The 141079-nt window shown below is 46.6% G+C and overlaps 6 protein-coding genes across 14 annotated transcripts; 1 reads left to right on the plus strand and 5 right to left on the minus strand.

Annotated features, from left to right (window-relative positions):
• Positions 1-863: 863 nt before the first annotated feature.
• Positions 864-12485, minus strand: LOC108934834 (leukemia inhibitory factor receptor-like). Its single transcript, XM_018752986.2, has 18 exons — positions 10994-12485; positions 8699-8855; positions 8142-8302; positions 7705-7855; positions 7202-7465; positions 6796-6916; positions 6540-6685; positions 6241-6386; positions 5402-5555; positions 5021-5085; positions 4598-4820; positions 4047-4226; positions 3651-3749; positions 3343-3489; positions 2900-3040; positions 2624-2708; positions 2464-2530; positions 864-2233 (listed from the first exon to the last, which is right to left on the minus strand). Exons 2-18 carry the CDS (start codon positions 8799-8801, stop codon positions 1649-1651), a joined length of 2838 nt encoding a protein of 945 aa, XP_018608502.2. The 5' UTR covers positions 8802-8855; positions 10994-12485; the 3' UTR covers positions 864-1648.
• A 1958-nt stretch (positions 12486-14443) lies between these two features.
• LOC108934817 (rapamycin-insensitive companion of mTOR-like) lies at positions 14444-35759 on the minus strand. 4 transcript variants are annotated; one of them, XM_018752955.1, is made up of 38 exons: positions 35653-35759; positions 35473-35523; positions 32242-32339; positions 32012-32076; positions 31574-31705; positions 30093-30156; positions 29859-29985; positions 29590-29759; positions 29364-29431; positions 29210-29277; positions 28902-28984; positions 28557-28644; positions 28264-28354; positions 28070-28136; positions 26922-27002; positions 26730-26830; positions 26276-26441; positions 25955-26056; positions 25821-25867; positions 25488-25623; positions 25130-25326; positions 24828-24954; positions 24532-24696; positions 24375-24451; positions 24052-24130; positions 23825-23931; positions 23424-23511; positions 23219-23311; positions 23015-23121; positions 22619-22827; positions 21466-22348; positions 17712-17880; positions 17365-17452; positions 16621-16809; positions 16321-16467; positions 16101-16224; positions 15878-16016; positions 14444-15518 (listed from the first exon to the last, which is right to left on the minus strand). In XM_018752955.1, the coding sequence occupies exons 1-38, from the start codon at positions 35687-35689 to the stop codon at positions 15459-15461; spliced, it is 4890 nt and encodes a 1629-aa protein (XP_018608471.1). In that variant the 5' UTR covers positions 35690-35759; the 3' UTR covers positions 14444-15458. The 4 variants fall into 4 exon arrangements, with proteins under 4 accessions (XP_018608471.1, XP_018608461.1, XP_018608489.1 ...); XM_018752945.1 differs by having other exon boundaries at positions 32012-32339; XM_018752973.1 differs by lacking the exons at positions 14444-15518; positions 15878-16016; positions 16101-16224; ... (1 more) ...; positions 16621-16809; positions 17365-17452 and having other exon boundaries at positions 17803-17880; positions 21416-22348; positions 32012-32339.
• Positions 35760-38859: 3100 nt separating this feature from the next.
• On the minus strand, positions 38860-61726 carry LOC108932686 (FYN-binding protein 1-like). Of its 2 annotated transcripts, XM_018749239.2 has the most exons (19): positions 61370-61726; positions 49321-50302; positions 46446-46572; positions 46035-46108; positions 45794-45816; positions 45344-45390; positions 44833-44956; positions 44493-44652; positions 44275-44407; positions 44067-44086; positions 43730-43802; positions 43473-43568; positions 42443-42483; positions 41900-41984; positions 41070-41166; positions 40760-40922; positions 40460-40493; positions 40105-40139; positions 38860-39897 (listed from the first exon to the last, which is right to left on the minus strand). In XM_018749239.2, the coding sequence occupies exons 1-19, from the start codon at positions 61370-61372 to the stop codon at positions 39875-39877; spliced, it is 2340 nt and encodes a 779-aa protein (XP_018604755.1). In that variant the 5' UTR covers positions 61373-61726; the 3' UTR covers positions 38860-39874. The 2 variants fall into 2 exon arrangements, with proteins under 2 accessions (XP_018604755.1, XP_018604764.1); XM_018749248.2 differs by lacking the exon at positions 43473-43568 and having other exon boundaries at positions 61370-61725.
• A 1676-nt stretch (positions 61727-63402) lies between these two features.
• ccdc80l2 (coiled-coil domain containing 80 like 2) lies at positions 63403-69183 on the minus strand. The gene is made up of 7 exons (XM_018751201.2): positions 67832-69183; positions 67108-67264; positions 66734-66867; positions 66341-66492; positions 65631-65734; positions 64649-64729; positions 63403-64450 (listed from the first exon to the last, which is right to left on the minus strand). The coding sequence occupies exons 1-7, from the start codon at positions 68942-68944 to the stop codon at positions 64161-64163; spliced, it is 2031 nt and encodes a 676-aa protein (XP_018606717.2). The 5' UTR covers positions 68945-69183; the 3' UTR covers positions 63403-64160.
• Positions 69184-72039: 2856 nt separating this feature from the next.
• Positions 72040-81062, minus strand: paip1 (poly(A) binding protein interacting protein 1). Of its 4 annotated transcripts, XR_003797750.1 has the most exons (13): positions 80616-81062; positions 80103-80197; positions 78212-78409; positions 78006-78118; positions 77734-77845; positions 77502-77618; positions 77284-77390; positions 77058-77175; positions 76436-76490; positions 76246-76324; positions 74576-74671; positions 72607-73324; positions 72044-72364 (listed from the first exon to the last, which is right to left on the minus strand). XR_003797750.1 is itself a non-coding variant. In XM_029252765.1 (12 exons), exons 1-11 carry the CDS (start codon positions 80836-80838, stop codon positions 74581-74583), a joined length of 1308 nt encoding a protein of 435 aa, XP_029108598.1. In that variant the 5' UTR covers positions 80839-81062; the 3' UTR covers positions 72040-73324; positions 74576-74580. The 4 variants fall into 4 exon arrangements, 3 of the variants coding, with proteins under 3 accessions (XP_029108598.1, XP_029108597.1, XP_029108600.1); XM_029252765.1 differs by having other exon boundaries at positions 72040-73324; XM_029252767.1 differs by lacking the exons at positions 72044-72364; positions 72607-73324 and adding an exon at positions 73526-74198.
• A 489-nt stretch (positions 81063-81551) lies between these two features.
• On the plus strand, positions 81552-106799 carry nnt (nicotinamide nucleotide transhydrogenase). 2 transcript variants are annotated; one of them, XM_029252763.1, is made up of 22 exons: positions 81552-81635; positions 83657-83849; positions 85994-86223; positions 86564-86781; positions 86895-86982; positions 87101-87189; positions 88561-88748; positions 88855-88988; positions 89154-89345; positions 89436-89589; positions 90450-90611; positions 92059-92169; positions 93716-93861; positions 94653-94848; positions 95167-95400; positions 97171-97331; positions 98216-98395; positions 99400-99559; positions 101536-101617; positions 103568-103686; positions 103787-103902; positions 105319-106799. In XM_029252763.1, the coding sequence occupies exons 2-22, from the start codon at positions 83699-83701 to the stop codon at positions 105463-105465; spliced, it is 3258 nt and encodes a 1085-aa protein (XP_029108596.1). In that variant the 5' UTR covers positions 81552-81635; positions 83657-83698; the 3' UTR covers positions 105466-106799. The 2 variants fall into 2 exon arrangements, with proteins under 2 accessions (XP_029108596.1, XP_029108595.1); XM_029252762.1 differs by having other exon boundaries at positions 81579-81701.
• Positions 106800-141079: the final 34280 nt, after the last annotated feature.

Consider the following 141079-nt stretch of genomic DNA (forward strand, 5'->3'; position numbering starts at 1 on the left):
GCTGTAGAATGAATTGAGACGTTCCATGCTGAGCTGGGGATCCAAGATACCATTTAGCAACAATATCATTATTACTTGTTAAACTGGCTTACAATTGTTACTCATCTAAAATGCCCAGGAGGGGCGGGTAACTGCTGGTCCATGGACCCCCAGAGGTTTTTTTTTTCCTCCCTCAACCTTCAGTTGGGAGTTTTTGTTCCTCTCCCCGGTGGCTAGTAGGCATACTTATACCTCTATAAAAGTACTTTATTATGGTATCCATCAGTCGACTGTCTTCTTTGTTTGTATCTGTTTTTCCTGCCTTATGCCTGTGTTAAAGCGCTGTGTCACTGTGTGAGAAGAGCGCTCTATAAAAATAAACTGAATTGAATAGTATCAAATCCTGCCTCTAGTTGCAGTACGCTTGAGAGAGGTACTCACCTTAAATTGCTCCAGTAAAATTAACCACTTCGATAAACAGTGGTAAGTTGCTTTGGAGAAGAGCATCAGCTAAATGCATTACATGGGCAGATGCATTACACAAAGCTGCTCACAATTATCTACCCATTCAATCTCCAAAGCAATTTAACAGGAAGACACAGTGAGAGTGATTTAGTCATCAGTCCACTTGAAACAAGTCTTATACTGTGGCAGGATATGAACCCACATGAAAATGCAAACTCCAGCACAGACTGAGCTAGATCCAAACCCATAACCCAGCAGCTATGAGGCACCAGTGCTACCTGCTACTGTGGCATCTTTGACAAACTTCCCGATTGTCATCTGATGCAAGCTTAACTAGGGCAACACCATGAGGTGAAGTCCAGCGAACTCCCAAAATGTTTTACTTTGGCTATTGTATAGTACTGTAATGTTGCTAGATGTAAAAAATGTATTTTGTAATTCCACTTCTCTTACCATTGCTGTTGTCATGGCACCAGGACAAATATGCAAACAAGCACAGTAAATTCAGTAAAAAAAAAAAAATTTGTTATACAAAGCCTATACTGAATAAACTGAATGTCTGAGCAATGCATACAAAGCATGAAAGTACAACAGCCTGAAGAGATTCTTCTTTCACATCATATAAAATTCCGTAACTTCCACCCTTCAACTACATTCAAGAATCAGCAGCATTTAGAATGCAGTATACAGGAGTGTGCTCCTTATATATAAAAGGTATATGTATACATAATACTTGGAACCTTAGTTATAGAGTAGTTCTTGAAGTTTTGGCTTTACCCAAATCCAGGGTGTCACAGTGTAACGAGAATTCCAACAAATTCTACAGTTGGGCTTTTTATACAGCAACAACCAATATTACAACCACAAGTCATTCAAAAGTGAAATAGTGGCATACCCAGTAACCAAAGCTTATAGAAGGAGGCCCATTATGGCTTAAATGAGAATGGAAGTCCTTCACCATAACACTCCTGAAGAACAGACACTAAAACCTTTTTTTTTTTTCCTTCTTATTTTTTTAAAGTTCATAAAAATTTAAAGCACGACCCCACCCCTGAGAGCAGTCATGTGGCTAATGCAGAAAAACAGACAGAATAAACCTTTGAAAGCAAACACTGATTTCCAATTTCACTGTTGCGCCAAGCAGGTCCTTTCTTAAAAACAGAAGTTATTTTTCAAGGGGAAATATATTAATAATGCTCCATTTTCAAAGTATGTTACCAGAGGCACCTAGAGGATGGGGAGAGAATGTAGCACAGTAAGTGGGGTTTGAAATGGTGTGACAACAGGCTGGGACCTCCTTGTATGATGACTGTGAGGAATGACTGGGACAGAAGCCTTCCTGATACCCATAGTTGGTAAGCAGGCACTGGGTAGGGATAATGAAGTTGTCCTGCTCCTCTGTCTTGCCGTTGTCCAATTTGTGTGCGCCCTGGGGCATGTAGCTCCCTGATGTGTCTAACAATACAGTGTCAGATCCTGAAGGGTTGGGTAAGGGGTCCACATTTGGAAGGACATCCATCCCAAAAGACAGTTTTACATAGGAGGATACATTCGTGGGTATGTTGGAGCAGGAGAAGGTTGCTGAGGGTAAGGCAGCAGATGAGGTTGATCTGGGGAAGCTACATGGCTCCTGCTGGTAGTAGTTGAGGACTGGCAGGCTGCTGTAGTCTGTATCTGTGGGGAAGTAGCTTTTCATGTTTCCCATGCCCTCCGTGATGTCCTCCATTTTTTCTTGTTTATCCACAATGTGGACCAAACTGTGGGAACACACCTTGACATCCAGTATCACCTGGTAGCGAGACAAGAGAGCTGTATCACCGAAGGTAACATGGAGCACTGCTAGAGAACAGTTTCCTACAGACCGACCGTAGCATTTGAATGACACAAGATTATAAATAAAATAATTATTTTTCAGGATGTCGGCCATGCGCAAGATTGCAAATGTGTAAGGACATCACGGAACACTCAGGTACAAAAAAACTGGAGGACAGGAACAAGACACCTGTACAGTGGACTTACTTGTGGTGTCACCAAGTCATAGGAGAGCTTGGGCTTTGGGATTTCTGGACAGAAAATCCTTTTTATCCTGTTAGTATGACAGAAAGAAAAAGTCATAACAGATATGTGGAAGATATCAGTGAGGCAAGGAAAAAGCTGACAGCAAAATAAACTTCTGTACCATTCTCTTTTCCAGAAGCAGAAGGCCATGAAGAGGATTAACAGGATGACAATACTAATTACGAGGAACAAAAACTCCTCATCCTCTGTGAAGAAGAGAACAGTGTCAGTGACACGTGAGTGACACTAAATGATCAGTCACTTCTCAGAATGCTGTCAGTGTTGACAGGGAACATGCAGGAAAATCTCTTCAGCTGAGGACTGAACTGTATCACACATGCAAAATCTAGACAGGCAGTGCCCAAGGTGACATGAGAGGGGAAAAAGGGGTGCTCACCAACAGGAGACATGTTGATTGAATAATTTCCACCTTTACTTTCCACCCAACTCAAGGTGTAAGCTTTCACTTCAAATGTGTAGAAACCCGGAGCCAAGTTTTCAAATATGTAATTCCTGACACTGGGGTCTGTCAAATTAACTGGGAAGAAACATGTTTCACGTGAATTTGCATAAATACAAATAAAAGCTGCAAGATCATAGCACATTGTCTTTTATATACCACACACAACACAGGCATTTGACATTTTTCTCACATAAATTTGAAATGTACATTATCCAGCATGTTTGAGAATGGGATTTAGTCATATTAACAGATAGATGGGATGTCAGACTGAATGTGGCTGGGGATATAGTGATAAGGTTTTTTTTGACATAAGGGTAGGATGTCGTTAATGAGACGATGGATAGATCAGATTTATTAGTGTGTCTGGGATCACTTACCTGTTTGATGAATACATTTCTGACAAGAAATTTTGTAGCCCAGGATGAATCCTGTATGGTCCTTTTCAGGAATCAGTTCCCAGGTCAACACAGCTTTTGCTCCATTCTGGGAGATGTTCAAATTCTGGACATATACTACATTGTTGGCTGCAACAATGTGTACACACAGAGGAGAGGAAATTGGTGCACATACATTAATAGTATGAATGCTGGTTGGAACACGATCAGGAAAAATTGGCCAATGAGAAAAAGACAAAAATAGACAACACTATTACATGCCACAGACAAGCTGTGACCAAACCTCTTACCCTCCTCCACATAGCCTTCCATCCTCTTTATGAGCTCTGGGGCTAAAGAGTTGCAGGCATAGATGGAGAGACAGTACCTCACACCAGCAGCAAAGTTGGCTGATGGAAGAGAGAGAGAAAAAAAAAAAAAGCATCTCAATCAAACGCAATACTACTTGGTCAGTCGTGTAAATAGTGCATCAGTTTTGTTGGCACATTAAAAAAAACCCTAACGATGGAAGACCCCTTCACAGACATCAATTATTCATTCATTCACTTTGCATAATAGGTTTCTTCTCCAGAGTGCTTGTCTTAAAAGCATTACATTCCACACAGTGGATCATGGGTAGTAAATCTGACAAGATTATATAGCATGAAGCGCTCATTATTTGTTACCTGAGGAAACAGAGCTCTCACCTGATTGGATCCTTGCACTGGTCTGACCAGCAGGTACTTTCACCCACCCAACATCATTGCCACAACCACTATTGACAGGGCACCAATCCACCACGTAGCCACAAGTGGCATTGATACTGGAGGGCCAGGACAGGTCAAAACTATTGTTGCTCCCATACATCCGTGAGGTTGGTATGTTGTCTGCAAACACACACGTCTCATGAGGAAGGCAATTTCTCATGCTCTCCCCTTCTCGTCACTTACACCACTGCTGTTCAAATACACATGTAACATTTAATTTTTCACTAATACACGTGTTTTTTAAATAAAAACAAATCATCACAAACTCACATAAATAGACATTTGATTTTATTGTAATTCTAGTGAGTCTTGAGCTGACAAGCTGAGTGTAATTTGTGTTGAATGATATAGTTAATGTAATCAACAGTTCAGGTAATGTTATGAAAGATTTCATCAAAAAACAAGCATACAAAAAGAAAACAAACTGAAGCTGTACAGAAAAAAAAAGAGTGAGAACAATTATCAATTCCCAGCTTTTTATCATTCCTTACTTTTTTGTATTCTGGGCAGCACAATGGAAGCAGAAGGTGAAGACCCAGCGGAGTTAACGGCTGTGACACTGACAGCGATGTTGTGACTGGTGTTTTGTATCTCCAATGGCAAACTGTACCGCGTGTATAAGGCACTGAGTCTTTGCTCCTGCAGCCCTGTTGGACTCTGCCAGGTCACTACGTACTCTGTGATGTTCCCATGACTCTGGCTAACTGAGAGTGGCTGCAAAAATATCAGACAGGATAAGGACAGGATGCTTTTGAGCTTCCAAACTCAAGATTAATCTTAGCTGCTGTACAAAGAAATTTTCATTTGTGTTTCATACTGTTTGCCAGAAAAAAATTTACATATATGAAGGGCTGCACTCCAGTTACAGTAAGAATAAACATATGCACAAAACAATTTTAGTAATCTTTTCCCACCTTCCATAAGATGTGGCTTGTTGTGTCCTTGTCCATCAGTAACCAAAGATCTAGAGCTTCTGGGTCTGGGGACAAATCAGACACCAACATTTAGACTCTCTGACAGAAACTTTTATTAGGACATCAGTCTATATGAGACCTTATTAGATAGTGAACTTAAGCTCTGTTGTGGGGGTGATGTAAGATTAAATTCACCAATCAGTGACTAGTTAAACTACCTAATATGGTCTTTTACTAGTCACTGATTGGCAAATTTAATCTCACAGACATCATCCCCACAAAAGAGCTCAGTGGGTAGCTTTGTACTTGGTAACGAGTGAGGTTGATTCTGTGGCCAACCCACACTGTCATTCCATGTTCCTCCATGAAACATGTACTCACTGTCCTCTTGGGTCCTGAAGTTTAGAGTAGAACTCCAGGAACTCCACTTCCAGAAGTTCTCTTCAGACCCACAGCGCACCATCACGCTGTACTGGGTGTCAGGCAGCAGGTTATTCAGCATCAGCTGAGACAGACCTAGGCTGGAGTAGTTCCGCTGAGGGTAGGAACAGGTGACAGGCTTGGTGAGGATATGTCCATGCCCATGGAGGATACAGAGACGAGCTGAACTAAGGACTATTAAAAGTATGCATAAATTAAGACTTATTTCCAGTCAGGGATCTAGCTGCTTGTGAACTTCCATGCAGTTAGAGCAAGGAGAAAGAGATGAGAGTTTCCCCAAGAACCATTAGGAGGAGATCAAGAGTGGTGAGTTCATATTTATGTTCATCTTTCAGTTTCCTTGACAAATGAATCAAACAGTTTTGTTTGTCTATTTTCTAATTGAGCATGCCAGGGTTTATATTTTTTTTTTTACTTTTATCTGCCTAATGTGTCTCATCCTAAGGACAGCTGGTAGTGTAGTGGTTTGAGCTGCTCCCTTTGGACCCAAGGGTCACAGGTTCAAATCCCACCTCTAGCAGTAGTACCCTTGAGCAAGGTATTTACCCTAAATTGCTCCACTAAAAGAAAACATAAAAGGTGTGTAAATAATTGTAAGTTGCTTTGGAGAAAGGCGTAAGGTAAATTAATTTCTTAAGTGTTCTGCTGTGATTGCCATGTAATACCTAGTATATCTCATTACTTGACCAACATTCAATTAAAACCATACAGATACTTGGTAAACCTGTTAAGATCTTGTAACACCTCTATCTTTTAGCTTTGAGGCTTATACTGCTCACCTGTTTGATTTGTGTGCCGAAGTTCAGCTGCACTTGGCACCTGATGGGCAGTGTTTTATAGTCCTCAGGTGTCCACTTCCATATGATGCTGGTATTGCGTGCATAAACTGCCACTCTTTCCAACTGCTGGGGGGCCTGAAGGTGTACTGCCAAGAGATCAGGACACCTCTGATTTGTACGGTACTCCTGAGATGTGGGTAACTTGTTGAAGGAACAATTTGCAAAAAAGACACAGAAATATGAACAGGAAATAGATGTGGACACATCTCAGCAAGTAGTAGCTGGGAAACACCACCTACTTCTGTGATGCAGGTCCACCCTGTCTATGAGTTTCACAATGCCCAGCCTGTTGCTTGCCACCAGTGTCCAGTTTCTCTCTCCCCAGGCCTTGGGCTCATGTATTTCACAATATCCCCTTGTTTCACCATATTTTACTGTACAGGGCCTGAAACACACAGTGAGAAAGACCACTTAGCAGTTCTAGGGGTGTAGCTGCATGCTAGTAACATGTCTAATTATATAATGGAAAGCTATGGAGTGAAGTGTACCTGTTACCTGTCATTCAAGGTATATGTCTTCTGGTCTTCATAGAAACCCTTGTGTGACTCTTTGTTCCAGCTGCATAACACATTCACCATGTCCGTTTCACACCTGAGACTGTTGTCATCAGGGGGTCCTGCAGAAAAGGTAGGCAGAATTCATAACAATCACCGGTCACCTTGTCAGTGGGCAACCCTGTTTTAACAGAGCATGCCTGCACAGGACTGAGTCTGTCTATAGTATGTCTACAATCAACAGCAAGACAAATGGCTGCCAGTCCCTGTAAAATTCTACCTGATCCATTTTACAGGGAGTGTAACACTGCAATACTGATTTTATTTAAAATGCAAAATGTAATTCATTGACTGATGCAGGAATTTCTAGGTATTTAGTGGCCACAATGGAGAGCTAGGAAACTTACTTCCTACGAATACAAAGGTGCCCAAATCGTCATCATTCAAATTGTTCTTCAATTCGCACTTTACAAGGGTTCCATAGTGATGAGAGGGATTTAGCTTAATTGTGATGGCATAGATCCATGGATTGATCTGAACAGATTTTGTGGTGACTCCATTGTACAAAAACTCTTGGAACATCTCATTTTCGTTCAGTACGCAGCAGAAGGTAATGTTGCTGCCAACAGCACGCACTTCATCTTCAGGGTAAACCTGATTGCCTTTGCTCCCTGGACAGACAGACACAATTTGAGGGAAAGAGACAAACACCAGATAGTATACCATGAGTTACACTTTCTACAGTTTTTTTACACCAGATATACCATGGACTGCACAGCTGCACTGGCAGAAGCTGGCAGTGACAGGTATTCTGTGTGTGGGAAATTTTGTATGGGCATGCATCACTGTAGACCGTGCTCCTTTTTACATTTTGGTGTTCATGTGTATTGCAGCATATAGTGATCCTAACCTGAAATGACCTCTTCGCTCCACTTGCTGGTCCACTGTTGGAATCGGGAGCGTACTCTGACTACGTGGTTGGAGCACTCCAGTGGGATCGGGGAGGTCCACTTCCAGTGATGAATCCGTGCGACCCCGTCTATTCTCACATTTATGGTCTCCTGCCCAGGGAATATCACACCACACAAAGTATCTTTCAGACATCAGGCAGAGGTGTCACAGAAAAGAGCCTTCACAGTTCTGAAAAATGCCACTGATAATAATAAAAACCTCTCTAGTCACAAAGCTGACAAATTTGGACAGTGAGATTACATTTGGTGAAGAACTCACACACATACATATGCACATCAAACACATATAGCATTAAGGATCTTCTTTTAACTCACAGACGAGCAAGGAGTCATAAGTTTTCCACTTCCCTAACTCACATTAAAAATCCATACTCACATCATGAGCAACTTCTTTCTGTCCATTCGGTCCTATGCGCAGGACCTGGACTTCATAGACTAGTCCTTCAGAAATGTTGGAAAATGTGCACTTTTCTGTCCACGTGACGAACAAGGTGTGGTCTGTCGGGTTGGAATAATTCACCCTCAGGTCCTGTATCTCTGCAGACACATATGGATCTCAGTAATGTCTTGACTAGTAGCGCTTCAGTACCCTCATACAAAAATGATATTACATACACACACACACACACACACACACACACACACACACACATTATCTGAACAGCTTGTCCCAGACGGGGTCGCGGGAGCCGGAGCCTAACCCAACAACACAGGGCGTAAGACTGGAGGGGGAGGGGACACACCCAGGACGGGACGCCAGTCCGTCACAAGGCACCCCAAGCAGGACTTGAACCCCAGACCCAGTGGAGAGCAGGACTGTGGTCCAACCCACTGCGCCCCCCTCAAAAATGATATTTATAGACAACTTTCTGTAGCTTTACTTAGGCTAACTACTTTTGATCTGATGCACGGTTAAGCTTCAGTCAGACATACCTTCATGACAGCGGTACTGTGAAGCTTGCTGCTGGGCCTGCTGCTGGACCTGCTGCTGAGCCTGAAGCACCTCAAAGAGGGCCCACAGCACCCAAAAATACATAATGACAGTTGCTGTAAGGGCCAGTGTGGTTCAAGGACATAGTCAGTTCATGGTCTGCAAACACAATACAGGAAGAAACAAACTGAAATGCATGACATGGATGCGCAGAAATCCAAAAACAGCCATCACTTCTCTCAAGTCCTCTTGGCCAGGCTGATCGCCTTCTTCACATCACATAACAAAGGAGCAAGATGTGTAGAGCTGTGTGGCAAAACAGTGTAAACATCTGATGGATCTTTTTCCACAAATACACTGTGAGTGCACCAGGTACCATTTTGGTTATTTTGTCAGCTGGTAAACTGAAAGTTCCTGGTTCTAACCCTGTATATTACCCTTGAGAAGGAACTCACCCTGATCTGATATCCTAAGAATACCTTACTGCAAAAATGGGTGAATCACTGTATATAGCTTGTTTTTCTACAAACCTACCATTATAAGAAGCCTTGAATGAATGTGTTACAAGGGGTTAATAAAATGCCTTTTTTTCCATGTCTGTGAGGTATGTCAACCACTTCACAGAGGACTAACGTGTATGTGGCTTTTCTTACAAACACAATTTTGATGGCACATGGACTAATTATATCCCCAGTATCCTCAAATTAAAAATATTTAATCAAACAACAGCATGTAGTCAATATTTTTGAAAACAAAAGTGGTATAAAATAAAATATTAATCTGACCTTCCCAGCAAATTTGCCTCTAAGGATTGAATTAAACGTCAATTACAAAATGTACAAAGACATGTAGAAAAGTAGCAGCAGTAATAAGAATACACTGTTGTCTGACTAAACTTAAGCATTACGTAGTATCTGAAGTAAATCCCAACATAAAAACTTGCCCTAAACAGGCCAGATTTTTCCTAGTGTGTCGCACATTGTTATTCCACTGTCCATCTGGTGAAGTTTCCTTCCTACATCCACTGGTGCAGCAAAAGTTTTTTCCTGTTTTGGCAAGAACCTAAAGAAGAATGGACAGTAAACTAGCTATCAGAGCCAAAGGATCATCAAGTTCAGGATATATGAATAAAATGACCCTGACGTTGTGTATTATGCATACCTATTTTCTGTTAGTGATCTTTTGTCAAGTGTCACATTTAAACACATCCCAGTCACCTCCAGCTGTAGTTCTAACTGGAGCACTTTTCCACTGCTTCGCACACATTTGAAAGCTTTTATTGAAAAGTTTCTTTTATGAGTACATTTCAGCTAACTGGAGCACTACAACCACAAACATAACGCAACGCTCCAGGACCTGAAACGCTGCTGTGCAAAGTGTGCAGAGTAGCACTCAACTAATCCGGAGACAAAACCTACATCTTTATGTTGCTTGAAAGACAACGTAAATACATCTAAATGCATTTTGAGACAAAACAGTCATACCCTGAAATACCCACATTCAAGTTACAAAAATTCATTTTTAGGAGGAATTTCTTTGAACATCCTTTGCATTTATGAGTGTCAAATTCGGATTATGTGCACATCGCATAGCTGAGCAGCTGAAAAAAATTTACATTTATTCATTTGGCAGACACTTTTCTTCAGAATAAATTACAATTATTAACTAGTATCTAGCTGACACCTTATGCAAGGTCACTTACAATGTTGGATACATCGCACTAAACTCCCTACAACCACTAACACGCACACACACACAAGCGATGGACCATTCAAAGTTACGAAATTCACATGGTCATGGGTTGATCAGGGAGTGAACCCAGGTCATGTCATATAGCTCAGGTGCTGTGACACCACGTCAACTTGTTCAGCGAACAAGAAATCTCAGTTTTAAATTATTTTTCTAAAATGCTCTGCTTTTGGCATGCCATTAGGTTTAGCAGCCTATGCATGTACCTGTTCTGTGTGACATTTGTGACGTAAGCGTATAACTAGAAGAGCTGAAGCACAAGTGGATAGAAAGACAGAATTACCTGACTGATGCTTTTTCTGATGCTTTTCCCCGAAGCGACTTACACAATGTTAAGCTACTTAGTTATTTCCCGTTACATTCAAGATTCAAGAGTTTGTCATATATGTACAGTAAACAGTGTGTGACACCACAATGAAATTCTACTCTTGTCTGTGAATCCTCCCAGCAGAGCTTATGACATAGGACATAGTTAAAGTTCCAGAGAGATGGTGATGGTGCATGAAACAGCACGACAGCTTTTCAAACGTAAATAGCGCAGGACTTACCTCAAATTTGTATTGTTTCTGTTTTAATAGAAACACCTTCGCGCAGCTGCTGAAACTTATTCGCCGCGTTTACAGTCACACCTCGCGTTCCTCAGCAAAGTGACGAATTTGTACTCCCCCTTAGCCTAGGCGAGCGAGAGACTCGAGCCCCAGCACGTAGGTGAATCGCGTCAGAAGCTTCAGGAACGGGGGCGGCGGTAATAGTTTGAGCGGCGCGCGAGTTCGTTAACAGCGCGGGTAGTGAGTGAGCAGCAGGCGCGCGCGGCGTGGGAACAAGACCGCGTGGACGAAGAGGCGGGGCGGGGCGACTCGCTCGATGCAAATTCCTCCTTTCTGAGAACGGGAGTCGTTTCTTTGGAAGTCGTTGGAAAGCCGCGCGGTTCATGGACACCTCTTCCAACCCCTCGCACAAATATTACGTCATTCTTTGTAAACACAGCTAGCGGTGCTTTTCCTTCCCTTTTACATTCAGTAGCCTGTCTTTGGAATCTCCCCCCCCCCCCACAGCTAAACTTCAGTTATGTCCCTCTGACTGACACTAAATGCGCTTATATAATTATCTACCTGTTCTTAAAGTCTGCCGCAAAAAGCAGAAATCCCACAAAAACATATTTCTCTGCTTACACGTTTTATTCTATTTATTTGTTCAAGGACAAGGTGCACGTTCCCAAAAGAATTCAGCTCACAAGAACAACCACAAACTGTGTGGAATTCTCTTGACAGAATAAACACGGTTTAAATTCTTTCCATAAAAAATGAACAACACATCATTTTTGCCATCTTATCCGGGTTCTCTCGTCTATAATACAAGTTCAGTATAGCACATCCATCATGTTCACCCCTGGACAGCAACTTAAAATGTTTTTTTTTTTCTTTTAAAAAAGGAATAAGATGGAGGTTCAGTTTTATATTAAACTGCTGGTACATTTCTATCTGTGCAGGAACCCTGGTATATAACACGTCAACAGAATCTGCGAACAGAATCTAACACCTCGAGCACAGCGGAGAAATTTTCCAGGTGTGCCGTTCAGTTGTGTAGCCGTGCGTGACATTTTGGACACGAGAAGTGAAAGGCGAGGCAGTAGGCCTTTCGCAACTCCATTACAGTCAGCCAGGACATGTTGAACCTGTTCCGTGCAGTACCCGGAGCAGGTTCAGACAGCTGTGTTCACATGCTTATCACTGGCTCCAGTCCTACATCCCCCCCCGACACACACACACACACACACACACACACACACACACACACACACACACACACTCGGCTAGTACCACTACCCAAGGGATCCACATCTTACCCGCAGCTAAAATCAACCCGTTAACAGCTAGCCATTTCCCAATTTCCAACCCTATTAAACATGACAGCGAGTATAGTAAAGTGGTCAATACCCCTCTGTTCCCCAACACCTGACCTGTTACACCACTGAATGAAGTATTCAGCCATTACACACACACACACACTTTCAGAACCGCTTGTCCCATACGGGGTCACGGGGAACCGGAGCCAACCCGGTAACACAGGGCGTAAGGCCGGAGGGGGAGGGGACACACCCAGGACGGGACGCCAGTCCGTCGCAAGGCACCCCAAGCGGGACTCAAACCGCAGACCCACCGGAGAGCAGGACTGTGGTCCAACCCACTGCGCCACTGCACCCCCTCAGCCATTATAATAAATACAAGAAACCTACATTATTTACAAACCCCATTTCCAGAAAAGCTGGGAGACTCTAAAAATGCAACAAAAACTCAAAACTGTAATTTGTTCAATCACCTGAACTTTTATTTAACTGGTAAAAGTACAGAGAAAACATTTTTAGTGTTTTCACTGACAAAGCTAATTGTATTTTGTAAATGTAAAAAAAAACAGAATGTGACACCTGCAACGCACTCGAAAAAAGTTGGGACAGAGGCAAAACAAGACTGGAAAGGTTACAAGTAACACTGTTCTGGAAGGTTCCACAATTAGCGGTTTAACGGGTAACAGGTAAGGTTATCAAGATTGAGTATAAAAGGAGCATCCAGGCAAGGATGGATTGTGATTCAACACTTTGTGCCTCACTCCAAAGATGGTGTCCCCCCCCCGTGCAAGATTGTAGGTCTTTCACCATCTACAGTATATAATATCGTGAAAAGATTCAGGGAGTCAGGGAAAATCTCAGTGCGTAAAGGCCAAGGGCGGAAACCGCCGCTGAATGCGTATGACCCATCGAGCACTCATGCGGTATTGTTGGAGAAACCGTCATGCTACCGTGATGGACATAGCCACATGAGCTCCGGAGTACTTTGAAAAACTCATTGTCACTCAACACAGTCCGTCACTGCATCAAGAAATGCAACTTGAAATTGTATTATGCAAAGAGGAAGCCATTAATTAATTTTGCGCACAACCGCTGCCGCGTTCTCTGGGCCCGAAGTCATCTGAGATGGACCGAAAGATAGCGGAAACGTGTTCTGTGGTCAGACGAGTCTACGTTTCGGCTTGTTTTTGGGAAAAATGGACATCGGATTCTACGTGCCAAAAATGAAAAAGACCATCCAGACTGTTACCGATGAAAAGTACAAAAACCAGCTTCTGTGATGGTATGGTGTGGATCAGTGCCCACGGCATGAGTGATCCACATCTGTGGAGGCTTATGTTGGAATTTTGGAGAGACGTATACTGCCGTCAAAATGACGTCTTTTCCCAGGAAGTCCATGCCTGTTTCAGCAGGACAATGCCAGGTCTCATTCTGCATGAGTTACAATAGCGTGGCTTTAGAGGCATAGAGTGCATGTGCTCGACTGGCCTGCCTGCAGTCCAGATCTGTCTCCTATTGAAAATATATAGCGCATCATGAAATGGAGAATCAGACAACAGCGACCACGGACTGTTGAGCAGCTCAAATATTGCATACAGCAAAATTTCCACTTGGAAAAACTGCAACAATTGATTTCTTCAGTTCCCAAACGATTACAAAGTGTAATTAAAAGAAAAGGTGATGTAACCCAGTAGTAAATATGCCTCTCTCCCAACTTTTGAGTGTGTTGCAGGCATCAATTTCTAAATTTGTTTATATTTAACAAATAGAATTGTTCATCAGTGAAAACACTGAAAATCTTTTGTCTGTTAAAGGTTCAAGTGAATGAACAGATTAGTTTTTGTTGCATTTTTAGAAAGTGTCCCAACTTTTCTTGAAATGGGGTTTGTACATGCAAAAATAAATTACATTATATTCCATCAGTACAAATTCAAAAAAGGGAAGGGAAAGGACTCATGCTGCCAAGATGAGTTTCAGCAATAATTCTGTAAAGTTCCCTTCCTCCCCCCTCTATCGAAAGAACTGCTGTGGGACAGCTTGTAGCGTAGTGGTTAGAGCAAGTGCCTTTGGACCCAAAGGCTGTAGGTTTGAGCCTTGCCTCTGACTGTAGTACCCTTGAGCAAGGTACTTACCCTGAATTGCTCCAGTAAAAAGTTACCCAGCTGTATAAATGGGTAAATAATTGTAAGTTGCTTTGGAGAAAAGTGTCAGCCAACTGAGTAAATGCACAAATGAATGCATTGCATGGTCACTGCAATTCTGATTTCTGAAAGCCAGATTAAGATGCACCTTGGACAGTGGAATCACCTTCACCATGCTGCAAAATAACTATTCCACTCTTCACTGGACTGAGAGCTTTGCATACTAACAAGATACCTATTGCAACAAATAAACCCTTGATAATTTGCCCTTTACTGTGAAGACTTGCTCCACCAGGGTTTTCCTTAATTCTAAGAATCCAATGTACTTCTGAATATGAGCATGTAGAAGGACAGTGAGGCTCTGAATGACACCCCACCAGCTTTAACCACAAAATGGCAGTAAAAGGGTGTATAAAAAGCATTAGTCATTCCTGATGGTGAGCTCATGGGATTCTATTTTGTGTTACAACACTTCAGAGAGCAGGTATTAACAGTAACACAAAGCAGTATTTCTTCTGCAGTGTGTTATGTTTAGCGATGCATTCATTCCGAATAGAAAAAGCAGCAGAGGGCTCAAGCCAAGTGAAGCTGTTACACTGAAAGCTAGAGTCAGGTCAGGGGAAAAGAAAAAGAAAAAAAAAAAAAAAAGGGAGAAAACAGACTGCCAAATTTCAGTCCAACCTCATAGCTTTTACTGTACAAGAGCTCATGGAGCCCCAGTGGCTGAAGATTTATAGTATAAAACTAGTTAAAAGGGTACAAAAATTAATTTTCACAATGCCTCTGACTGGAACCCTGATGGGGTAAGCAGGAAACGGTCAACATAGACCAGATTACCATCAGAGAATGCTGTATTATACAATAACCTCCCACAGTGTTTGCAGTATATTTGCAGTCCTGTAAGTCAAAGACACCACTGTCCTCTTCTTTCTCCATCCAGTTCAATATATCAGAGTCCTTCCCCCACTGTCCTCCTCCCTGCTGGCAGGACAGAGGCTGGACCACAGGACTGAGTTGAAGACAGTGTCAGAAAGCAGGAAATATCTTGGGTGGTGTGGACAGAACCACTTCTGCCTCTTCATACATCTGAATAAGATTAGGAGGGTGACAGTGGCAGGTAAAAGTAACACCATTCAGAAACGAAACCACAATAGGGCCTACTCACTCCCCCCCCCCCCAAAAAAAGAAAAAAGCAGTTAAGACCTAAGCACATCAGAAATCATATGGTATAAACTGTTTTTCAGTTGTTCCAGGGTTGTCCTTTACCTGGTTTTAGGACTTGCGTGAAAATCTAATTACGTTTAAGGTCATTTATGCAGAAATAGAGAAAATTCTGAAGGTGTCACAAAGTTTCAAGCACCACTGTGCATCAGGAATACAACTGAATTAGAAACCAATCACTGGCAGTTGGATGAAAGGAGGTTGGGGGCAAGATAGAAAGGTACCTGTATGAAGTGGACATCTTGGAAGAGCTCTTGGATAAACCGTCGTGAAGTTAAGCGGAACAGGCAACGGGCCAGGAGGCAGCACACTTCTGAATACAGGCAAATGTCATCAAATGCACTGGGAAACTTTTCTTTGATGCTACAAGACAAAGAAACCAGAGAACTGTAAGCATGGCACCTTACAGAGAAGAAGTTCTCAAAACTAGTATGAGCCAACTCTTACGTCAGCAGACCAGCCTCATGACTCTTGGTTCCCACGCAGGAACTGAGGTTCACCACTAACCGCAGTATTTCCTTTCTCAGCAGGGCCCTGGAAGTAATGGAGTCCTCTAGGATGGGCTTGGCCCCTGGAGCATAATTAAAAAATAAATAAATTTTCTGTGAGACACAGAAACACTCTGCCAAAAAAAAAAAAAAAAAAAAAACCGAGAGGGGATCCTCACCTATGATAACCTCAGTGCCATGACAACTGCTGGCAGAGCTCTGAGATGTGCTGTCACTACAGTCAGATGCCCATGACAATCCTGACTGTGGCATGATCTCCAGGTGCTTGGTTGTGCCACACCAGTCTGCATATGGGGTGCTAATGCCTTAGAGCATGCAGAGATCAGTTGCCTCATATGAGCAAGAGGGGATATATATAAAACATGTAACATGACAAATGCAGCAACATGATGCCATAAAGGCAGATGCAGAGGAGCCATTGAATCTCAGTTAAGCGTGTAGATTTAGGGGATCCTCACCTACGTGGCCACAAACAGTACCGTCACCCTGGCCACCAAGCACCTGCAAGCCTGCACAGTAGAGGCAGTTCTCACTGTGCTCCTGCAGACTCGACTCTGTAAAGCCCCATCGCGAGTCCTTTTTCCCATCTGTCAGCACATCTGTAACACTCCCCTGCTGCTTCAAAGGAGGGGTACCATGGCAAGGATCTGAAAGTTTTACATGTTGAGTAGCAGAAAAGTCACCTCTAAAAAACACTAAACATTACATTTTTTAAACATGAAATGCTTGTTACAAATGTTTCACACAAAGAGAGAAACTGAAAAACACTCATGCCCCCCCCCCCCCAATAAATTCTTATTATGGCAACAGTACACAGCGTACAGTACAACTTTAAAAGCTCAACCTTCCACTGTCATGAGAAGGCAAAAGTAGCTTTTCACAAAGTCTGAGGCAGTACTGAAATATTATCGGTACTTTTAAATGTATTTACATTACTTGCCCAGCTCTCAAAGCCAATTTGTTTCAGAACAAAACTTGGACAACATTTGTATATAAAAAAAAGGGTTACATTTAAATAACTGAATTTCAGTAGCCTTTCCCCCCCATTTTCAAAGTATTTCAGACATTTCCTTGAGATAGGACCCTGGATTAACTATTCTGTGGCCTTCTACCATCTGCTCTTATTAACTGTCACTTTTGTTGTACTTTTCTTTGGGATCCACCTCTGACTGGTTTAAAAGCAAATAGTCCAAGGGCCTTACCTTCCGATTCCTCTCCAATGTAGAACGTAACATTCTGGCCATTAGATAGTGGGCCGATTCTTCTCTGAAAATATGAACTCTCTTTCAGCTGAAAAGTACAGTGTGATGTGAATCAGTCCAAACCACAGACACGACAGAAAATACACAACTATTAGTGAATCAAGTCCATTACAAAGTGGTGATTAACAGTCATTATTCATGACTAATAGTAACTGTAGGCATGCATAAGGCAATACAGTGCTTTAAGATTTACTTGAACCTCAGGTCAGCAGAACTTTAGGGGAAATCCAAAGCCACACCACTGTGAGGAGGTGGTTTCTAGAGGAGCTGTTTTGGGCCAACCAGACCTGGAACATGTCATTGATGTCCAAGGGCAGTGCCAGGCCAATGTAGTCATCATTGCACCGACGGTTGGCAATGGAGACTGTGGAGTGGATGGAAAAGGAGCCCTGCAGTATGGTTTGGTTGATGGGGCTCAACAGCTCTTCTTTGTCCACACAGGTAAAGCTGAGAAACCTGGAGGAAGCACAGGCAGAGAGTATGGTGTTCTTGTTGGAAGCCCAAGGTAAGGGAATAACTAAAGCACCAAAATTCATAAATACTGCAGTTTGTTAATTCATACAACTCATGAATTATGACTAGAATGATTATTTCACAAACTGTTACAGCAGAAACTAGAGGTTGCAGAAGAAAAAAATGACTGCTAAAGAGGAAGGAAAGAATGTCTCTACACACATGCACACACACACACACAAAAAAGCTATGAGGTTACTGCCCCTTATATCTAAGAAGGATGAAACAAAGTTTAATAAAACCAGTGTCACAAAACTGAGTTAGCTCCACCAGGGAAATGACATCCACCCTGAGAATCAAATAAATTAAATGAACCACAGCCCTGGCCTTTTTCCCCTAAGATTCAATACACCCACACAGATAAATATACTCAGCTTTACAGGATCCCTTTAAAATGCAGAAAGGCAAAAACAAGTGCTGATACAAAAGCACGTGCGTACTCAACAGAACTTGTGTTAGTAACTAAATGTTAACTGTGGCAGATATTCAAGGCTTAGGCTACAACATGTGAGGTGGCAGGAAAGGATGAAGGAGTGGGGTATACTCAATTCATCTCATAAATGGCAGAAGAGGAGCTTCGGAAAACCAGCGTAGACACTTCACCAATAAGAATAAGAGATGCCGTGGAGGCCACCATTATGGGAAAATGGGTTTGTACAGCCTGCAGTGGGACCTCAGTGGTCCAAAGCTAGAATGCTTTAAATTCATTAGACAAAGTATGGTACCAAGTTTTCTGGGAACCTATAAGGGGCGTTGGACTGTTGAACTATGGAAAGGAAATCATTTCAGGGGTTAAGAATGTGATTGAGAACTCTGCTTATTTGTAATACTCTATATCTCTGTAAGGCTCACAAGGGCTGTCTCTACCATTTCCTCTCTGAAGGTTGCAGCTTTTCAGAACTGACCCAGGTGGGATATACATGTCTTTGGAAAATGCTGACATCCTCCAGTTGCTTCGTAAGGGGATGAAAGAACATGTATGCCCTCGCAGAAAGGCGCGACTGTCCGACAGTTCTGGCTTTGGGAATACCAATGAATTCTCCCCACATAGCAGTCCTCGAATCCCATTCAGTGGAGCTAGTCTTCATGTCTGCCAACCCTTTCTTAGAAATAAAAATGGCCCAGCCCATGCATCCACATTTCATCTTAAACAATGTCAAATGGTCTCTGGGGCTTCTCCAAGGCCTGGGGCCAATTCTTTGCTTCCCTTAAGTTTTTTCAATGCCCTTAGGATGGAATTTATAAACATCCATTGCCTCCCAGAACATTTCCCACACACAGAGTCAGAAAACAAGCAGTAACATACCTTTTGTGAACTCCAGACTTAGCAAATTTCACAAGCCCTTCATATCATTATGGGCAGGAAGTGAGTCACAGCATTGGAGTTCCACAGAAACACTAAAAGGGCCTTTCCAAAGAAACCAACTTAAGAAAAAAAAACAAATTTGAGGTTGATTAAATGGCCTTTTCTGCAGTCTGTGATAGTTCAGTTTCAAAACACTTTTGGTATCTGCTTCTAAGATGCAAGTCATCTGAAGCATGTTAATTTGGACTAAAATCAATGGCTGCCAGAGGTTCAACAGTAGGTTATTTATACTACAGGAGTTCAGAATAAGGCAAAACCAACAAAGAGTATTGGGATTCAAACATACAACCTTCTTGAGCTTACAAATCATACTCCATACATTTACATTTATTCATTTAGCTGATGCTTTTCTCCAAAGCAACTTACAATGTTAAGGTTACAATTATTTACCCATTTATACAGCTGGGTAATTTTACTGGAGCAATTCAGGGTAAGTACCTTGCTCAAAGGTATTACAGCCAGAGGTGAGGCTCAAACTTGTGACCTTTGGGTCCAAAGGCAGTTGTTCCAACCACTATGCTACCAGCTATCCCCCTGCTATGCTACTGACTGCTGTAATAAGATGACCCCGACAAAAAGTAACTAATAAATGAAAAAGGCCACTCAGCTCAGCTGCTCCAAATGCCATGAAAAGGTACAATCCTGTAGAGTTTATCGCAGTATCGTTCTACTCAGTCACTATAGGAAGTAAATGTTCACCTACGACACCACAATAAGACCGCTGCCAGCATTGGCATGAATACAAAGCATATTGCAAGTTCACTAAACGTCATGTAACTTGGATATTTAAGTGATATTTCACTGCGAATACTGACAGATATCCTGGTGGGAAAGTACACATAGCTGGATACCTAATTAATGAAAGGTCAGCAAGGTAGCTATACAACAACAAAAAAAAAAAATGTACTGTAGCATGTTTTTTTTCCCTTTTTTTTTTTTTTTTTTTAGAGTGGGTGTGGACTTCTGGGACACGCACTGACAATAGCTGACAGATCACAATGATAACATGTGAAGTGTAGGAAAACATACTTTTGTATAAAACTAAATACTACAAACATAGGATTAAAAAAAAAAAAAAACACAGTAAATAAGATTACAGAATTAATGCTCAAATATTTGTTTTAGTATTAGCAGTAAATGTCTCATAATACTATAAAGGCTGCACCAAACACCAAATTAAAAAGCATTTGTTGGCACAACAACATCAATATATACCACTTATTCCAAGCTTGCCATTAAATGCAGTAGTTTAAGGCATTAACCATATAGGGTACATTGGACAGATGTTCTTTATAATTTAGTTCACGCATGTTTAAGAAATAAAGCTTCTGAGAACATTTTCTATGTCACTGCACGAACACTATGCTGTTAGACCACATGTACTATTTCTAAGTATTTTTTTTCTCCTTGATCTTCACCTGATATGTTTTATTTACATTAGTTTAAAGGTATTCATGTTATAAAAGCCATCTATATGATCGTGTGTGTGCGCGCATCGCTGTGTATGACAATGAAGTAGCATGAAGGGAATTATTCAAATGAATTGATGAATGTACTCTATAGTTTGACAGCTGGTTGATGTCATAGGATGTTGTTCCATGTTGCCTTGATAATAGCATAACTAAGATTCTTTAGTCAGACATTGTATTCTGTAGTTTTTTTAAAAGTTGCCACGAGTATTTATTCCATGTTTACTTTGTGGTGGTACTGAATGACAAAACTGGACCAATAACTTAGGGCAGGAACCATGTTGTCAGGAATCACCTATGGGGGTTGAGTGCACGTCTGCCTTTGTATTGTTTGATACATCTTTATCAGGATCATGCTTAGCATATTAATAGAAGCACAATGAACCCAACATGCTCAAAAACACTGTACAGAATTTATAAGGCCATTCTGTGGTTGAAGGGTATACATTTTCACAGGCATTACCACGATTTTTCATTGTATGGAACCCTGTTACATGATAGATGGACTTATTAGCGCAATACCATAAAATAGACTCTGCTACCCTCTATTGTCTACACAGCAGAATATATTTAGCAGAAATGACAGTTGCAATAGCATCATAGCGTGTGAATTGTGAAGACAGAAGACAAATTCCTGACCCACCGATGACAAGACAGGGAGACCCAAGGAGCAGGAGGTGCCCGTGCATCTACCTGCGGGGGGTGAATTTGGAATCCAGGCCGCCTGCCTTCATGGTTATGGTGTCGGTGATCAACACATCCTTAGCAGGTGAGGCCAATACCTCGCTGCGAGACAAAGACGGGTGGATGCGCTGCTGCTGTAGCTGTTTCAGTGCCCAGTAACCCAGGGCATCACGTGGACTGGTGTAGGTGAAGCTACAGTCTGCCAGACTCTGGCTTGCTGCTAATGAGGATGATTTGAACAACTGGGTGCGGTTCGGCAGCATGTCCAGGCTGCTCAGTGGCACCATCGATGTTGACTTTGACTTGGACAGCAGTGGTTGGTTGGATTGTAGTCTGTGGGCGTACCGGCTGCAGACAGTGTGGCTGTTGACCATGGTGTCAAGGCTGATGCAGTCTGTATCACTGGCAGATGAGCTCTTTCCCGTACCTGTTTCATGAGATGGACTAGAACTCATGGAGCTGATGCCACTTGTTGTGGTGCCTGTGTTGAAGCTCTGGCTGTGGGATCTACCTCCACTGTAGGCTGCTGAACTGGTGCTATGGTGGCCATGAGGACGCATCCCTGGCCCACTCCAGACTGCATCTTTTGTTATACCTAGTTCCATGGCCCTAGGATTGACAGTGCTGGGGTATACAATGGCAGGTTCAGTGAGAGCACGGTTCCTTTGCAGACCCCACGGTGTGGTCTCCCAAATGGCCCGACCAGCTCTGTTTCCCTTGGGGTCGCTAATGCTGCGAAGCTTTTTCCCAGACATGCTAAGGGAACCGAGCAAGTGGCCGTGCGCAAGGTAGCTACGAGCTAGAGGTAAAGTGGGGCTTTGGCTCTTAGGGGTTTTAGGCTGCAGGTGGAGAGGCAATCCCTCCACCCATTCAGAGTTGAAGACATACATGCCTGCAAAGACAATCCAGAACATGTTATAGCCAGACAAATACAGCTAGCACAACATTACACACAGAGAAAGGACAACACTGGAGTCATTCAGGTACAGCCAGGACGATGCTGCACTGCAGAGCACCTCACATCACACAACACTTCAGGAAATGCATACTCTATCAGTATGTAACAATTCAACAATAACATCAGCCTCATAAGCTTTGGAGTGTGGGGTAACAAGAACTGGCTTAGCACTAATGAGCCGTTTACTAGATTGAATGGACTCACTCTCGCTGTTTCGATACATGTTTGTGGACTCAGAGGGGAGACTGAGTAGGCTTGATGGCAGCTCATTAGACAGCTGTGGGTCCACCTCTGCCAGTACCACAGGCCAGAGTTCATTCTGAGTATGTCGGACAGCATCCCAGCCCTGCTGCTTTAATGTGTCACATCCCTGCTTGGTCCTGGAGATCAGCCCAAGGACATAAAGGCAGGTCCTGTGGGCACAGGCAGAGGCAGTGTGTAACAACATTAGGGCAGCATGAAACCGTTAAATGAAGTCCAAGGTCTGGATTGCATGACACTTCAACGGTGCAGCCACAAGAAATGAATGAACAAAGGACAAACATACAGATGTTTGCATAGGTTCTGAGCACATTTAAAAAACAGAAGACAAGTTCTTACCCACGAATGGACAGGACCTCACATTCCTGTGCCAGAGCTAAGATATCAGGAATCACATTCTCTTTCTGGAGGAGGTTCAAACCCCAAGCTGAAGAGCCAATGTTCCCCTGAAACAAAAAAGGCCATCTGCACCTATCCATGTTAACAACATCTTGATTCATTGTTGGAACTTGGATACACACACACAAAAGCAAGAACACTTACCAGGGCCCATAGTGCTGCCTTTAATCGTTTTATGGCCTCCCACTTGTCCAATATAGGAGAGCGTACTGTGTAGCTGAGGTCTGGAACCACATTCTGAGGGAAGAAAAAAAAAACCAGGAATACAGGAAAGGCCATGCAACTTGCGCTATAATATGGTCTGTGTCTTCTGGAATAACACTGTGGACCAAAATGATGACACAAATACCTGAGCCTCCAATAGCTCGCAGCCAGTCTTGTCATGAACCAGCTCACCATAAAGGTGCACAGGTAGATAAACGTTTGGCCTCTGGCAGCTGGAAGAAATGTCACAGCTTTGACACGTCACCTCAGTGACAACACATGACAGGGGGTCATAAACCACAGGTGAGAGTGGACACACAGATGAACCATGACTGTATTACAAAGGATTCATACTCAATCATGCCAGACAGCATCATAGGCCTGCATCTCTACTTCTGTATTAACACCGACTGCTGTTATTGCTGGCTGGAACTGACAGCATATTTGTTTTTCCTGTAAACAAGTAAACCATGAAGCCATGGTCCTGTTTTCGTTCCCATGCTTCAAGGCATATAGTTATTAAGGTTAAAGTTTCCCCCAGCTCACCTCTGCTTGCTCTGATGCATACGGTCTTTGTCAGCAGGCCTGCGGTATGTTGCGAGTGCCTCATTCAGTTGCTCCTCAACTAGGTCCACATACTTCAAGTTGTACTCCTGCAAAGCAGACATGTCCAGGCACCATATGGTAGAAAAACCAAAAACATAGCAAACCTCTTCTCTGGACTACTGGTTCTCTCTGTCTGCCTAAGGCCTTGGTGCATGCTGAGAACTCACTTGCTGCCACTTCTCCATCTGCTTGGTCACATATCCCCTCTCATTCAGGTAGGAAAAGCCTTTTGGGATTGACAAGAACCTAGATTGAGAGTGAAGATTGAGAAAATGAGGATACTCATATACTGCGGTTAATGTAGGAGTCCTGCTGTGGATTAAAGGGCTGCCTTGGAATATAGCTTTTTGTAGAGTTTATGCATATTGTCTGACTTGCTAACATACTGCTAAAAACAGGACTACAAAACTATACATTATAATACAAATCAGGAATAAACACTGATCCAAGAGATCACACCCCGATCAGCAATGTGCTGCTGTGGGCCTACCGTAGGATCAGCAGGAGAGCGGGATCACCTAGGTGGGCAAGTGCTGGTTTCATCTGGATCAGGGCATGGAGGTTTGCCTTAGGAGTAATACAGTAAGCAGTTAGTGATCAGTCAATGATCCATCAGCATGATAACTCAAGTCTCTAACCAGCCACACCTTTTCCTCACAGGCCTCATTCAGAATGTCCAGAGCCTCCATTGAGATGGCCTTGGTACAGTCATGAAGTTGTGTGACCAGCAGCTCAATGCCCCAGCTGCTAAAGAACTCCACGTTGGCACGAAGAAGCACCCGGAGGTACTTTGTGGCATACAGCCTACAGCTCTGCAAACATCCATGGGGGTGTGGATTGTTGAACAGTGAATATTAAGAATGAAGCTGCTTAAATTTAACATTTAAAGACATACTGCGTGAAGCACCTTCACAAGTGACCTGAACTTTCAAAAGAGTCTTACGTCAGTGGCAGCTGTGAGAATTTTGGAAAGAACGACCCGAGCCAGTCCATCTCGACTGTAGTCCAATGTAGACACTGTCAGCTTCAGCAAATAGTCCTGGTTCTTCACTGAGCATAGCTTGAGCAGACTAAGGCAGACACCAGGGCAGAATTAACACTTTTCAAAGACAAAAAAAAAAAATGTTCAAACTTCACGGCACTGTGACAGCACCTCATATTTGGCTTCTCATAAGAGTCCAAAAAAAGAACGAAACAAAAAAGCTCCAGAACAAGATAACAAGAAGTCCCGAGTACAAGACCCACCACTGGAAGATAGTACATTTCTCCATTATCTTGACACCAAAGGGATGGGCAGAGAGGGTGCCCAGTAAGAGGAAGTAGTGTTGGCTGAGCATAGTGAGCAGCCCTTTGCTCTGGAAACTGCTGTCAGCTATGACATCCAAGGCAGACAGCCACTGAGCCACATCCCTCACCAGGTCCTCCAGGTATACCTGCCCTTCCTGTAAGGGTAAGGCAAGCACAACTTAGAAAGCCCGAATGAGACACTTCCTTGCTTTCCTGAGAGTCTCCTGTTTTAGCACAAATATATAAAGGGGGACACACAAAAATAATGGCGCAAAACACAGTAGAGCAGGCAAGTGTCAGCAACACTGGATCTCACCTCTTTTGACTTCAGAAGGAACTCAATGAACTGGCAGCCAGCTATAGTGAGCTGCCTAGCCTTCCTATGACTTAGCTCCAAGCAGGAAAACAGCCTGCTGCTGGGCTTGTAGAAGAAGAGAAGCCTACGCACAAACCTAGAGGAGACACCACATCACCTAACATGGAGGCCAGACTTCACAAGGAAATGTCACATGAACTGTAGAGTGAATTATGTGACTACATGCTTATACCTGGCATATCTTCCACCTTTTCTGCAGCCAAATCAATATTAAAGTAAAACAATGAAGTCATTAACTGAATACTTCACTCGGGTTTGAAAAGTCGCCCTTACTTGTGAATCTGTTCGTCCTTGTTGCTCCGAAGGTTAACATTTGGCCACTGTCCAAACACAGGAACACAGAAAAATATTACTGAACTACATAATCTTGCATTTCAGTACTCTACTTCCAACTTTAGCTGGCCTACTTTTAGGACGGTAGTGATGAGGGCCCAGTTCCAATCCAGGTTATCCTTGTGGCTCAGCACTTGGCTGTCTCTAAGGATCATCATGAAGGCCTCTTCTCTGTCCTGTGAACAAAAGAAAACAGAGGCACCCGTGAAGCCTGTGAAAGAAAAAAACCATTTCAGTTTAATGAATGGCAGGGGTTTGAAATCACCAGCTAAATATACTACCTACTTATACAAACTGGAAACAGTGAAGTGAACCAGTGACTTACAACAAAGGCATTCCCAATGTGCTGAGATGTGAGTACACACATTTATGCTTTGAGGAGGGGGGGCTCTCACTTTCAGGATGAAGCCGTCCCTGGTGGCCTGAGAATTCTGGTCTCTGTAGTAGCGGGTTGTCATGGCCTTCCGAATAATGTGATCCAGGTACAGGCTGCTGGGTTTGGGTTGATTATTCTTTTTCTCATGGAAGAGCTTCAGGTTGTTCACAGCTCCACTTGCTCGCCTGAGACCCCAGCGGATGAAAGAGAGACAGGACAAAACATACTGATATAACCTTTAACCATGTGATTAACAAAAGTCAACCCTTTTATACATTTAATATTAATTTCCTGTTTCCATCTAATATATAATCCCTTTAAACAGACTAAGGTGGACACTTATTTCCAATGAGTGGAAATTGCTCCAAGCTCAGGGAGTATGCAATTGTTTTAATATGTAGGGAGCAACTCAATCCCCTCAAATCCCAGGTGATTTCGGAGATGGAGAAGTTGAATTTAACACCGATACTCACAGACTTTTCTCTTGTGAGATGCTAAAGGAGGCTGCCAAGTTCACGAGTGTGGGAAGGCAATGCAGGTGGTGGCTGTGAGACTGGGGAAGGATCCTGCTGGCCTGAGGGTGAAGGTGGGGACAGCACTCAGTGTGATTGAACACTGACATTGTAGTAACAGGCACAGTGTGGCTTAGCTCATGGAGTGGTTACCATGTGCAAAAGCTCCCCCAAAAGGATAGTGGCTCGAACAGAAACGTGGTCACTGCCGCTGGTGATGACTTCAATGAGGCCCTGCAGTGGTCAATGTCACACGGAGCAGAGAATGTGTTAGCAAGGAGGGGAATAGCACAGAGAAACATATGGACATTTCTTTCACATACACCCAAATGGAAATGAGAAGCTTTAGTTTCTGGCTAAGCAGCAGAAATGCATCTGGTAGATACTAGTGAAAACAATTTTACGTTACTTTGAAGAAAAATCAAAAAGATAGATATCTTAAGTCCTTGAGAAAAATGCTTGAAAATAAGAACAAACTGAAGAATGGGGGTAAGATCTTTAAATTCCACCAATTAACTATAACCATTTCTAATATAATTGCTGACTCATTTTACTTTGTATTTTATAAATGGTGCTCATTCATCTCTGATTATTTGATAATACAGGCATCAGTAGTATATACAAAAAACAGGAAGCACATGTTTTTAATATCCGATTTATATTTTTAATCATCACTATTCATTTATTTCTATTTTATGGTTACAATATTTTTTCTTTAAAAAAAACAAAAAAAACATCTCTCTTTGATCTTAAAAGGAGGCTCGGTGGGTTTGACCGGGTCCTGCTCTCCGGTGGGTCTAGGGTTCGAGTCCCGCTTGGGGTGCCCTGCAACGGACTGGTGTCCCATCCTGGGTGTGTCCCCTCCCCCTCCAGCCTTATGCCCTGTGTTGCCAGGTTAGGCTCTGGTTCACCCCGACCCCACTTGGGACAAGCGGTTTCAGACAATGTGTGTGTGTTTGACCTTGAACATCTCTAACGGATGGATAAGTCAAATCTATGCTCCAGTTTCAGGAGCAAAGATACCCAAGCAGTGTGATCTTCCACTGTGCAGCCAACTCAGAGTACTGAATATGTATATATGTACATACCCAAGATGTAGGTGAAGAGAGAGGGGGGAGAGAGGGAGGGGAAAAAAAAAGGTGTGCAACCTCTGTGTGCTATAAAGATCAAGGTTCTCCAGCCATTTCTTATTCAATCCTTTCTTTCTAAGCTTCAGTTATTCACACACACACACACACACACACACACACACACACACACACACACACACACACACACACACACACACACACACACACTACCTCAAGGAGTCCATGGTTGATGAAAGCAGACAGTACAAGGGCTAGGTAGTTGTCCACCAGGTCAGGCCTAAGGGAATAACAAAAGCTCTCAGACTAACACCAATACTGAACATAGCGATAGTGGTTTTTAAGGCATCCTCACTTAAACAGAGAATATTCTGCTGCATCTCTTGCTCTTCAGCATTGAGTCTTACCGAGACTTCACCCTCTGAGGAAGAATCATCATCGCCTCTGAGGCCACAAAACCATCTGACAGCCTCCAACTGTCCTGGTAACGACTGGGGTCTGGGAGAATTAGGCCATTCGTGTATAGAAATGAGTGAGGACAGCGGCTATAAGGTAAAACTGGAATGAATGCTTGAAATATATGCAAGTCCAGGGCATTAAAACAGAGAACTAAAGAATGAATACAAAGCGACTACAAAAATTAAAGGGAAAAAGGTGGAAACAATAACGTGTTAGGTTGACATACTGATGCTTAACTCACCCACACTTTGCAGGGCTTCTGTGAAGTTGTCCGTCATCACAGGAATGGGTAACCAGAAGATGTCGTAAATCAGTTCTACCAATCTTTTCTGTGTGGAGCCACCAAGGAGGACTGTTAACGGTGTTTCAGCGGAAAAATGCAGCCTACATCCCACCCAGCATATTGCTTTTTGTGATTCTTGAGATTCCTACAACGTGCTACTGTGGTAACTGCACAGGGCAAAAGCAATAATGTCAAGTGGGAAATTATGAAATTAGTCACACACTCCAACATAACCAAGTACTGCGATTGCTCCTAAGGACTTTTGTCATACCAAGCCACTCCCCATCATGAAATTCTACGTACCTGCACTTCCATGTGGGGTATAAAGAGCAGACCAATCAAAGATGAAATCCCGGAGCTCCCTGGCTTACACAGGTTAATGATCCCTGTCGTGGAAAGGGCAGCAGAATGGAGCCAGTTAGAGAAGAAATTCAGCTATGTTGTCAAAACAATTACACTTTAAAACACACTGTGCTTGGGTTCCAAACAGCACAAGAGAGACTGGTTCTGAAGGCCGGTCATTCAGAACAGATTCAAGTCCATTACATTAACTACTTGTCATTCCAGATGTACACAGGTGAGTCTGAATGCTGGATGCGAACTCTGCATACCTGACCATGAGCGGAAGGATGCCACAATGGCCATCTTGCAGGCCAGAAACCGCGCTTCTCTGTCCTCACTAGGATGTAAGCAGAGAGCTATGTGTAAACACTCTCTACACCAGCCAGCCAGCAACTGCTGCCCACCCCACAAAGTCAGGCATACTTGTGCAGGCTTTCAGATGTGTCAGGATTGTGTCTGTAGTGGAAGTCTGTATAAGGTGCCAGGATTTGCTAGAAGAGAGGGGGAAAAAAATGAACTGGTCATAATGGAGTAACAAGGACTATGTTTATGCCCTGACCATACCAAAATTACAAGGTTAAAGGTAAAAACATGACACTTGATGGTGACTAATCAAGGTGGAGGAGGGTAGATAAAGGGGGGCAGGTACCTCAAGCTCCACGTTAAGCCGCACGTACTGCCGAGTGTATGGGTGATTGAGCAGATGCAAAACGGTGGTGATTAAGGCCTCATTGATGCAGTTCTGCTGGCAGTCAATCACATTTTTCAGGATGGTGCCAAGCCCTCCCTTCTGTGCTACCACCTCTGGGTTCTTCAATGCTAGAAAGTGAGCAGGAAGAGAGTGCCATTATCAGGATGGTGACATAATGAGCAGTAATTTGTGTGATCACAGAACGAGACCCCACCCCTCACACCTACCCAGCTCACAGATGATTGCCACGCAGGCCTGCACCATGCAGTCATGTTCCTGTCGGCCATCGCTGCCCACAGCAATCAGCGAGCTAACAATGGAACTGGGAAATAACAGCGCGTTCACTGCGATCATCTGTAAGGGCCAGCAGAAAGGTGTAAAAAGCCTGGGATATCAGGGATGAGTCAGGTACAAGTTAGGATGACGAGGATAATCGTTGCCAAGTCAGGGATGAGTCATACCTTCCGCACGAGTCTGAGAGCTTGTGTCCTCTCAACTTCATTGCTCTGCTGGATGTCAATACATCTGGAAAGGGGGAAATGGGTTCAAAACAGTACTACCTGATGTACTTTTATGGAAGTCACCTGAGGTCAGACATCATGGAGCAGTTACACTTTGTGTTTATCAGGAAGCAGTGAAGTTAGAAACCCTAAACCAAAAGGGAAATGCAGCTGTATATTTGAAAAAAGTAATGAAGGAGACCTGTTTCACTAGATAAACTTGACAGAATTCACATGAGAATTTCACATAAGGGGCAATCTCATTTAAACTAAACCTTTAAATATGTAAAGTCTGTTGGAGAACTGAGAATCCTTTATTTTTGCTCACAATGGAGGCAGCCATGATGATTCAGCAAAAATTTTGCTAACACTATCTTAGGTATGTTAATGCCTTTAAAAACAATTAATCATTTTAACTACCTTAAGATTGTCAACAAGGGCCTGTTGCAGTCATGACAACCCATGGTGTTACAGAGAAAACACTGACATTAAGGTATGAAAAACTACAAGTCAGCTCATCTTGTCTTCCATGTTTAATCTTAACTTTTTAATGAGGTTTCACAGAAGAATCAACCATTAAACCTTGTCTGTAACCACAGTTGGCACTTGGGCGATACTAACAGTAATGACAAATGTGTCCAGACAATATTTTCAGTTACAATACTTTTGTTTTTAGTGGACTCACCTGGATTGACATTAACAATATTTATGTATTATTTCATATTTTTAGCAAGATTTGAGTTCTTAAAGTTAGTTAAAAAGCTATATGATTTTTAGATTTAAAAGAGAAATGCATTACAGTAGGGGGGCACGGTGGCGCAGTGGGTTGGACCAGGTCCTGCTCTCCGGTGGGTCTGGGGTTCGAGTCCCGCTTGGGGTGCCTTGCGACAGACTGGCGTCCTGTCCTGGGTGTGTCCCCTCCCCCTCCAGCCTTACGCCCTAGCCTTACGCCCTGTGTTGCCAGGTTAGGCTCTGGCTCCCCGTGACCCCGAATGGGACAAGCGGTTCAGAAAATGTGTGTGTGTGTGTGCATTACAGTAATGAGATATTTAGTAAAAAAATTTAGAATTAGTTTTTATTCAGAGAAATATGAAGGGTCATAATATAAAAAATGTTTTCCAAAATGGTGTTTTGTTTAAGGCAAAGTAATTGAAACCACCAGAGAGCATTAATCATTGTTTCAAAAGACTGGCCCATAAACCCCAAGGTCACAGGTTTGAATCTCACCTCTGGCTGTAGTACCCTTGAGGAAGATATTTACCATTAATTCCTCCAGTAAAATTACCCAGCTGTGTAAATGGGTAATTAACTGTAGATAGATTAACACTAAGTCACTTTGGAGAAAACCATCAACTAAATGAATAAATATAATGTAAACACACGTCTAGAACTCTACCCACAGACCTATGCTCAGAACCCAATGCACCTTCACACGCACTCACCTGGCAATCAGGTAGTCCACCTGGAGGCGTAGCACCTTCTGGAGAACGCTGCTGTCATGGATGAGGTAGCGCAGTGCCCGCAAGCCTGCTGCCCGCACCTCCTTGGCATCACTGAGGAGAGCTAGCCGTAGACTGTGAGGAGGTGGAGGGTCACACATCTACAAGGAATCTTGGTACATTTCATTACGATATGGCGTCGTCACATGAACAGTCATGTGTCAAGTGTTTGCCAAGTGCTGCTGCAATTCAAATCACCCTCCACCCTTTGCTCACACAGATCAGGGCTGGAGTTTAGAATCCAGATTTATTTTTATGAAATAGGTTCTGCACAGTGCTCCTCTTCACTCATGCCTCGGTACTGCAGGAAGAACCATCTCCATAGCAATCTATTGCTCCTGACCCCCACCCTCGTACGGACCCAGACTAAAGTGCACTCACCAGATGATGATTTGTTCATATGTAAACCCAAACTTCTCCTCACAATGTCCAACGCTGCAGAGGAGCTGTGAGCATGACAGGGACAGAAAGATATTGGGCGAGACTATTACAACACACAAACACATCTCCTCAACCCACTGTTTGCTGTAGGAGGTAGGCGGTCCAGTTCTACATTGCTGTGTCAGTGAGGAAGTGATGCTGCTTTCTGATGGCACAAATGTAAGCGTCACCCTTATAAAGTTGTTCAAGTGGCCCAGTTTCCTTATGTTGGTGACACCCTGTGGTTTCGCCACATTCTGAAGGATCTCCCTCAGGCAGTCCACAGGTTCTGCAGAAGGACAATAGGGGAAGGGGTCAAAAGATCAGTCCTATACTTATTGTCCATAGGCAACTTAAGACCACGTGGACTTATGATGGCTGTATCATTGACCTTATATTATTTTTGAGTCCTGACATTTGGTTATAATGTCATAACAACAATAACCGCATCATCTGCTCCAATCACAGCAGCTCGCCACACTGCCACAAGGCACCTACATTTGCTGTTGAGTCTCAAGTGTTTCGGTGTCTTGCAGCAATTGCACTGTGCTTACAAGACTTTGTGATTCCCTCCAAGTTACTTTTTATTTAAAATAGCTAATAAGCCAAAATGTGAGTTCTGATGGAGTGGAAAAAAATAACTGATTCAGAAATTAAAATGAAAATATTGCAACATAAAAAGTGTATTTCATTCAAACTAACAGTAAAATAGAATAACCCAATGTGTAAAATTAGTGGGGGGAAAAATAAACCCCTAATATACAGAGTAACATTTATATGCCTTTGTTGTTTATATATCCTTACGTTTCGCATAATGAGCGTATTTTTGACACACAAAGCCGACTTATAACGGAGTTGTTAGAATGGAACTGTCTGTATTTGATGTGGGGTAAAGAGCTGAAGGCAAAATAATATAACTGCTACAGCAATCACCCAGCCATGCAAACAAACCAAACCATGACTTGCAGTATTCTAGCAGAACAGTGTCACAGGTTCACCAAGACCAGACAGGAACATCAACAATCATTACAGCGCAGGTCAGCAAGCCAAACCAAGCGGTTACGAGACATGGCACAATGCCAAGGCATAACAACGCCTCACCTTAACATATAAATCTATTTCAGCATACCCTGTGAACTCTTCCCTGGGCAAAGATCTACCACATCCTACAGGACAGGGAGTAAAAGGTTTCAGCCACAATTCTGGTTTTATACAGCACTAAATATTGTAGCCTGCCATAACACATCCATGGTGGAGACTCATTTTCTACTAATTTTCTTTACTTTCGGGCTGAGCTAGCGCAACACATTTGAAGTAAGGCTTATAATGTACAAATATACACATGTTGACACTGATGAGGTAATCTCTCCAGGTTGCTCCACCCACTTGGAATCCTTTCAGTGCTGTTATTACAAAACATAAGTCAGATACAGCTACCAAAGCAACATTTAGGACCAGTAAAATGTTGTGTCGCACAGAGATTTACAGCATTAGAATTACTCATCTGGTTTTGTCGTTGAACCCCTGACATAATGTGTATATGAACAACTTCTCCAAAATGCTACCTACATTATATTAAAGAATAGGTTACTACACAGCCATTTGACAGCTGTATTGGCGGTGGGGGGGGGGGTGAAGAGGTCAGTCACAACACCACGTGCAGGATGCTGAGCGGAGCCCTTAAAAAAATAAAAAAAAAAAAACAGTTGTCCTTCACGGCTGCAGGTGTCCTTCATGGTAGTTTCAGGGAGACTTGCTGAGATGACTACTGGAATAAATGTAGGCACCCTCACTGGAAGAGCAACATCATAACACCATGTAGAGGACCGTGCTTGATCAAGTCAGGTGCGCCAGCTTCGACAAGCTCAACGAGCCTCAAACCAAGCTTTGGGTACTGCTTGGAGAAACCACATCCAACTAAGAAGTGACGCAGGCATGTGATCGGTTAATCCACAGTCACACGATCACAACAGCACTATTGTCGGCATTCTCAATACCGCTACCTGCTCTCGGCCGTATCTGAAGTACAGTCGACTTCAGAACCCTATTCAGTCCCACCATAAATTACAATATTGTTACAAGAGTGTCATTGTTGGCACGTGACCTTAGCATTTTAAGGCGTTAATGTGTCACTTAGCCTTCAGGGGCTTAGGCACAAGGGAACCGTAGGTCCTAGAATTACAATAATTTTTCAATTAGATGCATTTAGTGAAGCGCAAAATGAACTGCCATTTGCTTGTTTGTACAACAAAGGATGCAGCTTTAATCATGTGTCTACATGCAGCAATTTCTACATTCATAACACACACACACACAGCAATTGTGCCACTGCAGACAGAACAAGTACAAGACATTTTTTGCAAACCAGCTCCACAGTAATTGGCAAAAGGGAAGTTACCACCATGAAAGCAGCACTTCTCTAAACACACCATCATGTACTTCTCCAAATACATCACCATGTAAAAGGTAATATAAAGAGGGGCAGCGTGTAATGTCATGCAACGCGCAAGGACACAGACTTGGGTGGTCTGTTGAAGGCAGGCCTGGCTGAACGTGGACCTGCTGTAGAAGAAGGAACATCTACGTGTTCAAAGGATAACAATGTAGGGACCTTTGCAGGGCAAACGAGCATTGATTTGCCAACAACAAAATAAAAGTTATTTAAAGCTTGTAACAGTACATTCAAAGCTGGTGACTAGCACACATAGAAGTTATTCCTCACCTACTACTAACTAGGCTTTTATGCCGGTGCCCAAGTCCAAGAGAGTGGTGGCTTTGCACATCATAGATACAGTATGTCAGTAACAATGTTGTAAAAGACTGGCTGAGCATAAATACAAAAATGTACAGAAGTTATAGAAATCTTGTTCAGCCTCAGGGGGTGTTATAATTTTTAGCATAAAATATCGCGTATACGAGTCACTAGCAGCAAAATCTGACGACAACTTTTTGGAATTGGACGGGTTTTATAAGTTTTTCAGAAAAGTTTCTGTAAATATTGTGGGGGTGGGCACACTCATTATTGTAATTCGGATCCTTACTTCAAAGCAATTAAACAATTAAACTTTGGCGGAGGCGGGAAGGAGCGGGTCACGAGGCTCAGTTCGCGCGCAGGGCGTTCGGGAGCGTTCGTCACGTAGGGAACGCGCGCGCACACCACACGTCTGCTCGCGTAAGCGTTTGAAACCCTGAATGTAACCAAGCCGCACGCGACAGCAGTTTAGCTCAGTTTAATTTAAATATTCGCGCATTTTCTGAGGGTTGCCGAGGTGAACAGTTTCAGTTTGTGAGCTGAACTCAACTGCCCACGAAGTAAAAAAAAATAAAAAAAAAGCAGTGAGTGAACAAAGGAGCTGGGAGCGGCTTTCATTCTGAAAAGCAAGGTTAGGCGTCCCAGCCAGTTTCACACCTCAGTCACTCACCTCTGCTCAAATCCAACGGGACGTTTTCCTCCCCGCTGCTGTCATGCCGACCTGTCCAGGGAAGAGGGGGGGAAAAAAACAGAGCCAACACCACGCCCGTCAGTACGCCGAACAAAACGTGGGTCCCTTCCACTCACGGAGGAGGTCAGGGTTCCATGCCAGGAACTTCCACTCACTCACCTCGAACCCGAAGGCTTCGGGTGCTGCTGAGAGCCATGATGTTCTCAGGTATGTTCACATTCAAAACTCCGGAAACATCAGGAATTATCGCGAGAGAGAGGGTAGAGGAAAGAAAAAAAGGAGGGGGGGAGGGAAAAAAAAAAAAAAAAAACCCCGTGTACGTGAAGCGGGTTAGATGTGTCAACTGGGACGGAACCAGAGACGTGTCTGTTGTGTTTAGCTTTAACGAATCACATTGCGGGAAAAACGTGTCGGACACTGTGATTGGTGCATACGACCAGTGACACGTTCAGATCATCTGACAGGTGCCAATCACTTTTTTTATTATTATTTGGAGGTTCATTTTTCCTTGAAATGGACTGGCGTCTCGCCCTGGGTGTGTCCCCTCCCCTTTCGGCCTTTGGCCCTGTGTTGCGAGTTGGGTTCCGGCTTCCCAGGACTTGCCCAGGACAAGCGGTTGTTGACGATGGATGGATGGGTTAATTTTTTTTTATTATTATTATTATTATTATTATTATTAGGTTCATTCCTTTGTGGGGGGAAAAAAAATAACTAACTCTGGTCAAGCGTGTGTTCTTGCCGGGATAAAATGGAGAGAGTGATTGAAAGTATTAGTTTAGTAGTAAGAGCCCACGATCAAATGAATGAAACATTTCCCAGGAGTAAATGGCTCCGGGGGAGTGTGGTGGCGCGGTGGGTTTGACCTGTGCCTGCTCCCTGGCGGGTCTGGGGCTCAAATCCCAGATGGGGTTTCCCACGACAGACTGGCATCCTGCCCTGGGTGTGTCCCCTCCCTCTTTGGTCCTTGGCCCTGTGTTGCTGGGTTAGGCTCTGGCTACCTGGGACCTCGCTCAGGACAAGCGGTTGTGGACAATGGATGGATGGATGGATGGGTTCATTTTTCTTATTATTAGGTTCATTCCTTTGTGGGGGGGGGGAAAAATGACTAACTCTGGGATTGTCGTGCATGTGTTCCTGCTTGAATATAATGGAGAGAGTGATTGAAAGTATTAGTTTAGTGGTAAGAGCCCACGATCAAATGAATGAAACATTTCCCAGGAGTAAATAGCTCCAACACGCCTTACTCAGGTCAACACGAATTGGGTTTCACAGTGTTGAAAAAAGTACACAGTAATGAATAAAAAAATTTTTTATCATCAAATGCTCATTTTGTGCAGGGTCACTGTTGTCCGGAGCCTATCCTGGAATCAGCACAAGATAGGGTAGAGCCTGCAGGCGACGTTAGTCGGAAGCAGTATTTTAATATCTTACATTAACGTGACATAACATTAAGCTCGCTTTAAAACTGCTCACTGAAACGCATTAGTTGATTCTCCTCATCAGGTTCGGGGAGGTCCGGAGCCTATCCAGGCATGTCTGAGCATTACAGGCAAACTGGGAGCTACCAATTGACCTTGAAAGGCATGTCTTCAGACTGTGGGAGAAAATCCACACAGACATGGGTGAACATGCAAACTCCCTACACACTGAGCTAGATTTGAACACCACGAACCGGTTAAATTTACAGAGAAGAGTAATCAACGCAATCTCCTATTCAGTGCTGATGTGTTTATGGAATGAATCCGTCAACAATGGAAGGCTGGTCAGCATCTGGCCACTTTCAGTTTGTTTTATTATCTATATAATCAACAGAAGAATAATATGGAGACATACCTTTACTTATTGCATGAGTGGGTTCTGTAAAAGTCTCAGATATAACTATAATATATAAAAAAAATGCTGTAAGACTTTTATAATATTTTTTTAATAGAAATTTTGTGCTATATTAAAATTAAAACAGTCAAATAATTGAAAATATACTGGTTTCCACAAACTGGTGCTGATTGTTGAGTGATTTACTCCATAAAACATGACATGTTTTTATTTTATTTTATTTTAAAATCTTGCTATTGATCCCCATTACTACAGAAGAGCAGACACCAGCTGTGAACATTGGTAACAAGTTGAACTAAAGTGGTCCTACACTCCTGTTCTGTTTTGGGTGCACTTTACTGTCATCTGTTGGCTTGGTGTGTAAACACGGGTCCGGTTTGCATCTCTACAGATTTTGTACTGCAGTGGTCATCTAACAACTAGTACTGTACCTATCCAAATGAAGAGAAAGATAGCAGGGTTGCATCCCTGTTATTGCGTGACATTCTTATGTATTTTGCAAACCTGTCCAGGTTAAACTGGCTAAACAGAGAGTGTAATGAAGCTGGATTTTCCTGTTTGCTTTATGCATATGGTAGTTTATGTTCATGTAAACCAGAAACATTTGCGAAGCATATCCTACCAGAAAAGACACATGGGTTATTTAAATATATTTTCATATGGATTTAGTCTTTCCTCTAGCTGTTTGGTCAACAACCTAATTTAACATACTGTTGACGTTTTAGCGAACTTCAGGAGTGATGGTGAACAACCCAAGTGGAGTATGAATTACATTTATTCATTTAGCTGATGCTTTTCTCCAAAGAGACTTAGAATTTTAATATATTTATAATTATTTACTCTCTTATACAGCCAGGTAATTTTTAGTGGAGTAATTTTGGCTAAGTAAGTATCTTGGTCTAGGGTACTACAGCCGGAGGTGAGACTGGAACCTATGACCTCTCGGTCTAAAGATAGCAGCTCTAACTACTACACTACTAGCTGCCCTACCTATGTCTCTGTCTGTTTGTGCTGAAGGAAATGAATGTATTCTAATAAAAAACTTATTGAATTCATGTATCTGTTATCAATAATTGCTGGTGTAATGCACTGTTGTGGGGGTGCTGAGAGCACAGGGTGTGAGGCAGTGCATATCCTACATAGGATGCCAGTCCATTGCAGGGTAGTTACACACTCATTCTCTCATCCATACAATCACTAAGGGACATTAAGGGTCTGAGATTCACTAAAACACATCTTTGGACTGTTGAGCGAACCTGGAGGACCCAGAAGAAACAGAAGAAGTTTTTTATGTAAACACAGTGAAAATATGCAAACTCCGTGCACAGTCTAAGCCAGATTTTAATCAATTTCCTAAATCAGACCCCAGGGAGTAGTGCTTACTGCAATATTGCAATTTATGTATTTGGGAATTCTATAATGTGTGAACCGTTGATAGTGACATGCTGTGCCCTTCAGTGAAGGTAATTTGAAACCCCTACAAATGTTTGAGCATTTGAACACAAAATGCAGGTTTCCCTTTCTTAGGTTCATCAATAGCTATATTTATTCCAAAAATTATCTGTAAAAGACAAAAAAAAAAAAAAAATTGATATGGTAAAAACAAACAACTGGGTTAGAATACTGCTCTTCCACTAAAGTAGATGAATATTGGGTTAGCTCTCACAATCACTACCAGCTAACAGTATACTGATTGACCAGGAATGAAGTGATCTACTGTGCTCGGTTTTTACTGTTCAAGTGCAAATGTTGTTTGCTGTGCAGTCTGCCAGTCTGAAAACAACAGCAAAAAAAAAAAAAAAAAAAAAAAACATGTCCTTGTCATTACACCTGTAGGGAGTGTTTCAGATTCAGACTGGTTTATCCCATAACACACAAGGGCATGTATATCAAAACCTGAGCCAACTGATTCCACTTGAATATCCCATGGCTAAATTGCTTTCTGTATTTGGTGAGAATTTTCAATGTAAAGTTGTATCTGACAAAACCTGCATATTGTCAAGGGTGAGGAAAAGCACTGAAAGGTCTAATCTGTACTCCACATAATACCATTGTATAGTAATTATACCCTATGCTGAACCTTAAGGCTTTGGTATGCTGTATAAATGTTTGCAAGTGCACACATGGCTTCGCTGATTGGAGGCCCTTCTGAAGATGAGGCAAAGTTATACCTTCTTTTTCTGACAAACGAACCTCTTTTTCACTCATAGCATCCATGGAATCTCTCAAGGATAAGAAGTGTGGCTGTAACAATGAAGTGACTGTGTGGTGAACAGAATCCTCTCAAAAGAAAGTTTTCCATTAGGGTTGTGGATATGGCACAAAATTGTATAATGTGAGGATATATTACTCTAACTTTTTCTGTTATCATACACTGCCACTGGCAGGTGAAATATTGGCGACAAGGGTAATGGTATGAAGGATTGCTAGTACTGCTCAGTGTACAGTCCCCTACTACCCCATCATTAAAACAAAGACAGTCATGTTTATCTGTTATTATAAAAAAAAAAACAAAATTTAAAGTAGAAGACATGGGTGCTTCTGTTGTTCAGTCGTTGTCGTAGATGCAATCTGAAAGAAACCATGCAGTCAGAATTATTTACGTGACTAATATTTCATATATAGTAGTATAGGATTCCATTTCATAATCTACAAGTGACCTACTACCATTCTTCCGTAACTTGGAATAGCCTGTGTTGTCAATATTTCCCTTCCACTCAAACTGCATTCATCGTGCTTTTCTCTTATTTAGCATGTAAATAAATATGTGTAGCATACCACCATCTCCGACGTCATCATAGATTTCAGAATCCCTGAATAACACAAACAGAGGTTAGTCATTGTGGTAAGAATCTCACTTCCACTTGTGTCTGACTTGCATGTGTCAGTTTTGTCTCAGGTAACTGACTTTAATATAGAAGCATATGAAGTGTACTTTATATATAAACAGATTCATAAACCTTTAAAATATCACCAGTACTGTGATTTTTTTTTTTTTTCTTTCTTTCTTTCTTCTCCCCCCTTAAAAGCATGATAAATGTTTTGTGAAATTTTTGTAATTCCATATTTCTGCCTTTGGTGTGTCAACAAGTAAACGCACAAAAGACACAAATGTAATTAACAAAATACTTACTCTGCCAAAATGCTGCTTGTTGAAACATAGCCAACTGGAAGGCAACAAGAGACAGTGTGTCTGCATTTATTATGGACATTAATTTGAATCAGATTTAAAACAATGATTTCACTATGATTCTAATTTGCTTACCAGCTTATCCATTGTAGGAAACCTGTAGATTTACATCTTAACCATGTAGAGTCCATTGAAACCCTAAGTGTTCTCTGGGAGACACATTTGTGTCCCATTCAGGAAGTAAATCAACATTCCATTCCATTCTGCTCCCTGCCCACTGCCTAAAGAGTAATAGGAACTCACATTTCCCTTCCTCGTTCCTGCAGACCAGCTTGTTGTCCACAGGCTTCACAATGACGTCCAGTGTCTCACCAGGCCTGAGTGGCAGATCCTTACCCACCCATTTCTTAATGGAGAGTGATGGGAGGACTTTTACCTGGTAAAGCACCTGGATCTCACCATCAAACTGCGGGCAGAAACAATCAGAAAAAACCAAGCAGTGTCATGTCTACACTTCGAAGGAAAACCAGAACCAAACACTTGCAAGGAGAGAGCAGAAATGAGAAACGGGGAAAGAGCAGGTAAATGGTGGATTGTGATAGACAGAGATCACCTTGAACTTCTTCCTAAATTCCTTCTCTTCCTTCTCAAACTTCTTCTGTTTTTTGGGGTCCTTTTCATCTAGCTTGCCTTTGAGCGTCATAGGGAGGCTGATGGAGGGATTGGAGAGCCATTAGAGTGAAATTTCCCAGCTCAAGCTTCTGTAGGTCTACAGTGAGAAATGAGAAGGGTGTACAGGCAAAACCAATGTCCACACTGGGGCCAATATTAAACAATTCCACAGGGGACTATTGAAGCAATCCCATAGTGAACCCTGCAAATTCTTCCCTAGAAATTGCTGCCTGCAGTCTCAGTGATCCCTGCACACATGGCGAATCCCCAGAAAGCCTTGTAAAAAAATCCTCTCGAGAAGCCTAAAAAAAGGCAAAATGAGGCAAAAAAAAAAAAAAAGACCTTGCAAAGCAATCTTCAAAAACCCCACTTTGAACACAACAGAAAACCTCAAACCTTCCACCTCCCAGAGAGTCCTACAGGCAATGCCCTGCAGATAGACCGCTAATCTTCAAGAAAAACTGAAAAACTCTGAGAAACCTGAATAAAATCCAACAAAGAACTTTAAAGGAAATCACACAAGGAGGCCAAAAAGCCTAATCAGACAAACTCATAGACTGCCCTGGCAGAAATCCTGTACAGATCCCTACAGCTAAAATGCAAAAAGCCTACAAAGAATTTCCACAGTCAGCCCAAGAAATGATACCGCAGTGACCCCTTAAACAACCTTGTGAAATGTTGATGTTGCCACTCCACCAAATTAAATATTATTCAAACTACTCAGGGTAACTGGGTAAGGTATAACTCAGCACTTCAGCAACATGTGCTTACCTAGAGAGGGCGTTAGAGGAAGGGTAGCTCGGCTGAGAGTCAACATCGTCATACACGTCCTCGTCATTGGTGGCTGTGTGATTATCTTTGTGGAAAAATACATTTCAACAATCATCGATAAGGAGAGAACCAATTCATGGGAAAATGTTGGTATTAATGATATTAGTGTCTTTAAATGTGTCGATTTTTCTGTATGTGATGTAATATACAATTAACTCTGAATGTCTGTTTCCACTCATTTATTCTTTATTTAACTGATACGTTTCTCTGAAGTGACTTGCAACGTTAGTATACCTACAGCTATTTACCCTTTTATATAGCTGGGTAATGTTACTGGAGCAATTTTAGGATAAGTACCTTGCTCAGGGGTACTACAGCAGAAGGTGGGAATTAAACCTGTGACCTCCAGGTCCCAAGGCAGTAACACTAGCCACTATGCTCCCAGGTGTCTCACCTGCAGGATGTTTCGCTTTGAAGGCAAGTGGTGAATTTCCATAAACAGTGCAGTATAGACTCAAAAACGGCACGGCCATCAAACCTCACCTGCGTTTATGTCGGGGGTGAACTGGGGAGGAGGAGGAACTCTGGAATAGCAGAAATTGAAAGGAAACGGTTACCAAAGTAGCATTTTTTTTAATAGAAAATGCACCTCTCTTTCAGATTGGGTTGATAAGATCATTTTTAGCTGAAACGCAGACAGAAGTGGTCACACACACAATTGCTTAAAAGATTACACAAAGTAACAGAAATTTTCTTATGTCGATTCCCCCCCCCCCCCATTTTCCATTCAGTTTTGTTAGAGTCATCATACTTTTGGCATTAGTTTGTACCAGATGTCAGTTTTTAGGAAAAAAAAAATTCCACATTCTTGAAATGGCCAAATTTTGGCAGTGGGTTCCAAGTACCTTTTAGGATCTGATGCTTTCTAGAATGTTTTAATACTTTCTAGAGCGTTCTGGTGCCTTCTAGAATCTTCCTATCGTTGTAAAGTACCAAACTAAAACGGACACTCTAGAAGAAGTGGTGGTATTTTTATAATCAGTAAACTTTAATCGTAAACAACCCCAAAAAAAAAAAAAAAAAAAAAAAACACGACATAACTAAGAACTTTGAACAATTTTGTTGCTTTGTGTTATTCTTGATCTTTACAGTCAGCACTTATTTGAAGTGTACCATCCATAAGACTGGCTGACTGAACATTCCGTGAAAGGAGATCATATAGTTGTGGACATGAAGGTCTTTGCTGTTTGCCTTGGGTTATGAAAGGATTGATTAAGCCAGGATTACACATTTATTGCATTAGCCTTGAAGCGCATGCTGGAATTTGATTTTACCATCTGATTGGTTAAACATGATTCAATACATCAAGAAAATTTCCAGTACAAAATAAGGAAAAAAGTTTTAGAACTTTTAGTTTTAGTTTGCTCAGCCTGTGAAACCAGGTCCTGCACCTTGATGTTAGTGAGTCTGGGAAGGGAAGAATTAGAATTAAAGTCAAACTGCATAAAATGGAATTTGGAGGAATCAATGGAGGCAATTAATGACACGTCTGGCAAACGTGTGGTCTTTTTACTGGTTATTGGCGGGGCTGTTTCTTCTCCAGTCATCCCAGCCCTTCAACATGCGCAAGAAGTTCCTTGGTTTGGGAGAAGGCTTGGGCTCTTGTTCGCTGGGTTTGAAGGGGTGGAATTAGAGTGCAGACACAAGTACGTCATGTGGAAGAACGAGTTCCCATGCTCATGTGTACGCACACCACACACGTGAACACTTGAAATCACTTTGTTTTTTTTTTTTGTGATAATGACATGTGGCAACCGCTCCTGCTCTTACCTGACATTTAGATCTGAATCATCCAGCTCATCGTAGATGTCACCATCTTCATCAGGTGGAGGTGGCAGAACCACTGAAAGGACGTAGACAAGTTCAGCATCTTAAAGACATTAGAGTGCTTCTACTTCTCATTACTTTGTTTAGTTAAATGTGTTTTATTGTCTTACTTTTTATTTATTATAATCAATTCCCCTATTGAATGTTATTTTTTAATGTAACAGTTGCAGTGGTACTATAAATTATTTAACAAAACATTTGTTGTTACTTTCAAAACCGATACATAATTTTAACTTCCACGGAAGCTACATAAGAGAGAGAACTGTATTATGAAGCTTACCTCCAGGACCTCTAACGCCACTGAAACAAGAAACAAACAAACAGTTTTCATATCAGAAGGGTAATTTGACTAGCTCAGAAAACGTCCTTATTTATTTATTTAGCAAATTTCACTTGTGTCCAACATTCTACATGACTCTCTTCTCTGGAAGGGTTCCTAAAGCAAGTGCTAAAGCCTTGCTACCCAAGCTGAAAGACCCAACCACTACCTGCCAGAGTCCTCCAGAGGGGCCACATCATCGTACACTTCTGGCTCAAAGTTGGCCTGGTTTGTGAGTGTGCCGCTCTTACGCTTCAGTGTGTCAAAGTCAATATCCACTGTGTCCGTCTTGACGTAACCATCTGTGATGGAAACAGAAGGAGGACAATTGTGAAGATGGCCAGCAGAAGGAGTGGGAGGAACATTGAAAAAGAATGAGTCACTCACAGGAGCCATCTCGTGTCCTGCCCAGCCAGCGGCCTTCAGGGTTGTCCATGATGCGGATGATTTCGATGGGCTCCCCTTGCTTCACGGTCAGGTCCATCTTGCTTCCTCTGCAGTCCACCCTTGCCTTCACTTTGTGGATCACCTGTATGGGTCCTGTTATCTGTGCAGGTGTGATGGGGAGCAAAGGGGCTCATGGTTGGCATTACAAGAGTTCTAAATGTGGGGCATCACCCGAGTCTTAACTGTAGCGTCCTAACCCTAGAGGCTGATTTGACTGTTGTGTGAGACATGATTATAGTACATACAATGCACCGTTATTGGTTATGCCAAGGACCCCAACCTTGAACTTTTTCCTGATTTCCTGTTCCTTCCTGTCTTTATCTTTCTGCTCCTTTTTCTCTTGCTCCTGTTTCCTTTTATCTCCCTTCTCTTTCTTCTCCTGCTCCTTTGCATCTGTGGAGGACCTGCACAGAGTGTCAGAGGTGACATTTGGCTGCATTAGTTTAAAGTGCACAGAATAGCCTAGTATAGTCTTTGAAAAGGTGATTGCTTTTAAAAATAAATCTTTTTCAAAGTTTTCCAAGGATTTCAGATTCATTGCAGTGATATTTGCATTTCTTCAAAGTAATGTACAATGTTAAGCTGCCTACAATAATTTATCCGTTTATGCAGCAGTGTAACTTCACTGGAGCAATGCAGGGTAAGTACCTTGTTCAAAGGTACTACAGCAAGATGTGGGATCTGAACCTTTGGCTCCAAAGACAGCAGGTCGCGCCACTACACTACCAGCTGCCCCCACAGTTAAATGTTTTGTTATGAATAGTACAGGAACAAGCATAGGGATTTCTCACCATCTGTCATCCAAATCTTCGTACATCTCTTCATCGCTCCCGCTGTCCTGTGAAGAGCAATGCGAACAAAAGAATTTAGGAAGTACTGACAATACCTTCAATAATTATGAAGATATTAAACTATAGCACTCTAATGTTTCTGTGTAGTTGTTTGAATCCAGCCACTGGATGACTTAACCGAAGCTGAAAAAAGCACAGATCACACACAGAACCCATTAGATCACTGGCACTTTACTTTTAGTGGATTGCCTAAATTATACAGCAAACAGAAGTAATATTTACTACACGGATCCTGTTAAATTAGTGTGACCGGGCATTTCTGTCCCAATGCGGATCCAGCGGAGACACGAGTCACTCTGTGTAGGATGCCTCTGAACTGTCCTATGTTATCCCCAGTATTGTTGCATGCATTGTTTTCCCCTGAAAACCTCCTGGTCTTAGGTTGCTCACCTTTTGCTTCTGACTGGGATGTCCTGGAAGAGAGCCACATGGCATGAAAGATGATCAGACATCAGGTATACAGGGAGCTCAAGTCATCTTCCCTTCATGTGCACTTTTTGGTGCTGCTGGATCTTTGCATTTCTGCAGCAACAAACCCGCTACCTTCCCAGAATACCCAACCACAAGACTCTAACTCCACATAATTCTGACTCCCCCTTCACAGAATCCTCTGGGGTCCACGTCCTTTTACCTCCAGCAGGTAGCGGGGGAGGGTTGTTCATAACCCCGACGTCGTCGTAGTTTTCGTCTGGGTCTGGCTGTATTCTGAGAGCACACAGGTAAACCCAAAGGTGCTATGTCAATTTACTCACAGGTATACTTATATGATGTTGACGTAAATGTAAAAAAAAAAAAAAAAAGACACAAAGTCTGAAATCTCTCGGAATGCTCGCTTCGAAGAAAATGGGAAACGGTGACTGAACTGTGGCTGTTTAAAGTGCGGTAATACATGCTCACCACCAAGTGTCTCCCTTATACTCTCTGACGAGTTCCTTTTTAACGCTGCATCAATATGAAAACATTCAGCAGCATTTCTGTCATCAGACTGCTGCTATATACTGAAAACACCTGCCAAAGATGCAGGAGTGATGTAATAACTCACATGCCACCAGTCGGTCGGGGAGGGAGGCTGGGAGCCACCAGTTGCGAAGGGATTGGAGGCGCTGCGTTGTTGCTGGGATGGAAGGTTGGAGGAGGGGGTCGATCTGCCTTCTTCAAACCTCCAGGACCTTTACACACATGCACACACACACAAAACACTTGCAAAGAAATCTTTTGATCCTGCCAGAGCTTTTCGCATATAATGCATGACCTGTCCCATGGTGGTTTTCAGTATTTCATGCCTTATTTTTTTTCAGAAGTTAATCAATAAATCCTGTGTTTCCTCAAGATTAGATCATGCAGACAAGAATGCCTTCTGCCCCCCCCCACAAAAAAATTATGTAAATGAAAAACAGTGTAGAATGCAACTGAATATTGAAGTACACTTAACTTCTATCACACTAAAACATCTGAATTTTTATAACCTTCCATTAAAGTGCAAAGTTTCAGTTCAGCTGCACACCTGTACGATTAAAACTGGTGAGTCGCAACTGTAGACAAAGGTGTTTTAAACAAACGGTAAAGGGAGTTTTGAGGTTTTTTTTTTTTTGCATGGTGTTCTGTGTCATTGAGATATCATTGATAGTTTGTCATATTCAGCTGCACCGTACAAACCACATGGGGGTCTTGGAGTTCAAAGTGAAACAAAGTGCTCTAAGTAAGTCCGTTCTCTCTTAAAGCGGAACCGCAGGGCAGAGACTGCAATAAGAGACAAAAAAATCAGAAGGAACTTGACACTAAATAGAGGAAGGAACATTTCTGGCTGTTTTTGTGCATTGATCTCGTAAATTTGTCTGGGGGTTTTTAACCATTTCCATCTTTCTTGTCAGTACACCGCTTTGCGAAAGCGTGGAAGTAAAACATCAAAAAGAAGAAACATACCAGCAGAATAAAATTTATTCACGTTGCAGAAATTTTCTCTTTTTTTCCAGCGTCGTATATATAGACTGCACAAATATTTTCTGTAGCTTAACTTAAAGCTCAGTTTTTACCGCAGGCCGTGCGAAGCAGGCCCCGCCAGTTGATTTCGCATCAAGCCAAGAGAGCAGAGGCACATGGAAGGCTAAGGGACAGGGCTGTGCAGCCTGCAACCACAAAAACCACTCTGGTACGGTTAGGTTGCTGGGGGTATTCGCGAAGTTTATGTTTCTGTATGTGTGCAGTTATTGCTATCTTGTATGGCATCTAGAACTGTCTTTGTTATAGTGTGCGCATCACGAGCTGTCTGTATGCTCGCTTGCCTCGTTATATTTATTCATCACCAGTTTACCTTCATAACGTTTCCATTTATTCACTTCGCAGATGCTGTGTTGTATTTAGGTGACACCTTTATGCTGGCTGACTTAGAATGCTAGCTACACTGGCCTACACTCCCGACGCTTGTTAACACATCAGTAACACATCTTGGACCATGGGAGGAAAGTGGGGCGTCCACTGGAGACGCACACAAACAAGGGCCGGACAAGCAAAGTCCACATAGCGATCAAACCCCGGAGACACCACCATGCCCTCTGCCACGCTTGCCAACTACTTCAATCCCACCTGCAGGAAGCACACACACACGTTGGCCAAAGCTGCTTGTCCTGCACGGGGTCTCGGCGAACCGGAGCCTAACCCACCAACACAGGGCGCAAGGCTGGAGGGGGAGGGGACACACCCAGGAGGGGACGCTAGTCTGTCAAAATGCACCCCAAGTAGGACTCGAACCCCAGACCCGCCAGAGAGCAGAACCCGGTCAAACCCGCTGCACCACTGCACCCCCCCCACCTCTATAGGAAGCCCATAATAAAATAAAAAGCTTGTCATCCTTGCTGTTCACTATGCTCTAGAATCACATGCATCCAAATCTTTCCTTCTGCTGATGTAATACACCCTTTGTATTTTTCTCTGGGATGTACATCACGTTGGAGAAAAGCATCTGCTTAATGAATAAATGTCAACGTTAATGGCTGAAAAATTGAGCACAGGGCTTATTTTATAGAGACAAAGCAGTGTGCCAAGTTAATATGGTCAATAAAGAGCAGTTTTTAATGTGTTCTGCCAATACAGCGTGAGCAGAGTGACGTACTAAATGCGTTATAGTGTATGTTCACGCTTTTGCGGAAAACTAAACAGTCAAACAAGCGAACGCACTCCCGAAAATAAAATCTTTTTTTTTTTTTAAAAAAGTTAATAAGAACGAACTGCACTGCCACACTGCATTAGTTTCCATGGAAGTCATATTAGTGTCAGAACTCGCAACAATATTCACAGCTCTAATAGACTATACAGCTACTGGGACAGCTGGTAGTGTCGTGTTTAACGCTGCTACCTTTGGCCCCAAGGATCACAGGTTTAAGTCTCATGTTCAGCTGCAATACCCTCGAGCAAGGTACTTGCCCTAAACTGCTCCATTAAAAAATTACCCAACTGTATAAATAGGTAAATAATTGTACAGTAAATTTCTTTTGAAGAAAAGCATCAGTTAGATGTACTGTACCCACTACTGCAGAGGTGATGGGAAGACAAGGCTATGAACCATGATGCCTTTTAACTTCCAAATGTAATATATGAACATTTAACCTTTCTGTAGAGTGACGGAAAGCGGGATTTTAATCTACGACCTCTGACTCCAAAGGTACTGTACAATCTGGAGCAACAAGTATCGGTTAGAGCTTCTACTGCCTTGGGACTTTTACTTTCAGCTACTGGGTTAGAGCACTGCTCGGGTATTGACGTACCCAAAATAGCAATATTACCGAGTGGAGTGTCACGCAAATATTACATTACATTTATCGTTCCAGGAAGCATTCACGTTGAACTCTATAGATCCCACCGCATGGTAACTTCATCAGAACATTGCTGATCTGGTTGCTCTGCTTTTGCATGTGACTCACCTTCACTGTTGCTCTGCTCTGCAGCTGTCTTGAACTTTTCCAGGTTGACCTTCGGGGGTCTGTTCGGCTTGACTGGGGGACTGCCCAAAACAAGGATGTTGGGCAGAGGGTTCTTCTTTGGGGCAAAGGGGTCCTTGTTTTCCTTCTGTGAGGCGAGGGTCACAGGCTTTTTTATGAGGCTGGGCTTTTTGGCAATTGGAGTCTTTGGGCCTGAGGTATCATGGGAGCCCAGGGGCTTTGGCCTGTCGTGAGATGTATCCTCTGTGTTCTCCTTGTTGAAGGCATTCTGGGCAGCCCGGAAGGCGGAGGACTTTGCGGAAGACCCTGTGAAACTCTTCGGGCCCGTCTCCCCTGCTGACGGCTCATCTGCCTGGGACCGCATGGCTGTTAGGGTGCTCTTTGGTTTGGGGGCAAGAGCCAGCTTGGAGGGAGGAGCTGGGCTATTGCTGCTGCTGCTTCCACTGTCCTCAACTTTGGAGCTGTCCTTCACCCAGGAGGGCTTGACCTGTGCAGGTGGTGGCTTGGGGCTGATGGGTTTAGGGTCCGATAGGGTAGCACTGAGCAGTGGTTTCTGCGAAGGTGGCTTGGGAGGAGGTGTTTTGGGCTCTGTATCTGTTGAGGGCTCCATTGGCTTGGGCTTGAAGGGCTGTGTCTTGGGGAAAGTGGGCTTTGCAGTTTCTGGCATGGCCCCAGTCTTTCCGGCCTCCAGACCCCCAGCAAGCTTGCCAATCTGGACTTTGGGCCGGGGAAACTCGGGCGTCTCTGGAGCACTCTGGGTGGAAACCGTGCCCTTCAGGAAGTTTGGCTTGGGGGCAGTGGTACCTCCTGACAGGCTGCTCTCCAGGGCTGTCTTTCTGGCCTGGCCTGGCAGCCCTGTGGAGAGGGTGCTGTGCACCGTGGAACGCCCCGCCGGTGGCCCCTCCATCGAATTCCCGCCTGCGTTGAAACGAGCCATGATGGCCTTCACATCCGCCTTGTTGTCCTGGACACAAGAAGCACATGCACAACACACGGGATGAGAGCTGCCCAAGAAACGCAATGGCTTTAAAACGTGTATCTTTGTGCCTTTATGGCAGTGTGTGTGAGCGTGTGCATGAGTGTCCGTACGTATGTGTGCACCAGTATGTGTCAAAGTGTGAACGTGTGTGCCTTCTCACTTCCTTCCTATGATGATTGTTTTGGCGTGTTCACGTGCTTCTGCCGAAGCTCTCTCATGCAGAGTCACGGCACATGAACATTATTATCTTTCTGAGAGGAAACCGGAAAAGAATTTCAATCCAATTAAATTTTTTCCCCCACTTTGGCGCTTAGAGTGGTACATCTCATACATCTCGCAACACCATCTGATAGTTTCCGCATAAAATCTGAACATTCTCTGCCGCACAGCCTTCCGATCAGACTCTCCGTGGAGCTTGCACGCCCTAAACGATGCCAAAACGAACTGCCTTCCAGGTGAAGAGGCAAAGTAGGAAGGCGGAAAGATGTGAGACTGGAACCATCACTGCCGGAGGCCAAATTACTGTGCAGACCCCTGGTGTGCAGGTGTGCCAGCCAACATCCACCCCAGAGTCTGCTGCAAACTCACCTGCAATGTGTCCTACCTGCTCAGCCGCTCAAACAGCTGCCAGGCTCCGGCGACTGTGTTGGAGCGCAACGGAAGCGAGTGAATAAAGGAATTGTTCTGAGCAGGAAGTGATGCGCTGTACTTACTGTCAGCCCATTAGACCACAATTGACTAATGGAGAAACATTAACTAGCCTCCTCTTCCTGGACGGGGGGGGGGGGGGTCAATATGACTGAGTTCATCCGCAGACGAGTCAGAAGGAGACCTCCCCCCCTAGCCACAGACATAGCGGTGAGGAGGCAGCTTTCCCTTTACGGACCTCGAAAATAGATGCTTTTGACTGAAGTCTTTGTTTCTGATTTTGTTTTGTTGTGCATCATAACGCTGCAAACAGGATACGGCTCTTGAAAGCGACGCTCGCCCAAACAGACCCCGACAGACACATTCACACATACAGCAGCGTTTGAGCGAGCGCGGAGGCACGGGCACGGTTTCAGATGGTCTTGACAGCAAACACCCCAGAATGGTGCGAGGAAGGACTAGGCATCAACCAGACATGATGTGTCGTGTTCAGGGACATTACGCTACTGCATCAGGTAGAGCTGAAAGTCTTCACCCTCTTAAAATACAATAAGGCTTGATTGGGGTGAGCACAATGGCCACCTTCCAACAAACAGAATGAAAAAATAATTTGCTTCTTAAACTTCAGTAATGGCAAAAATTAGAAATGGAAACCCCCGTATGGATTGAGTAGACACTTTTCTCCAAAGCAAGAGCCAATGAACTCTATGTAGTGTTATGAGCCCACACACCTTATTCACCATGGTGACTTACACTGCTGGATACACTACTTACACTGGCTCACTCACCCGTACATCAGTGGAACACACACGCACTCTCTCTGTCACTCACACACTATGGGTGGACCTGAACAGAATGTCTTTGGACTGTGGGAGGAAACCAGAGCACCTAGAGGAAACCCACACAGACACTGGGAGAACATGCAAACTCCGCACAAACTGAGCAGGGATTGAACCCACTTTCTCTCACACCACCCTGGTGCTGTGAGACAACAGCGCTAGCCGTTGCACCACCTCCAAACCAAACAAATGCAACTAAGGTAGTGCAGACTGTTTTGACTAAACCACACACACAAACAGAAAAGCTTCTTCAGCATTGGATGATTCCCTAACTGCCCTCCACTTACTTCCCAAACCAAAAAATACACGGTGGACACTCACCCCTTGCCTAGTGTGATTTAGATACACCAAACAGCAGTAAGAGCTAGTAGTGTAGTGGTTAGAGCTACTGCCTTTATACCCAAAGGTTGTAGGTTTGATTACCACCCCTACCTGCTGTCCTGTTAAGCCAACTACTTACCTTAAATCACTCTAGTAAAAGTACCCAGCTGTATAAATGGGTAAATAACTGTAAGTGCTTTAACATCACAAGTTGCTCTGAAAAAAGTATCAGCTCCATGAATAAATGTAAAGCAAGTGTATGTTGCATGATGTCTTCACCTGTCCAGTGTCCCCCCCCAAGTCACAGTTAACACTAAGTTCACTGAAGGACACAGGTGATGGATATCGGACTGGAAACGAAACACAGCAATTTAGGAAAAAGGTTCAGCAAAAGGCTCCTGATTCCCACACCAGCTGCTTCAGATAAACTTTGGTTATTAACATAATTAATCACGCAGGGTCACGAAATAACCCATCGTGTGGGTTTTAGATGGCACTAGACAGGAATAGGTGTCACTTTCTATCTGATATTGCTTGATATAGTGTAAGTACATGAAATGAACATTTCCCTCCGGTGACTGTTCGGGGAAGCAACGTGCGCTGGCAGCCCGCGCTTCCACAAGCCCCAAACACGGGAAGTTTGCTACTATGCGTGTCAGCGAGCTGCGAAACGTCCCCGTTGCAACACGGACGCACGGGTTTTAATGCGTGTAGGGTGGCGAAAGTTATTTTGGGGTTACTCGGCATCTGTTATTGGCCTCATGTTTCTGTAGAGTTTCCGTCTGGTTGTTATTTTTGCATAAGTGAGGATTTGTAGGTCCACACACACACACACACACACTTGTCCCAAGCAGGGTCACAGTGAACCAGAGCCTAACCCTGCAGCACATGATGCAGGGCTGGAGGGGGGAGGGGACACACCCAGGACAGGACGCCAGTCCACCACAAGGCACCCCTAGCGGGACTCGAACCCCAGACCCACCAGAGAACAGGCACGGGCCAAACCTGCTGCACCACCACACCTGAATAGGGAAGTTTATGCTGCGTTACAGTTTATGGTTATTTTGCATTTTGGTTCAGTCTCCAACGACCGCAGGACTTTACTCGCTGTGCTGTAATAAAAGTGTTTCCTCACATTCTGGTTTTCGGAGCCTGTCATTTGGGGCATCGCTTCCGACACCACGGTACGGCAGGGCGTTTACCGTTCATTTCGTGACAATAAATTTCAAGCTCCTCTGGACACCACGAAGACAATGAAGAAACCAATGCAGTGTCTACCAAAGCATCGGAGCGAAGAAGTTTCCCCAAAAAAAAGCTGTTCAAGTTCAGTTTTCATGTTTTTTCATACTATTTATTTTCTAATTTAAAAAGAAGAACTCTGTGTTTTTGGCCACTTGACTACAAATAAAATTTATTCGGTTAGAGAGGAAGTTTCACTGCTCTTATATGGCCCACGTGGACGTTGATGGTGAAAAAAATAGAAACTTTCCGGTTCTCTTTTAGCGCTCTACAGAGCTGAGGATGCATCTCTCATGAGGCACAAGCTGAGAATAAGTCTCATTCTGCCAGCCCATGTTGGAGAGAAAGCAGTAAAAAGGAGGGATTGATGGGAGGGAGGCACAGTGGCGCAGTGGGTTTGGCCAGGTCCTGCGCTCTGGTGGGTCTGGGGTTCGACTCCTACTTGGGGTGCCTTTTGATGGACTGGCGTCCCGTCCTGGGTGTGTCCCCTCCAGCCTTGTGCCCTGTGTTGCTGGGTTAGGCTCTGGTTCACTGCGCCACCCCCCCCCGCTGCTTGGGGCACGCGGTTTCAGACTGTGTGTGTGTGTGAGTGAAGGGAGGGGACAGTTTTACCACTGTTAATGAGGAGGAAATGTCAGTATGGTGCAGGTATTTCTCAACTTCAAACTTCCCCCCACTTTGCATTGGGCGTGTATATCTGATCTCCGTACATGCAGCACATTGCAACACAGAGCAAAACAAGAAAAACGCCGCAACACAACGTGACAGTGCGGCGCAACGCAATGCAGGTTTAGTGAAACGCAACAAAGTGCAAGAGACACCACGGGTTCTCTGCTTCTTAAGATCTCCATTATAGAAAGGAACCAACTAAGAACCACCTTAGAGAAGGTAAGAGTAGAGTAAAGAGACACCTCCTCCCTCGGTCCGGTCATAGCCTCCCATGGATTCAAATACCACTGCTATGCTGATGATACTCAGCTCTTCCTCTCCTTCCCACCTGGTGCGTCAGACATCTCCGCACGCATTGGTGCCTGCCTGTCGGACACCTCTTCACGGATGTCTGATCACCACCTCCCACTCAACCTCTCCAAAACAGAGATCCTACACCTCCCAGCTGGCCTGTCCTCCTGTCACGATCTCTCAATCAAACTAGACAACTCACTTGTTTTGTCTACCTCTTCGGCTAAGAGTCTGGAAATGATGATTGACTCAAGTCCATCTTTCTCTCAGCACATTGAAGCCACAACCCGGACCTGCAGATACATCCTGCATAACATCTGCAGGATCCGTCCTTACCTCACAACAGACTCTGCCCAACTACTTGTCCAGGCCATGGTGACATCCCGTCTGGACACTGCAGCTCTCTCCTGTGTGGCCTTCCTGCTACTGCCATCAAACCTCTACAGCTGATACAGAACGCTGCTGCTGCTGCCTGAGTTGTGTTTGACTTGCCGAAGCGTTCCCATGTATCTCCTCTACTCATTTCTCTGCACTGGTTCCTACAGCTGCCCGGATCAAATTTAAGATCCTGGTTATGGCTTACAAATGCATCAGTAGAACTGCTCCAAGCTATCTACAAGACTTGATCATCTGCTACACCCCAACCAGACTGCTACACTCTTCCACATCTGCCAACTTGGTGGTCCCATGCACGAAATGCAAAGCACGGACGTTCTCAGTTCTGGCTCCGTTGTGGTGGAATAACCGCCCTCTCTCACTCAGAACTGCTGAAACTCTGTCCACTTTTAAAAAGGGTCTGAAAACTCAACTCTTCTGGACTCGCTTCACTCATGATCTCTCCATCTCATGTATGGTGTAAATGTTCATGCACCATAACTTTATGATCAGCCCCAGATAAGCCTTTACACACCCACTACTCCTGTACTATATGTAAATGTTTGTGTACCTTACAATAATAAAAAAAATTGTAGGAAGGTTATCAGGATCATCTATCCTGCGTTTTATGCACCTACTCGAGCGATGAACATCGGTGCATGAAGTGGAAAGTAACAAACTAGGTTTACTTAAGAATCACATGTCTGCAGCCATGTCTCTTTCTCTTAATGTAATGGACAAATTTGTATTTTTGCTGAGATGTACGTCGCTTTGGACAAAAGCATCTGCTCAATTAATAAATGTAAATGTAAATGAAACCTCATGTAACAGCCGTTACTTCAGTGAGTGGCTCCTCTGGTGGCCATGGTGGCATAGCAAGGAGCTCTGGTGTCTCACAATGGCTGCGGTGCGTGTTAGGATGTGGGTCTGAATCCAGGTCAGTGTGTATGGAGCTTGGGTCTGCGTGGCTTTTCTCCGGGTGCTCTGGTTTCCTCCCACAGTCCAAAGACATGCGCCGTGGGAAAATACATGGCTAAATCGCTCATAATGTCTGAATGTGTCACTGAATATATGTACGGGATTGCGCTGTTATGAGCTGGTGCCCCATGCCCCTGTGCTTGTGAGAGAGCTGGTGGGCCTCCACAACCCTGCATTATGACGAGGGGTTATTTATACACTTAATGAATCCCAACGAATGACTTCCAATCACAGCATGGTGTGGAAGAGTCACACACAGTCCCTACATGCTCACACCTAGAGACATTTTTTTTTAAATCCACACAAAACAAATTTGTATAGGCAGTGTGCTATCATCTACATTAATTTTAATAACTCATAAATACATTTTCTTGGCCATTCGCTCACTGTCAACAGTGTGTCCAAGTCAGGAACGTGGTGGTCTTGAGTGAGGCGTCAGCGCTGATACTGCTCAAGTAAAAATACCTGCTATTAATCAGGGTAGAAGGTGTGTAGCGTGTCATCGTACACATCTAACATTGTAAGATGTCTTGAGCAAAGACCCGTCTTAGGACTGTCTGCATCGTAAGAATTATTTAACAGCGCAAGTGGGACAAACCAGTGATACACACACACACCCTCTACACATAATCCCCTGCTGGCTTGGAGTCACAGCAAGAGTTAATCTGAAAACACTGTTCGAGGCCCACCAAGCGGCGAAAGGTTTGCGATTCCATTGCTGGAACCCCTGCTTGACCTCGCCACTCAAAAATAGACACATGGATTTTATATTCAACATCTGAGCGCTGCCACTCGAAAAGCTTGCTTACTCTCCGCCTTTCCCTGCTGGCCAGAATATATGTCAGGAAGGGTACAGCCCTGTGCTCTGGCGCCAACAGCTCACTGGCACATGCTAAACAAGCCGCAGCAAATATGAACCATATCACATTTATTTATTTAGCAGACACTTTTCTCCAAAGCAACTTCCAATGGATACTATGTAGTGTTACAAGCCCACACCCCTTATTCACCGTGGTGACTTACACTGTTAGATACACTACCTACACTGGGTCACTCATCCATACATCAATGGAACACACTCTCTCTGTCACTCACACACTATGGGTGAACCTGAACAGAATGGCTTTGGAGGGTGGGAGGAAACCAGAGCACCCACAGAAAATCCACACAGACTGAGTGGGAATCAAACCCATGTCCTCTCGCACCAGCCAGGCACTGTGAGACAGCAGAGCTACTCGCTGTGCCACCATGTACACCTTTGCTGCTTCTTTTTTTTCGCTGCTTCTCTTATAGTCACGGATCAAACGCAGTACGAGTTACCAGTATAAAATTCTAACTAGTTGGTTTGATCCTGTACTCTCTGAATGAGCCCTATTGTATGTCGACAATGTGGGGACACAGACATAGTGACATGACGGGTAAAGCCAGTGCCTTGCTTGGAGACCTACTCAGTGGGTGCGGGTGCGAACCCAGCTCAGGCTGTGTGAGGTTGTATGTTTCTCCCCATGTTTGCCCTCCCCTCCAGACACACATGGAAGAAGGCACCGGCAAACCACTGCTGTTCCTCCCTTGCTAGGCACCGCCGCCCTCGCCTTTCTCCATCGAGTGCAATATGTCAGAGTCCCCCCCCTGCTGGATAGTGCCATCCACTCATGGTTACTGAGTTGGCCATCAGTGGATGGCTGTTCCATCCATCTACCCCCAAGTCCAACATGCAGCATTTGATGGTCCTAAACACGGAAAAGGACAAACGTGCAGCATGTCTCTACCGCTGAAGGAACTGAAGTCTTTGACTGCGCGACCTATGACCCCGAGATCTTCACCGCCCAGCCGAGTCAGTAGAACAATTTCATTTCGGTTAGTCGGACGCGTTCATCGCGTAAAACATGCACGTGGCTTTAGGGCACACCTGCACGTCAGCAGTGTGGATCGGCTGCGGGTTCGGTTCCCCGCGCTCAGGGGCCAGACGCCGCACGGTCGGGAAAGACAGGTTGGGGCTTATGGGCGACTTTGCATCACACAGGTTCATGCAAACGAAAACAGGGCTGACGCCTCGTATGCAAATCTTCGGCTTGGTCCTTGAAGGACGGCGTGGATCTGGAATGTATGGCAAGCGCAGTTAAAACACGGTTTGATTAAGGCCAAAGTTTGTGCTGATTTAGCGCCTGATTTAAGCGGTTCGTAACAATAACGTTACCGCGGCACAGCTGTAATTTATAAAGCCTCTGTTGCAACCACATGTATGCATGGAAATGACTCGCTTTGAAAGCTCCTTTTCAAGGGTATCACTTTAACATGTACTGGCACAGTCACAATTTTTAATAAAGAGCGAACATGAAAATGCACTGGATGTTTAAGCATCAGGGGGATGTGGTGGCGCAGTGGGTTTGGCCTGTGCCTGCTCTCTAGTGGGTCTGGGGTTTGAGTTCCACTTGGGTTCCTTGTGACAGACCGGTATCCCGTCCTGAGTGTGTCCCCTCCCCCTCCAGCCTTACGTCCTGTGTTGCCGGGTTAGGCTCCGGCTCCTCGCGACCCCTGCTTGGGACAAGAGGTTTCATTAAGTGTGAGTGTTTGTATTAAAGCATCTCCTTTCACAATAATTACATTCTGGCATACTTTACTCTGTTCAAGTATCTTGGGGTCTTGTTCACGAGTGAGGGAAGAAGGGAGCGTGAGATCGGCCGCGGACTGGGAGCAGCGGCAGCAGTAATGCGGTCGCTGGACCGGACTGTAGTGGTGAAGGGGGAGCTGAGCCATAAGGCGAAGCTCTCCATTTACCGGTCGATCTACGTCCCTACCCTCACCTATGGTCATCAACTCTGGGTGATGACCGAAAGAATAAGATCGCGGATACAAGCGGCCGAAATGAGTTTTCTCCGCAGGGTGTTGGGACTCATCCTTCGTGACAGGGTGAGGAGTTCGGACATCCGGGAGGAGCTCAGAGTAGAGCCGCTACTCCTCCACATTGAAAGGAGCTGGTTGAGGTGGTTCGGGCATCTGATAAGGATGCCCCCTGGGCGCCTCCTTTTGGAGGTATACCAGGCGCAGCCAACTGGGACGAGGCCCTGAGGTCAGCCCAGGACCCGCTGGAGGGATTATATCTCATAGTTACCCTGGAAATGGCTGGGGATCCTCCAGGCTGAGCTGTAGGAAGTTGCAGGGGACAGGGGTGGCTGAGCCTAGGACAAGCGGGCTAGAAAATGGATGGCTGGATGGATGGATGGATACTTTGAGAGTCACTAAAACAAATTTAATAAAACCTTTTAATATATAGGTTTTAAAATGCCCGTTGTTGTCCAGGGTATATTGATGGCTGATTTCGGAGCTGGAAATTAACATACAAAAAAATGAGTCAAACCCAAACACCAAGCGCCACATGCGGAGAAACGGGCTGTTAAATTCGATACGGACCCTTAAGTAAAATCCGCAATCTTCTGCATTGTAAGTTTGAATACGTGTACATACAAAATGTTGTAAAGTGATCAGTGGTCCAAGAGGGGCTGGAAGTGGGACTCTGCAGCTTTTCATGAGAACTTGGAGGGGATGTAGGAGATGATCAGTGCTGAACATGGGTGTGTTGGAGATGCTAGTGCAGGAATGGACAAATACAGTATAATGCAGGAGGTGCTCAGTGGTGTGTGGGCACACAAGCTACTCTGTAGGAGAGACCTACAGGACCTTCAGCTCATCATGTATAAGGACCACTGTGTCCATACAATTCCATTGTCCCATGTAGTAACTCCTCGTCTGTCCATCCATCTTCAGCGACCGCTTGTCCCCAGCGGGGGTCACGGCAAACTGGAGCCTAGCCCAGCAACACAGGGCGCTAGGCTGCAGAAGGAGGGGACGCACCCAGGACGGGACGCCAGTCCATCGCAAGGCACCCCGAGCGGGACTCGAACCCCGGACCCACCGCACAACAGGCACTGGCTGAACCCGCTGAATCTGCTGCATCCCCACACCCCTCCTCCCCCTCTGCTGGCCTTTTCATTTACTTGTTCGACTTTGAGTTCTCTGATCTCGCATCTCTGCAAATAATTCTTTGTACCCCTTTGGGACTCACTTCTCCACCAATCTCTTAAGAGCATAATAAACGTGTAAAAGTTTTGTGATTAGAAACCGTAGAACGATGCATAAACCTTTTTGCACCGACTTGTGTGATGTAAATGTTTCTGTGTAATAATTCTAAATTGTAGGATAATGGATAGAGCTTCATGCAGCTGCTCATGTGACGTACGCTGGGTCAGATGGTGGAACGTGACAAACTTTAGAATCACACGTCTGCATCCGAGTCTCGGCTTCTGCTGATTTAACGCACTCGCTGTATTTTTCCCTAAGATGTAAATCGCTTTGGAGAAAAGCATCTGCTAAATGAATAAATGTAAACATAAATATACAGTAAATGTAAATGTTCTCACCAACAACAGCAGTTAAATACCGTCGCAGAGAATTGTTTCCCAAAATTATTTTATGGTTGATGTTTATTTGCGAATAGAACGGGGAGGAATTGGGGAAGCGCACGTACAGAAAATACTAGATTTCCCGAAACTGACACCGTGCGAACTCGTAATCGCTGAGTTGAAGAAACTGATCCCATTTCAGAGCTGTTTGGGAGATTCGAATATAATGAGAATTTCTTTTTTCCCCTTCCCTCATCACCATGATGTGGGGCCCAAAAGCAGAACATCAAATGCTGATCGTTGGGTTTCACAGTCAGCACCCTCAACAGTGCAGGGTCAGGGCAGCTCTTCTCCTCTGAGCAAAGACAGTAACCGTACCACATTTACACTATAGAACTAAGCATCTTACATCAATCCATTTAGCTGACACTTTCCTCCAAAGCAACTTACAATTATTTACCCATTTATACAGCTGGGTAATTTCAGCAGAGTAATTAAGGGCAAGTACCTTGCTCAAGGGGAATTGAACCTGCAACCTTCAGCTATGAAGGCAGCAGCTCTAACCACGACACCGCCCGCTGTCTTATTTGTGCAATCGAGATCCTTTCGCCGTTCCTGTCAGCGAAACGTTCATTGCGCAACCGTCAGAGGGGCTCGGCGACGGCCGCCACGATAAAAGCCGCTCCGCCGCAACGACGTAACGTTCGCCGAAAAGGTGAAAGGAGCAGATCCCGGGACGCGTGTCACGTTGATGGAAACTCTATTCCGGACGGATGGCGGAGGAGAGAAAAGACGGAGGTGCCTTTAAATACACCAGCAAAGGGGAACTAACCCTTCTGAGTAGGGTGAAAGCAGGCTTGACGTGACTTCTTACACAATTCATGCAAAGTTTTGCTCAGAACCGCGGCGGGTCAAAACACCACGTCCTTGGCTGAAGCCTCCGTCGGTTTTTAATTATTAACATGCAGGCCGACCTCTTCTTCGCCTCTCCACGGACACTCTGACTCTGTCACTTAGATGCATGTCTCTGCAGCCCAGTCCACAGTACCTCATATGGAGTAATAACAGTAATAATAATAATAATTTGAGATGAAGCATCCACACTCCTCGGAAAGGAGCTGCTCCGATGGTGGAGAAAGCCGATTTTGCGGTACAGTACAACGTTGCAGCCCTCCGGTCTGGGACCTGTGTGGCGGAGCGACTGACAGCGAGAAATAAGTGCGGGGACAGTGAGACCGAGGCGCCCCGGGGCAGAGGAGCGGGATGGAAAGGCACGAGGCGGGTACACTCACCATGGCGCGCGTGCGTCTCCGGCTCCAAAGGCAAGGCTGTCGGTATAGACTGGGGTTCCGCACGTGTGCGAGAAGGTGTGTATGCAGGAGTGTGTGTGTGTGTGTGTGTGTGTGTGTGTGTGTGTGTGTGTGTGTGTGTGCGCGCGCGCTCTCACTCCCACCCTCCCTCCGTGTCTCCGCCTGTTGCGGACACTACTTCCCCCCTGGGCGGCCGAGCCGTGGCAGTGTCATCACAGGAAACTGTATCGCTCTCTCTCCATCGCGGAAATTTGCCTATTCCATGAAGTGCTGCGCCTCCGTCCGCACCCAGCGCGTAACCCCCCCACACAGGGAGCATTGTGCGCGGCCCCTCCATCCAGTAAAACGCAGCACACCCGCGTGCACCTCGCTGTGGTGATTGTCGACAAATGTCCAGGTATTTTTACCCATGCCATGCCATGCCATGCCATCGACCTTTGGAACGCGGCGGAGACAAGGACACCATTGTGTCGCGCGCGAGTAGAACAGGGGACGGACGCGGCGATGCGACCCCTGCGCTCTCGGCGAGTGTCGTCTGCGAGAGAGCTGAGCGTGCTGCTGTCACCCAGCGTCGGCGTGTGAAACCACAGCAACGGCCCTGTGCTCGGCTACATATCTGATGCCCCGTAGCAGCGCTCGCTTCCTGCAGTCCCCGCAGACGCGGAACTCACCCATCGGACCCGCTCTCAGCACCTGCTGGCTGGAGTCACGTTACAATTCGCGGCAGGTGCTGTACTCGCTCATCCATCCCAATCACGGTACTCATACATGGCAGTATTTGTTTACCGGGTCTCCGTATTCATTTACCGCAATCTCACTACTTCGGTAGAAAGCCGTGCACAGAAGGTCGAAAGTAAAAAGACTGAAGATTCTCGGTTTTGCCTCCGGCGTGGTGGCAAGAGTTCCCCCTTTCCCTCAGGGCTGCTGAATCCCTCTCAACGTTCAAGATCGGTGTCACGGCAAAGGGTCTCAAATATCTTTTGGACTCACTTCTCCCCTTATCTGCTCTGCAATCTTGAACGACATTATCTGTTTAAAAAAAAAAAAGAGAAGCTTTCACATCATTCCCTGTCAGATCTATGTGCTGCAACATGTTTGCTGTATATTTGGAAATGTACGCCGGCAAAAACCGCAGCGTTGGACCGCGTGCGTCTGCATCCGCAGCTCCGGCTGGTTAGTCCGCGGCGCATATTGCTTTGGAGAAAAAAGCATCTGGCAAACGAATGAATGAAAACGTAAGAGCTCATCTCGAAGCGGTCCGATTTCGATGGGTGTTGCGGTCGAAGGTGCGCGACTGCGTACTCCGACAAACCGATCAAGGGTCACCAGAGCGAAGGATGCGCTGCTTATGTTGTTGGCGACGGCGTGGTTTCGCCTGAAGCGCTGACGGTCGTGCATTTAAACGCATCGCTTCAGAGAGAAGCGAGTACGCGATTATGTGTTTGTGGGGCAGACAGAGGGAGCGAAGCGGTTTAAAACGCTGCCCTAGAGAAAAATCTGGCAGATCTGGACAGAAGCCACGAGCTAAGCAATAAAACGGCGCACAGCGGTGTGAGTTTTCGCACCTGCGCGGTGCGGCGAGAAGCGCCTGGTTGCGTACCTGGACGCGGACAGAGGTGCGTTTTTGTGTTTGCGCGCCCGTCTGAGTAAACCAGTCGGGATGCGTGAAGAAGGGAAGCCAGTTATTACAACAATCCCTACAGGCCGTGCAGGGAGGAACCGTGGTAAATGATGCAAATAATGGAAACTGTCACTGAGTGTGTGTGTGTGTGTGTGTCTGTATACATCTATTTGTGTATGTAGCTGCGAACCAAGCCCTTACTCGGAAGGATTCCCTCAAGGGCTGGATACTGTTACATGACATGAATAATTTAAGGCTGTAGAAGACTCTGTCTTTCTCTATGTGTGTGTGTGTAAGTTAATAACGGCTACATGTTGTACAAGGTAGACAAAGGAGAAATTCAAAATACAATATTTCATCAGGAAAAGCTTTTTTATAACATTTCTTAGTGCAATCATACAACTGTACATTTGTTCCTTTGAGTCCTATGTCCTGGTTTAGATAAATGAAGGTAAATTTTGCACATACTGCATATTCACCTTATTATTTCGAATGAGTGCAAAGGCACTTTGTTGTACCGACATCTGACGTTTCTTTTGGGTGACATTTTATCATTATACTCCCATTCGAGTGACGTCAGACATGCTTGAAATTTCTTTTTTCTTTTTTTCTTCATAGTGTTAATAAAAATGAAACTGACGGAAAGTTCTTGATCGGACAAAGTTCACACCGCGGATTTTGGTTCCGCTAGAAGCCGCTAGAAGGCACTGATCCGCGGTGCTGTAAAACCCCAGATTTCACAACATTACAAGTTGCTGATGAAGTGCTCTAAGCAAAGCAATTTACATAACTTACAGTCGTGAAGCAATAGTATATAACGTGGCATAAGTACCTTTCACAACGTGAAACAGCAGAGCTCCTACATGTACACATATGGGGGCAGCTGGTGGCATCGTGGGTAGAGCTGTTGCCTCAGGTTGCGGGTTTGAGTCTGATCACCTGCTGTGGTACCCTTCAGCAAGATACCTACCCCAAAATTACCCCGCTGCATAAAAGGGTAAATAATTATAAGCAGCTTAACATTATAAGTCGCTTTGGAAACAAGCGTCAGCTATATGAATAAATATAAATGTACTCAAGGCCAGTTCAGGGTCAATGACTATTACTTAGGTTTATTGGCTCACTCACTAAGATCGCTCTTAATCTGATCACTTATACTGGTAACCTTCTTGGTGGGACATCCTCAGTCCCACCTTCACCCTCCTCAGGGCAGTGGATTCCCAGGGTGCTCTGTAGCTTCATCTCCTGTTGGCGTTGTTCTGTTGAGTCCACCAGGTCGTAGATGTTGGAGAGCGACCACATGGGCGTAGGGAACCAGGCCTCGACTTCGCCGCTCTTGCCCACCGCCACCATGCTGAAATAGTCACGGCTGATCTTCAGCTGCTCCCGCATCCCGTTCACCACGTCGTGCGCAAGCAACTCGTTCTCGGCCTGACTCTTGCCTACGGAGGGCGGCGGGTGCAGAGAGAGAAAGAGAAAGCGCATTTATGAGTGAGGGGACCACACATGACCCACGCTGTTCGCATGTCACATCGTAATAGGTTAAATGTCTCGGTGGAAATGGATTGAGGCCATGGAAAACCAAAGAATTCATAACAGTGTTACACATGTGGGGTGAACAGGTGATGACCAAAGCTTACCGTTCAAAGGAAAGAGCTCCAGAGACCCAGAAGCTGAAGGTCCTTCTCCCACCAGCTTCAGCAGAGCAAAGTGCCGTATTCCTGGGCGGGAATTACAACAGATCATAAAACGTAGAGAGAGGTCCCTGTACGGCCTGAACGCTCACAGCCTCAAAAAAGTTCATATAACAGTATGAAAGGTGGAAGCGACTCACACCTTCTGAGAGCTTTGCATCTCCGACTTTCACGAGCTAAGTTGTGTCTTACGGCATCAAGGAGCAATGTGAAAAAAATCTAGGTTTGGTAAACATTTGACAAGTGAATTCATCACATCGATATCTACATTATTTTCCCGAAAGCTCAGCTCTAGAGTCAAAATTACAGAATATCGCTGCCTGCTGGAGCAGCTTGAGAGTGCTTGTGGTGCCACCATATGCTTGGCGCAGAATACCATATCGACGCTCACAACAGTACTGCACTATGCTGGAATCTTCCATCCATCCATCCATCCATCCATCCATCCATCCACTTTATTAACCGCTTGTCTTGAGGGGTCGGTGGTCTGGAGTCTATCCCAGAATCACTAGGCGCAATGCTGAGCGGAGGTACGCCCCGGGCGGGACGCCAGTCCATCACAGGGTAACCACACATACACGCTCAGTCACGCACCCATTCACGCACTAAAGGCAATTTAGCATCACCAATCCACTTGAACTGCATGTCTCTGGACTTCGGGAGGAAACCAGAGCACCCGGAGAAAGCCCACGCAGACACAGGGAGACCGTGCAAACGCCACACAGACTGAGCCGGAATGTCCCAAACAGCCTAGGCACCGCGAGGAGGCGGTGCTGCTCGCTTCGCCACCATGCCGCCCCCTGACTGAACCTTTTCCATAAAATATCACTGTTTGTGCCAAGAGTGTGAGGATAATATAACGTTACGGTCTGTAGAGAACAGGAAATTGCTGCGCGCTGTGGTAGCACGAACACCGACGGGCGCTCACCCAGCGGACAGGCCTGACCGCTCAGCGCCCGCAGCTGCTGCTGGAAGGAGGAGTCATCCTCGGAGGGAGCAGAAATGATGAGCAGTCGTCTCTTAGACACAAACCTGAGGGAGCAGGGAAAACAAACACATTCCATCTTAGACACAAAAGCCATAGATCCCGACCACGTTAGGATACGCAGCGCACGGAACCTTTAGGTAAACATTACCGAACATCAGCACGTGATCTTCGGTCGTACGTTTACGCGTCCCGTTTGGCCGCACTAGGAAAGCTTTTTGTACGACGCGCTGCTCGTTCGCTATTAAATATCAGCTTTTTTTAGCCTCTGTCTACGAAATCTACACCTTATGTCTCATCAACGTTGTTTATCAGTATTATCATGTTATGTAAATGGCCATGGATGATTACACACACACACGCACACACGGGGTCGCGGGGAACAGCTCAGGGCGTAAGGCCGGAGGGGGAGGGGACACACCCAGGACGGGACGCCAGTCCATCGCAAGGCACCCCAAGTGGGACTCGAACCCCAGACCTACCGGAGAGCAGGACCCGGTCCAACCCACTGTGCCACCGCGCCCCCCCTGGATGATTAATAGAGAATAATTCATACATTTTTAAATGTGGCATTTTGCACAGTGCGCATGCGTGGTGGTGCTCGCAACTCCCGGAAGAAGTTCTCTTGACTCTGGAACCCAAATCCATATCACCTCGACAGGGAGCTTTCAGCGGTGCCCTGGTGGTGTAGCCAAGAGCAAGAAAGTTCGGCTGTACTCCCCTTCCCCGTGTCAGACTGCCTCGATGGGAAGGAATCGATGTAGGCCATCAACACGGAGCCGGCGACGGGAGCGTCGAAAACCTTCTGCAAAACAGTTCCCGGAGGGACACGTCAGTCCATGCTTTTTAACTGTGGGTCTCACACCGAACGCGTGCCGCATCTTATTTTGGCTACCTCGCCAGAGCGTTGCTAGCGGTTCACTTGTTCCGCCACGAACGCAAACGCTTTCTAACGGCCGTCACGGCACTTTCAAAGCGGAACCACGGGACAAGCCTTCGGTGACATCCTTGGAGCGGACGGAGCACGACCGCAGCGAGGCGCACACCTGTGACCCGAGGTCATAGTCGGCGAGCAGCACAGAGAAGCCTTGGGGGGGCAGGCCGTAGTCCCCGCGCAGCTGCGAGATCACATCCTGATTCGTGGACTTCTCTGGGACTGACCCCTGGGAGGACTCTGCCCCTTGGTTGTACATGCAGAGCAATAAACACAGTGGTCAACGAGTGAGATTTAGGGCCTGAAGATGCACGTGCAGATTTTAGGAGGGGCTCCTGTTGTACCGCTGTTCAAAACACTTTAACCGGTTTTTCATTAGAGATCCTGATGTACGAATGGTAGGATCCAAGTAATTGATAAGACAGAGGTGTGTGTGTGGATAATAAACACCCGGTGGCGCACAGGTCAAAGGTCGGCCATACCTACCTGTAGTGTAGTGCTGCAGAGATAGGGTGGCGTAATTCGTGGGGCCCAGAATGGTTACCACGGATACCATCCTTACGGCAAGCTCGCAGCCGTGCTGCTCGTTCTCGGCCCTCTGCCGGCTGAACTGCGGAGCGTCTTCGCTGGGGGCAGAAATGACCTAAAGACAGCCGGACACCATCCAGGAACCACAATAGGGGAGCAACTCTTGTGCCTATGAGTTTAATTTGTTTTAGTACATTTTCCATGGGACACGAATCTAAGCTGTTTATACCACACACACACACACACACACACACACACACACACACACACACACACACATTTGCTGAAACTGCTTGTCCCATACAGGGTCGCACGGAGCCGGAGCCTCACCCGGCAACACACAGGGCATAAGGCTGGAGGGGGAGGGGACACACCCAGGACGGGACGCCAGTCCATTGCAATGCACCCCAAGCGGGACTTGAACCGCAGCCCCGCCGGAGAGCATGACCCGGCCAAACCCGCCGCGCCACTGCACCCCCTCCTTTACACCATTATGGGCAAAAAAAAACAAATGTACACCTTAAAGAAACCACTAAACACTCACACATCCTCAGAGGCCACATACCACACACCAGCTGCACATTATTTGCAAATGTCCTTTTCAGTTAGTAGAATAAAAGCAAGATATTAGAGAAAACGATTTCAAAAAGGGATTTCAGGAATATCCGAGCCAAACGCTTACCAGAAGCCTTCTCTTCCCCCGGAGCTTTTCTAGGAAGCCCCGCGCTACATTTCCCTCTTTCTCCACCACGTCCCGCTGGGCCTTCCTTTCTCTGCCTTTTCCCTTCTTCCTCTTCCCATCCTTCTTCCCGCCTTTCCCTTTCTTCGCAGGTTTGGCAGCTCCGGAGCTCTCTTCCCCTCCCGAGCCCCCGCTCGGCTTCGCCCCCTCCCTCGTCTCTCCGGCTTTAGCCGCCGTATCTTGAACGCTCGGCCCTTCCTCCCGGGGCGCGCCGGTTCCACGCTTGTCGGCGGCGCCCCCCGCAGGCCTCATTCTTCGCCTTCCGGGACCCTGGTGGCCCTTGCGGATCACAAAGCGGGAGCGACCGTTCAGGATGTCCTGGACCTTGCTCCTCAGAGCCGCCTGTTTGCCGACGGTCTTCCGGGGCCTGGGCACCACCTGGGTGACGCGGCCCTTCCTCAGCGGGCTGAAGCCATTCCTCCGGCCCTTCCTCCCGAGACCCTTACATCTGGCCCTGGAGGCCCTGCCGGTGAGGCTCTCAAGCTTGCGCAGGGGCAGCTGGTCTATGGCCTCTAGCACGGCCTCGACACGCACCGGGTAGGGGAAGCGTTCGCTGATTTGCAAGTTCCTCTTCAGAAGCGCCATGCTGAAAGCCTGCTCCGGCAGCTCCAAGCGGTGCACCAGCTTGCTGACCGTGTCTGGGTCCAGGGGCTCCTCCGTGATGCCACCCTGGGCGCTCGGTCGGCGCAGCGTGCCCTCCGTCGTAGCGTCGTGGATGATCTTGAGGATAAGCGTTTCCCTGGCAGCCAGCCGACAGGTCAGGCCCTCCGCCTCCATGTCCTGGACCTGCTGCTCCATCATGCGCAGGTAGTGGTTATCACGTGAGGGAGCTGCGATTATCCACAGCCGGTTCCCGCCCACCACATCTGCCAGGAATGCCAGTTCGGGGGCCGGGCTGGGCGCGAGGACGCTTGGCTGTCCCTTGCCCCGTGTCTCTGCCTTTCCGGTTCTCAGAGGGGACATCTGGGTAGCAGACCTGCGTAGGGCAGCAGATGGAGCTGGAAAGCAGGTCCAAAGCCACAGCAGGAGGAGGACGAGGAGCGGCTGGGTCATCATATAGCGGCCCGTACGGCGAGAACCCTGAATTACCAGCCTTCCGGCGAGGAGAGGGCGGAGAGGTGAAGGAGCTGGGAGGAGGTGTCAGCAGCTGGAGCGCATTACTCCGGGAGCTTGTGGAGCGGATCTCTCGGAAGCGCAGAGCCTCAGAGGACGCTGTCGCGTCAAGCGTGCGAACAATCTTCTCCGAGATGCCCTTGCCGAGTGAGGATCTGAGCGCTGGCGAAAGCGGGAAGGGAGGTCTGAAACCTTACACTCGCCTCCCCCAGCCCTCCCCCATTATGGGATTATAAAGAGACAGCACACACCCCCACGGCCTATATGTCTTTTACTCCCCAAGGCAAATAACAACATAACAAAACATAATAATGACAAAATAGCAAAACAGTTTCCAAGAAAAAAAATGAAAATAAAACCAAGTAAAATTGAATGAAAATACTGAAAAGTAACTTTCAGTTAAATAATGCTAATTTCTGTCTTGTTTTATGTATGTTAAGGGCACACTCTAAACCCTCCGTTGGGGGCGCAGCGGTGCAGTGGGTTGGACCGGGTCCTGCTCTCTGGTGGGGCTGGGGTTCGAGTCCCGCTTGGGGTGCCTTGTGATGGACTGGCATCCCATTCTGGGTGTGTCCCCTCCCCCTCCAGCCTTACGCCCTGTGTTGCTGGGTTAGGCTCTGGCTCCCTGCAACCCTGAATGGGACAAACAGTTCAGACTCTGTGTGTGTGTCTAAACCATCCGTCATGGTCATGAAACCAGTTACATGTGAAATGATGAAACACACACAAAACGTTTTTCTCGGCGAGTAACACCCCATTGTTCTTCGTCTTCCTTAACGCAGGTAGAGCCGTGCAGTCTGTACTTTCTGACATTTTGGATAAATTGTGTCTAGGTCCATTAGCGACTGCTCAGGTAAAGGGGACCCTCAGTGTGTGCACCTGTTTTTGAACATTTTACTCTAAACGTGGTTCAGATGTCAAAGATTTCACAGGTATGACCTGTGTGTTCCTTATAAAATTCAGCTGATTAACTTAGTGGCTGAGAAGTAGGCCCCGCCCCTATATCTGTGAATGCCCAGAAACACGATCTGTTCCTGTAGCTATGGAAACTGCATCTGTAGGGTTGTCTTTTATAAACACGCGTCGCTTAACGACGGGGATACATTCTGAGAAACGCGTCGTTAGGCGATTTCATCATTGTGCGAACATCACAGAGTGTACTTGTACAAACCTAGATGGTATAGCCTCGATCATAGAGTGTGTTTATACAAACCTAGATGGTATAACCTCGATTATAGAGTGTATTTATACAAACCTAGATGGTATAGCCTCGGTCATAGAGTGTACTAATACAAACCTGGGTGGTATAGCCTCGGTCATAGAGTGTACTAATACAAACCTAGGTGGTATAGCCTCGGTCATAGAGTGTATTTATACAAACCTAGATGGTATAGCCTCGATCATAGAGTGTGTTTATACAAACCTAGATGGTATAGCCTCGATTATAGAGTGTATTTATACAAACCTAGATGGTATAGCCTCGATGCAGTCAAGAGATGCTGTAAACATGAGATTTATGATGCTGCTGCCGGCGTAACACAACATACTGTTTTACAGTAAACTTTTTTACATGCATAAAGAGTACTCTAACAATTAAAAAGTACAGTATAGTAAATGCATAAACCAGTAACATAGGTGTTTATCAACTATTATGTACTGTACATAACTGTATGTGCTATACTTTTGTACAACTGGCAGCACCACCACAAACATGTGACTAACATGTTGCGCTACGACATTGCTAGTCGATAAGAATTTTTCAGCTCCATTATATGGGACCTATATATATATGGGACCACCGTCGTATATAAGGTCAGTCGTTATGTGAAACGTTGTTAAGTGGCGCATGACTGTACTAAAAAGGGTGACCAGGAGGTACAAAAAGAGGGTCTTTTGGTACATTGGAGGACATACTGTGGTCGAACAGGTAGTTGCTGCGGTCTTCCATCTGTGTGCTGATCACCGGGATGCGATGCTATTTTGAACTTGCCATTCCATCCATGCGATGCCCCCCCCCTCCGCTTTGATATCTTCCCACGAAGTATGCGCGTGACTCACAAGTAACACTCAACAATGTCGATGATCAGAGTGAGTTATCCATAGTGCTGTGTGACTAAAGACGATGACCGCTGCATGAAGGACAACCCTGGCCTACAGCAACGGCAAACACAGCTCCGAGTTTGACGCTATAAAATTCCAGACATCCAAGGGGTGGGCTCAGCAAACACGAACACACATGGGAAGTCCTTTGATGTCTCGCACAGATCCGTGACAATCCCCCTCGTCTCTCTGTGTTGCTGCTGCCCATCTCTGGCCTCACTCTGCCCAAGGGAACTCTGCGCGCCTTGCAGAACATCTCACAGCACAGGGACGCTACTATTACATTGCTCACTTAGAAATGTGGACAGACGACAAATTTTGTACTTAATACTAATTTATACTGCCAAAAAATTGATAAATTCTGCTGCTGCAGCTGATAGGAAAGTGGTTAAAGCTGCTGCCTTTGGCCTCAAAGGTTGCAGGTTTGAGTCTCACCTCCAGCTGCAGTACCCTAGAGCGAGGTACGTACCGTAAAATTACCCAGCTGTATAAAAGGGTAAATAACTGTAGTAGCTTAACGCTGTGAGTTACTTTGGAGAAAAGCGAAAGTTAAATGAACGTGAATTCAGCTGAGTTATGTTGCTAAAAGGTAAAACGGCATGTTACTCCAGTCCTTTACTATTAATTCTAATCAATAGGACAATCGTGAATCATATTACTTTTTTCCCTTGACTCTGTAAATCTAGTTTTAACGTCTTTGTTCTTATTTTTAGCTACTTGTGAAAAGACGGTTAACAAGTGAGGATAAAAATGTCTCGCGCACACATACACACACACACTGCAGACTAAACCACTTGCAGCTGTGGTGAGCCCACATTCCTACGAGATGGCCAGTAAGCAGAAACATGTGGTGAAGAATCATACAAGACAACCATCTCCATCAGTGTTTTATTGAAAGAAAAGCAAAACGTGGCCTCAGGTGCAACACTGAGTTAAGAACTGGAGGCATGAACAAAATGTCAATTCACAGGAGTGTCCCTGCCGTTTTGCCGTTTGGCAGGATGTGTGTTGAAAAAGGGACTCATAGGATGTCCATGTGGACAGAATGGGCAAGGAGTAGAAGCCTGCCTCTATCCACCAAGTGGAACTTTACCCAGATGAAGAAGGAAAGCAGAGCTCCTGCAGAATGGAACTATAGTGATCTACCGTTATTGGAGGGACTGGACAGCACATTCTGCATAGACAGACCTACCTTAGCGGTCTTTACTTGTAGGAGGTGCCGTTGCATGGATCCACTGACATTTCTGCTTCTGATGACTGACACTGGTGAGAAGGAGTGGAACAGAGTTCTTGAGTCACCAGTACGGAGATGTCACTTTCAGGTCTGGCCCAAGAGCAGCTAGTGTTCTGGGCAACGTCAGGAACGAGACTAGACTTCACCTCCAGCGGCAAGGGCTGCCCCCCGAGGGAGATTTCCCCATGTGTTCGTGGCTTTGTCACGGATACGTATAAACATGCTCCTCTGAAACACAGAAGGTCCGCTAAAAGAACAGTGCAGGACTGACCTACTTCCACAATCTGCTTTCATTTACTGTTAACAGGCTTCTCAAGAGTGCCGCCCTGCAAAATAAGTAAATAAAAGAATAAAGCAGCACTTCTTGGCACTCAGTATTTCAGGCTTTTGTTCAGTTTATATTCAGGTTATACATGGAACAAAATAACATAGCTGATGCTTTAAACGTTGGTGATGATGCCATGTTTTTTTGGTATATGGCTGGTGTAGGACAACTCTAACACCAATGCAACGGCACTCACGTGCAGGGTTGGTGTCCGAAAACCTGGAGCACAAACCTCAATGGAAAGTCTCAATTTAAATGTTAACAGGCCATTATTTAGAGGGCTGCTGCAGCTCCTGGGCAGTTGGTTCAGACCTGATCCAATCTGTGAGGAGTTTGCGTGGATTTTCTCCAACTGTCTGAAGACATTTTAGGAGAATTGGTGGCTCTAAATTGGCCTTAGTGTGAGAGTGGATGGGTGCGAGTGACTGATCCGAAATGGACTGGTATCCCATCCAGGATATACCCTGCCTCACACATTATACTTCTGGGATGGGCTCAGGGCTTCCGTGACCCTGTGCCGGACAAGAGGTTATCGATAATGGATGGATTATCCCACCAGTTTTGCGATCCATACATGCGTGTCCACTCTGGGTTGTCCCTCATCACCTGTCGGGGTCATGTCGAACTCCAGCCAGGGTCATCCTACCGGAAAGTGGTCTTCTGGCTGTGGATACAGTGTAATTCTCTGTTGTGTGGCAGTACACTTGGGCACTTTTCAGTGCTCTGCACGCAGGACTTTGTCCTCTGCACACATTTCCCCATATGACCCTGCTGGTGTTCAGTTCTGACTTGTGTCATTTGCCTCAGCAAGTGAGGAAAAGAATAAAGACTTATAACAAAAACAAGAATGCACCAAATTCCTGCTTTGTTGTTATAAAGAATTTATTGCAGTCAAATAATACCATCAATTACACTTACATGAAACTATATAACAAAGATATTCCTCCATATGTGATTAGATTATTGCAGATATTTGTACTGCGTATGTCAGTGTATAATGTATGTGCCATATATGTATGTAATATACATATAATACAGACATATATCCACATACAAATCCATACACTCATGTGTATTTTTATATATATATATATAATCACTGTATGTTCTGTTTGAGTGAATGTGTGAGCCAGTGCATTGGTTACCTCACAATGTTCAACACAGTGAGGTGATCATGGGCTTTTACAACACCCACAGTAAAGAGGACTGCAGTAGACAGGAGGCCCACAGCCAGAGTGATGGAGAAAAAGGGGCTGGGGGGGGATCTGAATCCAGGTAAAAGATTTTTTTTTTCCTTGCAGAGGCTGAAACAGACACTGTAACCAAACTGTCCCAATGGCTTAGGTTGAACCCTGAAGAATGCGAGAAAAGAAACCAAATACCACAGTTTCAACAGCTGTGCCACCCATGGTACACTGCTACTTCTTTCTTCCTCTTGTACCCGAGCACTTTGGTGCCCACAGCCATCCGAGTGTGTGCTGCAGGTACATGCATTCTATTGCGCCTGTCTTACCCTTCTGAAGAATACCACCCGACACCTGTCACAAGAGAAGGGCCACAGCACTCAAGGGACAAGCGTTCATCATCCCCCTACTCCTTTGACCTGTAACTGTGCCGTCTTCTCATTCACAGGCCTGCAGGACCCACCTTGAGATACAAGACACTGCCTCATGGTGGCCCTGTGCTATGATCTGGCACAACTGCACCCAGTCAAACACACACAACTGCCAAGGGGTGCATAGAATAAGCACATACTTTTTTCTTTTTTTGTTTTTTAGTTTAGGACTTATGCTAAAATTGTAACCTCAATGTCCTTTTTAACCACTGCAGCAAAATATTCTGGCAGCTTGAACACACAAAAGAAAGAAAGTTGTCTGTGCTAGACTAATCCTCCCTTTTCCCCCTAGCTCTCCACCTTCTTTATTGCCTCCTCTTCCTCTCGGATTCCAGACAGAACTTTTCATAAGCCTCTTCAATCTCAGGGTCCATTCCATCATCCTCGTCATAACAGCTGCAAACAAGCAAAAGAATTATGATCTTCAGAAAAGAACTGATCAAAGCTACAGAGGTGACAGTAAGGCAGTGTGTGAGATCCCACACTAAGGACCCAGTTAAAACATTTCTCACACTACTTCTGTCCTGGTTTCATTGTGCACAGGAACTACTACACCAAACACTGCTGTAAGAATTTTAAAAAAAAAAACTTTTAATATACTAATTACGTATGAAGAACATTGGAAGTGGTTGTGCAGCACCGCCTAATAGGGAATAAAACTTGTAGGTATTACAGGTCAACTTAAGACATATATTTACATATTGACATTATTAATTTAACTAATGCTTCTCTCAAACAACTTACAATGTTAAGCTACTTACAATTAATTTACTCATTTATACAGCTGGGTAATTTTACTGTAGCAATTCAGGGAAAGTGAAGGGCAAGTATCTTGCTCAAATATGACTTAACATGAGCTGTACCTATAGCAGCCATCCCATCCACCTTATTATTTTATTCTCTTACAGTTGATGTCTAATGACAGGTGCTCCACCTGCTGTACAATAATACCAGCTGTACAGCTACCGCAAGAGACCAATATCTCTTCCTGACTCAGTGTTTGCATTTTATTTACAAAAAAGGTTTTATTTATTTAATGTTTAGTTGTTTCCATTCAGGTTACTTTCTATTTAAAATGGCTAGCGGTGATGAGTGATCTTGTGATGCAGAACTGAAAAACTGAAATAAAGACTTGGAATTTAAATTGAAAATAAAAAGTGCAGCATGAAAACATACCACTGTATTTATATTATTCTTTATTAGTATTTTTTTGTGGGGGGGGGGGGCAGCGGGTTTGAACGTGTCTCGTTCTCTGGCGGGTCTGGGGTTCAAGTTCTGCTTGGGGTGCCTTGCGATGGACTGGCATCCCGTCCTGGGTGTGTCTTCTCCCCCTCCAATTTTGCACCCTGTGTTGCCGGGTTAGGCTTCGGTTCACCGTGACCCCACTTGGGATAAGCGGTTTCAGACAGTGTGTGTATATTAGTATTATTTAAGCATGAATAATGTGTGAAATTTACAGAAAAATGTCCTACGCAATGTAGCATTTATTCATGTTACTGGTTCATATATCCTTAATTATAGCATATAATAAAAAGGGGTTTGATGTCTGACAAAGCCAATTTATGACAAGGTCATCGGAACAGAGCCCCCATCATCAGTTGAGTACCACCTGTATAATGATGCAGTCAGAGGTCTCTCTCTCTCTCTCTCTCTCTCTCTCTCTCTCTCCCTCTCCCTCTCCTCAGCACTGTTTGAGCTTGGAGCTGTGTATCAATAAAACTTATTTTTCTAAAAAAGTAAAGAGTAGCAAACTACAGTGTAAAACAGTAGTGTCATATTTAGCAGGACAAAGCGTGTAAAGCCGATATAAGCCTCTTTCCTGTCCTCTCTGCTGAGTCGTCACAATTCTGGCCTTGTCCTGTGAACCTGCCATTGTGGCTGCAGGGATTAGACCAAAGGCAGCAACTCAGTGGCCCCAGAGGGTGTTACATGTGACTGACCCCCCCCATAACGCGCACGACCCAACTTACTCCTCAGTGCCATTCTCTTCACTGAAGTCAGGGTAGTAACATTCTCGGTCCACAATTTCCTGATACTTCTCTGAATATTCTGTAAGACCAAAGAGTTAGAAACAAGTTTCAGGGAGGGTAACATTAGGGTTCTGCACCAGACCTGCGAACATCCAACCAGGGCTGCTCAGGTAGGGAGGTGTGCTCTCACCTGGATCTGCAGCCGTAAAAGGAACGCCATCGGCCGTGTAAAATGTGGGCTCATTCTGAGGGTAAACACATATCCAATTCAATTTATTTTTATAGAGCTACCTTCTCACACAGTGACACAGAGCACTGAACAAAGGATCGGAGACATAATTCAAATAAAAGGTTGGCTATTCAGTACATTACTAAAAAACCTGCATTAGTTATTAAAGTTATGATTAAGCCAACTAGTCACGGAGAAAAGAAACAAAAAAAAATACCAACCGAAAAGAAACGGAGTGTTTTTGGAAATTATACATAGAAAAAGACTTAAGCCGATTTAACAAGCTATTGATAACATCACTACAGTCACCAGACGCTAATGAATTAATGAGTTGAGTCCAGGTTCACATATGCAGGTCTCATCCACCAATATAGAAGTATAGGTGTGCGTGCGCGCACGCGCACACACACGCACGCCAACACAAGCACCCAAACACAGAATCATACCTACTAGCTGTAAGCTTTTGATGAAAACATCGAATAGAATGAACCATTTAACAAACCATGAAATAATTTTTTTTTTTTTTTTTCTTTTAAACAAACAAAATGTACAACAGATAAGTGTCTGTGCACTGACCGCTTACCATGAAGTAGTTTGGGTCATTGTCAGGTGTTGCCTCGATGGCGGAGGCGCTATTTCCAACTCGGCCCCAGCCGCTAGATTTAAGTTCCAGTAGATTCAACAGCATTGCCTTCACATCCCTGAGAAAAACCAGCATGGACCAATCAGCAGGGAGCAGCACATGGTAGGAAGCATTGACGTGACTCGTCTGCAACATTCATGCACATGAACGTGGTCAATGCCATTACCTGCTACAACTGGCATCCAGCTGTATGTTCCTTAGTCTACTCATCACATCGTCCATGTACGTCTTGCCGCTTTGCTTCCAGTCATCATCTAACACAGAGCCTGTCAGCTGAGAGCAAAGAGAGCGGAGACTAGGCAACAGGGCTATGACACAAGGCAACTAATTTTTTCACCTGGGCCTTCCAGGTTCACATGCCATGAACTGAATGTGCGGTTTCACCTTCAGTAGTTTCACAGCACATATAATATTCCCATCTACAGGGTTGGAGAGCAGAGCGTCAATCAAGTCCTTCAGTCCTAGAAGCAGGACAGTTGCACGTCCAGTTTGTCCTTTGACCTGCGTGACAGATGACAGTCCTCAGCATTCTCGGATGCACTGAGTGCATGTAAGTATGTCTGCATGCGTCTGTGCATCTGTAAGTACATTTATCAGCGTGAACTTGAATCCTCACCTCCAGGTTCAGGTACAGTTCGCCCAGGAAGAGCACGAAGGAGTGGAAGTTCTTCTGCGTAGCCTCGTCACCTTTCACCGCCTCAGCTCGGCGTTCATATTCGGTGTGACATCTTGCGACAGAAGCATACATCTCAGCAGAAGTAATCATGAAAACAGCGAGGGGGGATAGAGATGGCGATAGAGACACAAATACAGCTACAGGGAGAGGGAAACAGGGACCAAAAAAAAAAAAAAAAAAAAAAAGAGAGAGAGAGTCAGTGGGAGACAGACCTTTGGAGAAGCAGGTGCCGGAAGTTGCGACTTGAAGAACTGATGGCCAGGTGCTGCGACAGGTAGTTGCAAAGCCGTGCCCCAGTGTAGGCAAAGTTTGGGATAGACGTGGACTGCCAAAAACCAAAAGGCTGAGGTCAGCATGGAAGGGAGGAGAGTAGCACGGTGCACAACCTGCGTGTCATTGTGACGTACAAGGGGCATACCTGTGTGTAGATGAGCTCCACAAGCTCCTGAAGGGTCTCCTCTGTTGTGACCCACTCGTTTAGCGTGGCTGTTATACTCTCCACCTCCAACTCGAAGGAGCCAGGCGATGCATTGAGGTGACTGAGCATGTCCTGCACCAGTTCCGCTAGGGTAGTCTCAGCGTAATATCCTTCTGAGTTGTCCTCGTTCGGGACCTCCTTCAGACAAGAGAGACAAAGTGCAAAGTGACATAAGGTACATGATAATTTCCAACAACATTCTCAAGAAGTGGTACATCTGGTCATCCGGGCCAGTGTAGCGTGTTCTGCAAGATTCTCAGTAACTACCTGCAACACATGGGTAAAACGACCTTCTCCAATAATATGCGGTGTGATACGGAAGACAGGGATTGTCAACACATCCACAAATAACCACGTAACTAATCGTAAACGAAAGGACAGAAATTACAGTTTGAATGCGGCATCAATACCGAACAAGCCTAAAAAATCATCAGGGACTCCATTCACCCTGCACACCACCTCTTTAAACTGCTCCCCTCTGCAAGGCGATGCAGGACAATTCACTCACACGCCACAAGAACGAAAAAAGCTTCTTCCCCGGAGCTGTGAAACAGCTGAACACTGCCCGATTTTTATTGTATTATACTGTATTATCTATTTATTTACTGTATTATCTGTTTAATTTTCAGTTTATACATAAGTGTTTGTGTTTTACATTGTTGTCTAAAGAACTCAGGGAGGACCACTATAATTTCGTTGTATTGCACAGCAGTACAATGACAAGAAAGTCTTCAATTCAATCCATTCAAGTGCTTTATTCAAGTGCTGCTAAATCACTGTTCTGAATAAAAGAAAACATAAGCTCCTAAAACAAACAGAGAAGGGCACCAGAAACACTTAGACCGGCATTTTATATGTAAAATAACAAGAATAAAAAGAAGAGGATGAATACAACGCATGTACTCCCATAAAATACAACAGACCTCCAGAAGTGAGGTATTACCAAGTTTTCCATTTTTTTGTTTGGCAGTGGTCTGCATATTCTGTTTTGTTAAGGGGATCAAATTACTGGGTCTCATTTTTTTTTTTAACCACTGAAAATCCTTCTCCTTTTTTCATCAGAACCTTTATGGCCCTTTATATGAGAAAAGTCTATCTGAGGTGAGGTGCAATGCTAATAAGGAACTTACATTTACATTTATTTATTTAGCAGATGCTTTTCTCCAAAGTGACTTCCAATGAACTCTATTTACTGTTACCAGCCCACACACCTTATTCACCGTGGTGACTTACACTACTTACACCAAGTCACTCATCCATAAATCAGTGCAACACACTCTCTCTGTCACTCACACACTATGTGGAACCTGAACAGCATGTCTTTGGACTGTGGGAGGAAACCAGAGCACCTGGAAGCAACCCACGCAGACGCGGGGAGAACATCCAAACTCCACACAGACTTAGCGGGGATCGAACCCATTTCCTCTCGCATCACCCAGGCGCTGCGAGACAGCAGTGCCACTCGCTGTGCCACCGAGCCGCCCTTTACAACGGTTTACCCATTTATACAGCAGGGTATTCTTACCGTATCAGCTCAGAGTACTTCGGAGAAGTACCTTGATCAAGAGCACTTCAGAAGGAGCGAGACTTGAAGCTGGACGCCGAATACAAAGTGACAGCACTCACCACTACGTCACCTACTGGACCTCTAGTCCGAGCAGTGGTACAAAAGACATTTCTTTTTCATGTTAATTAATGAATGTTGCCATCATCCTTATTTTAATAAGCGCATGCTTCACTGGCTACTCTTCAGTGGCGTGCGGTGTGTGTGTGTGTGTGTGTGTGTGTGTGTGTGTGTGTGCGTGCGTGTGCGCGCATGCGCCGTCATCACCTGGTACTCAGCGTATCCGGACGGGTAGAACTCCGGAGCGTTGATGGACAGAGTGGAGCTCACAGGCAGCGAGGAGAAGTGCTCTCGTCTGGAATCTGAAGACAAAAAAAAAAAAAAAAAACAGAAATCACACGTTATTATGAATACCGTCCACAGTCATCATTTTTAATCATAAAATGTGCTGACGCTTACTTTTTTGTGCGAAGCCGGTTTACACATTTCATTACATTTAATTTAAGCGCGCAAAGTGACGGGCATCAACACATACACAGTCAGCGCTTTATTAAAAGCTTACCGTCTCGCTTGGCTTGCTGCTCTTTCTTTCATAACCGCTGAGCTACTTAGGAACCGCATGAAAATATAATATACATATATATTATACACATACTAAGGTACATAAAATATAAAAAAAAGAAAGAAGGGACACCCGCGTGCCCGGTAGAGACGCGCGACACACTTGCCCGCGCGCCCTCCTCTCCGCTCCGCTCGATCCCAACGGAAGCTCGCGCTCACCCTCGCCGCTCGCGCCGCCGTCCGCCAGCGGAAGGGACGTCTTCGGCTGCCGCAGCGGCTCGTGCTGGCTGAATGTCGACGGCTTGGCGCCGGTGCCGCCGCCGCCCACCTCGGAAAATACGACGAAGTCCTCGGGTCCGAGGCAGGGCTCGGCCTCGCCGGGGCTGCTGCGCTTCGGCCGGTTGCGACCCGCCCCGGGGGTGCGATCAAAACTGTCTGTCATAGTACCTGCGTGCGAAACAGGCCTCACACACAGAGGAGGGTCAGAGCCGCATTCGAACCCTGACGTGTCCCGAGAACTCGGCCGCGCGCTCTCTCCTCCGCCACAGCCCCGCTTGGGATCCCGTTCTCGAGCGTTATTTCCGCTTATTTGTTTACAACAAAAACTGCCCGAAATCGTACTGCCTTCTTGTTGCGAGGAATGACTTCCTACAACAACACCTCGGCAGTTGGAATTTGTATAGAGCGCAAAGCCCCAGCTTTAGCGGCAAGCGCGGCATTGCGCCCCCTAGAGGCCCGGAGGGATGAACTTCATGAAGTCAGATGGCGGAGTCAGAACTTGTCTTTTGATTTCAAACTGAATTGTGCAGCAGTCAGCAGCAGCCAGCAGCAGCGATCCGTACAATAATATATAACGCACGATAACTTGAATATATTATAATCTGCACTTTTATTCCTTGAAATTCACTTGGTTGTACCCACGCATTACCACAAAAAACGTGCCGCCGCCATGCACAGATTTTTTGAAGGTATGAACAATGCTTTTGCGTCATACTCATATTATAATACATGATTACAGTACGGATGCGCGCAATATGAAAGCGAGGTAAAGTACCGTACTTATGTTATGCTGGCAGATGCAAACGGCGGTAGGAAGTGCTGCCTGCCGACGTCAAGGCCCAGCGGACAGCTGACTGCGGGCCCCAATAAAAGGTTGCCGCAGCGATGGCGGAGCTCCTTCCGGGTCGTGCAGTCGGCTGTTAGAGGAGCCAGCGCTCGTTCTCCGCGCTCGTGCCAGAGGTCAGTGAGTGGCTTCGTGCAGCCGATGCGGCTCGGCGCTCTCTGCAACACGTACTCGCAGCGCCGGTGTGTTTTTTTTTTTTTCCTTTTCCTTTCCCTTCCTAAATGTATTTCTATTTTTAAAAACGCGTTTGCTTTTATGCTGAGATTCGGCGCGGCGGCTGTGTGCGTGAGTGTGCGGGAGGAGGGCTGCGAGCGCGGCGCGCTTCGGGACGAACGAAGGTTATGGGTGAGGGGGGCCGCTCTCCATTGATTTTGTGGCGCGCGCGCGCTCGCTCTCGCGGCCTTTTAAACCGGCCGCGTTATTAGCGCTTCGCTTGAGAGCCTGCGCGTGCAGCTTTATGCGGCGCTGCCGCTGATCTTTTAAGCTGCTCTCCGGCTGCGCGCGCGCCGTCCGCCGCGGCGGATGATGTGCGGCTCCGTGTCGCTGTGTGTTCGGGGGGGGGGGGGGAAGCTGCTGGGGACGACATCGCGTCGCGGTCCCCTTGTCGTCCGACCACGGCCGCCACCCGACTGCTGACGTGGAGGGAGCCTTGAGCCCCGGCCGCTGCGCACTGACTGACGCTCCACTCGTGATTCACTGCGATCGCTGTCAGCAGCAGCAGCACTGCTTTTTCACATGATTTATGTAGCCGAAGCCTTAGTTTGTCCAAGGTGACTTAAGCGTGGAGGTGAGCAGCTTCACAGCGATTTACCCCTTTATACCCTTACTCACTGTCAGAAGCTTGGTGAAGAAGGGGACCGCAGCAGGAGGTGGGGATTCGAACCAGCACTTGTACGTACTTGTCTAGTCAGTAGTGGGGAAAAATGGTGCAAAGTAGAAGTGTGTCGCCGGTGGTCTGGTGACTTTCTGCTTTTTATGTAGATGAAGTGTGCCCCCCCCTTGTCTCCTCTGTTTTACCTGTCTAATCTTCCTCCTCTTGTTTATCTTCCTCCCCCACCCGTGGACAAGAGATGGTTGTGGCAAAGAGGTTTTGAAGTGCAGTGCAGCGCGGTCAGGGGAACTGGACCAGACAGACACGCACAGTGGCGTGGTGGTGGGGGGCGGCATCTCTGCTTTGGTCCCGAAGGTCGCAGGTTCGAATCCCACCTCCAGCTGTAGCAGCCTTGAGCAAGGTGCTAAACCTTAAATGGCTCCACTAAAATTATCCAGCTGTATAAATGGGTAAATAACTGTAAGTGGCTGGACGTTGTAAGTCGCTTTGGAGAGAAGCATCACGTTAAGGAATAGATGCAGGTGTCCTTATGACCGTTCACTGCACTGACATGTTTGATGGTCTGAGAAATGCACAGATTGGTCACTTTTGTGGATGCGCAAGGATTCAAGAGACACCCAAAGTAGTCCTCGTGCGTATTTGAGTTGGAGAATTTTCGACTCGGTGTTCCAGCTTTGCCGCGTTGGCGATGAGTGCAGTTACTTTGAAGCGCTTTTAGATTTCCTCCTCCCACATGGCGACCTTGAACAGTCTTGTGTTCTGGAGTTTTGTGATGTTCGTATGTGTATCGATATCTTCCTGAATGTAATGGGTTCGGATTTTCTTTATACCACTTTCACTTCCCGTATGTTTGTTGTCATAGCGATAGCAACGACATACTGTTGTTTGCACAGATTCTGCCCAAGGAGCCTGATTTGAGATCGGTGGTGATTCAGCCTCACACCCTTTTCTGCTCCAAGGACACTTGTGATGTGGAACTGAGGAACTTCTTCAGAGCTGAGAGAGCTGTGGTGGGAGGGGTTTAAGGGATTAAAGGTAAACTTGGGAATGTCTGGGCTTGTTGATGCAGTATTTTGTCAGGAGACTTGAATACACCCAGTCTGCTGGAGAGACCGGGAATCTGCTTGGATGAATCGGGCTGCTCTCCTGCGATCGGCACTCTGCGGTCAACTTGCGATACCCACCCGTGGATTACGTGGCCCCATGCTGGGGCGTTCCCAAGTGTGACGCGTGCAGGGGCTGGAAGGAGGCCACTTGGAGATCGGTGTGCCGGCTCACGGCTCTGTGCCCTGTGACCTCTTGTAGGAGAAGGATCGGCCTGGTCCAACTCCCCCGCCACGCATTCCCATGGCAACCCTTCTCCGCATACTGTCGGCTGGCTGCAGCCCCTTGGCGCACGTGGCATCCAGGGCACCCGCGCGGAGTTCCAGGGCGGTCCAGATACCATGCTTTCGACTCTTCAGCACCCACCGGGCTCTTCGCCGAGCTGCTGCACCAGGTAATGGCACTTCTTCTGCACCGCAAAGGTGACATCGAACATGAGACATTTAATCCTACTGGAGCAGTTTTAGGGTAAGTACATTGTGCAGGGGTACTCCAGCCAATGGTGATATTCGAACCTGCCACTTTTGGGTCCAAAGGCAGCGGGTCTAACCACTACCAGCTGTCCCGATGAAAGGGGTCGGTGCCTCTCATGATCTTAACAGTATTACAGTCTCAACGAGTTTTTGATGATCAAGCTTTTTTCTTTCTTGGACACCTTGAAAATTGCAGTGTCCTGAATTCAGTGCTTGTTCTCACTTACAATACAGCTTTGTTTTTCAGTTCAGTTTGCTTTTTTTTTCTCTCCTTTCCTCCCCTATCCTTTGTTGTGTTATGATAACACGCTTCACCTCCAACACAACTTCCTAGGACAAATCCAGCCTTGTCTTCAGGACAGTGTGGGTACAAAGCGTGAGAAGCCACTTCACATGGAATTATTTATTTTTTTTTTCCCTGCTTTCTTTTTTGCTCCCTGCCAAGTACATGCGTACGTTACTGAAGGTCAGAAAGCAGTCGTGTCGCTGCCCACGGCTTAACCCTGGCGCCCTGCCGCGGGAGCCCTCCCGGAGCGGCTCCGTGGGGGGGGAAGTGTCAGCCTACAGGAACGCGGTACAGGGCCATGCCGGCGTCTGATTGGACTCGTGCCGGTGACGGACACTCCTCCGCAAGAGTAGGACTGTCGATGACAGCTGTGACCTGCTATTTTTGGCAGCGCTTGAGCCGGGTGCGCGAGATGAGCTACGCGCAGCGTGCGCTGGAGGACTCCACTCCCCTGCTCCTTAACTACTTTCCATCACACGCTGATGGTACCCTTTGTACCGCTGTATGGACCTCAGTTTTACATGCTGATATACTACGAATATGTGTTTTTCCTGTGCTGCTTTCATTTGATCACTAAATCCTTTCCTTGTATTAAGGGAAGGATTGTCCAGCACTAAGAAGTCCACGGCTGCTGCCTACTACTTTGACAGTCCAAACGGAATTTTTTTTTTGTTGTTTTTGAACTGTAAAGTGACTTTATATTTATTCATTTAGTTGACACTTTTCTCCAAAGTGACTTAGAGTATTAAGGCTTTTATAATTACTTACCCATTTATACAGCTGACTAATTTGACTAGAATTTTGGGGTAAGTGCCTTGCTCAAGGCCTGGAGGTGGGATTTGAACCTGCGATCTTTGGGTCGGATGGCAGCAGCTCTAACTACTACACTACCAGATGTCTTTTATGTGCTAAACTAAGTACAATTGCTTACCAATTTGTAGAGCTGTGCAATTTTTTACTGGAGTTGTTCAGGGTAAGTATCTTTCTCAGGGGACTGATGGGTGCAGGAGGTGGGACTTGAACTTGGGTTCGTCGAGTCCAAAGACAGGTATTTTAACAGTCGCTCTACCTCCTGGCCAATGTAGTAATCGCAGTTATTCAGGCCACCTTACTATTATAAAAAAAAAAAGCAAAGTTATTCTGATTTCATCAGGTCAGGGTAAATACTTTGCTGTGAGGTTGTGCTACATGGGGGTGGGGGGTCATTTATTCACTCTTGTCCCATTTCTCTCATGCTGGACTGAGTGGAGTCACAGGGGCCTGTACAGGGCAAACATCTTGGTCATATGAAAGGAAACATGGTAGTGCTGGGACTGGGACAGCTGGTAGTGTAGTTGTTGGATCTGCTGCCTTTGGACTCAAAGGTTGCAGGTTTCAATCTCGCCTCTGGTTGTAGTACCCTTGAGCAAGGTACTGACCCTAAATTGCTCCAGTAAAAAGTTACACAGCTGTGTAAACAGGTAAATAATTGCAGGTTGGTTACCATCGTAAGTTGCTTTGGAGAAAAGCGTCAGCTAAATGTAAACCCTTTCCAAGTAAAGGTGACATACTTTGGTCAGTCAGTCGTCCGCTTCCCACACGGCTCCTGATGTGTGTCGGGACTGCGCTGCCAGAGTGTCTGTGTTGTTCCAAAACTGATGGCGAAGTAAGGCAGGGAACCGTTCCCGTGCTCCATGTGCCTTCTTACCTGCCATAGCAATGGTGTGAAATTCCTGGGTGATCCTGTTTATCTGGATATACGTGTGTGTGTGTTTCCATCCTGCGACTTCCGCTCCTCAGGTATCCCATACAAGCAGCTGACGGTGGGTGTACCGAAGGAGGTGTTCCTCAATGAGCGCCGCGTGGCATTGTCCCCTGCTGGCGTCCAGGCGCTCATCAAGCAGGGCTTCAACGTCGTCGTGGAGTCCGGCGCTGGAGAAGCGGCAAAGTTCTCGGACGACCACTACGTCGCAGTTGGGGCGAGCATCAGGGACACCAAGGCTGTACTGGCCTCTGACCTTGTCGTCAAGGTAACCAACTAGAAGACTGGAGCTGTCAAGAGGGCGCAGTGTGGTGAATTCTCCTCGGGATGAGGTTTTGGGGTCCAGCCCCAGTCGGTGTTCTGCTGCTACACCACTGTGCAGTTTAGTGGTTATTAGTTTACTCTTTAACTGATGTGACTCTAAGGTCGCTTGCGCTGCTAGGTCGGCACACAAACCCACATAATTTAGCCACTAGTGCAGCAGGTGACTTTATTTTGAACTTCTCAATAGGTGGGATTTGAATCGGAGTCCTTTGGTGTTAAGGTGACGATAACTACACCCCTGCTGCCCCAGTACTGATCTTGATGGCGGCGGCTTTTCTGTGCAGGTGCGAGCCCCCTGTTTCAACCCTGTGCTTGGGCTGCATGAGGCAGAGCTGCTGAAGGAGGGCTCCACTCTGGTGAGCTTCATCTACCCGGCCCAGAACCGTGATCTCATGGAGCAGCTGTCCCAGCGCAAAGCCACCGTGCTGGCCATGGACCAGGTGCCTCGCATCACCATCGCCCAGGGGTTCGACGCCCTTAGCTCCATGGCCAACATTGCCGGGTGGGGCCCTACAAGTCCATTCGTTGGCTTTATAACTGGCCCTGTTCTTGATGAAAATGTGTTTCCGTGTCTGTAGTCACCATATATGACTGGTATTTTTTTTTTCCCCGCAGCTACAAATCCGTTGTTCTGGCTGCAAACAACTTTGGTCGTTTCTTCACTGGTCAGATCACTGCCGCAGGCAAGGTGCCCCCTGCCAAGGTACGACCACTTCGAGGGTGTGGGCTTTGGAGGCCCGTGCCTCCGGTCTCAATGTAGGTCATGTGAGGGCTGTCTCTTGCGCTCAGAGTTCTGACCTTGAACCCCACTGTGAACCCAGGTTCTTATCATCGGCGGTGGAGTCGCGGGGCTCGCTGCTGCCGGAACGGCTCGGGCCATGGGCGCTGTTGTCAGGGGTTTTGACACCAGGTGAGAGCCGGTGGGCGAAGCAGAGGTATTTTGGGCAATCAAGTCTCTGGGGGTTGTCTCCTATTTTAAACTTTGAAAGAGACCAGCATGGCTTTTTAGGGGGTAAAAAAAACTTAGCTTATGTAAGTCTTGGTTAACCAGTTAAATACTTTATGAAAATTATGTGTGGTCATTTAACTTTGTACCCAAAGGTTGCAGGTTTGAATCCCACTTCCAGCTGTAGTACCCTTGAGGAAGGTACTTGCCCTAAATTGTTGCAGTAAAATTACCCAGCTGTATAAATGGGTGAATAATTGTAAGTAGCTCACCACTGTAAGTCGCTTTGCAGAAAAGTATCATGTAAGTGTACATTGAACTTGTGGAGCATTAAATAAGATGTCCAGGAGATGGCAGCACTGCACAACCAGTGAGGAGCACAAATACAGCTTCTCCCAGTTAAGAGGAGAATTTTTGGGACTCCGTCTTCACTCGCCACTATGTCAAAATTGGTAAAAGTTTAACGAGGTTCCTCCATTTACTGCCTTGGTTATTTTAAAAAATTTTGGCTACACCTTACATTAGTGTACTTTAATATTTTGCTGTTGCTTCTGTCCACAGTGAAGGTGTCCTTTCAGTTACTTGAAATTATTAAGCAATTTAGACACAAGATGTCTTCAATGCTACACCACCGTCCCCCCGCAAACACATGCAGGACAGCAATTTAATGTAAATGCAGGTTTTTCAGAAACCTGTGCAAACACAGGCAGCCCATGCAAAGTTCACACATTATGGTGGAGTTAAGCCATAGGTAGCATCAGTGCTACCTGGTGTCACTATGCCATGCATGCCCCCCCCCCCCCCCCCCCCCGAGTCAGACTTCATGATGGTAAAATAGTTTAAAATGTGCAATTAACATTGTGCTATTGTGCTGCAGTGATTGTGTATGCAGTGTATAGCGTGTGTCCACCAGGGGGCAGCATTTAGCAACCTGTGAGCACAGCATGAACACACTGCTGAATACAGTGGTGAAAGTGTATGTGTGTGATTTTGTGCTTCTAATATTTGAGATCAGGTGTCTAACACGTGCTCATTTAGCCTATTTACACTTACGATTTCTGCAAATTAAATTTGCTGTAAAAGTTCAAATTGCATAAGTTTTTGTTACAGCAGTTTCCCATTATCAGGGTCACACTTGTAATGTGGGTCTCTTGGGGGTTTTTCTCCCCCCCCCCCCCCCTTTTTTCCAACCCCCACATACAAGGTAGGTAGGTCAGTCTTGGCATGTTGGCACAGCAATCGGGACGGCATGTCTTGATTTTCCAGACTCGTCTTCGCGGGCATTCAGTGTCTCTAGTCCTCCAGGTCTTGAACCTTTGTCTTCTGTCCCCACAGAGCAGCAGCGCTGGAGCAGTTCAAATCCTTGGGGGCTGAGCCTCTGGAGGTGGACGTGAAGGAGTCGGGCGAGGGCCAGGGTGGCTATGCCAAGGAGATGTCCAAAGAATTCATAGAGGCTGAGATGAAGCTGTTTGCCAAGCAGTGTCTGGACATCGACATCCTGATCAGCACTGCCCTCATCCCTGGTACGTGGCACATACTTGTGTCCTGCTGCTGACTAATGTTCCTGATGACTCGTGGGACATGTGCCTCAGGGTGTGGCCATTCTCATGGTGACCTCCCCCTGCCCAGGTCGCAAGGCGCCCATCCTGATCACGAAGGACATGGTGGAGAGCATGAAGGATGGATCAGTGGTGGTCGACTTGGCTGCTGAGGCTGGAGGCAACATTGAGACCACGGTCCCTGGGGAGCTGACGATCCACAAGGTGCAAATGAAACGTTTTCACACACTTTTGTACAGCTGGATTTTACTCAATAGCAAAGTGTCAAGTGATCACCCCCCCCCCCCCAATTTTTATGTAACTTGGAATCCTTTGATGAGAAACTCGGCTCCTTAACCACCTCGCCTCGTGCTGTCCTCGTCTGCTTAGGGTGTGACTCACATTGGCTACACGGACTTGCCGAGCCGGTTGGCCACTCAGGCCAGCAGCCTGTACTCCAACAACATCGTGAAGCTGCTGCGAGCCATCAGTCCAGATAAAGAGAACTTCCACTATGAGGTGAAGGACGCGTTCGACTACGGCACCATGGACCACGTCGTCCGCGGCACCGTCGTCATGCAGGTGCGTGCATGTGTGTGTGATGCGTGGGGGTGGATGCCTGTGCTGTGCAATTGCGTGGCCTTCTGAGTGACGTCTCAACCCTCTACACAGGACGGGAAGCTCGTGTTCCCTGCACCGCAGCCCAACAACATCCCCGAGGCAGCACCCCCAAAACCCAAGACGGTGCAGCAGCTCCAGGCAGAGAAAGCCGCTGCCGTGTCACCGTTCCGCGCCACCCTGACCACCGCCAGCGCTTACACCGGGGGTGGGTCTCGGGGGGGCCTGCCAGGGCATCCCTTTCCTGTCTCGCCACACCCAATAGGTCTTACCAGTTGCTGACTGACCACAGCAACTGCCCTTGTGTTAAGGAACATTGAGGTTACACAGTTTAGCTTGTTGGCGGGAGTAACTCTGGATTTACTCTTCTCTCCAAGCGCACACTCGTGGTGCCTGCCTGGTGCTCTCTGACCTGACCTTAATGTGGTAGCCATGTGGGTTTCCTTTGCTGCAAAGTACACGGGCTTCCCCTGGGAAGCGTGTGCGCATCTGCGCTTGCGCGCAAAGCGGTTCACTGCCGGTGATTCAAACACTCGAAGGCAAAAAGCGAAATACACACGTAGGAACTGGGTTGAATTGAGTCGGCTGAGCGCCTCGTTGGCTCGACATCAGAGAACCCTCCCCCCCTCAATCCAGAGCTGTGCCTCAAGCGGGACTCCACTCTCACGCAAATAAACAGCACAGAACAAACAAATACACACACGTGCGCACAGGCAGCCATCTTCCCGTGCTTTTATCACTCTCCCCCATGTCTTCGGAAAGGTGCCGACGGCCCGGCTGATTGCTCAGCTTACGGCTCTTCATCTTTTACACACTCGGCCTTTTGTATCTATGTGGGGGGGGGGTGGGTGGGATAATGGGGAGTGAGAGGGGAGGGGGCTGTAATTGCCCACTAAATTGCAAACAGCATCTTGTTGGTCTCAGTACTTTTGCTATGTGTTCAACAGGTCTGTGGAGGGATTTTTCCCCTCCCACCCCACCTAAGTTCTACTCGGGCATGAATTCATGTAACATGCATGATGCATTCAGTCAGAGGCTCAATAGAAATCTGTGTGTGTGTTTTTCTAGGGCTGGCCACGGTCCTCGGGCTGGGTCTCTGTGCCCCCAACTTGGCCTTCGCTCAGATGGTGACCACCTTCGGCCTGGCGGGCATTGTGGGCTACCACACAGTGTGGGGGGTCACCCCTGCTCTCCACTCCCCCCTGATGTCTGTCACCAATGCCATCTCGGGTAAGGCTGCACCCCTAACTTGTGCTCACTCGATTGGGGCGTTGCGCGCGCGTGTGGAGACCCTGAACTTCTCGGAACTGGACTGGCCCAGCTGTTCCTGTTGGTTCACGACTCCCTGCCGAGGCTCTGAAAGTGGACGCAGAGCATGAGTCAATTGGATGAGTTCTGAGTTAGGGTTTTGTACTGCAGTAAGAAAAGCGTAACTACATGAAAATGTACGTTTTTAATTAAGTTCCCCGTTGTCCTGTTACTGTGGTTCCAGCGCAGGCCCTCGTAGCTGCGATCCCGAGATGCGTGGGCCCTTCTTACCACACCTCCACACTTTGGGAGCAGAACCCGGCACGTTGAAAACGAGGGGCTGGAAGAAGGGAGTGGGGGGTGGGCAGGACGTTGGCACTCGTTCTTTGGTGTGGTCACACCACAGGAAGCCTACGTCTGGGTTGGGAGGCCCACCCCGAGAGCCTCTCTGACAGGATGCGATGCTCCAGGACCTTCCGCGGTTTAAGTTCCCTCTCCTTCCCCGCAGGGTCTGGGGTTCGAGACACGCTTAATGGTCTCTAGTGATCCTGCGGGGGTCCACATCAAAAGGCCCGTCTCATACACCAAGCTGTAAAAAGGTCTCTGTGAGGCTGGGGCAATCGTTCGACCTATTAGCCCCCCCAGCATGGGCTTTGCCATCTCTTCCTGTACTGGTTGTCGTCGGGATGGGTTCCTTTGGCCTCATTCCTGCACTTTGGGTGGGGGGGGTGTCCTGCGGGTGCTTCGGCAACAGCATCTCTGAGCGGGAGACGTTTGGTCGCTTGTGTGGAATCTCTGCTGGTGGCCAGACCGCTGTGTAACACCACTGAGCGAGGGATCGTTTTTTCGGGGACCTCGGCAATGGTCTTACCTGCCGTCACCGTGGCGATCGGTTTCTCGATGGCCCTTTAATCTACCCGAAACCACCTCTCCCCCTCCAGCGCCATGGCTTCCTGAGTATCATCTGTGTCATATTTCAGTGGCTGATGAAGGGTGCGATCACATCCTGCAGCTCATATCGTGGTCATGGGTCTTGACCTGGTCCTCGTTGCTAAAGGGACTTCAATGTGTCCGTCTGCCTACGTCTCCTGTCCATCTGTCTCATTTGCATGTGTATTTGAGACCGATGTCGTGTACCGGTCTACCTTACTGTGCGCTGAAGGCCTAAACCCCCCTGGCATGATTAAGGCACTGGACATTTCTTAGCTCTGGTGGTTCTCGTCTGCGTTAATACGACATAAATGAATAAAAAGTAACTGCATTTCTTAAAGGTAAATGACCCTAAAATAAATTATAACCTTAATTTATTAGTAATAAAAGGACAAAATGCATCCAGTAATTCAGATTCTTCCAAAGAAGAATTTTGGTGTTTGATCCTACAGGGTGACTTCTGCCCCCTTTTTGACCCTCCCCCTCCTTATGTTCCCAGGTCTGACTGCTGTGGGGGGGCTTGCTCTCATGGGTGGCAGCTACACCCCCAGCTGCACGTCTGAGACTCTGGCGGTCCTGGCAGCCTTCATCTCCTCTGTTAACATTGCTGGTGAGTTGTGTGTCTCCTCCCCCCCCCGCCAAAAAAAAAAGGCTTCCATCCCACCAGAGGTAAAATGAACCAAATGGTGACCCACCTGCCCAACTGTCTTTCAAAACAATTCCTGGGATGGTGACAAGTGTTACCAGTCATGAAAAGACCGAAAGGAACGGGGCTGAAATTCGATGCTTGAACGTCACGTTATGATGAACGTGTCTGCATGGGCAGAGTGGGAGTGATCAGTGTGTCAGGTTTGACTCCTTCCTCCACTTGCCCCCCCTTCTCACACACAGACATATGCTGGAACAGACCATCCTGAAGGTCGCTTGGGGTGGGGGAGGTCTTCCTCATACGTTGCAGTGTTGGTCAGTTGTGATCTGATTTATCCCATGAAGCGGGTCTGTAGTTTTCTCAACGGTGGGCAGCAGGTGGTGTGGTGGTTAGAGCTGTCACCTTGCTCTGGTTTGAATCCCAGTCATTGCTGTAGTACCTTTGCGCAAGATACTTATTCTGAATTGTGGGTTTTAAAAAAGAAAAACTAGCTGCATAAATGGGTAAGTTTACATTTATTTATTTAGCAGACCCTTTCCTCCAAAGTGATTTCCAATAAACTCTATGTAGGGTTATGAGCCCACACACCTTATTCACCGTGGTGACTTACACTGCTAGATACACTACTTCCACTGGGTCCCTCATCCATACATCAGTGGAACACACACACTCTGTCACTCACCTACTATGGGGGAAGCTGAACAGCATGTCTTTGTACTGTGGGAGGAAACCAGAGCACCTAGAGGAAACCCACACAGACACTGGGAGAACATGCAAACTCCACGCAGGGAGTTTGGATGCGGGGATGGAACCCATGTCCTCTCGCAGTACCCAAGCAGCGTGAGACAGCGCCGCTGCTTGCTGTGCCACTGAGCTGCCCTAAATGATGAAATAGTAATGTGGAAAGTGGCTTTGGAACACACACACACAAAACCGGCGCCTAACCCAGCAGCGCAGGGCTGGAGAGGGAGGGGGCCACACGTCGTAGGGGACGCTAGTCTGGACTTGAACCCCAGACCTGCCACGTAGTGGGACCCCAGCCAAACCCGCTGTGCCACCACACACCCCCTGAGTGCAATAAAATGAATAAATAACATTTGTGTGTGTTCGCCATAATGTGAAGGGTGGAGTGGGGGAGGGTGTAGACTGTTTTCCCACTTGAGACCCACTAGTTCCACACACTGGGAATCTGTACCCTGCTGCTTCTCTACTCCTTGGACACCACTTTTTTTTTTTTTTTTTTTTTTTAAAGGATTGATGGGTGGGGAAAATTTGCAGTTGATTCTTTAGCCGCTGGTTTTCAGTCAATTGTTACTTTGCTGTTTTTGTTTGTATTTAGTTTATTTTGAATGTTCAAGTTTCAGTGCAAATATACCTGTGGGGACATTTTAGCTTTGTTTAAATAGGTAAAGCAGTGAAATGTGCTACAAGGGTAGGGAGCTTCCAGAGACTGGGCCGACCCTCCTTCAGTGTGCCGTTGTTCAAAGGATCTCTCATCCTGTTCCAGGTGGGTTCCTGGTCACCCAGAGGATGCTGGACATGTTCAAGCGACCAACGGACCCTCCCGAGCACAACTACCTGTACTTGCTGCCCGCGGGGGTCTTTGTCGGGGGTTATGGTGCTGCCCTGCACAGTGGCTACAACATCGAGCAGGTGGGGCTGGTTTTCAGGTAATGCTTTATTAGTCCCTGTGGGGCACTTCACACAGCAACTTGACATGCCACGTAACAGCACGGCTATACTGACAAAGTAACGAAAAGCACGATCAACATTTAGAAGCTTCACCGGATCTAGTGGATTGAACCAGGGTAGCAACCAAAGGCACCCCGTGCTCCAGCTTCTCTGTGTCGAGGAGCTAAGAGGCCCTTGTGAGGTGTTATGGAGGTGGGTGGCTGGTAAGAAAGACCTCGTAAGCACCTCTTTATGCCCCATAACTGAACAATCTAGTGACGACTAAAGGAGCTCATAGTGATCACTTTGTGGAGGGGATGAGAACCACTGGACTCCAAGCTCTCAGGTTTGATTCCCTGCTTTAGCTGTAGTACCCTTGAGCAAGGTACTTTACCCTCAATTGCTCCAGTAAAAATTATCCAACTGTATAAATTAATAAATAATTGTAAGTAACTCAACATTAAGTGGCTTTGGGGAAAGCTTCAGCGAAATGAATAAATGTAAATGCCAGTGGGGCATGAGACCCATGATGGAACTGCTTTCTTCACACAGTTGTGTGTTCTCCCCCCCCATACAAGAATGCACTGGTGACTAAACGCTGATAAAATGCGTAGAATTTAGCTGCATGTGCTGAATGAGCCGATCCCTCTAAGAATGATCCGTCTGCTCTTTATTATTACAGTACAAGTACAAAGCATCTGAGCGCTGTTTTGCTGCTGGGGGGATGAGACCTCATGTCCCAGTTTCTCTGCCTCATGCCCTCTCTTCTGCAGATGATGTACTTGGGCTCTGGGTTGTGCTGCGTCGGTGCTCTGGGTGGCCTCTCTACCCAGTCGACGGCACGGCTCGGTAACGCCCTGGGCATGATGGGTGTGGCGGGCGGTCTGGTGGCTACCCTGGGGGCCCTGAAGCCCTCCCCTGAGCTGCTGGCTCAGATGAGCGCCGCCATGGCTGTGGGGGGAACCGCTGGTGAGTGTGTGAGCGCGAGGAACGTTCAGGTGCATCCGCGCCGTTTCCGTGAAGCGTAGAGCAAGCGGCAGCTAATGGGCAGCAGAGCGGTGAGTCACGATGACTAGCAGACCCCAAGTGCGGGAGGGACCTTTGGAGTCGCTAATGGTTCCTGGAAGCAGCTTGCTGGAGCTCCGCATAAGCGGTGTTCACCAGCCCCTACCTACATATACATCTCGTAGCAGGTTCCAGATGCTGCCCCATCTTCTGCTTCAGTTCGTCATGACCCACTTCCTCCCAGGGCTGACTCACTCCTCTCGCCACTCGCTCACCCTCCAGGTCTGACCATCGCCAAGCGGATCCAGATCTCGGACCTTCCGCAGCTGGTGGCCGCGTTCCACAGCCTGGTGGGCCTGGCGGCCGTGCTCACCTGCGTGGCAGAGTACATGGTAGAGTACCCCCACTTTGCCACGGATCCGGCCGCCAACCTCACGAAGATCGTCGCCTATCTGGGCACCTACATTGGCGGGGTGACCTTCAGCGGCTCTCTGGTGGCTTACGGCAAGCTGCAGGGTAAGAGGGGTCAGTGGCGACGTGGGCCAGGCCGGGTGGGGCGAGGCGTTTTGCATCACTAAACGGTTGCTGTTGCGGGCTGGGGGCTGTTATCTGGTCCCAGTCGCCGGTACCAGTGTGTGGTGCCGGCACGCTGGTTCTGCGTGCACCCTGTGTTTAGAACTAAGCCGGACCAGGCGGAACCGCTCCCAATTAGGCACCAATTAGTCCAGCAGCCTGCAGTCATTTTCCACTTGTTCCCAGAAGCTGGGCCTCATTACCAGAATTCCTACTCGAGCAGCTCCGAGTGTTGGGAGTCGACGTCGGCAGGAGATCGCGGTCCTGTCGGGCCCCATCTCGCTGACTGAACCCAGCCAGAGGTTCGTGTTCCTGGGGGAAGTTTTTTAAAGAAGAGTTTGGAGTTTGGGGTTGAAGGGCTTTTATTGCACGTGTGTCTACAGGAGTACATGGTACTATAGTACGTCGAGTACAGAGCGGGGTGTTGGAAACGGGCTTCGCAAATCTGTTTCCATTCTGTGTAGTCTTACTTGTCTTCTGTGGCCTTGATTAGATGTACCGTTAACCTTTTTATTTAGCTGATACTCTTCTCCAAAGCGACTTGGTCAGCTTTACCGGTTTATATACTGTGAGGGTGTCCACCCCCGCCACTGGAGCACTTTTTTTTTTTTTTTTTTTTTTTTTTTTAAGTGTTAGTTCAGCTTACAAATGGTTGAGCTGACAGTTTTTGAAAATCTTCCAGTTTTTCTTATTGCATATTCTTGTCTCCTCAAACTAGTTTTGTTTGCAGTGTGAATGTGACCTGTGTTTACCTGCTTTGCTAATAGATGGCAGTAAAGTGCACTCAAGCAGGAGCGTGGGACCACCTCGTTCAACTCACTTCTACGGTGTTTCCAGCTTGTCTGATGTTCCTGATTGTTGACGATCAACGAGAAGATGACGAATAGTGCTTGTTAATGGGATGAGTTGATGAGCAGTTGGGACTAAATAGTTTAAGATGACATTATTTTGAGTAATTTTATCACTTTAGCACAGCTGGAAGTTGATTAAAAAGTCTTGCAAAGTATTTTTATAGCTACATCTGAGACTTCTACAAAACCTGATCTGTGAATAAATTACGGGACGTCTGTTTTCCAGCTTTTATAGTTTGACCTGGTTGTAAAAGCAACTTCGGAGTTACGAACGGTCTTCTCCTCCCGCTTGAGGAGCAGGTAGCGTTGCTTTGTGTGTGTTTGATTCAGCTCGTGGAAGTGGAACACGGCTCTCTGACCCGAAATGAGCCGCTCGCCTCATCATTCACAAATTGTCTGCGTTGTAATCCTGGAAATGCAGACTGGGAACCTGGTCACTTCCCGCCGCGACCCTGCTGTGCCTGGAAACACAGCCCGTATTCGCCTCCCCCCCCGTTATCGCTCTTTAAATGACAGCTTACAGCCGCGAGCCACTTTTCCTGCCCCGCTGAAGATAAAGCGTGCTTTATTTTTAGTTTTTCACCAACTTTCGGCTCAACATGTTAGCAATCTGCAGTGTAATTGTGCGTGTCAGTATGTTATCTACACAATCTTTCCTCCTTGTACCCCCTTCAATTAAAAACAACAGTAAAAACAACAGTGACAGGCCTGTTAACCCTGTACTCTGAAGCTGTAAACATGTGAGAGCATCCATTGTGGAGGATTCGTTCTTGGGTGCGTGTGCTGCAGACCTGTTCCGGGAGCTGTGTTCTTCCTGCCCCTTTGACCCCCAACCCCCCCAATCATTCCTGATCTGTTGCAGGAATCCTGAACTCTGCTCCCCTCCTCCTGCCGGGCCGCCATGTCCTCAACGCAAGTTTGATGGCTGCCAGCGTGGGTGGGATGGTCCCCTACATGTTGGATCCCAGCTACACTATGGGCCTCACCTGTCTGGGCTCCGTCTCTGCTCTCTCTGCCGTTATGGTGAGCGACCGCACCTTGGCAGCTGCTGATCTTTCTGTGTTTGGGTTTTAGGCTTTGCTCGGCTTGTTGATGGCGAGGAGGCCTTTGGAAGAACCTCCTACGCGCTGGACTAGAGGTCGCTTGTCAGATGTGCTGCCTGTTCCAAGTCTGCGGTGGTGTAGGTGACCTTGGGGGGTCGGGGGGAATCAGGTGGTCTTGGCCTGGGTTGAAGCCCACCTGTTGTCCTCTACAGGGTCCCACTCGCTGCTGCACCATGACATCTTTCAAAAGACTAGTTTTTCTTTCTTTGTTTCAGAAGAGTTTACAGGTTTGGTTATCAGTTGTCACTGTATCCTTCCCCTTAGTGAAAGCACCCCCTTTCCCCTCTTGTGGATATTGATGTATGCAGCATATCCCTGTTTGAAGTAGGGGTTTTGAAGTGTGACTTGATATTGTTAAAGTTCTGTTAGTTTGATCAAGTATTTCATTACGGAATATGAAGTAGCAGCTTTAGTCAGTTTCGCAAGATTTTTCTAGACTCCGACAGTCTTGGGTGACAGTGACATTGCTGGAATGAAATGCTTTGGGGTTTTATTGCAGTATGATGCAAAGGAACTAAGGCTAGACATTAGTCAGTTACCGTAGCAGGTCAGTGGGGGGAAGAGGGGGAGGACTTTATTGGTTCTTACTGAAATCCATGTGCGTACACACTTAACTCACCCTTGACACTAACAAACAAACCCCTCACCAGCGATGTGTGCCGAGCGTTTCTTGCTCTCGCGTCGATTTGTGCATCGATAACAGTGCTGTTTTCCACCCGCTGTTCCAAGGAATGTTCCCCTCCCCCTACAATCAGTGTTTGTTTTATTTTAGTTAATTTCCTGCCTTTCTCGCCGCCTGTCCAGGGTGTGACGCTGACGGCAGCTATCGGGGGTGCTGACATGCCAGTGGTCATCACAGTGCTCAATAGCTACTCGGGCTGGGCCCTGTGTGCCGAGGGCTTCCTGCTCAACAACAACCTGCTCACCATTGTGGGAGCCCTCATTGGCTCCTCTGGAGCGATCCTGTCCTACATCATGTGTGTGGTAAGCTCCTGTGTGTGTGAGAGAGAGAGAGAGAGACATGGTGCCCGCTACAGCTTCTGTTAACAAGACGGATGGTTTCTGTGATGCATGCATAGGAGAGGTTTTCTGGGTGTCCATATTTTGACCCAAAAAAAATCTTCCCGTTCTTTGAATAGGAAAGTTTGTTTGGCTACGAAATTATACTTCTGTAGGCCCCAGGGAAAGCAGTGCGACGCTCCTGGTAGCTGCTTGGCGGATTAATCTCATTTTATTTTGCACGAGTGCTGTTTGGAACAGAGAAGGAACAGTTCTCCTCCTGCTCTGTGCTTTTTCTCAACACCCTGGGGTTTTGGCCATGTTCTTTGGATCCAGGCACTGGTGCTTTGTGTTTTTTGGGACAAGGGGCATCCAGACATCGGTCTGGCCTTTCTGTCGTGCTGTTCCCTATCACAGCTGCGCACCTTCCATGGCGAAGGTTGGGGGCGCTGCAGGGTTCAGCCATCGGTTGCCCTTGTCCTGGAGCAACCTGAGACTGGCTCGGGGTGGGTGGGGTGGTTTGGTTTGCTGTATATGACTCGGTCCCTGTTTCCAGCTTCCCTCTCCACACTGGGAAGCTTCTCAGAATACGTTAAGCTCGAACCCGGGTGTGTCCCACGGCCTGTGATCCCGAAAGGACCTTAAGCTTCCAGCGCAGTGTCTGCGGAAAGTCTGAACAGTGTCCTGTGGAATTTCTGCTCTCCGGTTTCCTTGATTGTAGCGTCTGCTTTCCCTAGATGTTTTAAACAGCCCTTGACCTGCTCATGGCCTTCTTAAAAACATAAGTCACATTTCAGAAACGCGAATTGGATGTGTTGCGAGAATTTGTGCCTCTTTTCCACCAGGAGGTGCCCTTACTTCTGGTGAATTTCACTCTTGTGGTATGTGAGCAGTGGCTGGAAGGTTGACCTGTGTTCACGTTTGGAGTTGTAGAATGAACAAGTGCCGTAAATGACCCTCAGGGCTCACTATGCATCCTCGTTCTGTAGGCCATGAACCGTTCACTGGCCAATGTCATCCTGGGTGGATATGGAACGTCCTCTACAGGAACGGGCAAGCCCATGGAGATCACAGGAACCCACACGGAGGTCACTGTAGACCAGACGGTGGAGATGATCCGCGAAGCACAGAGCATCATCATCACGCCGGGTGAGTTCTACCAGCGTCCAGGGTTTCTGCAGTTTCCGTGTGGACAAATGTCATCGGAACGGTGTGTTGAACAGCCTGAGGGTTCAGTGTGTAGAACTGAAGAAGGGAGAGGTGTGTGTGTCTGTGTGCGCGTGTGCTTGCTCCAGGGTAAACAGAGCAGCAGGGCCAGATGCAAAGCAGTAAAGCCTGTTCCTTCAGTTAAAAACCTGCGGCTGCCCAGGCAACCCGTCAGTCTTCTGGCGTGACCCCCGCCTGACCCTCGGCCTTCTCCAGCAGCACCTCCAACTCCCCAAACCTGGAATCCCTAATCTGCTGCAAGGCAGAACCAACTGCGGGGCCGTAGAGGTTGCGCCCCGGTTCCTTCAGTCGGTAGGGAAGAGATGTGCACTGACACCACCTCTACAGTTCTTGAACCTTTCTCGCTGTTGGAAATGTGAGCCGCGGATCTGGTCACCGCAGCACTTAGAGCTCAGGCGAATGGTTCACCTACAGAAGGTGTTACGTTCATTAGCTTCCTGCTCCAGTTGCGGAAGTAGAAAAAACATTTAATCTAGTGGTTAGAGCTACTGCCTTTGGACCCAAGGTTGTAGGTTCAAGTCCCACCTCCAGCTGTAGTACCCCTGAGGAAGGTACTTAACCTAAATTTCTCCAGTAAAATTACCCAGCTGTATAAATGGGTAAATAATTGTCTTAATGTTGTAACTTGCTTTGGAGAAAAGCATCAGCTAAATGAATAAATGTAAATGTTGGTTTATATAGGAGAATTTGCTTTTGAATTCATGTCTAAGATTACATTTACCTATATAGGGTTTATTCTGCTTTAACTTCTGCCTCCCCCCATTTCTGGCTTGGATTTTGTGTGTGTGTGTGTGTGTGTGTGTGTGTGTGTGTACAGACACAAACATTACTGTATGTTGCTTGATTGCATCCAAACCAAGTGGCTCAATTAAAATTTCCACACTTATTTAGCAGATGCTTTTCTCCAAAGCGACTTCCAGTGAACTCTTTGTAGTGTTACCAGCCCACACACCTTATTCACCGTGGTGACTTACACTGCTAGATACACTATTTACACTGGGTCACTCATCCATACATCAGTGGAACACACACACTCTCTCTCGCACACTATGGGGGAACCTGAACAGCATATCTTTGGACTGTGGGAGGAAACCCACACAGACATGAGGAGAACATGCGAAGTCCACACAGATTGAGTGGGGATTCAACTCATGTCCTCTCACACCACCCAGGCACTGAGACACAACAGCACTACTAAAGTGTGGTATTTGTCACACTAATGACACTGCGGCACCAATGCAGGCAATTCTGAGCTTCTGGGTCCAGATATTCAGGTCATCACCCAGGCTTTAATATGCATCATTCTTGACTGCTTGGGATTTTTCTTTTCCCGATTTCAGATTAGTTTGTGTGTTGGGCCCTGGTGTCAAATTCTTTAAAGTAGCAAAATAGCTCCAAGGAAACAAATTTATTGGTTATTTCCTTAAAGCTCAAGAAATTTGTTCAAGCATTCTTGTGAAGCAGAGTGTGGTCCTGCTTTCCATTTTTAAAAACAAACACCCGCACGGCTCGCAAGCTGGCGGAAAGCACTTTCCAAGTTGGAGGCTCACCTCGAAGGGATTTCCAGAACGTGTTTTTATTTTTATAAGAACTGTTCTGCCGAATACTGATGTGGTGACTTGCTGTTAAAGGGACTTTACAATAACCTCTTGCAGGCACCTCGTAGTTCAGTGCAGTCAGGAAAAAGGGACTTGCACGGGCCACCGTTAAAGGGCCTAACTATGCTGAGTGAATGGTGTTTTCGGTGACTCTCCGCACCCGTGTGACGCAGAGCACCGACTCGCCATCTCTTTGCTCGTCCCTCTACTTAATGGCGGTGCGGTGGGAGCCGAGCTCTCTGCCCCTTGCTGTGTTCTGGGCCATGCTGTTGAAACTGCATTCTACTTGTTATCCCTCAGGATACGGCCTCTGCGCTGCCAAAGCCCAGTACCCCATCGCTGACCTGGTGAAGATGCTGAAAGAACAGAGCAAGGAAGTCCGGTAAGTGGAGGCTGCAGTTTTTACTGCGTAAAACTGGTCTGTCACACAGAGGAGGATCATCATCACCCACGAACAGCGACCACCGATGGCAAGATGGGCTACCCAAAGCTGCCCTCCCTGTCCAGTCTGTCACCACATCTGAGTGGCATTGAGGCGCCTGCTTGCCCCCTTGCCAGCCTTCATCAGCCTGCTTGTGGGATTCTTAGATTTCAAAGGGCTTAAATATCGCTCTTTTCCCGGCCTATTGTCTGGGCCCTTTGTACCCCCCTCAGCCCCCCCAAGCGCTGTGTACTCCCTAGTGACATGTGACAGGTGTCTACTGTGTGGTTTTGACAGTGGGAGAGCCTACTCTCAGGTTGCAGGCTGAGCAAAGGCCCATCCCCCCCATCTAACCTCAGAGATGACTTGGGACCTGGACAACTGATGGGTCCCAAAGCAGACATTGTGACCGTCCCAGCAGGTCCAGAGGAGCACTTCCAGGAGGAAAATGTTTTTCGTTTTTTCATCCTTCTGATTGCCTCTTAACCTAGAGCAGATGCATAGTCGGTATCAGAATCACTTGTATGATATATGAAGAAGTTGGAGGAGAAATAAATACCTTTTAATTGGTGACTCAGTGGAGGTAAACCAAATACTTATTGGAGCCAGTTGAGGATGCTGACCTTCCTGAAGGTGGTGTGGGTGGGATGTGCTTGATGGGAATTCGCATTCGACGTCCTCCACACCCAGGACTGTATTATTGGTGGCTGGTGTCCTTTTCTTCCTTTTCTGGCATCTTAGTTGTTTGGGGTTTTTTATGTATGTATTCATTTCTTTTTTTTGAATTTCCTTTGGGGACTCGGTCTGGGTCTGTGAGTACACTGGAGTGCTGTAATGTGGACAGCTACTGTATACATGTACTACAGGATGTAATTGCGTGTTTTGTGATTTTTGGTGTTGGTTTTGAGTAGTCATGCAATCAGAGGGCACAAGACAGCTGCTGGTGTAGTGGTCAGCTGCTGCCTTTGGACCCGAAAGTCAAAGGTTTGAATCTCGCCTTTGGGTGTAGTACCATTGAGCAAGTTACTTAACCTAAACCCAGCTGTGTAAATGGATAAATAATTGTAAATACCTTACAATATTAAGTTGGCTTTGGAGAAAAGCATCACATGAATGTAATATGATCCCTATTTACTCTGCAGCAGAGAAACATTTGCTGAATGAATCAATGACTTGTAAGACATGAACCCTGGAGTGGGTCACTATATTGTCAGTAGGTGCCCAGTGATAACTTACATTGGTCTGGGAGCAAGACTTTCCTGTACATGGTACTTATGTAAATGCTGAGGGTCATAATGGTCTCCCCTATGAGGGCGATATGTCTCAGAAGTCCTAGTTTGCTCCTCATGAATCTGCTGCTATTGGACCCTGTTGTGAAGTCCTGGGGTGCTTGTTAGGGTGCATATATCTTGCTGCACCCACTCGCCCTTCCTTGTCCCAGGCTCTGCTGTCATGGCGGTTTGCTGATGAAGGGCCGAGGAAGGCCTGGGGGGGGGCCGAGGACCAGGGACCGGGAGCTTGTGCAATTTTCTTCCTCTTCTTTTGATCTGGATCTCAGCAGCTGTCACCAATTAGAGCATTTGTACTTGATTAGAGGGGCAGCTGGGTGGCCGGACAGATTAGTTAGCCACCCCCACCCACCCTCCCGGCCACGGTTATGAGGCTGCAGGGGGTCTGTGGGGGTTGCGGGATTGTTGCGCTGGACAGTCACAAAGTACACTGTGGGTATCTGCTGTATTTTTCTGAGCGTTCTCCGCATGTCGTGCTGACTTTCTCGAGTCCCTACTTCTTTTTCACAGGTGTCTTTTTGAGTCGTCTTGGACAGATGTGCTTGGAGCTGCTCTACGGCTCTGGACGTATTGGAAGTTGCTTGAAGTCTTACTGTGCGCCTCTGGTGTTGCATCTCCCCAGGTTTGGCATCCACCCAGTTGCAGGACGCATGCCGGGCCAGCTCAACGTTCTGCTGGCTGAAGCCGGTGTGCCCTATGACATGGTCCTGGAAATGGATGAGATTAATGAGGACTTCCCAGGTATTTCTCCTTGTTATCTTTTGCGTGGTGGATGGATCTGCTCGCCGATGACCGGTCATGTTTGTCTTGAGAAGGCTAAGTTTTTCCATCTGTATTTCAGAGACCGACCTGGTTCTAGTAATTGGGGCGAACGATACTGTTAACTCTGCCTCCCAAGAAGATCCCAACTCGATCATTGCTGGAATGCCGGTACTGGAAGTATGGAAAGCCAAACAGGTAAGGATCAGACTGAGGCCTGTAGCTGATACAGCAGTGGAACAGATCAAAAGATTTTTTAAAAAAAAAGCAAATACACACATGCCACACAGGTTTACTTGTCTACATGCGTGCTGTGGAATCAGTTTTGGGCACTCGTCCAGAACCTGGCAGCGTCTCTGCTCCTCCCTGCTGTGTTGTCTTGGCAATAAGATCCACTGACCCAGGTGTACTTATGAATTTAGTGGTGACTTGTGCCTTCTGGAATGATGACTTTTTGGAAGCTTCCAGTGCAACTTCTAAAGAACGGGGAGGTGGTGGATGTCTGCTCATGACTGTGGTACTCCTGGCCAAGCTTCCCTGACCATAGTTGCCCTTGGTCCCCATAGTCTTTACAGAGCTGTAGCATTTAGGTCAGTCAAGCAATCAAAACAGGATGGTGGGCTCATCGCCTCAAGGTGGGCTTTTTCAAACCTGTTTTGGGGGAAGCCCCACTTCCTAAAGCATCTCCCCTTTCCACAATTGCTGATTACTGTGAGCAGATCCAGCTCTTACTGGCTGCAGGCAAATCTGCATGTGTGCTGGCTTCTTGCCAGGAGATGCTCAGTGCAGTGTTCCAGAGCCCTTTCAACATGTATGATAACAACTAAACTTAATAGCCAGGGGTGAGGACATCTCCTTTTCCCTCCTGGTTTTGCTTATTCAATTATGCATTAAGCCAGAATGCCAGAGCAACACTCGGAGGCTTGCTGTCACAGCCGTTCCTTTCGTTTTGCACACAGAAACAGTAACTGTTTAGTTGATTCTCTGTTCCGTTTCCAGTGCCTCATGTACCTGATGTGGTTTACATGCAGGTGACTTCACTTTTACACTAGTGCTGTCTGTAGTCTTGGTCATCGACACGTGTAGGTTGCTTGACAAATGACAGCAGTGAACCCTGGAACATTCTGTCCTTTTGGGGAGAGATTGTCAAGTTTTGGTCATGTTTCACTGGGGCGATCCCTGAAACAACGATCTGACATTCAGGAGATCAGATGCACAATTGGAGACGAAAATGCATTTTATATTTACATTTATCTGATGCCTTTCTCCAAAGCGACTTAACTGGAAGGTAGCTTAACACTATATTTACTCATTCATACAGCTGAGCAGTCTTACTGGAGCAATTTAGGGTAAGTACCTTCCTCAAGGGTACTACAGGCAGGAGTGGGACTCAAACCAGCAACCTTTGGGTGGAAAGATGGCAGCGCTAACCACTATGCTACCAGCTGTCCCGTTTTGAACTCCTCAGAGATGCAGCTGCTGACCAGGGCCAACATTTATGTGCAGCGACCACCTCGGGTGTAAGATCTGGTCCGACTGTTGGTGCGCCAGCACTGCCACCCACCGCAGCACTCGACGGTAGTGTAACCTTTGTCGCTTAACACACGCCCACAGGTGGTGGTGATGAAGAGGTCGCTAGGCGTGGGCTACGCTGCTGTGGACAACCCCATTTTCTACAAGCCCAACACAGCGATGTTGCTGGGAGATGCAAAGAAGACCTGCGATGCCCTGCAGGCTAAGGTGCGAGAGCTCAGCCAATGAACTCCCAGCGTTGCAGAGGGCGCTGTGACTCGGCACTCCGCCGCAAAGCCATGGGAAGGGAAGGAAGGAGTCTGCACACGAAAACACAATTAGGAAAGTTTTATCCCCCGTGTTGCCTGTGTCCTGAAGTGTTTGTCTATCATTCCTTATTTTGCCAGACCTTACATGAAGTATTAGTGTTGAGATATATTGGTTATTAAGGTAATAATATTTTACTTTTGATAGGCATTAGAAAAATTCATTCTCCCCCCTACTGTTCAGCAAAAGAGGCACAATCTTACACTCCTTACTCATTTGGTTTTATACAGTAGTTAATTTTTATATAAGCTGGTTCACAAGTGTCTGTGAAATAGATCTAGCAGAATCTGTTGGCTTAACTTTTTTTTTTTTTAATGATTTCACTAGAGGCTGTGATGTTGCCGCAGGGAATTCCTTTGGCTTGAAGAGGCCAAGGATGGTCTTTAGTGAGTGTAGCTACTGCAAGCATTTTAAATTACCAAGGAGTGTTGTGGTCACATGATCTGTTTTAAACTTGAAGGAAGGGTGCTCAGAGGACCAAGAGACTGCTCCAGATGCCTGTTTTTATGACAACTCATCACCCTTTGTTTTGTTTATAGGTAGTTCATAGTATATCTCCAAGACTAATTGGAAACCAGTTCAGTCTCAAGAAAAACACTTCCCAGATGGCCCTAATATTTGCGTACTGTATATCTGTACAGGCCATTCATAATGGTTATCAATACCTCATACTAGGGAGCCTCAGACAGTGTTGGATAGAGTGGTCTTTTTTTATTTTTCTTTCCCTTCTTTCATTAGTGAAATAATGAATTTCTTGCACTGGGACCTGATGCAATCCATGGCATTAGAAATGTATAACAGCATTACCATGACAATAGTCCTAGCTCATCCTAATTATTTGGTTGACCAATTGTACACTTTCGTTACCTTATTACAAATGATTCCAACATCCAACTTTTACATTTCTTTCAATTTCAGGACCATAAGCAATTGTACCTCATATGAAATGATTACGCATTTACTATTTTGGGAAAGTCTTCAGATTCATAGTGTGTGCGCTGTGTGTGATACCTGGAGCGTGGCCGATGTATGAAAGGGGCGCGGCGCTTTCGGAGCAGCTGAAGTCCCGCAAACTATTTTTCATACAGAGTAAACCCCAGCTAGTCTAGAAATGTTGATTCTTTGCTTTGTAGGAAAGTAAACCAATAAAACGGAAAAGCAACAGCTACTTGTTCGCGTGGCGTGATGTGGAAGTTTACCTGTGAATGTTCTCTCCGATTCAACACACGTCGCACGTAATAAAACACCTGAACAAAGCCGTGGAGTTCTGCTTGTCGTCTTTTCAAATCACGCTTGGAGTAGCCTTGGTTGACGTCGGCCTTTGTTCGTTTAGCACACCGTGCTCTCCTGTGTGACTGACATACAGTGATTTGCTAGTATTTCTGTCACTCCTCTGTCCAGAGCAGCCTGCAGTGCTGGACACACTGAACTGCCTGCAGTCCTTTGCCCAGTTATAGAGCGGAGCAATGCACTCGTTTACGCACCTTGTAGGCAGTTTAATTTCGCCGGACACCTTTTTCAGGACTGAGTGGAAACCCATGCGAACGTCGGCAGAACATGAGCGCTGAGGAACCTGTGCTACCTGCTGTACTGCCACCCGGAGTATAAATTCGGTTTTGTCCACAAAGATCACGGCCTCCCAAGGCTGCGGGAGGTTACAGCACCCGAGTGGGCTTGTCCCTTCTGGGACATACCTGGATCACGATTTCCCTGTCGAAATAGAGAAATCGAGGTGATGGTACCCCTGATGGTAGTGAGCTGGTTTAGTGAGAATAAACAATATGTGCGGGGGGGGGAGTGCAGCATTTCAGTCCCCACAAATGGGAGTGATTTGTGTGGCACAAAACTGAAATGACCCGTGTTCCCTCAGCGGACATAGTAAAATTTGAGTCTCGTCCCCCCCTTTTTTTTTTTTTTTTAAAAAAAAAAAACAAAAAAAAAAAAAAACCACTCTGCACTTCAGATCAACAGACCCAAGTGTTATGTATGGATTGCTAGGCTGTTTCCAGGTTTTACTCCCCATCTGCTGGACTTCAGGGTGAGGAAACGGACTGTGCCAAACCTTGCTGCCATCGTGCACTGAGGTGGTACACCAGTGTGTTCCCCCCCTCAGCAGAGGGCGCTGGGGAATGCGCATTAGTCTCCCTGATGCTGCTTTTCCCCTGGATTCCATCTCGTCACAAGAGTCTCTCCCCAAAAGCCTGCATGGGCGTGCGGTGTGGTGCTGTCGCACCTATGGGCCATGGGGGTTGTCTCCATGCAGGTGATTGCTGATTGTTCCCTGGTGTCCCACCCAGCACCAGACTTTCCCCCTCCCTCCCAGGGCTGAAGCATGAGCCTGTCATAAGGGTTGCTTAACCGCTGCAACAATGCACACTCAGACACCCGGTGAAACAGCAGATGTTTCTAATGACGTATAAAAAAAAAAAAAAGGCACGGCATACTCTAAAGGGAAAACAAATTGCTTTTGTGGAGAGGTTGTTTTCTTAAAATAAGGAGGGCATGCTTTGAAGTCTGAATGATTCAGGACTTACTATGGGTGAAGACTTGCATTCTTCTGGGGCATTTTGATGGGATTTTTTCATACAGCTAAGGCTGGATCTTCATCTGTTGGCATCTTTCAGCAGTTGGAGGGAGAGCAGTGCACCGCGTGCGTGTTTCCATCTCCGTTTCTGGGGCCTGTGTGCCAGGTGTCTGTTTCCCTGGTTTCAGACATGTGCCCCTTCCCTGCCAGGCTAAATCAGAAGTGAACTGCCTGATGGGACTTCTCTCCTTCCCCATTTATCTCTCTTGCCCCTCGCTGGAGCACCTACCAGATATCACTTGAGCGCAGGAACACACGACTTCCACTGGTGCGGCGACCCTTATCTTTGGAGATTGTGTCTTGGAAATTAAATGTATATTAAGACGAGTACAGAGGGATGTTCTTTGCTTTGAACTGCGTGTCCCCCTGCCCTGAATCCCCCTCCCTTTCTTCGGTCTCATTTGGTAGTGAGAAAGTGGTGCATTTGAGCCAGAAACACGTAAATGGACCGTGCTCCTTCTGGCTGTGTCTCAATGGCACCCCACCTGTGCCTCATGTTGCATGATGGGGGGCCAACACAAACGCTGGGCTTTTTCGCACCTCTCACCCAATCACCTAGCGAACAGCAGACCCCAGGTTTCCATGGCCACCACAGGACCCTTTCAAGAGGTCGTGAAGACTCCAGCCAAAATGCGTGTGGCTGGAGGAGTGCGTCAAGTACCACATGACTGTGTCCCGCTTCTCAAAAACCAGGTGAAAGTCGTCACTTGTTTTCCTCCACAGCTGAGATTTAATTCCCTAACTGCAGTGTTCCTTGAACATATGGTCTGTGGTAGGGTAAAGGTAAGTGCCATCAAGTAGAATTCAACTTATAGCCGTTGCTTGCACCGTTTCCTTGGTACGGAAGGGCCCGGAAGTTGCTGACCGTTGTCATTACACATGCATGTGTTGAGATCATACCAACCAGTTTGTAGCGTAGTGCTTAGAGCTGCTGCCTTTGGACCCAAAGGTTGCAGGTTTGATTCCTACCTTCAGCTGTAATACCCTTGAGCAAGGTACTTACCCTAATTTGCTCCAGTAAAATTACCCAGCTGTACAAATGGCTACAGAATTGTAAGTAAATTTATCATTTTGAGCTTCTTTGGAGAGAAGCATCTGCTAAATGAATAAATGTAACTCCACACACCCTGAGCTGGAGACAAACCTACACTGCCGCAAGCAACTCTAAGGCATCAGCTGTGCCTGCTGCACCACTGTGTCACTCATCTGTGGTAGGCAGCACCACTTTCATACTTCCTGTGTGAGCACAGTGCTTTCATTGCTGGGCAAGTGCATGGGGCAGGTACGATACCGTAAGGACCGCGTTCAGCGTCGGCCTCTATTTGAGCTGAAGCACTGGAAAAGGTGCCTTTAAGAAGGTGCAGGACTGCAGCTGCTGACTACAGCAGGACAAGAGCGCAAGCAATCGGCTGAGTGACGCAGGGGTTTGTCATCGCGTTGCTTACGTGCAACAGGGTCCATTTGCTCCACGCTGCTGCTCGGAACAAAGCGCTTCCACACGGTTACAGACGTATGAAACGTTTCGTCTACTCTTGGCGAAGTATCATTTCTGAGCAGTGGAAAATGATGCAGGTCAGTTGAATGTTTAGGATTCCCGGTTTGCTGTTTATGTTCTACCGAGAGAGGATTTTTTTTATGGGACGGCGCGCCTCCGGACCGTCGTTTGCACGAAGAAATAAAAAGCCGAGACAAACTTCTCGGCCCTTGGAAGTGTGTTTGTAAAGCGTTTGTCAGGGACAAATATTTACCGTGGTGCAGCTTTAGAAGTGGAGCGATAGTATGATCTGTGTGTCCGGAGAGCCTTCCGGAATGACGTCCCACGCGGTCCCTCGCGAGCTTCAAAGGCTCGTGCGACACCCGTATTGTCTTCAAAAATCAATACAGCGCAAGTCTCGAAGCTCCTCGGCACAAAGGAAAGGAGCTTGTGCAATAACCCTTCCGAAGTTAGATATGGACGAGTTGGATCAATACAGGCACCGTGTAACCGGTTTCATGTTTTACTCGTTAAATTTAATTTATTGCTTAGCTATTCGCCATCAGTTTTGGCGGAAGCGAGCGACAGGAAGGCAAACTTCAGGAAACTGAATTGGAACTAGTTGCTGTTGAAATGATCAGCAGGTGGCGCCGTTTGAAACGCTCTGCCTTGCCCCGTGCTCCGGCATCCAGCTATATTTCAACAGTTCAGGCAACCTCGCGAAGTGGAAGTCCAGAGAACGGCTCAGAACTAATGTCTGCCTTCCTTTGAAATGACAGTTGGCCTCATATTCTGTACTCTGGAAAGATTCATGGGATAAATGTGGTTATGAAGGATTCCTCACCAAGCCCTCGTGCACCCGCTGCCAAGCTGGCTGACCAGAAGACAGAAACGCCACTGTAAACGAAAGACTCGTAAAAATAGCCTGGGTCAGGAATGCTTTTTGCAGCACATGATATATAGGTACAACATACCACCTTCCTCGTTTGTTATGCGCCATGATAATTATACCGCGGGCCTCGCTCTATTTTTCATAGGGCTGTAAGTGTGCGGTTGCTGTGGATCATAGCTGCTCTACGGTCTCTGCAGAAGGTCTCTAACACCAGGAACCCACCACGCGCCCAGTGATCGGGCTGAGCCGCACCGGACCCGGAAGGCGGACTCCGCTGGCGCCGTTCGTTAAGTGAACGAACAAATGGATTAATGAATTAATTACGTTTTTCTTCAGTCAAAATGAAATCGTGCCGCAATATTTTACTGCCCTTTGCAGGTTCGATTTCTCACCTCTGCCTGAAGTGCCCTTGAGGAAGGTATTTACCCTGAATTTCTCCAGTAAAATTACCCAACTCTATAAATTAGTAAATAACTGTAAGTAGCTTAATGCTGTAAGTCGATTTGGAGGAAAGCGCCAGCTAAATGAATAAATATAAATGTAATGTACATTTGCACTTGATGTCCTTCAGTGTAAGTGGAAGGATATAAATTACATAAATTCACACATGTAAAAATTAAAGGAACAAATCATTTCCATCACATATAATGGAGAAATATAAATTTGAGCAATCATAGGTCACTTTGCAACATACAACGTAAAACATGTGCACAGCAACACTCTTGGATCGAAGACACGGGGGGGGGGAAAAAAAAAGTAGAGAAGTTATGTCAATAAATTAGATCGCTAGGTAAAGAGACAAGTGTAGAATAGCGAAGGTCTGAGCTCTGCATGGGTGGCCCAATCGCAGTTTCCCTCTCGGCTCAGTCCGGTTACTGGTGTCCAGGCATGGTTTCGTTTTCCGGCCACTCGGGTTATAGTTGAAGTCCAGTTCGGTGCCCCGGGCCCACCTGCAGTCCGACTGGGATGCCCCAAGTTCGCTCTCAGTTGAGTACAAAAGGCAGGGTGTACAGTCTGTTCCCCTGACTCATAACAGCTTGTTACCATGGTGACACATACCCACCTGTCCATAGCGTGCCCAGAACAATACATTACTGCCCTGATTAAACGTCTGATGGCTTCACCCTAATGTCCAATCAGCAGGGTGTTGGCAGAAAGGATTCACTTCACAGACAGAAAGGCCCTTAAACCTCCTCATTTTTAAGATGAAATACCAAGGGTGACAACCTCATTTATCTCCGTTTTAGAACACAGTCGGACCCTTTCTCCCAATTACTGCTGGCTAAGTATACGAAAGTGAGGTCTGACTGATTCTATGCCATCGGCTGCAAGATGTGCGCGTCGGTGTTCGTGGTGTATTAATAAAGGAAAATATTTTACTGCCATTTGCAATTGATGTCCATTGTAAAAGGGAGAATATACACACACACACACATTTTCAGAACCGCTTGTCCCATACAGGGTCACGGGGAACCGGAGCCAACCCGGTAACACAGGGCGTAAGGCCGGAGGGGGAGGGGACACACCCAGGACGGGACGCCAGTCCGTCGCAAGGCGACCCAAGCGGGACTCGAACCCCAGACCCACCGGAGAGCAGGACTGTGGTCCAACCCACTGCGCCACCGCACCCCCGGAGAATATAACTAGCATAAATATATATGTGTAAAGGTTAAATGCATAAATTATTTCTGTAAAATATAATGGAGAAATATGAATTTAAGCAATCATAGGTCACTTGGGATCAAGGGCCAACGACTACAGGTGGTCCCGATTTACGATGGGGTCACGTTCTGCGGAACCCGTCGTTAAGTCGAAAATATCGTGAGTCGAAAATGCATTTAATGCACCTCACCTACCAAACATCATAGCCTAGCATATGTGGGATGGCCGTTACGGGCTTGCTGCCTTTATGTTGGGCAACTATCTTGAGTTTCTCCTCAAGAGTAATCGCCTTCCTCTTCTTCTTCCCACCAGTAGCAGGAGACACAGATGGGCGTTTCTATGACATTATGGATGCGCAAAACACAATGTAGATATAGTGGGGCATCTGTATAGCGACCATGTAACAGACTGGGAGATGTGGATCGCTGCCGCTGCCCAGCATCGCACCTCATATCACTTGCCTGGGAAAAAAGTCAAAAGATAAAATTCGAAGTGCAGTTTCCACTGAACGTCTATCGGCAGCTCACCATCATAAAGTCGAAAAATCGTAAATCGGGGACCACCTGTATAGCCAAACTTTTTCGGAAAGGCACTTCGGACGCTTCGGCTATCTTTGAATAACGTACGCTATTCATCGAAGACTCGAGCAAGCGTCGCTGGCCATACCGTTTCCCGTTGTCACGGCGTGTCGCCGTTCGAGCTTCGTGCCGAACGTTGTGCCGAGTGCCGCTTCCAGTCGTGCGGCATCTCGGCCTGCTTCAGTGGCAAAATAACATAGGCATCTGGAATATGCGCTACCTTCCCTACAAAGTAATAACATAATATCCATTACTTTATAAATGAATAAATAGTTTTATCAATTTTTTTTTTTCTTTTTCCCTCAACTTACCCAGCACTGCCCGTGGTACAGTGTCTAGCTGCGTATCCTATCTCTGTTGTCCCGCTTTGCGTCACGATTGGTTCGGTCGCCTTTCTTGTCCTACGTTAGCGTGTCCTGCTTCCAGTCCTGTGACGCGGTGTCGCGTCACACGTGGCTTCGGTCTCCCCATATGGGAAGCCCCTGTCCTTCAGCCTGAAGCCCGGGTCACCGTCGCTCTGGAGCTGCCTCCTGCAGACTGGATGCCGTTTCCATTAAGGTAAATAAATCATTAACATTCTGAGCGGAGTTACGCTATTTAAGTTGGCCGCCTTCTTGCAAATGCTGCTCTTTGGCATTTTCCCTTCGCTATTAAATTTTTATTTTTCCATTTCTGTAAAATCTTTTCTTTTTTTCCCCCCTCTCATTTCACTCATCTGATGGATGTAATGGATTTATTTGCAACATTCTTTGGATGTAATTTTAAAATTTTCGAACCATTAATGTCACAGTTAAGATTTTATTACCCTACAAGTTTTACAGCCCTTTTTTTTTTTTTGGTCGTGATTCGGGATCAAAGTTGCTGATGTTCAAGCCACGGGCTCAGTGCCTCTCGTGGGACAAGTCAGGGTGATTGTAAGAGCTGCGTAGTGGAAAAAAAGCAAAAATAATCTCTGAAAGGAGTTACTTAAGTTTTGATTTTGTTTTGTTATAAATATGGAGGTGCTTCGCGGAACTTTTGTTTATCCACATCCCCGCTTACCCGCATTCCCTACCCTTCTTATCTCCTGCCACGACACAGTCCGCACTTAGCGCTGTCAGGAGAGGTGCCTGTTATCGGCCGCTTTCTGAGGATTTCCTATGAGATGCCACCGGCAGGACCTCGGAGAGCCCCTCCCCCACGTCCCAAGTCGTACTTGGCCCAGGTGTCCCGAGTCCGGGAAGGCCGGCCGCGTCTTTCGTGAGCACCTCTCAGGCATGCGGGAGGGAGGCTGGGTAAAGGGTAGAGAGCTCTGGCATGCGACAAACAGCCACACCCAGCATGCTGCACCCCTGGGCTGCGTGATGGGGACGGAGCGGCAGGACAAAAAGGTGAGATCCTGGCTGGGAGTCAGGTAACCAGGTACGGGCCTCTGCAAACACACAAAGGAGCTCCTGATACTAGAAAGGTGGGATGGGGTTTCAGAGCCCCCCGCATAGAAAGGAAACATCACTCTCCCTTTTTCTTTTGAGTGGGGCCGGGCGCCCGGCAACAAGGTGCTCTCTGGCCTGCCGGGGATCCCGTCCCCTCAACCGTTGCACGTAGCCTCCGAATCCAGTGCGGCCGCTTGAGGGATTTAAATAAAAGCGGGCAGACGGCGTTCGCCATCGTTCCCGTTAAGCGTCGCTGCTCCGCACACCGTGAGGTCGTGCCGGCCTTGCGTGGCCCGCATCGCCCGCCCTTTTCACTCGGAGTGCTTTCCGAGAGGGTGGGGGCGGAGGGGGACAATAGCTTTCCGTGCCAAAGAAAAAGAGAGAGAAACATGAGTTGTAGGGGTGTTTCGGAGCGGCCGTTCAAAGGACAAACCGTGCTGTGCTCTCTTTAGAGGATTAAGGGAAGGAGGGGCTATTTGTTTGCGTGCCCCGTTTCCAGGGGCCCGAGTACCGCCACGGGCGCAACAGTACCGCCGATTAGCTCCCAAGAAGATGGGAGCAGCTCCTTGCCGTTTTTATCGGGAGCCGGGAGAGAGCGATCTTGATCTTATCGCTCGTCCACGGGAACGCAGCACTTCGACGTCCATCCAAACATCATATTAAGCACCGTGTGTGTGAAAGCAGATAAACAAACGCGCAAGAGGCACTCTGAATGGACGGCTCGGCTGTCAGCTCGAACATGAGGGCTGCCGAGATTTCTCTAGACGCAACAAAACGCAGCCGCGTAGAGCCAGACGGGAGAGCGGAGCGAGCGCAATCTTCTCTCCATTCAAGCAGCACAAAACCGCCCACATCTGGGGATCTGATATGGCGTCTCTGGGGTGTCATCGCACCGGGGACTGTCACGAATTGTTGGCAAAGGGCAAAAAACGGTGTGCGAAGGGCAGCTGCAGGCCACTGGTTTTGCGGGAACTACGGGAGGCACCAGGGCTGCGGCATGTCCGCGACTGGAATTTGTCGCAGCAATAAAGACCCAGGGTTTCCTCCTCCTCGTCTCCATGAGGCAAATTCGCCGTTCATTCTGCAGCCGCAAGGGCCATAAAATGAAACTTCATCAAAACCGCACCAGCTTTCCCTACTCAGTACGGATGTGAACTTGAACAGAGAAGAGGTGCTCAAATAAGCATGAAATGACTTTCGAAACTGTATTAATCCAACATACTGGACAGCGACTCCCTTCGAAGTGGGCCTCGATCCACAAAATGCCAAGATGTTTGTATTATTTCATGAAGATCTAAACTAGAAAAGCCATATTTGAAATTATTTATGTGAAGTCCAAGCCAGAGGTACACTAGAAATTTTTATTCCGTTTAATTAGCAATGGATCCACCCTGTTCAAGAGTCATGGGGCAGTCCCGGATGAAGCCGTAAGAGAAATGCTTTTTAATTATTCAATTTTGTTTCGCAAATACCTTTTTATTAAAAACAGCACCGGATCACAGCAACACAGAAATAAAATCAGTACGCTGAGAAATTGCAAATACATCCATATACATAAGACAATGACGAAAGGTTAGTGTTTTTCAAAGCTGCGATCACATACCGGCATCTTATAGGTGCACAATCCAGGGAGGAGATGAGACACCCCAGAATTAATCTGAATTATCATACAGATGTTAATTTTTTTTAGCGATTAAAAAGTCAACAGGGGGCGTGGTGGCGCAGTGGGTTTGACCGGGTCCTGCTCTCCGGTGGGTCTGGGGTTGGAATCCTGCTTGGGGTGCCTTGTGATGGACTGGCGTCCCGCCCCGGGTGTGTCCCCTCCCCCTCCGGCCTTGCGCCCTGTGTTGCCGGGTTAGGCTTCGGCTCTGTGGGACAAGTGGTTTCAGGTGATTGTGTGTGAGAAAAGTTGACCGCTTTGGTCATCTATGTACTGTTTATTAAGGGAATTTCAGGTGTAACCCATAAAAAAAGTTCTTCCTGCTGAGAGAACAGTAGTGCTGTGCACAGATGAAGGATGTTTCAGTTATACAGACTGTCCTGCGACTCGGAAGCTGGACGTCCCCTGCAGCCCGAAGGAACAGCAGAGAACTACTTTAATTTCCCATAATTGTGAGGTCTGTCTACAAACCCTACGGCATGAGGACAGAAAGATATTTTCAGTTAATTACTGGCTCGGAATAAACAAAACTTAATTTTAAAATTTTACAGCGTCGTACTGTACATATTTTTACCTAGTCACTTTAAAGTGTTTGGAGGGACTATATTGGCCACAAGTCAAGTTCTGTTAACATCTTCTCTGTTTTATGAAATATGTTTTCATATGGTAAAACAAACATCATGTAAGGAAGGGCATCTTGTGAACGTTCCAGAAAGTCATTGCTCGTGAGGAGGTATGTGGCGAATTAGTTTTAGAGCATGGAAACAGCAGAGGGCAGGACAACCCAAAATGCCCGTAATCTTATATGCAGGTCAAAGCCTTTCGGACCCTGCGAATCGTCTTCGTATAAGGGATGTGATAAGGAAGAAGACGGCAAATGCGGGATGTGGAGCAGAGGACACCTTTTCAAAGCCATTTTTACAGTCTAAAGTGATTTTCAGGCACCGTGAAGAGCGCAGGGAGATGTTAGACTGCTTTAAAAAAAAAAGGGAGCTGACGCATCCGGGGTAAACGGCCCACGGACTCGGGGAAATCCTCGTCGCTGAAATGCGGGCCACGTCTATGATGAAGCTGCAGTTTATTTTAATCTCTAATCCGTAAACACAGGCATGCCATTTCGGATGGTTCTGGAATAGATACAAAATCACTTTCCTTGAGGAAAAACAGCCATTAGGATGAGTCACGCTGGAGCTCCTTAGATGTCACTGCTCAAAATTCGTCTCGGTTGCGATAAATTCCATCTTGTCCTTTAATTCGGCTCAGGCCCACGTCCACCGTTACAACGCTCGCAGTTCTGACTCACTGTCTCAATGTTAAATGAAGACAGATATGTTTTAATTACTTGCGGTTTCAAGGTTTTTAATTCTACGAATGAGTAAAAACTAATGTGGTTAAACTAATGTCAGTTTTCATCAATATTTGGTAATTGTTTAAATTTTGTTGTCATAAATCATCAAATTTATTGAACCGTATGCTTAAATTTGGGACGGGGGAATGATCCCTCAAAAGCACTGAGCTGAAAACAGCCTTTTCTGCGAAGGATTCATCTTTCGGATGTGTGGAGGTCACTTTTCCTGGCTTTTCTGAACTCTTCCCACGTTTGGGCTTCTCTGTGTAGCTCCTGCTTCGGTTTTCTTAGCTTGCTGGTGCAATTCTACCATGTCTGCAGTTCTCTGTGCTAGTAATAGATTCCAGCTGGTAGCATAGTGCTTAGAGCTGCTGCCTTTGCACCTAAAGGTTGCAGGTTTAAGTCTTACCTCCAGCTGTAGTACCCTTGACCACCGTACTCACCCTTAAAATTGCTCTAGTGAAAATGATCCAGCTGTATAAATGGGTAAATAATTGGAAGTTGCAGAGTAAAAAATCGTAAGCGTCAGCTAAACGAAGTAAACACACAACAGGTGTTCGCCGACGCTCTGACAGCCTCTTTTTTCCGTTGGCGATCATCAACAACTTCTTGATGTGCCACCGTCATCGCTGCAGTGGTGAACAGCATCCTTTCTAACTCCACGTCTCTGACTTGTCTTGGTATGTGGGATCAACTGCTCTGGACCTTTACATTGCTGCCTGGGGACTCTACCAGGTATTCCCAGTACACCCTTACTCTACCTTGGCCCTCCTAGGTCTCCACAGCTTGGAGAGAACCGTCACTTCAGACTGAGAAGTGCTGAATTCCAAGATGACTGCATGACGCTCTGATGTGTGAGTCGAGATGCCGCGGTCAGATGGAGTATTCTCTCCGTACTGCGACATGGGCCTTCCTGGGAAATCATAGAAGGTCCACCAATGGACAGAATATACCCTCTGCTCCACCTTTCTGAAGACGGGAACCCTTACCCTCATGACCCCTTGGTGCCCTGCTGCCATGGAAGCGTTTCACTGTTGCAGTAACCTTGAGATAAAGACCAGGGTCCATCAGAAGCTTGCAGCACCACCTTACTGAAGCAGTCAACCTGCTGGGTTCTAGTGTTCCTAAAAATGTCCTTTCATCCCCCCAGTGATATCCTCAGTTGTAGGCACCCTCGATCACAATATTCTGCTTTTGCCACCTGTTTCACCGCACAGTTTACCAGAAGTCTAAATCTGAAGTGATGCTTTGCTCCTGGGATATTCTCTTCGTTTCAGTGGGATCAGAGGCCGTTGTCCCAGATGAAGGGCTCTGAATACCTTTCAGTCTTTCCTCATGAGTGTTTGCAGAGGAAATTCACTGAAGATTGACTAAATGACTAAATCGCCCTGGGGGAGCAACTGTAGCGTTACAGATGCTGTATGGAACTCTAATAGTGAAGCAGGAGGTGAGTCCTTAGTAAAAGCTTGCAATTGACCACTTGGTCCAAATCCGCACCCATTTCCTCGTCTATGTGATCATGCAGGACCTCAGACAATTAGCAGGGGCAGTTAAGATAGTTAAAGGATCTAGTTAGAATGCCCCCTGGGTACCTGCTGCTTGTCCCACTGGGAGGATGCTGTGGGGTGGACCCAAGACACACTGGTGACATTATACTTTGAGTTTGGGAATGCATGGTGCCCCCAACAAGTGCTGGAAACCAATGCTGCCGAAAGGGAGGAATAATTTGTCCTGTGAGGCCCCTTTACGCTGTAATCATCACCAGGGTAAGTAGTTTTTTAAAACAGATGGATATCTATTCTTTACGTTTTGTGGTCATACTTAATATTATATACTGCATGTTCAGTAAAAAATTTAAAATGTAACTGAACACCCTCACAAGATATGTCACTTTAAGCATTCTCATGTTTTGAGTTCTCTGGCTGTCTACTGTTATTTATTGTTAATATTGTTACCGTTATTTATTGTTATTGTTCATTAGCATTACTCATTGTCCTTGTTCTGTGCAGAATTATCTACTGTTTTTGTTCACAGTCTGTGGAGAAGCATTCAAGAAGAATTTCATGATACTTGTACACGGTACTTGTACCTATGGCAATAAACTTGAAACGAAAATGAACTCGTTAATGACATTTAGATAAATAAATACAGGTGGTCCTCGACTTATGATGAGGTTACGTTCCGCAAAACCCGTTGTAAGTCGAAAATGCATTTAACACACCTAGCCTACCGAACATCATAGCTTAGCATATGTCCGATGGCCATTATGGGATCGCCGCCTTCGTGCTGGGCAACTATCTTGAGTTTTCTCCTCAGGAGTAATCCCCTTCCTCTTCTTCTTCCCACCAGTAGCAGGAGACACAGATGGGCGTTTCTGTGACATTACGGATGCGCAAAACACAACGTAGATGTAGTGGGGTATCTATAGTGACTGTGTAACAAACTGGGAGATGTGGATCGCTGCCACCGCCCAGCAACGAGGGAGAGTATCGCACCGCATCTCGCTTGCCTGGGAAAAAATCAAAATTGGAAGTACAGTTTCTACTGAAGGTCTATCGCCAGCTCACCATCGTAAAGTCGAAAAAATCTTAAGCGGAACCATGGCAGGTCAGGGACTACCTGTTAACAGGTGAGGTCAAACTAGATGCGAATACCTGAAAAGGACCTCGTCAAAGAAGATGCGCCTCATTACGTCCCCTCCTCCCGGCACGCTCCTGGTCCAAGCGACCCTTCTCGTCGAAGCTAGTCGGTCCTCATCCCGCGCGTACTCTACGTCCTGCGAAACACAGCCGAAGCAGGTCCAGACAGCAGAAGCTGCGCTAGGAGCTGCGTTAGAATGTCCGGTACTAGCAGGGACCGCGCGAGCATGAGAAGGCCTGCTCCGCGACCTTGCGCGGCCCACCGCGAGAGCTGGTCCAGAGTTTCCAGAGGATTAGCAAGCATACTGTACGCATTGCTCATGAAGAGTGGAATACGTTACATTGGCTTTGAAATGGATCCCACGTCTCATCAAGCAGTCGGGCGTTATAGATCTGGTAGAGTGAAACAAGAGGAATGAACGTGCTCAAAATGAAACAAAAACCTCATTCTGCAGCGAGGGCCTGCTTAGCGCATATGCAGAAGAAGAAAGCGGACGGAGACAGATATGTCAGTGGAGTATTGGCATCTATACGCACCTTTAATCTTCTCTATGCTCTGAATTTACGTGTCCTCCCATCCATCTGAACTCCACGAGCAGCCCGGCTGAACTCCCAGAGCTGCTGGACAAGACTGATTGCCCTGTTTAATGCCAAATTACCTTTTCCATCCTCGTTCCTCATGTTGACTTTACCCCTAGTCGGTTGACCAAGGTTCTCCCTGGATTTGCCTCTCTTGTGAGACCCAACACCATATAAGGGTACCTCATCCCTGGTTCTGACCTCACCTCCCAATCTGTTTTGAAATGCTATCCCCACACACCCTTCCAGAAATCTGTGAAAAGATAATCAGAAGTCAGGGGAAAGTAAATGAATGTGATGAGGACCTCTCCCAGGTTGTTGTGATTATAGCTCCGAGTGTATCGTACCGCGCGCTGCCTCCTCCGCCGAGCATCCGGTGGACTCGGGCGATTGCCGGAGGCACGGGCTCAGCTGAACGCGGCTCCTGGTCCGCGCTCCTTGCGCTGCATGCTGGGAGAAAATGCACTAACCCAGCAGCAAACACAGCTTTAAATATGGTGCAAAGGCGCATGTTTTATGTACACACTCCAGTGGGCTGCAGTTTGGGCCCGGACATTAAACAGTTTATAGTTTACAGTTCCAGTAAGAGATCTGGGTTTATTGTACGCTCTCACGGACTCGCGCACGTACTTATGGACGGAGAGAGATAAGCTGCGTTAGAAACATCCCATTGAAGAAAGACAGACAATAAATTCCATGCTCTCTCAAGCGTAATTACTGTCTTCATCTAAGTGGCTAACTTTAATTTAAAGGAAAAACTAAGTTTTGTAGCATTGAAGCTTGTTACCATCCCGGTCTTATCTGCTGCTCATAACTAATTTCAGTTGAAAACACGGAGCAGATCTGCAGACGATCTTTTTACATTTATTCATTTAGCAGATGCTTTTCTTCAAAGCGACTTGCAGTGAACCCTATGTAGTGCTATCAGCTCACACACCTTATTCACCATGGTGATTTACACTGCTAGATACACTACTTACACTGGGTCACTCATCCATACATCAGTGGAACACACACACACACACACACTCTCTCTGTCACTCTCACACTATGAGAGAACCTGAACAGCATGTCTTTGGAGGGTGGGAGGAAACCAGAGCACCCATGGGGAACCCATGCAGACGCGGGGAGAACGTACAAACTCTACACAGACCGAGCAGGAATCGAACCCATATTCTCTCACGCCACATTCTCTCACGCCACGCAGGTGCTGTGCCACCTGAAATTCTTGGAGGACTTTTGTTGCTTTGCTGATCGTGCTGAGCATCTTCAAGCTGAGTATCCGAGTCATGTGACTCGCGTAATGAAAAGACACCCTCATCTCAAACCTGCTCCCACTGGAGTGAGACGGCGACCTCCCTGACACCGTAAGTGTTTGTTGCCAAAGTAGTTTGAGAGTGATTCTCACTGATGTGCCAGCTACAGCTTCCATCAGAACTCAAAAGCGTGCAGTGGTGGACGCAGATTCATTCCACGCCCAACGGAACGTCCCTTTCGGCAATGCACTTTTCTCACATGGCCTTGATGATGAATGATTAACGATGAACGATGTGGGATGATGCTTTTTGTTCAGACACACTACACTACATGGAACCCAAAGTCTGATAGCAGCTCCCTCTAAAGAAAATCTTGTGATCAGGGTGTCGAGTACGTTCCTTCAGATTTCCAATGCACTGCTTAATATTCGTTGGCATAACTAAGACAGCAGGTGAGCTCCTATTTCACAGTTACACATATTAACCCTTTCCAGGCAGACGTTACAAATTAGCATCAGCTGGTGATTATTTTTCCAACTGCCAGTATTAATTTTGCCCCGAGAGGGTTCATACGGTGTACTACAGTGGTACAGCTGGTAGCACTAGTGCCCTACAATTTCCTGTGCTCTTTGTGCCAACCTGGGCTCGGATACGACTTTCCATGCTCGCCTTGTGTGGGTCTCCTCCCACATTCCGAAGACATATTTACATCTATTGACTTTTTTTTTGCTGGTGCTTTTCTCCAAAGTGATTGACATTATAAGTTACTTACAATGAGTGGCCCATTTATACAGCTGAGTAATTTTACGGGAGCAAATTAGGGTAAGTACCTTGCTCAAGGGTACTATATGGGTGGCATGATGGCACAGTGAGTAGCACTGCTGTCTCATAGCGCATGGGTGGTGCGAGAGGTTGTGGGTTTGATCCCTGCTTAGGCTGCGTGAAGTTTGTATGTTCTTGTGTCTGCAGGGGTTTCCTCTGGGTGCTCTGGTTTCCTCTCACAGTCCAAAGACATGCTGTTCAGGTTCCCCATAGTGTGTGAGTGACAGAGAGAGTGTGTTGCACTGATTTATGGATGAGTGACCCGGTGTAAGTAGTGTAGTGTGCTCATAACGCTGCATAGAGTTCATTGGAAGTTGCTTTGGAGAAAAGTGTCTAAGTGAATAAATGTAAATGTACAGCTGGAGGTGGGATTTAGACCTGTGACCTTTGGGTCCAAGGGCAGCAGCTCTAACCACTATGTGTTTCGGGTGACTTGGTGGTTCTAAACGATGTGAGCTTGCTTTGGGAAAGCTGTTCTCTCTGCTGGCTGAACCCAACAGCCTTGACAACATGTTCTTACCGTGTTTGTTTATGTCGTATAAACCATGCTCTGCTGGCATGTGTGCTCTAGAGTTAACACGCCGTGCAAGCGGTCATGCTCACTATTCTGCTCCTTATTGGGCATGGCATCTCAAAACCAGATTTTGCGGTTGAGTTCTCACGAAATTCCCGCATCTCCTAACTTCTCAGAGTGCTGCCCTCCAGTTAGGGGTGGTAGTGATGGGCAGGTTTATTAGTTGGGGTTCAGTGGTGTGCACAGCTCACCTTTCTTACATAACCTGGGGGAGGTGAGATGGTTTTGGAGCCTGGAGAGTTGATAGTTTGCATGGAACCGACACTGCCGGGTTCCGCCTTTGCGCTGCTGGAAGAAGCGGAGCAGTGTTTGGATGGGGACTGGTGAATTCGCTCTTCGGCATTCTGGTGCTCTCGAGGCCACCCGTCGGTTGCATCTTATTTAGCATTCCACCTTGTGAAGTGCGAAGAGCTTCCTGGAAGGGAGCCTCTTCTAAATCCGTGCAAAGTACTTCGGCCGTTTACGTATGACTCACCGAAATTAAACAGAATGCTGCTCTGCAAACAGTGTGGCCTCTGATGCTGAGTGACCACATTGCTCAAACAGGTGATAATTCTTTTAAATGACAATTCTGGAGCAACAGCTGTAAGCTAAAAGAAAATCAGTGTCAAAATCAGGTCGAATAAAATAATGAAATATAATAATACGCACACAATGTCTACAACCGCTTATCCCGAGCGGGGTCTCGGCAACCCGGAGAGCAGCCCGGCAACACAGGGCACGAGGCTGGAGAGAGAGAGGGGACGCACCCTAGAGGGGACGCCGGTTCCCTGCAGGGCACCCCAAGCAGGACTTGAACCCCAGACCTACCACACAACAGGCCCGGGCCAAACCTGTTCCACCACTGCACCCTCCCAACAACAACAATATTATTATTTTTATTTTTTATAGAGCGCTCTTTTCACGCAGTGATACAGAGCGCTTTAACACAGGCATACAGCAAGAAAAATTGATACAAAACAAAGAACACAGTTGGCTAATGGCTACCATAATGGAGAACTTATTATAGAGCTATAAATATACCTACTGGCCACTGGGGAAAGGAACAAAAACTCCCAACTGAAGGTGGAGGGAGAAAAAAACCTCTGGGGGTCCACGGGCCAGTGGTTGCTCATCCCTCCTGGGCATTCTAGAAATTAACAATCTGTAAGCCAGCGTGTAACAAGTAATAATTATATTGTTGGTAAATGGCGTCTTGGATCCCCAGCTCGGCATGGAACGTCTCGATCGTCACGGCAGATGGGCATCATCCTCTGTCGGCACGGGATTCGTCCGTCGCCACTGGCCGGCCTCCTCGGGTCTTATGTAGCGAGGTAGTGCTCGACGAGAAGATAGGAGAGAGTTAGTAATTTGTTACTTAAGCAAATTTAAAATGCATTTTTTAAAGGTGATAAAAAAACAACCAAGGCAGGTAGAATTACATCACGAGGTGGAATGGCTGAGTAAACATGTAAGTCTTTAGTTGGGATTTGAAAACAGAAACAGATGGGGCATTTCTGACAGTAACTGGTAGACTATTCCACAGTTGAGGTGCTCCATAACTAAAGGCACGACCCCCTACTGAGGTCTTATTGATCACAGGTACTTTAAGGTAACCTGCATCTAATGAACGGAGATATCGTCCTGGGATATAAAAATTAATTATCTCTCAAAGGTAAGCCGGAGCAACGCCATGTATTGCCTTATAAGTCAAAAGTTGGATTTTATAATCAACTCTATAAGAGATGGAGAGCCAATGCAAGGATTTAAGTACCGGTGTTATATGGTCGTACTTCCTAGTTCTAGTAACAATTCTCACAGCAGCATTTTGTACCAACTGTAGCCTGGATACAGTCTGGTACGGACAACCCGACAATAGAGCATTACAGTAATCCAGCCTGCTGGAAACAAAAGCATGAACCAGTTTAAATATAATAATAATAATAATCATAACAGCAACAATTATAAACTAGTTGTAGACAAAGTGAGTGTTTCTTTTACTCTGTTACTTGGACTGAAACACATTTTTGGAAAAATTCTACTTTTCAGACAAAATTTTGACATTTATTCTTTTTCATTTTTTTCTGGAGCGCATGTGTAAATAAGAAATACACTTTCACTCTGTTGCATTTTTTTCCACCCTCTTTTCATTGCTTTTAAATTTATTCACCTTTCTCTCCTTGAAATGAACTACGTCAGTCTTACGGCGAACCATAATGTCTAAAGCGAATTTTACCAGATAGAATCCGGCGCCAGTCACCGTCACGTTCATGGTGAACCAATAAAAATGTGTTTTCACTGTCCACTGATTTTTTTGTGTGATTGACCGTTGGCACGGCAGTGACACCAATGAGTCGAGCGTTGACAAATCATCCTGTCTCGATTTACAGCCATGTTTATTTGCTGAACTCAGGAAAAGAAATGAGCATTTGCATATATTTAATATGTTAAGAATGTCTTTTTTTTCATTTTATCTATTGTCAGAATTAAATAGTATGAGAGTTTAAAAGGTTTTAAGTTCTTTAATGAGTTATTCCATGCGTCGCTCCTGTTTTATTAATTTATATATTAAAAACTTAGTTTTTTTGCATTAATGCTTGTGAACATTGACTGCGAGTTACACGTTTGAAGGGAACTGCAGAAAATCCAAAAGTGAAGTCCTCACGCACACACTTTCTTGAACCACTTGTCCTTGTGAGGGTCACGGTGGTCCAGAACATACCCCAGAATCACTGGCCACCAGGTTAGCTGGGGTCCACCCCGGAGGGGACGGCAGTCCATCACAGTGTTGACAAACATGCACACAGTCACACAGTCACACATGATGGGCAATTTCAAGAGTCCGATTCACCTGAAACTGCATGTCTTTGGTATGTGGGAGGCAACCCATGACATGTACTAATGTTATTGGTAATGCATACACACACACCATCTGAAACCACTTGTCCCATGCGGGGCCACAGGGAGCCGGAGCCTAACCCAGCAACACAGGACGTGAGGCTGGAGGGGGAACGACACACCCAGGACGAGACGCCAGTCCGTCGCAAGGCACCCCAAGCGGGACTTGAACCCCAGACCCACCGGAGAGCAGGACCTTGTCCAACACACTGCGCCACCACGCCCCCTATTGGTAATACAGTTTACTCATTTATACAGCTGGGTAATTTTACTGGAGCAGCTTAGGGTAAATACCTTGTTCAAGGGTACAGCAGAGGTAGATGGGATGTGAACTTACAACCTTTGGGTCCAAATACAACAGTTCTAACCCTACATTACCTGTTGTCCTATTGTATGGTGGAAAGAACTGTATTTAAGAATCACACGTCTGCACCTATGTCTCTCTTTCTCCTAATTTAATGCACACATTGTATTTTCTATGAGATGTACATCGCTTTGGAGAAAAGTGTCTGCTAAATGAATAAATGTAAATGTCTTTCTCATCTGTGTATGTTTTACGTTTCATCTCTCTGGAGCGACCGGATTAGAATTTGTTTTGGTTGTCCTTAGAAGCATGTTGTTCTAGGGGTTCTTTATTGTCACATCTGCAGGAGGGAGCAGACCTTGACTCGTGGTGGAGACACGTTGAAAAATAATGTTGCCAAATACAACTAGTTATGGAATATTAATATCTCTGTTTCACACTTAGCTCACTACTGCTGCAAGGCATCTTGGCATCGGCATCGGCATCCACGCTGAGTAAATCATGGTAGCGCTTCATAGAGTTTTTTTAATGCTTTCCACCCATCGTATTAACGTTAGGAAGTTCATTGCATGGTGAAAAACTGTTTGTACAGATTATAAACATAACATTTACTTAGCAGACACTTATGTCTAAAGCAACTTCCAATGAACTCTATGTAGTATTATCAGCCCACACACCTTGTTCACCAAGGTGACTTACACTGCTAGATACACTACTTATACTGGGTCACTCATCCATAAATCAGTGCAACACACTCTCTCTGTCACTCACACACTATGGGGAACCTGAACAGCATGTCTCTGGACAGTGGGAGGAAACCCACACAGACACAGGGAGAACATGCAAACACCACACAAACTGAGGGGGGATCAAACCCACATCCTCTGGATCCACTCAGGAGCTGCACAATAGCAGTGCTACTTACTGCGCCACCATGCCACCCAGGGAGCATATCCAGGAAGTATGCAACCTCAGTTTGTCCTCTGAATTCTATTACTAATATTTTCAGTCCTCCCAGTACCTGCATCTGTGTAACATTGTCACATTTTTTTAATCAAACCACTTATTAACTGGTTTGAGTGTTTAAGCCTTGTGGGGCATTTATATTTATTCATTGAGCAGATGCTTCTCTCCAATGTGACTCCCACTGAGCTCTGTGAATAAGCCCACACCTTATTCACCCACAGTGACTTACAAGGTTAGATACAGCTCACAATGAATCGCTCATCCATGCACCAGCGAAACACACTTCCGCTTTGCCACTCACACACATAGAGGCTATGGGTGACTTTTTCAGAGTCACCAATCCATCTGAACAGTATGTCTGTTGGCTGTGGGAGGAAACCGGAGCACCTGGAGGAAACGCACGAGAATATAGAAACTCCACACGGTAGGAACATGATTTATTTTCACGCAAAACACAGTAAAGACACTAACGAAGGCTGTCCAAGGTGACTTATGATGACGGACAAATCTTTACCGTTCAACGATTTACCCATTTATACAGCAGGGTTTTCTTGCTGCATCGATTCATTGCAAGAAGCTCTCTCAACAGTACAACAGCAAGGGTGGGATTCAAACCTGAAGCCTTCAGGTGGCAATCCAGCTCGGTACCCTACCTCCTGGCACAAGAGCAGAGTGTGTAAAGGCCACATTGTCACCGTCGCTATGCGGGTCCTGCCGTCTCTCCTGATCATGGCACTTGTGCTGGGGAGGGGGAGCACTGCGACTCACCGGTGTCCTTTGTCACAGCGACCCATCACACACCGCACTGTGCTGGGTTCCACTCCCCATGACACACTGAGAAGCCAATCTAAAATAAACACAAGCTGGAGGTCAATTCCCCTTACCGTGGTGGAAACCCAGGAAAAAGGAGAAAGCATTAATAAATAAACTCGGCAGTCCTGCGAGTGTTTATGTGCCGTATGGGATGACTCATTGGCATTTGCCGCTGACATCCGCATCGCGGTTGTTTACACTCCCAGTTCCCAAAGCCTTTGGCCTGCGACAGCCTGCTACTGCTCTGCATTGGCACACTCACTCAATGTCTGCTGGGTCACGATGAGTTCATTTATATTTAGTTGACACTCTTCTCTAAAATGACTTCACGATGTTAGTCTACCTGCAATTATTTAGCCATTTATACAGCTGGGTGATGTTACTAGAGCAATTTCTAGGGTAAGAACCTTACTGAGGGGTCTAACAGCTGGGGGTAGGGATGAAACCTGCCACTTTTAGGTGCAAAGGCAGCAGATCTAACCGCTACTACCAGCTGTCCCTTAGCACCAGTTCCACCGGTTCCTTTCTTCTGACTTTCTCTCCCTTGTCCAATGAGAATTCGTACCCATTTCCGTTGGGTTCCCCAGCCGCTTCATCTCTGTGCTTGTTGCGTATGACAGCACTTTCACTACCTTTCGCTTCCCGCGCGACTCTTTTGTATTTTTAGCGGCGTCCCTCTGAGCCAATAAATTGCTCCGTGGACGATCTGTCCGAAAAGCAGTTGAGCGACATCTAAAGCGTGCAATCGGCATTGGAACAGATTGAAACGCGTTTGAAGCTCTCGAAGCAGGTAGTGCGGGGCACCTGACACACCCCAGCGCGCTTGTGGGGGGGAGGAAAAAACCCTCCACTTGTTAGCATTCTCCGATTCATCCCGCTCCCCCAGGCCCCAGCGCACCGAGCTTGTTATAAATATTTGAGCGGAACTGTTGACATGAAGATAACACTGACAAATTGAGTTAACATTTCGACCGCGTTCCCGCGTGTAACAAGAGGGTAGGGCGACAAAATGCACAGCGTCTCTCTTGCTGCTGCCCAAGCCTGTTTAGTCTGTACGTTCACCACTGTGTTGGGTGCCGGTAGGAACCACTCTGAACTGCATGACACCTTAGAATCCAAAGCCAGGAATGACCGCTTTAGGCCAAACCCTTTGTTTGCAAAGACCATTTCACCAAAAGCCATCTACAGAATTACAAAGTTTACATCCAGCCCATTTGCAAAGTAGAACACCTTTGCAGAGGTGATTCGGATTAAATATTTTTATTTCTCGCACATCAGATGTTCCTATTTCTCGGACCTGAACCTGCAACTTCGCCAAAGCCCTAGTCGTCCTACCTAAAGAGTGTACGTAGGTTGTTAAGCACCCTGGGTGAATGACAGGATGAATTATTTGCTGCTGAAAACAGAAATCCGCCGCAGACCCTCAGTGTGTTTCCTAAGAACATTTTTGAAAGAGGTGAAGGTTTTTTTTGTTACGGGATGAAGAGGGTTATGACCTAAAATTGGACTACAGCACATACTGGAAACAATATTTCTTGTTAAAAGAACATATCTTTAAAGTCTCAAATGTCTACGTTTTCCCAGTTAGTTTTTCATAAGTCTGGACTCCAGACTTCAGACTGAAAAATCAGCCCAAATTCTGTTTGTCTGGAATTCTCGCGATGCCATTTATTTTCCCCTCGCTGGTACATGGAGTCACCTCTCTCGCAAGCAATGGAAAGATCCATCACTACACTGGGGAGTCCTTGCGTGAACCCAGAGTGCGGCCAAACCAACTCAGAAACCTCCCATTCAACTATGCGCACCAAACCCTCTGCTCCCCCATGGACCCATCTGCATGTTTGGTGTGATGGACGACCCCCAGAACCTGCACTCAGCTCACCCTGTAAACTTGCTTCTCTTCGCCGACGCGGACGAGAATCGGGCGTATGAATGACTCCACGCTGAGCAAACGCGGAGACCAACACCGCATTGCGCAAACTGAACAGGACTCTGGAACACATTCTGGATGCTGGATTGTAGTCCGGTATGACCCGGTAGGTCAGTGGCAGCACAGCTGTCTCTCACTTCAGGTATGACTTTGAAAAGGATGGCATAGGGTAGGACTGGGCACCATCGAATAGGATTGGATTTGATGGGAACTTTATTAATCCTTGATGGGGAATTTGCAATTAGCATCCTCTCTTCAGAAAAGGGCGGCTGGCGGTGTCACGGTTGGAGAGGCTGCCAGTTCCATCCCACCTCCAGCTGTAGTGCCCTCGAGAAAGGTGCTTGCCCTACAGTTGTTCCCGTACCTTTGCCCAGCTGTGTGACTGGGTAAATAGTTGTGGCCCTGCGATGGCCTGGCATCCCGTTCAGGTGCGCCCCCCCACCCAACATCCCTGGGATAGGTGCCGTGACCTCGCTCGGGACAAGCGGTTCTTGAAATTGGTTGTTATCCTGTCTTTCAGAGGAGAAGAACTGGAGGGTTCATTCACTGGCATAGGAGGGAGGTACTGCAAATCCAAGCCAACACACATATGAGCCCAAGAGATACATAACAACACATTTACATGTAGCTGATGCTTTTCTCCAAAGCAACTTACAATGTTAAGATTACAATTACTTATCCAGCTGTATAATTTTACTGGAGTAATTGAGGGTAAGTACTTTGCTCAAAGGTACTATCAGCAGAGGTGAGACTCAAACCAGCTACCTTTGGGCCCCAAGGTAGTCACTCTAACCACTACGCTACCAGCTGTCCCTGTCGTATCACTGTACATGTGAACACATGCACACACCTTTGAAAATGAGGTCACACCTGTACATTCTGTGCAATCATTTATAGCCACCAGAGCGAACGTCTACATTTGAGTTTAACCTTGTCGGCACAGGCTGCACATGATGAACCCATTTTCTCGGCATTGGAGGATGAGCCCCAGGCTATGCGGTCTTCCACCTTTTCCATGTTTCATTGCATTGTGTGGAAGCGTAGACACGCGCCGAGGCTGCTGTTCCGCTGTTAGCGTGAGGGGGGGCCGCGGGGGGTGGCTGCCCTCTCGTGTTTTTCACGTGCCGTACGTTGGCGAGTGTTCTTTCTGGCAGGCGTTGCTGTGAGGAGGCCTTTCCAGTGGATGCGTGTGCTCTCGTGCTCAGCAATGTCTGGAATCAAAGCCAGGGGACAGGACCGCAGTAAATGATCACATCAAAGCAAGCGTAGGGAACAAACGAGTACATTTTGCAAATGCAGAGAAGCGAGAAATGACTTAACAGGAGGGTCCGGGGTGCACTTTAATGAGATGCTTTGTTTCCCGTAAGACCCCTGACGCACCGCAGTTGGCAGTGAAGTTGTGAGCGTATGCCATTGCCTCTAAAGAATATGGATCACTGCTGCTTACGGGGCATCACATTGAAATATTACCACTGTTGTGAACAGCCTTTCTGTTTGTATGTCAATACAGTTGTAGATAGATAGATAGATAGATAGATAGATAGATAGATAGATAGGTGGGTGATGGATGGATGGATGGATGGATAGATAGATAAGTGGGTGGATGGATGGATGGATGGATGGATGGATGGATGGATGGATGGATAGATAGATAGATGGGTGGGTGGATGGATGGATAGGTGGGTGGGTGGGTGGATGGATAGATAGATAGATAGATAGATAGATAGATAGATAGATAGATAGATAGATAGGTGGGTGGGTGGGTGGATGGATGGATGGATGGATAGATAGGTGGGTGGGTGGATGGATGGATAGATAGATAGATAGATAGATAGATAGATAGATAGATAGGTGGGTGGGTGGGTGAATGGATGGATGGATGGATGGATGGATGGATGGATGGATAGATGGGTGGGTGGATGGATAGATAGATAAGTGGGTGGATGGATGGATGGATGGATGGATGGATAGATAGATAGATAGATAGATAGATAGATAGATAGATAGGTGGGTGGATGGATGGATGGATGGATGGATAGATAGATAAGTGGGTGGATGGATGGATGGATGGATGGATGGATGGATGGATGGATAGGTGGGTGGATGGATGGATGGATGGATAGATAGATAGATAGATAGATGGGTGGATAGATAGATAGATAGATAGATAGATAGATAGATGGGTGGGTGGATGGATGGATAGGTGGGTGGGTGGGTGGATGGATAGATAGATAGATAGATAGATAGATAGATAGATAGATAGATGGGTGGGTGGGTGGATGGATGGATGGATGGATAGATAGGTGGGTGGGTGGATGGATGGATGGATGGATGGATGGATAGATAGATAGGTGGGTGGGTGGGTGGATGGATGGATGGATGGATGGATGGACGGATAGATAGATGGGTGGGTGGGTGGATGGATAGATAGATAGATAGATAGATAGATAGATAGATAGATAGGTGGGTGGATGGATGGATGGATGGATAGATAGATAAGTGGGTGGATGGATGGATGGATGGATGGATGAATAGATAGATAGATAGATAGATAGATAGATAGATAGATAGATAGATAGGTGGGTGGATGGATGGATGGATGGATGGATAGATAGATAAGTGGGTGGATGGATGGATGGATGGATGGATGGATAGATAGGTGGGTGGATGGATGGATGGATGGATAGATAGATAGATAGATGGGTGGATAGATAGATAGATAGATAGATAGATAGATAGATAGATAGATAGATAGATAGATAGATGGGTGGGTGGATGGATGGATAGATAGATAGATAGATAGATAGATAGATAGATAGATAGGTGGGTGGGTGGGTGGATGGATGGATGGATGGATAGATAGGTGGGTGGGTGGGTGGATGGATGGATGGATGGATAGATAGATGGGTGGGTGGGTGGATGGATAGATAGATAGATAGATAGATAGATAGATAGATAGATAGATAGATAGATGGGTGGGTGGATGGATGGATGGATAGATAGGTGGGTGGGTGGGTGGATGGATGGATGGATGGATGGATAGATAGATGGGTGGGTGGGTGGATGGATAGATAGATAGATAGATAGATAGATAGATGGGTGGGTGGGTGGATGGATAGATAGATAGATAGATAGATAGATAGATAGATAGATAGATAGATAGATAGATAGATAGATAGATGGGTGGGTGGATGGATGGATGGATAGATAGATAGATAGACTTTATGCACATAAACACCTGGATATCAGAAACGACTCATGCATTTTTGTTTTTATTTTTTGTTGCCTGGAATAATTTTTTCATACCAACATAACAGACCAGTCTCATCTTTGCTCACCTTCATCTGTTCCATCTCCAGCTGTTCTTAATTGTCTAGTGTCAGGCCAGCGCTGGTACTGCGCAGACCTTGTTACAAAAACCCGTTCATAATGAACTTGAAGAAAGTTACAATTCGGATACAGACTTCGAATTCGCTGTAAAAAAAAATTGATAGCAGGCTCTTCTAGCCAAAATCTCAGGCTCTGAGTCTGTTGCTGCTGAAGAGAACGGGGTGGGATTTAACCTTATAATGACTACGCCGTGCTGGAATAATACGTGTTTTCGTCGAACTGACTGAGCAACCACTGAGGGGGAACGCGTACATGTGTTGGCTCTGTCTATGTGTGTGAGAGTACATTCTGGATCTGCGTGTAGTGTAGTGCATGTGTATGTAGCGTAAAGTGTGTGTGTGTTGTGGTGCCAGATCAAGGTAGAAGTGAGTCATAAACTCCCAGCTGCAGACCAGATGAAGAGGCCACCTGCTCCCTTCGCCATTTACACGTCCCACAAACGTACAAACAAACCCAAATTAGAGAGCCTCGCAGACCATCCTCTGCTCGACCCAACATCACAGAGTTTGCCTGTGTGTGTGTGTGAGATGTAGGTAGCGGAATAGCCGATGGAATGTACATGTGGTGTAGTCACGTTTACCCGAAGTCAGAGTTTGGAAATGAGAAAAAAATAAAGAATAAATCTTTATTGAGTGCCTGTTTACCTTAAGTACCTCCTGTTCGGTGGGTAAAAAATGTAAGAGCCATGTATATAAGTACGACAGTTTTATTGAACTGCAGAGCCATTCCGGTGAAGACTCTGCAGCGGTGAGCTGCTGGACAAGATCTTCTCTTTTTTGGGGCGTGGGGATGAGAGCTGGAGGATGGGAATGGACATGAGGATGGAGATGGAGATGGGGATGATGACTTGGAGGCTGAGGTCACCCAGCAATTGCTCACCTCCTCTCCTCTGCACTGTGGGAGGTGCAACCCCAGCATGGCTTTGACAGCTCTGTTCCAGCTCCGTTCCAGGTGGGAGGTGGTGACCATTTTCAAAGCCCCCCCACCACGTAAGAAAAAAGGGAGAAATATAAATTGTGGTTCGGAATTGGCTAATTTCTCCCAGCCTGAATGGAGACAGAAATGAAAACAAGATTCTGATACAATCTGGGTCCTGGACGTGGGTTCTCCTGGCCCAGGTAATTACGAGCCGCCGTGTTTCCATTACCGCTGCCGCCCCTCTGCATTCCTGCTAAATTGCGCCTCCCACCAGCGCAGGCAATCAACTTGCCTGCCTGCTTCTCGGGCTTGTAATGATGTTCTTAAGGTCGGCCACTTGCTGGTAATGTGCCCCAACTCCTACAAGTCACAACAATTAAACGTCTTAATGAAAGGAAAGCAGGACCCCCAGCGTATGCCTCCGCCCTCACCTGATTGAGCAGTTGAAAGAAAGGCCTTCTTGTTGTTCCACTCTAAGTGGACCGCAATGTCTATTTTGATGTGGGAAACCGTGTCTCACGTCTGGTTTACCTTCAGCGACCACAGCTATGTCTTCCCTTACCCCTGCTTCCAAGCGGCGCTCCGCACCCGAGCCGCGTGCGCCGTAGCTACGCCGTATTTTGCGGCTATGCGACGAGAACGGCTCGCCGAGGGTCCCGTCGGGTGCCTCGGCTCCTTTCGAATATTCGCAGCCTCACGGAGAGGCATCCCTCGCATAAATGATCCCAACGCCTTGCGGAGAAGCACGGCTGCCGTACGCCGGGAAAGGCCGGACGGTTCGCGTCGGGAGGAATCGCGAGCCGGGCCGGAGCGGAGCTCCTGCTCGCGTCGCGCAAACGATGTGCTCGATCCGTGCTTTTGGTTTCGTCGCCCCTAAAGGACGTCAGCGGCGACGTTGTCCGATTGCCGGGCATCCAGTTGTACGCGTTGTGTGGCTCGCAGGGCCGCATCGTGAGCCCTTTATACGACGGAGACCTCCCGGATGAGACGCTACGCTACCGGCATGCTTTTGGCTCGCTCCTAAGAGTTAATATTTCTTTTATTATTTTTCAAGCAAGCGAGCGCTCTCCGGTTTCTCTCCGCTGAGATGCTGCGGTCTCGACATCGATTAGAGGTGACGGGGGAGCTCTGCCCAGCGGGAGACTATTGTTCTGTTTCCTTCGCGCCGTGCGGGCCGGGACCACGGGGACCGTTTACCCGGTCACCAGCACGAACATGCGTTGCGGAAAACCTCTCTGAACGTAACAATTCTGAAATGAAATGGTTTTTTTTGGAGAACTTCTCAATTAAAAATTGTTTTGATGATGAAAAGCCAAACGTTTTAGCTGTTATTACCCTTTGTAAAGTCTAACTGAAGCACGTGCATGCACACACGCTGCCTGAACCGCTCGTCATGGAGTCGTCGGGGAGTCGGAGCCCAACACGGGGCGTAAGGGACGCACCCAGGACGGGACGCCAGTCCATCGCAAGGCACTCGTAAGCGGGACTCGAACCCCAGACCTCCCAGAGAGCAGGACCAGGGCCAACCCGCTGCACCATCATACCCCCTCTAGCTGCAGTACTCCTCAGAAAATAATATTAACCCCCACCCCCAATGTCCCATATTTTTGTTCCGAAGGGCAATGTAATAGTTGTTTAATTCCTGGCAAATGAGTCACGTGGACGTTCACTCGTGCGCACAGACACACTCGAAGATCGCTTGCCCCACACTTTATACACACGAACCCGCTATGAGGAGTTGACCCTTCAGATGTGGGCAGTACAACCACACGCGCCCAGTGTCATCCTCGCCGCTGTCCTCTTAGTTCGCCCTAAGGCCAAGACTGCTGGGTGCAGTGACTCCTCTTGCCTTCAGTGGAGAAGAGTGTATGCATTTGCAGGGAGGGGGCAGCTGGTAGTGTAATGCTTTGAACTGCAGCATTGGGGTCCTGAGGTCATAGGTTTGAATCCCAGCTGTAGCGCATTTCAGCAATGTACTTGCCCAGCTGTATAAATGGGTAAATAATGGTATGTAACTTAACACTGTGAGCCACTTTGGAGAAAAGTGCCAACTAAATGAATGTGTAATGGGAGTATGTTTGTGGAAGGCTGGTGTTTGCACTTGTTGGGGGGGGGACGACAAGATGCACGGTGAAAACCTTGACCTTAACATCTTTTGCACTTGTTTTACAGAACGCAAAAGTGGGAAGGCGGTAACTGCGACCTCCTGCTTCAACAGTGTTTCCCTTCCCTTTCCCCCTCTGCCGCCCAGCCCTCCATCCCGCAGCTCGGGACCAAGGTTCCCGGGTGGCTCGGAATCTGCGGGGCCAACGCGGCAAACGGCTGACCTCACTAATTTTTACAGGGGTGGGAGGTGCTTATTCCATTATTTGCTCATTTATTTGCCGCGAGTTGGCCGTCTGCTGCACAGACCAACAGGTGCTGCGTACGCCAACTATATAAAACTTTCCATCACCCCATGTCATATTTATGTCTGGATCGCTAACACGTTAACCATTTCTAGACTCTCCTGTCTATTTTCATACCGCTTTTCTGCCGCAAAGCACAACAGATGAGAAATCCAAGGACTTTCGTAGTTAAAAAAAAAAAAAAAAAAAACAAAAAATTCCTCCTGGCTTCACTTCTGAAGCTTGTCAGCATGTTGATTAGATACAGTAAAGAGAGGTAGGCTGCGCTTAACAGGCGCTCGGGTATGAAACAGAGTGTGGTTTTACTCTCTCGACAACATTCGTTCTCATCTAGAGAACATGCCACCCCTGTGCCCCTGGAGAGGCTCTGGTTCTCTTTTACCTCTTTGCCTCGGTTTCCCGAACCCGGACGCACTCCGAGACATGGCGTTTTTCACGGGGTGCAGAAACCCAGGCCAGTACCGTGCTCCGTGACCCTATTCCGCCCCGGTGCCCCGGTGCCCCGGCGTGGGAATGCGAACCTCGTTCACGCCGGTGCTTTTAGACCCATTTTACAATGTGATGTCTGCATGTGAGGGACAACAGCTAACCGGAGCCATCTGCTCCTTGCGTGATCGCCGAGATAGCGATTAAGGGGTGGGGGTGGGGGTGGGGATGGGGATGGGGGGGGGGGGGGTGTAGGCCTTGCTGACCCTCAAACTAGAGGAACACAGCAAGTCAAGTAACTGCAGACAGACCCCGCATCTGCTCAGGCGAAATGTACACAAACGCACTAACAAGTTCCCAGAACCCCTCTCGCTTTTCTGTTTAGTCGCCGTGTCGCAAATGACTGTGCGCGCAGCAGACACGGAGAGACTCCCATGTGCAAATAATTCGTTCACCTTCCTCACTAGGTGTTTTTATTTTCCGTTCGTTCGGTGCTCTTGTAATTAGCCGCTGCCTACTGGTATCTCGGCCGACCGTCCTGTTTACTTATTTGTTTATCTGCTTTACTTTACTCGTATGACGCCAAGCTGTAAACAGACAAACCCCGGGGGGGGGGGGCGTAAATAAATAAATAGTTTTGTCACACAGTGATGCCCATGAAGCATGTAATATGGCAGATTTGAAAAACACAAACAGCAGAAAGGTTTGATTCCACACCGATGCACCCCCCCCCCCCCCCACCCCTTTCTTTTTTTCCAAATAGAAGTTTTACAGAAGCGATGGAATCACACGGGCCTTAATCCAAATTATGGCTGGATGTGACGTACAGCTAAGATAATCAAACCACCCGGTCGTGATCGTTTCTTGAAAACCGGAATGCTCTGGATTCTTGAATTAATTTTTAACTGCCGCTGCGGACAAAAGTTGGACAAAACGTGCAAATGTTTCATTTATTTATTTATTTTTTTTCTGTGTCGAAAACTGTGCTCTGAGTAGAAAAACGCAGAGAAAGCAGAAGATCGAGAGTGAGAGCAGCAGCCACGTCCACCTCCCGATAGACCCGGCAGCGGAAAAAGCGGCGGTGCCCGACGTCCCGCGAGTCAACCCTACGTCCGACTCAGCGGTCAAACCCACTTACAGGTACGTCGGCGACGTAGCGGGCGATGATGCCTCGTCTCGGTTCAGGGGAGTCAGCGCTGCGGCCTCGCCTGGATCTCGGTGAGTCATCCCTTGAAGAAGTTCCCAGCTCTCGCTGAGCATGTCAGTCCCGTCACTCTCCTCTGTTGCTTCTGGCTTCCGATGCCGGACCCTCCGCAGCCGTTTGGCTCCACGGAGTCACAGCCGAAGATGGAAATTCCAGGCCGTGCAGCCAAGGTAAACTTCATTTGTACCGAGCACAAACGGGCTGGGGTGGCTGGGGGGGGATAACACTGATTGTGGGGCATTTTCAAAGGGCGGATGGATTGACAGGACACCTCCGGATGATGTGGAACGCAATAATCCTGGGGAATTTACATCAACCTGCAAACATAGACCCCGCCCCTAGCCTGACCTAGAGAGCACTGGGCAGCGGGGTGGCTGAGGGGGCACCCCGGTACCATCGACTGTATTTCCGTAATCCAGACAGTAACAAATGAGAGAGTTCGGAATTCAGACGTATCATTTGGAGCAGGATGTGTCTGGCTGTGTGTTTCGCCGGGCAACTATTCATGTCTTAGCACACGCAGGCCCGGAAATATCGTAAGTGTCTGTTAAATACGCTGCCTTGTCTTTTTCAGCATCCTTCATCTCGGTAGCGAGGTTTGCAGTTGGTGAGCACCCAACACGGGAACGTTCGAAGTCTGACAGCCGACCGTTCACCCGAGGAACACCTCGATCGTGGCCTCTGGCAGCGGTCAGATCGGAACATTATAGCTCCTGACAACAGTCTTGTCTCTTTTCTAGCGTGTTGCCTTTAAAGATGGTGAATGAAAGGAGTCCCTACTTCAACTAGCTGTGTACAGGTGCTGTACAAATGAGTACCACACTGACTTGTTGGCTCCGTTCTAAACTGGATTTCCTGTACTGCCACAGGCAACGGGGATGGGGGGGGGAGGCGAGCGGGAGATCTGATGAGCACTGATGGCACACAATGAGCTGCTGTGTATGTATTAAGCATAAATCTCTGGTCTCCGGTGTGTACTGAGATGTCTGTGGAAGTCAGAGGGGTTCGGTAGGGGGTTGATGCCCTCATCGGGGGGGCTCCGAGAAAGGGATGAGCAGATGATTGGAGCAAGAAGTGTGTAAATGGCCCAGAACTGTAGGACAGTTGCACTCAAAGCTCAGCAGCTCTGTGACCAGACCAGGAGAACTCGCTGATGCGTCTTATGCAAAAGACCTGAACGCCATGTGGGATTTATTAGAAAAGAAAGCCAAGAAAAAGTAATATGTTTTATGCGTAGGGCACGGTGACCGTTTCGCTCCAGGAAGAGGAAAAGGGGACCGAAAGCGGGATTGGATCGAGACCAGAGAAAAGGGGAGATAAGGAAATTGGACTCAGTGAGAGAGATCTGAATGAGCTTAGCCGTCCTTCCCTCTGCATTATTCCCCCGTTTTCTTTTCGAACGCTGCGTCGGCGCTTCACAGTTAGCTGCATCCCCGGGGTCAGCGCCGCCCCTGCCGTCACAGCAGACGTCCGACATAGAGAGGTCAAGATGCCTTCCGCGATGCCTCGCTGTGAGGTCTTCTATGGCTCTCGCTCTATGAGGCGAAGCCGCGGAGAAATCATCGGCCTCTCAAATGGTACTTGACCCTCGTTCTGTGCTCTAGGACCCGCCTGCTGCACGGCGTCCCGTGTGACAGAAAGCCGTCCCCTCCGACCAGTCCCGAAGCCGCGGAGCCTCACCGACTGCAATCTGCACCCCGTGGCTCTGCGGGTTTTCGGGCTCTGCTCGTTTATGGTGAGAAACACATCTCAGTTTCGGGTGGTCATGCTTGCGTGAAAACACACACACAAACAAACGGCCTGGCGTCACTACTGTTTGCGTTTGTTTTGCTAGGTAGTTGTAGGCAGTACTGTGCAAACGTTTTAGGCACCTGGGGAAAAAAGCTGTAACGTGAGAACGCTTACAAAAATAATGCTCTTAATTAATAAACTTCCTACAAAGCTCAGTAACCATCTATCGTCAACAACCGCTTGTCCCGAGGGGGTTGCGGCGGGTTTGACCGGGTCCCGCTCTCTGGTGGGTCTGGGGTTCGAGTCCCGTTTGGGGTGCCTTGCAATGGACCGGCGTCCCGTCCTGGGTGTGTCCACTCCCCCTCCAGCCTTGTGCCCTGTGTCGCTGGGTTAAGGTCCAGTTCACTGCAACCCCACTCAGGACAAGTGGTTTCAGTCAGTACGTGTGTGTGTGTGTCTGTCTATATACTTTCTCTCTTTAATGATATACAAAACCCTTACTGTAATACTGTAACTTTTTGCAAAAGGAATGCTTGGAAATCTAAAATATGCTCTTTCCCATTGACACTAATGCACACACATTTTCAGAACTGCTTCTCCCATACAAGGTCATGGGGAACCGGAGCCTACCTGGTAACACAGGGCATAAGGCCGGAGGGGGAGGGGACACACCCAGGACGGGACGCCAGTCCATCGCAAGGCACCCCAAGCGGGACTCGAACCCCAGACCCACTGGAGAGCAGGACCGTGGTCCAACCCACTGTGCCACCGCACCCCATTTGACACTAATGCAGAAGACATTAAATCACCATCTAAAACAAATATTTTTGTGAAACATCTAAGTGCCTAAGACTTTTGCACAGTACTGTAGTTGGAGCAGTTCTCGTCTAAAGGCTGGGGCACAGAATTAAGAATTAGCAGTCTGAGGGTTCCAGTTGAGGTATATAATAGCAGCTGAATGCTGGCGTTGGACCTTCAGATGGGGCTCCCCTTGCTGTGACCGCACACAACCCGGTTTGTACGTGGCAGAAAGAGTAGCAGAAAAGACCATCGGTCCGGGCACTGACGCAACGCAGCGGCCCGACTCTA

The sequence above is a fragment of the Scleropages formosus genome, chromosome 6 (assembly GCF_900964775.1).
Source record: "Scleropages formosus chromosome 6, fSclFor1.1, whole genome shotgun sequence".
In the NCBI taxonomy this organism is placed as follows: Eukaryota; Metazoa; Chordata; class Actinopteri; order Osteoglossiformes; family Osteoglossidae; genus Scleropages; species Scleropages formosus.

What these genes read in the sequence shown, in the direction of transcription:
- ccdc80l2 (XM_018751201.2), bottom strand. Translation starts at nt 68,944, where the DNA reads ATGATGACCCAGCCGCTCCTCGTCCTCCTCCTGCTGTGGCTTTGGACC. An exon ending in TCTGCAGCACTACACTACAG is followed by an intron (nt 66,868 to 67,107) that starts GTAGGTATGGCC and finishes TGTACAACCAAG; the next exon opens with GGGCAGAGTCCTCCCAGGGG. An exon ending in CGGTCAGGCCTGTCCGCTGG is followed by an intron (nt 64,730 to 65,630) that starts GTGAGCGCCCGT and finishes ATTCCCGCCCAG; the next exon opens with GAATACGGCACTTTGCTCTG.
- LOC108932686 (XM_018749239.2), bottom strand. An exon ending in CCCCGACCGACTGGTGGCAT is followed by an intron (nt 46,109 to 46,445) that starts GTGAGTTATTAC and finishes GTGTGCTCTCAG; the next exon opens with AATACAGCCAGACCCAGACG. An exon ending in GAAGATTTGGATGACAGATG is followed by an intron (nt 44,957 to 45,343) that starts GTGAGAAATCCC and finishes CACTCTGTGCAG; the next exon opens with GTCCTCCACAGATGCAAAGG.
- LOC108934817 (XM_018752945.1), bottom strand. Translation starts at nt 35,689, where the DNA reads ATGGCTCTCAGCAGCACCCGAAGCCTTCGGGTTCGAG. An exon ending in TTCTCACAGCTGCCACTGAC is followed by an intron (nt 24,697 to 24,827) that starts GTAAGACTCTTT and finishes GGATGTTTGCAG; the next exon opens with AGCTGTAGGCTGTATGCCAC. An exon ending in AAGATGTCCACTTCATACAG is followed by an intron (nt 15,519 to 15,877) that starts GTACCTTTCTAT and finishes AATCTTATTCAG; the next exon opens with ATGTATGAAGAGGCAGAAGT.
- nnt (XM_029252763.1), top strand. Translation starts at nt 83,699, where the DNA reads ATGGCAACCCTTCTCCGCATACTGTCGGCTGGCTGCAGCCCCTTGGCG. An exon ending in CGCCAGCGCTTACACCGGGG is followed by an intron (nt 89,590 to 90,449) that starts GTGGGTCTCGGG and finishes GTGTTTTTCTAG; the next exon opens with GGCTGGCCACGGTCCTCGGG. An exon ending in GGCTGTGGGGGGAACCGCTG is followed by an intron (nt 94,849 to 95,166) that starts GTGAGTGTGTGA and finishes CTCACCCTCCAG; the next exon opens with GTCTGACCATCGCCAAGCGG.
- paip1 (XM_029252765.1), bottom strand. Translation starts at nt 80,838, where the DNA reads ATGACAGACAGTTTTGATCGCACCCCCGGGGCGGGTCGCAACCGGCCG. An exon ending in ATGACCCAAACTACTTCATG is followed by an intron (nt 76,491 to 77,057) that starts GTAAGCGGTCAG and finishes GTTTACCCTCAG; the next exon opens with AATGAGCCCACATTTTACAC. An exon ending in TTTTACGGCTGCAGATCCAG is followed by an intron (nt 76,325 to 76,435) that starts GTGAGAGCACAC and finishes TTGGTCTTACAG; the next exon opens with AATATTCAGAGAAGTATCAG.
- LOC108934834 (XM_018752986.2), bottom strand. Translation starts at nt 8,801, where the DNA reads ATGTATTTTTGGGTGCTGTGGGCCCTCTTTGAGGTGCTTCAGGCTCAG. An exon ending in GAAATGTATTCATCAAACAG is followed by an intron (nt 3,041 to 3,342) that starts GTAAGTGATCCC and finishes GTTTCTTCCCAG; the next exon opens with TTAATTTGACAGACCCCAGT. An exon ending in AATCAACATGTCTCCTGTTG is followed by an intron (nt 2,709 to 2,899) that starts GTGAGCACCCCT and finishes TCTTCTTCACAG; the next exon opens with AGGATGAGGAGTTTTTGTTC.